This window comes from Rattus norvegicus, chromosome 18, assembly GCF_036323735.1.
Source record: "Rattus norvegicus strain BN/NHsdMcwi chromosome 18, GRCr8, whole genome shotgun sequence".
In the NCBI taxonomy this organism is placed as follows: Eukaryota; Metazoa; Chordata; class Mammalia; order Rodentia; family Muridae; genus Rattus; species Rattus norvegicus.
The window spans coordinates 75,437,137-75,581,315 of record NC_086036.1 but is presented as its reverse complement, the minus strand read 5'-3'; the positions used below and the strand labels follow the sequence as shown (position 1 = coordinate 75,581,315).

General features: G+C 39.4%; 1 pseudogene; it reads right to left on the bottom strand.

Annotated features, from left to right (window-relative positions):
- Positions 1 to 49,331: 49,331 nt before the first annotated feature.
- Positions 49,332 to 50,330, bottom strand: Mbnl3-ps1 (muscleblind-like splicing regulator 3, pseudogene 1; annotated as a pseudogene).
- Positions 50,331 to 144,179: the final 93,849 nt, after the last annotated feature.

Here is a 144,179-nt window from a genome sequence, read left to right as displayed (position 1 = left end):
TCCACTATATTCATAGCAGCCTTATTTATAATAGCCAGAAGCTGGAAAGAACCCAGATGTCCCTCAACAGAGGAATGGATACAGAAAATGTGATACATCTACACAATGGAATATTACTCATCTAGCAAAACAATGACTTTATGAAATCCATAGGCAAATGGATGGACCTAGAAAATATCATACCGAGTGAGGTAGCCTAATCACACACACACAAAAAAACCCCACACATGGAATGCACTCATGGATAAGTGGATATTAGCCCAAAAGCTTGAATTTCCCAAGACAAAATCTGTAGACCACATGAAGCTCAAGAAGAAGGACAACCAAAATGCAGATACTTCAGTCCTTCTTATCAGGGGGAACAGAAATATTCATAGGAGGAGATACAGAGACAACATTTGGAGCAGAGACTGAAGGAATGTCCATTCAGAGCCTGCCCCACATGGGTGTACCAAAACTAGACAATATTGATGAAGCCAAGAAGTGCATCCTGACAGGAGCATGACACAGCTGTGCCCTGAAAGGCTCAGCCAGAGCATGACAAACACAGAGGCAGATGCTCGAAGCTAACCATTCATCTGAGAATAGTATTCCAACTGGAGTAGTTAAAGGATTGAAGGAGCTGTAGGCACTGGCAACCCCATAAGAATAACAGTACCAACCAACCAGGGCTCCCAGGGATAAACATCACCTAAAGAGTACACATGGACGGACCCCTGGCTCCAGCTGCATATGTAGCAGAGGAAGGCCTTGTTGGGCACCAATGGGAGGAGAAGCCCTTGGTCCTGCCAAGCCTGGACCCCCCCCCCCCCACTGTAGGGCAATGTCAGGGCAGGGAGGCAGGGGTGGGTGAGTTGGGAGGGGGAAATCCCAAATAGTCAAAGGGGGATGGGGGATGGGACAAGGGGTTTATGGACTTGATACTAGGAAAGGGAATAACATTTGAAATGTAAAAAAAAATCCAGTAAAAAAGAAAATAAAATGCATTCCACATAAAGATCTAAGTATGAATAGAATCAGATGTTCCATTAATGAAAATGTTAATGGTGTCTATCATCATGTGGTAGAGAACATTTTTCTGAGTCTGAACAAGAGTACAACTCTATGGGGGCTAATTGATAAATTTGTCCAAAAAATAATAACCAAATTAAAAGACAAATAATACTAAATTAAGATTATTGCTTCCATCTATTTCTGAGGAAACAATGATATTCTTAACCGGTGAGCACCACTCAAAAGCCATAAAGAATGTTGAAAAAGAATAGAAAATGACCAGTCTTTTTATTACGTTTCTTCTTGTTCTCGATGAGAGCAGATCCTGTAATACATTCCAGCTTTTTCAGTCCAGGGGATGGCATTTTCTTCTAGTATGTTAGCAACTTTACTACCACAATGGCAATGTCTGCAGACGGCCTGCTGTCTTTGCATGACTTGTTCACCACTTCAGCCTACATCATTCTCACAAGATCTATGTAGACATAGGTTAAAATGTTCTGGTGTCAGTTTGAAACATGTGGATGTGAACTTGTAAACCCGTGTAAGTACAATATAAACTAGAGCATAGGCATAGTGACTTAAGGAATGAGAAATTTATACTTCACAAATTATCAAGATAACATTAAAAATAAGGTTAAAGATGATGATACTCATGGTTGGCAAATGCACAGTAAATGAAAGAACACTGTCTTACCCAGAAGGAGAATAAAATCTGGAGTGACTTTTCTAGGAATCAACATATGGGAAAGTTTATGCTTATAATTTTTGAGTTGGTGATTATAGGAATAGCTACAAAAGAACTAATATTAAGAATGGAAAATTCATTATTAGGATATATATATATCTATTTTAGACAGTTATCTGTTTTACATAATGAAGGGAAACATGATAATTTTATGGGTGTAACCCCTTAGTTTAATAAAATGGGACATACTAATGTAACATAGTGTTCTATTTTCAATATGGACATTTGTGAAATGTCTAATGACGTACAATGCTTTTGGAGGAGTCTTAAAATTGTGGACGGTATTATATAATGAACCAAACCTCATTATTAACAGAAACATCTAAGGAAGAAGTTTATTATAGTGATGAATTGCTTGTAAACTGCCTGGTTTGATGGTTGAAGCAGGGCACAGAAGAGAAAGGTCTTCTAAATCGAAATGAATAGCAGCAACTGGCACGTCATCTGTTTGCACTTTTTAAATGAGAATATTTTATATCCATTAGGACAGCTGGCTCTCTTAGGTAAGTAAAATGGTCTCTTTGAATTTTTAATTGGAACAATTGATTTGTTCAGAAAGGAGAGTCATGTTTAAATAATGAGTTTGGAATATGTCCTGTCAGAGAGGATGTCCCTCAGAAGTTCAAATAGTTCAAAGAAGAAATAGCTTTGGGAAGCCACTTCTTTCTCAGTGGCTAAGCAGAGGGCATTTCTGGAGGTGTGACCGAGGACACTCAGCCTGACACAGTCTGCATCCTCTACAAGAACGAAACTTCTAGAAACCTCAGTGGAGATGAAGGGGACTGATTTATTCACTGGTCTATTTGTCCATTGTCTTCCAGCCATTGGTAATTTGTTGATATTTTCTGCTCACTGGTTTGGTGTTTTGTTTTCATTCTTTAAAACCAAGAGGGCCTATGTTCTTTAGGAAGGGTCTGAGCAAATATGTTGAGGAATTACTTGTTAGAATATACGAGATTTTTTTTTTTGGAACACATCTCTGTCTTCTTCTGAAAGTCCTGTCCCCCAACACCCAATATAGCTGTCTCTGAGACCTGTGATTGACTTTTCTTTTCTTTTTCTTTCAAACAAACAACTGGAGATTTGCACAGTTTTAACAATTTATGAGGAAGAATGTCTGACTGTAAAGAGGGATGGAGCATATTTATATATCATTTATTATTGTTTTCCATTGTAGACAGTAATAGTTGAGGCAGAAATAAAAGGTAAATGAAGAGTAATCACAGTGTCTCCCTTTAAAATAGGTTTGTTTATATTTTATAGGCTTCTTCATTTTTACAAGTGTTTACATTTGAGTAATATGGGCACACATGAATATGTATAGTAAATATTTAGTTTTAGAATATCCACTCACCCTCGTATTTGAAGATATGGCTATAAATGGTACTAAGTGGAAAACAGGAAAATATGCCAAAAACATGTTGATGGGAGACATCTGAAAGGAATTAGACATATTTTCAGGAGGACTTCTCCATCCACCACTGTGCCCCTGATGAATATGTTCTTTGTACACTAAATTCTCACTTTAGAAAAGTTGCCAGACACACAGGACCAATGTACTGCCTTGTATGTCCTCCATTGGTCAGATGAAGGTATAGAGAGGCTTAGGCCAAACCACTGTTATGACGGTGACTTTGCAAGACATTGTGTGTCTCTCCCTCCTCTGTCTCTGTCTTTCTCTGTCTCTATGTCTGTGTCTCACGCACACAGAGAGAGAAAGACAGAGAGAGAGGGGGGAGAGGGGAGAGAGGGGGGGGAGACAGAGAGGGAGAGGGAGAGGGAGAGTGAGAGAGAGAGAGAGGGAGAGGGAGAGGGAGAGTGAGAGGGAGAGGGAGAGGGAGAGGGAGAGGGAGAGGGAGAGGGAGGCAGTTTGCATTGACATACTTGGAACTTTGATTTTCTATTTTGTTCTGCTCTGTCTTTCTCTGCATGGTTTGGAAAGTCTATTTCCAACACTTGCTTCAGTAGTGTCTTGGCCTCAGAGAGCAGATGTTAGACTGCAGAACAGGAAGAAGAAAGGCAAAGGGGTTTGTTCTCTATGTTGTTGGTAGTTTCTATCCAGATGATGTATTCCAGGCTCTTGAAATCTTGGTTAAAGAACCGAAGAATAGCAGAGTAGAAAACGATTTTCTTGAAAGGTGTAGAAAGGCAGGTGTGGACTGGGTAAACCATGAGACAGTACAGGTGCCGGGCAAGCTCTGCCTACAGTGCCAGGTCACCTCTGCGCCTGTGCCGGGTTACTTCTGGGCCTTCCTTTTTAATGGGTCATGAAAAAGCAGAGGCTGGGTACTACTAGTGGGTGTTGGTCTCTTTTTGTTTCAATCTTGAGCTTGGGTTATGCAAGCCTTCGTTCACTGTATATGTCCTTCCAAATGATGCATACAATTTTAGTCATTTGCATGTCTAAACTTGTTTAAGCATGATAGAGTAGATAGATTTACCCTAAAGTTCACTCAGATAACAGTTTGTTTTATCATATACGCACTCCAAATCTGTCCTAGCTGGTTCAACCCATTGCCTCTGGTTCTATAATATACTTCAGAATGTGTTTGATACAGAAGGGGACCAAGGGACCTTTAGAACAGAATGGCAGATTGCTATTTAGAAGGGGCTGCGTGTAGCTTGAACTGAGTGGGACCTAGTGTCATTCAGCTCTCCCCGTGCTTGCCTGACTCTCCTCTCCTGCTCCTGCCTCTGAGAGCTGCTCTGCTTCCTTTCACCCCCAGGTATCTTGTGGCAGTGCTTTCTCCCTGTTTTCTGTCTTCTGTCCATTGTTCTGGATCACAGTAATGTTTTTCTTCTGTGTTACCTAAGGACCTACTACTATGACCTACCTAAGAACTACATGCCCCATTCATGCATTTCTAATCCTGTTCTGTGCCCCCTCTTTAGGTAGGGACCAAAGACTCATGGCACTAATTCAATCTACCCTGTGAACCCTCTTGTCTGGCAGGGAGCCTAGACTCTGACTGACGAGTCCATCCATCCCTGTGACCAGAAGACTTGTTTCCAAACACAGGCAGTAGACCCTCACCTAAGACTCACTTGAGGATCATGGATCTTGTGCTTGCCTCCCTGGCCTTTTCCAAATTTCCTCTTCAGGTAGGAATCGCCAATTCATGCCATTTCCACCACCAACCTCCCTCACCCCTACCAGCTCCATCCACCCTGGGGACAAAAAGACCAGCCATCTCCAAGGAAAGGGACAAGAACAACACCAGTAATTCCATACTCCTAACCTCCCTTAGGACATGTGTCCCATTCTCTTCTGACCTCCCAGTCCAGCCCCTCTATTTCAAGGTTGGTGTCTTAAATTCATATAACCAAACACACCAGCTCACACTGCTTTTGATAAAACTCCAGAAACCTCTCCAGATTGGCTCTGAGAGTCTTCTAACTTGACAGGGGATCTGATGTTGGGTTGAGAAACCTCACTTAACATTAGATGAAATAGAACTACTTTTGATACACCATTCCAACACCATCATCCAACTGCCTGAAGCTAGTCTCAGCTATTAATTTCCTCCTTTTAACCACCAGAAGTCAATTCTGTCATATCCTGTAGCTTGATACTTATTTTTACAAAGAAAGAATGTGGATGACAATTCCAGGGAGCCGGTTTATCATAAAAGAATACAGCCTTCATATTCTCCCCCTCCTCTTTTACTGAAAACAGATTATTTTCTCAATAATATATCATATATCTGATTATGGTTTCCCCTTTTTGTACTACCAATTCCTTTCCACTCCTACCCTCCATCTGGTGCCACCCCCTTTCTGTCTCTCATTAGGAAGCTAACATGCTTGTATGGGGTAATAATAAAATGCGTAAGATAGAACAAACAAACAAACGAACGGCTGAACAAAATGGCACGATCAGGAAAATAAGAGGCATACAAAATAAGCTCACTCCTGGGAAGTTTGACACACTAGACTGTGGGTCCCTAGATATAGGCAGAGTCTAAACTTACCTTTCAGAACTCATACAACTGATGGTGGATGCAATCTTAGAGTCAAGGTGAGCTCGCTGTCTACTCATTTGAGTCTGTGACCTGTGGAAGATGAACCACACTTGGATGACTAGCACCAGGGGTCAAGTGGGACAGAGGCAGATTACAACATTCAGCTGTCTTCTAATTTCCAAATGAAAAGAAGAAAATGGAACCAGAAATTCTGCCTTATATAATAGACATGAACATTCTGCCGTCACTAAGGAAGAGGAACAGAGAACCATTGCTAAGTTCAAGATTTGGAGAATATCAGATTCACTGGAGAACGTGGAAAGCTTGAACTTATTCACAAGTGAAGCAAGACAGCTTTGGAAAGAAAAAGACAGTCCAAATATTAGATATGTGGGGAAATTTGGAGCACCTCTGACAGACTTCAGATCAAAATGAGATCAGGAATGAACTAAGCTCCCAGTGAATGGTTTTCCCCAGAATGTTTTCCTCAGTGTTAAGGAAGGACTTCCTAGGAAAGATTTGTTTTCTGTAGTAGCAAAGTTACAAAACATTAAGTTTCATGCAAGGGTTTTCTTGGTAATTGACCAAAGATAATGAATCTGCCAAGTAAGAGATCTAGTGCTGATTCCTGCTTTCCCCAGTGACTCAAGGGATAAGAAGAGACCTTTATAATTGAGGAATCATTTATGCTTCCTACAGTAAGAGTAAATTGGAGTGCAGTCCAAGAACGTGCCAGTGTGTATGGACAATGCCAGGCAGCAGACCCAGTTCAAGCTAGGTTTTACCTACCATGGGAAGTCATTATTTGAACGGTCATTATGGACACATACATTACACAGTAGCAACTTGGAGAAACAGAGGGCAGATTTTGACAAGGTAGATTAATTGAGCCCTATTCAATTGTCCTTAATGTATGGAACTCACGTGCCAAACCTTCAGCCCTTTCTGGTGCACAGCTACCACACACTGATACGTCACCTTCACAACAGACACTTCAGCTTGGCCTCAGAACTGATCCACTATTTCTCCAGGAATGTCCTACCAAGACTAGCTAAAAGCCACCACCACACATAAATAACTCCTTAACCAGAAATAGTTGTGAAGGAAGATCTAAGCAGTAGAGATGCAAATGGGCTCGTCCATAGCGTTAGGAAAACCAGAGCTCTGATATACAAAGATACCATCCTGTCACTGGAGAGAAGCAATCAAGAGAAAGAAAATGGACGTTCTTTGACTCATTTACTCAGTTGAATTCTTAGTGGTAGTAGATGGTTGTTGCTATTACCTAGCATGTTGCCTGGTCAACTAACAGAAGTGACAACTTCATGCACACCTCCCTGATCATGCCTGACCAGTGCTTTATAGTGGAAGTTGACATAGCCTTGTTGGGATCATGTTTAGCAAATAGTGCTCTTTGTGTTGTCATGTCAGAGCAGGTGAGCATTTGGGCCTATTCAACTACTGGAGAGCGGCAACCAAGTCTCTCTTCTTACTTGGTCTTTGGCAGTTAGTTAAGGTGCAAGACTGGGAATGGCTAGTTCAATTTTTCCAACAAACGAAGTGTCATGTGCAGAAAGTGACCCCAGACCTTGATCAAAATAAGGATCATAGGATGGAGACTCTGGAAGGAAAGTCATTATTGATTCCCACTTCTCAAGCTGGAGAAGTAACTTGAAGCAAGTAAAGTAAATTAAGTATGTAATAACTCAGCACACACACACACACACAAACACACACACACACACTCACCCATACACCCACTCATACACACACTCTCTCTCACACACACACTCACACACACATTCTCTCTTACATGCACACACACACTCTCATATTCTCTCTCTCTCACACACACACAAATGCACACATACACACTCTCTCTCTCAAACACACACACACTCATACACCCACTTACACACACACTCTCTCTCACACAAATCCACTCTCTCACACACATTCTCACATACACTCTCACACACACACTCATACACACACACGCTCACTCACTCTCTCTCTCTCACACACACACACTCTCTCTCACACACACACACTCTCACATACACTCTCTCACACACACTTACTCTCTCTCAAACACACACACACTCATATACCCTCTCTCTCTCAAACACACACACACACTCTCACACACACACTCTCACATACACTCTCTCACACACACTCATACACACACACTCTCATTCTCTCTCTCTCAAACACACACACACACACTCATACACCCATTCACTCTCTCTCTCTCTCACACACACACACACACACTCTCTCTCTCTCTCACACACACACACTCTCTCTCACACACACACACACTCTCTCTCTCACACACACACACACTCTCACATACACTCTCTCTCACACACACACACTCTCTCTCTTTCACACACACACTCTCTCTCTCTCTCTCTCTCTCTCACACACACACACACACACACATGGACTGAGAGAACATTTGACTGGGCTTAAGGCAGATAAAAGATCTGTGATAGCATAATGACAAGCTTCTCACAGTATATATCCAGCGAAATAAGCCCATCCATCGATGAAATGGGTTCTTCCGCCTTCCTAGACAAGTTAAAGCAGAAAAACAATCGCTTCTTTCTTTCAGACCAGTGATGCAAAAATTCCCTCACCCCAGGCGCACTTCCAAACAGCAGCTTCCAAAAGGTCTGTCATTTCATTTTTTTTCTTTTTTATGTTGAAATTGTCTAAAAGGAGGTTTTCTTGGCTTAGAATCCAAACAGCTCGAAATTTTCTGAGAAAAGGCAAGGCTTTGTTCCAGGTGAATCAGTGGCTGACCTCACTGGAGACTGGTGAACACAGAGAATCAGAAGAAGATGCTGATTAAAGGACCAGCGGAAGCCTCCCATGTGCAGACCACACTGTCACTACGACACAACTGTGTTTGCCCTAACCACCATGAAAGTTCATTTCAATGCCCTGTTTTCATATTTAAAGCAGGACTGCACAGAAAAGGGTTGGCTGTGCATATGTTTTTGTAGTGTAATGTCTTGATTATTTTCTGCCATTACATATTCTAGGAGTGTCTTCAATATCTACACAGTATATGAGCAGCATGCAGGAATTGCAGTGCAAGTCCTCCAGCAGAGGTGGCCTGTGGTAAGGATTCTCTTGGCTGTCCATTGTCACAGACGGTTTTGAGTTAGAAAGTGGAGCGGCGGTGCTGAACACTTAGAAATGGATTTTGTTCAGCAGCATTGCTCATCCCGTTTGTTGTCACAGAAACGTTCTTAACTGTAGTTGACGGCTTTTGCTTTAATAGCACGTTGCCTGCATTTATATCCATTGTCTGTGCTGTATTTTAAATATTCTGTGTCTGGGCAAGTTGCACAAGTTTTCCTCATGCAAAGTTGATCAGTTTTGAGAGATTGTCAGTGTGATAGTGTGAGTGTGTGTGTGTGTGTGTGTGTGTAAAACAAATAGTGATAATTTGATTTTTTTCTGTTGAAGCATTGAACTTATTTATTGAGTCTTGTTCATGCACCGATCTTACATAGTTGCATTTGTCAGCTAATGTTGTGATGCTTGAAATCCAGAGCCTGTCTGTCCTGAGGAAATCAACTGAGGTGATAGACAAGGAAGCACTAAGTTGGAGAGCCCCACTTACTAATGAGGCACATAGGTTCACTACAAATTCCCCAGATGTGCATAATGGAACTTGGCAGGCATTTTCAGGAATAATTTAATAGGAGGTATTTTTTTCAAAGGGAATGAAATCCTAAGTGATACCGAGATGCTAATTATGGAGAAAGTAGATAAAAAAAATCCTTGAGGAACATGATTAAGGAGATTTGGAAAAGGGAGCGGCCAGGAGATGAGCACCCTTTTCCCAACCCCTGCCATTATTAGTGGTACTGTGTTATGCTTGCACACAGGATGCTATCATAACTGTCCCTTGAGAGGCTCTACCCAGCAGCTGACTCAGACAGATGAAGAGACCCACAGCCAAACAGTGTATGGAGCTTGGGGACTCTTATAGAAGAATAGGGGAAAGGATTGTGGGCCCCAAAGAGGATAGGAACCGTACAGGAACAGAGTCAATGAACCTGGACCCCTGGGAGCTCTCAGAGACTAAGCCACCAAGGAGCACACATGGGCTGGGATGAGGCCCTGGCAATATGTAGCAGATGTGTAACTCAGTTCTCATGACTGCCTTGTCTGGTCTCAGTGGGAGAGGATGCACCTTATCTGGCAGAGACTTGATGTACCAGGGTTGGGAGGATACCCAAGGCAGGCACCCTCTCAGAGGTGAAGTGGAGAGGAGATAAGGGGTACTTTGGGAGGGGCGGGGTGGGAGACTGAGCATTGTTTGGGATATAAATAATTAAATAAAAAGCACAGGAAGAAAAGTCCCTTTCATCTCAACATTTTTGATCATTCTCAGTGCACTTTGCAGATAGGATTTATTCATGTGGAAAACTTACAGAAACTCTACACTAAGTCCAGTAACATCACATTTTCTGAGCGTTTTTTTTCTTTTTCTTTTTTTCGGAGCTGGGGAAGCGCTCTACCACTGAGCCAAATCCCCAACCCCTCTGAGTGTTTTTTTTTTAAAGATTTATTTATTATTATTTTATGTATATGCATACACCGTCGCTGTCTTCAGACACACCAGAAGAGGGCATCAGATCCCATTACAGATGGTTGTGAGCCACCATGTGGGTACTGGGAATTGAACTCAGGACCTCTGGAAGAGCAGTCAGTGCTCTTAACCACTCAGCCATCTCTCCAGCCCCTTCTGAGCGGTTTTAATGCATCTTACCAAACAAGATACAGAGCTAAGAAAATTATTAAAAGTGATCCTGCTTTCATAAGAGCCCTTAGAGTACAAAAATAACAAAAAATCAACCGTCCAAGTTTATGAATTGGTTTATTCTATAATTATGCCTTGGAAGATAAAAGTACTTCAAATTTCAGTGTCCTATATCAAGTTACTATAGATTTTTTATTTAATAATTTAATTTCAAGAACTTCATACATGAGCACCACGTCCACACGTCTCTTGTTCCTCCTCCCTTCAACCCTTCCCAGCCTCTCCTAAACTCACAGTGTCCTCTTTATTGTCATTAAATGTATAAACATGCACAGAGTCCATTTATCTTTGTCTGTATGGACACGTGTCTAGGGCTTAACAAGCTCTGTGAAGTTCTGCTATCTTTTGTCTCCAGACTGGAGCTAAAGTGTTCCAAATGTTCCTCCCTCCGAGTCTTTCCATCATTCTTCCTGGGCCGAGGAATGTTCCTGTTCTGTTTTCATGGTAAATGAGAAGACTGTGTACACTGAGGAATAATGACAATTTAGTCCACAGCATGGGTTGATACTTCTGCCCGTGTGACATTGATCGACAAAGGGTTGTGTCCCCCTGATTAAGAGAGGTGAATGAGCCAATACCTTATGCGCAGTCTGTTGGAGGGTGTCAGTTTCACGGTAGACACTAAAGAGATATTTAAACTAGGACATTTTGTTTTGACTACATGGCCGACTGTCCTTTTGTATTTTGGAAAATACAGCTCTGTCTTTTAGTAGAGAACTTGAAGACAATAGAAGCAGACACATGATGAAAGTGTACAGAGCTATGTGCCTACGCCACAGTCAATACTGAAAGGACTGAGCAGCTTGGACTTATATATTTAAGTATATCAAAAATAATGAAGGAAAAGTGGCTATGAATTTGAGCGAAAGAGGGAGTAAAGGGAGATAGATGGGAGAGGTGAGAGGGAGGGAAGGTAGGAGGAAAAGAGGTAATAATTTGATAAAATAAAATAATTCAGACAAAGGAAAATTTGAAGAAATTGGGTATTATCATACCTAACATCCAGTTTAAAAGAGATTAATTTCTTTCTGTGATTTGTATCACATTTAGTTTGTGTGCCTGTGTGTGCGTGGGTGCGCGTGTGTGTGTGTATTCACATGTGGCACATATATGGAGGCCAGAGGAATCTTTTTTCTCTTTCCAGAATGTGAGTCTTAGGGACCAAATTCAGGTTATCAGGCTTGGTAGAAAATGCAGTTAACCACTGAGCCTTGCTCCCTCCATTTTTGTCATATATATATATTCTACTCATGAAATGAATCAAATTAATCCCACTACCTTGGAAAAATTAAGCATTTTAGAGAACCATGATTTGAAAGGCTTGTCTTTAAGTCATGAGTTTACTATGCGCCCAGATGACTTTCCCTGCGTGAGTCACTGTCGTTCACTAATAGCCCACTCGTTAATGTTTTATTCACTACTTCCTGAAAAAGAGAAAACCTTTATCCAATTAATTTAATTTGTTATATTTAGTTCATATTTTTGTTAATTAGATATGCCATCTTCAAATTGTCCTGATTTCCAAGGGCAACTACGAAAGCTCTCATTTGTTTTGTCCCTCTCAGAGATGGCTGCTTCTGCCAGAGTCTCTCTACCCATGGGGGAGATCAGGGCATCCAACACCTTCACACGGCGCTGTACTTCATGTTTTTGTGCCTTCTCTGCAGATGAGACCACTTCATTCAGAAGACTAATGAAATGATCAAAGGAGATTCCATATATAATGGCACACTGAAGACTAAACCCTAAATGCATATACAGCTTCTTTTTTAAAAATTAAGTGGTTCATCCTTTGTGTGTTCCTTAGACTCTCCACTGTCTCCCTTGAAAGCAATCACTAAACAACAGCAGCCAAAGTACCAAGCACTGTGCATTATGTATTACATAGCTTAAACTTTTCCTGAGTCCATCAGCTCTCCCAGTAGTAACTCCATTTACTCATTCTCCTCTCTTTATTTTAGGAGAAAATGGAGATTATAAATGGTTTTATGCCTTTTTAGTTTTTAAAAAAATTTATTTATTTTTATATAACTACACGGTAGCTGTCTTCAGACACACCAGAAGAAGGCATCAGCTCTCATTACAGCCACCGTGTGGTTGCTAGGATTTGAACTCAGGACCTCTGGAAGAGCAGTCAGTGCTCTTAACCACTGAGCCATCTCTTTAGCCCAAATACAGCTTCTAAAGCACAGACTTGTTTAATATTATTTAGGTACAGTTAGTCTCTTGGGGTGTCTATTGCTGCGAAGAGACATCATGACTGCAGCAACTCTTACAGAGGAAAAGTGTTTAATTGGTGCTGGATTACCGTTTCCGGAGGTTCAGTCCATTCTTGTCCTGGTGGAAGCATAGTGGCCTGCATGTAGACATGGTGCCGGAGAAGGTGCTGAGAGCTCTACATCTGGATCCAAAGGCAGCCGAAGGAGACTGTGTGACACACTGAGTGTAGTTTGAGCATAGGAGACCTCAAAGCCCATCTCAGAGAGATACTTCCTCCAACAAGGCCACACCCACTCCAACAAGTCCACACCCACCCCAACAAGGCCACACCCACCCCAACAAGGCCACACGTCCTAGCAGTGCTACTTTCTGTAAGCCTATGCTGGCCTTTTTTTTTTTTTTTTAATTCCAACTACCACAGTTAGGCTAAGAGATCAAGAGACTCACTGTTGCTGAAAAGACAGCTTGTCACAGTAACAGATCTTATATTTTTGGTTGTGAGCCTAACCTTTAACGGCTGAGCCATCTCTCCAGCCCACAGTATCAGATCTAAAGAGAACATGAGTGCTCATTGTGGCTTGAGGAGGCATGCAGGAGATTATCGGGGCAGTCACAAAATGAAGTGAAAGGGTGACCTGTGAAAAATGCATTTATTGTGCTTTCCATAATAAGTAACAAATAAAGCAGATTAAATGACTTAACAGTACTTAGTTTGAGCAGCCTGGGAAACCTCCGGGTCATTGAGAATGTCACTAGCCTTTTTAATATTCGGACCAGGCATATGTAGGGCAGGTGTATAGTGTTCTGAATTGTGAAACATTATGCATGTGGTGGTTAGAACTCTGGATTGGTGGTCTGTACTCGAAAGTGCGTTCTTGGGAAAAGAACAAAAAGGATGAAGAGGTAAGGGGAAAGGCAAGATCAGATGACTCACGGATGACATTGGGTTACAAGGGACATGGCACACCTGGAATACTGCATTCGCAGTAGACTTTATAACCGTGGCTCTCAACCTTCCTAAACCTGTGACCCTTTAATACGGTTCCTCATGTTGTGGTGACCCCCCCCCCCCAACTATAAAATTATTTCATTGCTACTCTAGGACTGTAATTTTGCTACTGTTGAGGATCACGATGTACAGATCTGGTAAGCAGGATATCTGATATGTGACCCACCCCACCCCCAAAGAGGTTTCGATCTACATGTTGAGAACCATTGGTCTAGAGCATCAAGCTAGCAGAAACCAGAAATGTAGCTGATGTCAAGTTTCCGTGCTATCATTGTTGAATCTTGCTGTCAAGTGTGTCTTCTCTGGAGACCCATAAGCATCTGTACACCTCAGAGGGTGGCAGTGAAAAATCAAAGAAAGGATTCCACTGAAATCTAGTGTGGTGAAATAATTGTTTAAACTGCTTAATTGTTTACCTCTTTTCTTGAGTCTTAAAGACGTTGTGCATTTCTTGAGTTTCATACCTTTGATTAAATTCATATATATTATGAACCTTCCCCTTCTAGGAAGGAACGTTTCAACCCCAAGAAATAGTTACTGCAGGCTCTGACTTTCCACCAACTCTTACATTTTACCTGCTCTTGAACAATGTTTTTTGAGCACCGGAGGGAGTTGTTAGGGATTGGTTCTATGCTTTGTCCTAATTTGGCTCTCAAAAATCACACTGGAATCTGTGCGTCTAGACGCTGAAGGTCCCTGTCCCCAGTTGGTTTTTGATTGATCAATAAAGTTACTAACAACTAGTGGCTGGGCAGAGGCATGGAGGTGGGACCTTTAGATTTCCTGGACAACGGACAAAGGGAAAAGAGCAGAATCACCATGATCTGGAAGCAGAGAGATCAGATGTAGAGCAGCAGGAGAAAAATCATCCAGCAATGCAGGGGCAAAGGAAAATCGGCCCCATGGGAGGGCTGCGCAGAAGGAAACAGCACAGCAAAGATGTAATATAGACTTAGAACTCGCGAGCAAATACAGACCCAGAGTTCAGTTGGCACAGAAACACAAAGACATAGACAATATCTCACCTCCAAGTAGATCTCCAGAGAGGAGGGTGGTTGCTGATCCTGGGCAAGCCCCCAAATGAAAGACCCCCGGAGCGGGGAGACGCTCACTCAAGTCTTGGGATGACTCGACCCCCCAAGAACTCACGAGAGACCGATCTTGATGCAATCAACTAGAGGTTTATTGATAGGGACGACAGAAACCAGTGCACTGGGGTCGAGACTCATATCTCACGCAGGGGTAGAGGAGTTTGACCTCGAATGGTTGGAAGAAGGTGTATTTAAAGGAAAAACCATACCGAATCATAAGGAAGAACCTTCTGTTTCTCATAATTGTTAACGAATCACAAGGAAGAACCTCCTGTTTCTCATGATTGTTCTTTAAGATTTTAATCTAACTTTATGGTTAACCAGTTCCTGCTATTATGATCAGCTGCTGTTATGGTTATCTAGTTTCTGGAACAAAGTAGCTGAACCAGCTGGTGCAATTACTCTTTCTGTGATCAGCTAGTTTCTGGAACAGGCAGTTCCAGGGCCCACTTTTGGCTTCAACTTTTGTCTAGGGGGCAATTTTAAACTTTTTCCTTTCAGTCTATGTGCATAAACACCAATGCTTGGGAGGTAGGTACACCCCACTTACTTAATAAAAGCACAAGCTGTGGCCTCTCTATCCAGCCCTCTTACCTCCTAGCTATGCACTTTTGAACATTCTTACATATTCAGGTGTGAGTTCCGTTCTGTGGGGCAGCCCTGAATGCAGTAGGAAAGCATTTGGCTGCATCGCTCTCAGTCGTACTGTTTTTGCATGAACAAGTATTCATGTTGGTAGTATGGCATTCAGAGTTAATAAATGAGCAGGGATGTTAGCAAGAGTTCTTCCACAGCACACAGCACATTCCAGCACTGGGAAGTGCACCCTGTGGGGTGGGAACTCCTATCTCAGTCCTAGTTTGGTTTCTCCACATCCAACAACAAAAGCCTTCAATGTCTTCAGCAGGAAGAAATACCACACAAATACCAATAGTTGGTAGAGCTTCTCGAGCGTCACAGCTAGCTCTGTATTGGGATTTCCATGTAAATATTTTGTTTTCTAGGAAGACTTTTTGTTCTCCTATTAGGGCAGGGTGACTTCTGTGATTTAACTGATCAAGCACCATTTTAATCTTATTTTTGACTTCAGTTAACCCAGCACCTGTAAGATCCTAAGATAGGTGGAGGTACCGTTTGAGTTGGTTGCCTAGAGTCTATTTCTGAAAACCAGACAAGTGTTTGTGAAATGAGTGCCCTATTGGTGTCGATTCTCTGGGTGAACCAAACACAACACAGACAGTTAAGCAGGCCCTGGGTGGCTTTATATGTTGATTGCTTGCCTGGGAATGTTGCAGGAGGTCCGTGGCAATGTCCAAACAGGTGAAGGGATGTTTGTATCCTTCACTGTCACTGTGGGCCGTGGATCGCCTGCCTACCAATCCCATTTGGAACAGGTTGGCTTATTTACTTTCTTCATTAGAAGATCCATCTGCCAAGGCCACGGTCTGGAGAGCATTAGATTTTAGAGGATTTTCTGATAGTCTTGTCAGATATGGTAGGTTTTTTTTTTTTCCCTTCCGGAGCTGGGGACCGAACCCAGGACCTTCGCTTGCTAGGCAAACGCTCTACCACTGAGCTAAATCCCCAACCCCTTATATGGTAGGTTTCTTACGTGGCCATAATACTCCAAGAGTTTCACTACTATCCTGACCTGTCACAGGCTTCACATACTTGAACAATGATATTTGAACAATGATGTTTCACAGAAACGTCAGCAGCTTTAACTGTTTTTTCCAGGCCGGGACGACTCCCCTGTATCCAGACTGTCTGTAGTCCCAGTAAGCAGCCCCAGAGGGTGGATGGCCTGTGTTTTGGGAGCGGAATCTGCATCCCGACTTCTTTGATGATTCAACGACCATATAAATCCAAAGGCACCGTTTCCTTCCACATCTGTTGTACCGACAGCGGCTGATGTAGCCCTCTCCAGTTTTTCTTTTCCCCTGAGCTAGTCATAAAGTCAGATCTCCGAATGCAGCGCCAACTGCAAGGATCTTAGCCTGACTGGAAGTCTCCTGAAGATTCTTTTTTCTTTTCCTGTTCTCAAATAGCACCCCGTTTTAAAAGTTATCTAAAAGATAAGCAGCTCGGGGACGATTGGGCTTGAATCAGAGACCCTCAGAGCGTTTGCTACTGTTTCACATGTATAAAAGTACAGGATATCGTAGGGTTTTCTCAGTAAACTTATCAGGTATCACGTGTCTTGCTTAACTATTTCACTGCCAAGAATTTTGCAGTTGCCCCTTGCTGTTGCACGTTTTGTGGCTTATTCTTGTCTTGTTCCTTTAGGGGCACCTATGCTTTCCACATAGTTTTCTAACTCTGTTCAAGCTCTCAGTGACTTGCATGATATCGTCTACATAGTGAAACCTTTCCACAAGAGTGGGAAGAATGGCCAAGCAAGATCCAGGGCTACCTTTTATGACAAATAGTGGGACTGTGAAGATAAGCTTGAGGAAGTACCCTGACAGCCCACTGCGAATTGGCTTTGAGATTTGGCAGCTAAAAGCATACTTTAGAAACATTATATTTTGGTCAGATTGGATACACAGTTTTTTTTCAGCTTTGAATTTGTAAAGATTTGTGTCTCAGGATGTAGTCTATTTTAATGAAACTTCTATGTGTGCTGAGAAGAATGTGTATTTTTTGTTACATGGGTAAAATAGTCTGTAGATATCTGCTGAACCTTTTTGATGTCTGATGTCATTTGGTTTTAATGTTTCTCTGTTCATTTTTTGTTTAGAAAAACCTGTCTTTTGGAGAAAGCAGGGCACTGTCATTACCTGCTATTTATGATCAACATTAACCTGTGTCTTTAAATCAAGAAGAACATTTTAAAAATTAAATTGTTTGGGATATTGGTGCATCTATGCTTAGGATAACAAGGGCTTCTTAGTTAATTATTCCCCAGAATAGAATTGATTAGTTTAAGTCTGAGGCCTACGTTGCCAGATATTATGATTGTGTCTCCTGCTTAATTCCTTGTCCACTTAATTGAGCATATTTTCCCATTTTCCCCTCCCAGGCAGCACCATCTTTAAAACTAAGATACTTCTTGTAGACAAGAGATGGATGGATTTTGTTTCTTGATCCAGTCAGTCAGCTTGCATCTTTTGATTGGAGAGCTGAGGTCATTGATATTTAAAGCCATTACTGGAATGTGTGTGTTCATTGTGTCCATCTTGTTGATTTCTCATGTTGTGGTTTGTGTTCTCAGTGGTACTTTGTACTTTAGTGATCATGACTTCTTGTCTTTCTACAGTCATCTGGCTATTCTCGTTCCTCTCTTCCCTCAGAAATACTAGCTCCTGCAGTTTCTTTAGACTTGGTTTGTTGGGTATGATTTTTTAGACAGTTTTTATTATGACAAGTTTCTCTTTTAACTGTGGCGGATAGCTTTGTTTGGTATATTAGTTTGGTTGGCTTTCCTGGTATTTCACAAGTTAAAATGCATTGCTGCAGGCTCTTCTGGATTTCAAACTTCCCATTGAGAAGTCAGATGTTATTCCGATGGGTTTTCTTCATATATATTTATCTTGCAGCTTTTTAAAAAAAGTCTGAACACTTTGTTGTTCTGTATGCTTAGTGCTGTGGGAATTTACCGGTCTCATCTATTTGGTATTCTTTGTGTATTTTTGTATTTGTATAGATAAATCTTTCTTTAACTTGTAGAAGATTCCTTCTATGATCTTGTTGAAGATCTGATCTATGCCACTGACTTGGGTTTCTTGGCCCTCATCTACTCTGTTACTTAGAATGTTTAGTTTTTTTTCATGCTATGCTACATTTCTGTATGTTCATTTTTTGTGTATAAAACTATTGTATTCCTGGCTCATTTGATCTAGGACCTCTACTTTATCTTCAAGACCCTATATTCTACCTTCCGCTTGATTCATTCTTCCTTTGAGTTTTGCAGTTGGGCTACTGGGTTGGGCTTTCAATTCTGTCTTCATTTCATCCTAAGACCTTTTCAGGGTTTTTCCTTAATAAATTGTGCTTTCATATACAACATTGCATTTGTCCTATTCATCAACTTATGTTTATGTTTATTTAGGCATTTGCTCTAATGTTCTTTCTCCTCAACTTGGTTGAGCTATTTCCTTTGTGGTCTTGAATTATCTGATGAAATGTATGATTATTCTTCTAAATTCTATGTCTTGTAGTTCATCTAGGTAATTATTGTTGAAAACTATTTTGTCAAGGTGTAAGTTTTGGAGGGAGGACACTGGCTTGATCTTTCATAGTGCTTGCAATTTTGTGATGAGCTATGGGCATATGGGCATCTTTCCTCAGTTCTGTGTCTGAAAGAAAGGATGGGTTGGGGAGGAAGAGAATGTCTGGGGAGGTTGGAACCAGAGGTGGGAGATGAGTTATGTGGAATAAAGTTAGCATGAAGATAGGGGACTGGGATGGTGTGCACGATGTGCATCCTAGGCCAAGCCTGGAGTGTGGTGGTAGATTTGGTTGTGTGTGCAGAGGTTGAATACGCTATAAGAGATGCCTCCAAGTTTGGGGGCAGGTAGGGTGGGTCTAGAGGTTGGTTGTGGTGCAGGCAGAGGTGGCCAGACTAAGCTAGGGAACTGGATGTGGAACCTTGGCTAGATTAGGCAGGTTGGGAAAGACACATACAGAGAATTCTGGCAGACTCATCAGCGTAGACCCTGGGAGAAGGTTGTGCAGAATATGGGTATGTGGAAGTCACTCATATTGGAGCAGAACTTAGAATCACTATTTTAATATCCAAATAGAATTCCTAGCTACATTCTAAATGTTTGTCTTTATACAATAGATAAGCATAACCCTCATCCCTCATCAAGGAAGCCTCTCTTTGTAACAGACAAAGACCATTACGGAAACCACTACCATTCAAAATGTAGAGTTGTGGTTCCCATTCTCTAAGAATATATCTGCAATAGAACTCCTGCACCCAAGGCTTAGGAAATATTCTGGTAGGGGTGGAAAGGATGTTAAGAGCTGGGGTATCAGGGAGTTTACTGTGAGACTGGGTCTCTTGGCAATGTCAGAAGCTATAGCCATAAAAATCTCACTATCAGGATTGTCTAAACATCAACTCAATAAGGACAACAACAGTAGAAATGCTAATGTGGAAAAGGGAAAGCCTACGAGGCTGCAACTCCACACAGAGAGAATTCCAGGCAGTTAAAGCTTGCTGAGAGTGGGAGAAATAGTCTTCCTTAAGTAAGAGCACACCAAGTTGCCATTGAGCACCAAATGATCAGCACTTCAAAATACAGACAAGTAACATAATACAGACTGAGCAGGCTGTATTTATGTATTTAGGAATATATTTATACACACACATACACATATAAAACAACAAGTAATAAAAAGGTTATGAATATGAAAGGAAAAGAAGGGGAAGGAAATGTAATTATATTATAATCTTAAAAAATAAAATACATGATTTTCAAAAAGCGATGGCAAAATCAAATACAGAAGAGAAAGATTCCATAACTTGTATTAGCTGGCCTTGGCTTCTTTGCACATGTGCACAGGCACCATGGTACACATATGCATACACACACACACACACACACACACACACACACACACACGAGCAGTGTCTGACACACTGGTATATATATGTATATGTATATGCATATGTATATGCATATGTATATGTGAACATTGCCTTATTTAGATCTTCGCAATCCACAATCAATCTCCAGGACCCATCTGATTTCCTTATAGGCCAAACCAAGCTGTTGAAAGTGTTATGGAGTTTAGAAAATAACCTCTACGATCTGTAATTTCATATGATTTCTATAGACTTGTTATGGCACCAAACAATTTATATTGTGTGATAATATTGGAAGAAGATGTGAGAGCTACAACCTTAATCTGTGTACACAACTTCATAGTTTCTCATTTGTCCAAATGATTACCTTTCCAGATTGTATTCCAGATCCAAGCTGAAAACCAAAATTAACCATCACAAGCTACAATCCAGAGGGCACTATGACGGAATGGTTTTAAGAAGGAGTTGCCTGAATTATTCTGATTCAACCCAGACAACACACAAAGAGTAATAAGAGAATCTAGTCAGACTTAAAAAATAGAAAAAAAAAGAAAAAAAGAGAATCTAGTCAGTTAACCTAGTTTCAATATTCTAGAAGCTTAGTAAGATAATTTCAATTCAATTTAAGATACTAATATTAACGACAAACCTTGCATAAAGGTGGCTTATGCATGGGCAATTCTTTCAGTACGGAAAACCATCAATGTAATCCACTATATAAACAAACTCAAAGATAAAAACCACATGATCATTTCATTAGATGCTGAGAAAGCATTTGACAAAACTCAACACCCCTTCATGATAAAAGTCCTGGAAAGAACGGGAATTCAAGGTCCATACTTAAACATAGTAAAAGCCATATACAGCAAACCTGTAGCTTACATTAAACTAAATGGAGAGAAACTTGAAGCAATTCCACTAAAATCAGGGACTAGACAAGGCTGCCTACTCTCTTCCTACTTATTCAATATAGTTCTTGAAGTTCTAGCCAGAGCAATCAGACAACAAAAGGAGATCAAAGGGATACAGATTGGAAAAGAAGAGGTCAAAATATAACTATTTTCAGATGATATAATAGTATATTTAAGTGATCCCAAAAGTTCCTCCAGAGAACTACTAAACCCGATAAACACCTTCAGCAAGGTGGCTGGGTATAAAATTAACTCAAATAAATCAATAGCCTTCCTCTACACAAAAGAGAAACAAACTGAGAGAGAAATTAGGGAAATGACACCCTTCATAATAGTACCAAATAATATAAAATACATCGGTGTGACTTTAATCAAGCAAGTGAAAGATCTGTATGATAAGAACTTCAAGCCTCTGAAGAAAGAAATTGAAGAAGATCTCAGAAGATGGAAAGATCTCCCATGCTCATGGGTTGGCAGGATTAATATAGTAAAAATGGCCATTTTACCAAAAGTGATCTACAGATTCAATGCAATCCCCATCAAAATTCCAACCTAATTCTTCATAGAGTTAGACAGAACAATTTGCAAATTTATCTGGAATAACAAAAAACCCAGGATAGCTAAAATTATCCTCAAGAATGAAAGGACTCCTGGGGGAACCACTATCTGAACTCAAGCAGTATTACAGAGCAATAGTGATAAAAATTGTATGGTATTGGTACAGAGACAGGCAGATAGACCAATGGAATAGAATTGAAGACCCAAAAATGAACCCACACACCTATGGGCACTTGATTTTTGACAAAGGAGCCAGAACCATCCAATGGAAAAAAGCATTTTTACCAAATGGTGCTGGTTCAATTGGAGGTCAACATGTAGAAGAATGCAAATCAATCCATTCTTATTACCCTGTACAAAGCTTGAGTCCAAGTGGATCAAGGACCTCCACATCAAACCAGACACACTCAACCTAATAGAAAAATGTGGGGAAGAGTCTTGAACACACGGGTACTGGAAAAAATTTCCTGAACAGAACACCAATGGCTTATGCTCTAAGATCAAGAATTGACAAATGGGATCTCATAAAGCTGGAAAGCTTCTGTAAGGCAAAGGACACTGTTGTTAGGACAAAATGGCAACCAACATATTGGGAAAAGATCTTTAACAACCCTACATCTGATAGAGGGCTTATATCCAAAATATACAAAGAACTCAAGAAGTTAGACTCCAGAGAGCCAAATAACCCTATGGGCTAGGGGGTTGGGGGTTTAGCTCAGTGGTAGAGCGCTTGCCTAGCAAGCACAAGGCCCTGGGTTCGGTTCCCAGCCCCGAAAAGAAAGAAAAAACAAACAAACAAACAAACAAACAAAAAAACATGGGCTACAGAGCTAAGCAAAGAATTCACAGCTGCGGAATATTAAATGGCTGAGAAACACCTAAAGAAATGTGCAACATCCTTAGTCATCAGGGAAATGCAAATCAAAACAACCATGAGATTCCACCTCACACCAGTCAGAATGACTAAGATCAAAAACTCAGGTGACCTCAGATGCTGTCAAGGATGTGGAGAAAGAGGAACACTCCTCCATTGTTGGTGGAATTGCAGACTGGTACAACCATTCTGGAAATCACTCTGGAGGTTCCTCAGAAAATTGGACATTGAACTACCTGAGGACCCAGCTATACCTCTCTTGGGCATATACCCAAAAGATGCCCCAACATATAAAAAAGACACATGCTCCACTATGTTCATAGCAGCCTTATTTATAATAGCCAGAAGCTAGAAATAACCCAGATGCCCTTCAACAGAAGAATGGATACAGAAAATGTGGTACCTCTACACAATGGAATATTACTCAGCTATCAAAAGCAATGACTTTATGAAATTCATAGGCAAATGGATGGACCTAGAAAATATCATCCTGAGTGAGGTAACCCAATCACAGAAAGACACACATGGTATGCACTCATTGATAAGTGGCTATTAGCCCAAATGCTTGAATTACCCTAGATGCATAGAACACATGAAACTCATGACGGATGATCAAAATGTGAATGCTTCACTCCTTCTTTAAAAGGGGAACAAGAATACTCTTGGCAGGGAATAGAAAGGCAAAGATTAAAACAGAGACAGAAGGAACACCCGTTCAGAGCCTGCCCCACATGTGGCCCATACATATACAGCCACCCAATTAGACAAGATGGATGAAGCAACGAAGTGCAGGCAGACAGGAGCCGGATGTAGATCTTTCCTGAGAGACACAGTCAGAATACAGCAAATACAGAGGCGAATGCCAGCAGCAAACCACTGAACTGAGAACAGGACCCCCGTTGAAGGAATCAGAGAAAGAAGTGGAAGAGCTTGAAGGGGCTTGAGACCCCATATGAACAACAGTGCCAACCAACCAGAGCTTCAAGGGACTAAGCCACTACCCAAAGACTATACATGGACTGACCATGGGCTCCAACCTCATAGGTAGCAATGAATATCCTAGTAAGAGCACCAGTGGAAGGGGAAGCCCTGGGTCCTGCTAAGACTGAACCCCCAGTGAACGTGATTGTTGGAGGGAGGTTGGCAATGGGGGGAGGATGGGGAGGGGAACACCTATAAAGAAGGGGAGTGGGAAGGGTTAGGGGGATGTTTGCCCGGAAACCGGGAAAGGGAATAACACTCGAAATGTAAATAAGAAATACTCAAGTTAATAAAAAAAAGAAAAAGAAAAAAAAACTTGTACAAAGAGGCAAACTTTTCTGTTCACTGCTTTTGCCTGAATAGCAAGATATGTACGTATGGCTTAACGAAACTTCTACACACTTTTAAAAACATTAATGGACTTTTCACAATAGCAAGAAGATATATTACAGGGTTCTCAAACTGTGGGATATCAGGATGCTTCAAGTTTTCCTGCTCAGGGACAGATAATGAGTATTTTCAGGCTTTGAGGACCAGAGACACTCTGGTCTGTTACAGACATCCAAGTTTGTGCCAGTTCTGAAAGTGTAACTCAAACGCAATAGAAGGAGTGTGTCAGCGTACAAATGTAAGGCATTAATAAAAATGTTTACAGTTATAGGCAGCAGGTAGATTAGGTCCAAACATGGAGGACCAACCATAGCCACAGAGCACTGGGGACATTGATGTTACACTCTCTGGAGTCAAGGCACTTGGCTGGAGTCAACGTATGTCCTGATGACTCAACAAATGTCTTCAAGTCTCACATTCCCCTTCTGTGAAATGGCCTTAATAATAGACTGTATCCCATTTTAGAATTAAGTGAGATAGCATGAGAAGTGCTTCCACACAGCGAAATGCTTAATAAATTATTTTGAACAAGAAAAATTTCAAAGTTGGGTTTTTTTGTTGTGTGTTTTGTTTCCCCTTTTGCTTTTGTTCTTGTTTTAACACAGGGCCTCATTTTATAGCCAAACCAGCTGACAACTTCTCATCTTTCTGCCCCTACTTCCTGAGTGCTGGAGTTATAAGCTTATATTACTACCAAGTCTAGCTAAGAATAAATTCTTAGGAGTAAGCAATTACAATTGATTTATGTAGCAAACAGTGATGCAATGAAAATAAGACCGAGGAAACAAATATGATTAAGTGCTTTGGCAGGAGAAATCGACAGTTACTGGTCTCCAAAGCATGCTAATGTTAATGGTTTCCTAACATCTTGGTATCATTAGTTTCTATTTGGAATACCTTCCCACTTCACTGCTTGTAAAAATTCTAATTATTCTCAGAGAAGAAGTTCTGATTCTATGTTTTGAGCAACGTTGCGAATTCTCAAACAGTAACACATATTAAATGCATCAGAGTCTCTTAAATATTCTGATCTTTTTCCATTTAACAATAAATTGAGTATTGGCATTGCTGGATCATATGGTATTCTGGCTAGGTTTATATCAACTTGACTCAAACTAGAGTCATTTGGGAAGAGGGCATCTCAATAGAGAAAATGACCCACCAGATTGTTGTGTGGGTAAGCTTGCAGTGAATTTTCTTAATTGATGGTTGACGTGAGAGGGATAAGCTCACTGTGGGTGGCATAAGCTTATGTGGATAAGTGGTCCTGGGTGCTAAATTCAAATGGTACTGAGCAATCCATGAAGAGACAGCCAGCAAGCAACATTTGCCCATGGCCCCTGCTTCAGTTCCTGACTCCAGGTTGCCCTGATTTCATGGACTACAGTCTGTAAGACAAAACAAACTTTTCCCTCCCTGTCTTAGTCATTGCTCTATTGCTGCGAACAATGACCAAGGCAATTTTTATAAAATAAAGCGTTTAACAGAGGGTGCTTACAGTTTCAGAGATTACAGATTAGTCCATAATCATCATGGGAGGGAGCATGGTGACTCAAAGGACACCGGAACAGTAGTTGAGCTACATTCTGATCTGCAGGCTGGGTGAGGAAGAAAAGAAAACCACTTAACCTGCTTTGTGCTCTTGAAATTTCAAAGCCAAGGATTTACTTCTTCCAACAGGGCCACAGCTACTCCAACAAGGCCACCTCTCCTAATCCTTCTAAATCCTCCTAAATAGTGCCTCTCCCTGGTGACTAAACATTTAAATGATTAATAGCCAACCATGCAACCGCATCTTCCCTCTACAGTCAATGCCCATCAAATAGTCTTTGCTCAAATAAAAATGGCATCCCTTTGCTATGAGCTGAATTTTTCTCAGAAGTATCATTAACTTTTCCATTGTATCCTTTTGCCATTATCTTCTCTTAATAGATTTTAAAATAAAACCAGGAGATGTAGTGTGCTGACTTTAGATCGAGGAAATACCATTTCATTTTGGTTCTGACACTTCTCATGCATAGCAACTTTGAGCAAAGCTCACTTACTTTATGGTGTGATTGATTCAACCATCAAAGTTACTGATGGCTGTTTAAATGTTTGTGTTCATGGGTGTTCAAAAGTATCTATTGAGTGTGAATTATGGGGTGGGTCTTGTTCTGCACAGCAGGGATAATGGATCATTCAATATCACGGAATGTGTATATGATAAGCCTTGATTGTTATAGGTACCAATGTCATTTGTGATGATCAGCTATGGGCGAAACTGGCTTGTCACCATAACCTCTTAAGCACAACACGTATATATCTCATATAGTTATAGACCAATGACTGTATGGTGGCCACCAGCAATGTGTGTCTTTTTTTTTTTTTTTTTTTTGTCTTCTTATTGGCAGTGACGTGCTTTGTTGAAACCTTTACATGCTTCCTCTCTGTATGATTTCAGTTTATGACACGATTGGCCTAAGATTCCATAGAACTAATTGACTCTGAGAAAGATCCAACTTCTGACCTTGACTTCATTAGCATTCTGTGGTGACTGGTCAGAAACTGTCCACTCAGCTGATCTATTTCCAGGCACCCTGATATCTGCTTCCCAGAACCTCCCCACCTCTGGGGAGAATGATTAGGAAATCTCAGTCAGGCTTAATGCACTTCTATTTAGGGAATCTAATGTCTGGCAGGAAATATCTTTATCATTTATTTAATACACAAATGGTCCTTTTTCTTGTCCGATTCCCCCAAAGCTTGGCAAACTAAATACTGTCCATTAATCATGCCCGTGAGGTGCAGCCATCCAGTCTGTGAGAACTGCACCATGCTTACCTAGGCAAGGGGCATAACTCAATAAAAACTTGGACACAGAATCCTTTTAAGGACATTGATTGTGATTGGTCTTTATTGAGATGACGGCGGACGGAAGCAGAAAGAGACCATTTTCCAGAAGGTGAGCAACCCATGGGGATAGGAAGGGGCTTTGAAAGGGACACAGAGATGAAGAAATCCCAGGGGACAGCTGCTTGAGGTTCTTTCCTCAGTGCCAACACGTCAGATCGAAGCATTAGAATTCATTGCTACCTCATTTTTAGCACTGTTAAAACCGAATTCACTATCACTAGTAATCTGTTTTTCTCACTTTTAGTGCTCACCTACAGTGATGTTCTACAGGCCGTATACTCTGACCTACATTTCCCTACGTGAGCTGTGAGCCTACCTTTCTCTCTGCGTCCTTTTCTGTCTCCATCCTATATGTAATCAATTCAATTTGTGGTAAGGGTTATTTCTAGATGCTCCCCCCCCAACCAGTCCTTCAAGACATAACCACACATACATTTTCCTTTAAAATAATCCTAAAAGGCTCTTGTCTTACTATCAGACTTTTAGTAATAAATGCACATTTTAACACTTGTAGAATTATTTTTATTTTATTCTTGATGGTAAATACTGCGCCAGCTTTCAGACCCCACTTATTTCTCGGTATCTTTATTCTCTTTATATTTGTCTATGGTCTTCATGATAGACACTCAGGTAGAGATTTCCACGGATTTCTGTTTTCATGCTGTCATTCTTTCTTATACAGCTGTTCGGCTTGACCAGGACAATTGCTACATATCCTGTCTTTTCCTACTCAGTTATCCTGAACTGTGTAGTTGTGAGTTCTTTGTAAAAAAATTGGTGGGTGTAGAGGAATTGACTTATACTTGGTTCAAAATTAATTCCACATCTTTGACTAACATTCTTGTGCTTATGCTGCTACCACGTTTTTTTTTATATTACTTATTTTTTTATTAACTTGAGTATTTCTTATTTACATTTTGAATGTTATTCCCTTTCCCGGTTTCTGGGCCAACATCCCCCTAACACCTCCCTCTCCCCTTCTATATGGGTGTTCCCCTCCCCATCCTCCCCCCATTACCGCCCTTCAACCAACAATCATGTTCACTGGATACCATGGTTTTTATTACTATAGTTCTGTATCATAGCTTGAAATCTGAGATGGTGATATCTGTTGCAGGCTAAATATGCATGTATGTATGTATGTATGTATGTGTGTGTGTGTGTGTATGTATGTATGTATGTATGTATGTATGGGTGTATGGGTGTATGTATGTATGTATGTACAGAATCTTTTGGGCTACCCTGGCTCTTTTGTGTTTCCAACTGACATTTAAGATTATTTTTTTCCCAATTTCTGAGAAGAATTGTGTTGGAACTTTGATGGAAATTTGAGTCTGTAGACTGCTTTTGGTAGGATGGCCATTTTCATGATATTTGCACGTATTACCTCACTAATCCTCATGCACGAGTGCTCTTTTTCAATGTCTTAAAGTTTTTATTATATAAGCCCTTTAAATGCTAAGTTTTATTCCAAGATTTTTGAGGCTATTCTGAATAGGATTTCCCCCAATTTCTTTCTGGTTAATTTTGTCATCAGTGTGTAGGAAGGCTACTCATTTTTGATGTCTTAAATTTTATTGTGCTATTTCTGAACATGTTTATCAGATGTAGGAGGATTTTTTGGTAGAGTCTTTAGGGTCTATTTTGTATAGGATCATGTAATCCGTGAACAATGATACATTGACATCTCGTTTTTCTTTTTTTTTTCTTTTCCTCCGGAGCTGGGGACTGAACCCAGGGCCTTGTGCTTGCTAGGCAAGCGCTCTACTACTGAGCTAAATCCCCAACCCTGACATCTCGTTTTTCTATCTATACCCGCTTTATCACATCTTCTTTTCTTGTCTCATTGCTCTAGCTAAGACTTTAAGCACTATATTGAACAGGAATGGAAAGGGTGGCCATCATTGTCTTATTCCTGATTTTAGAGGAAATGCTTTGAATCATTTTTTTCCACTTAGCATGATATTCAATGTGGATTTGTATATTTTCCTTTTTAAGTTGAAATGTGCTCAAATGTCCATGGCTTCTCCAGGACTTTTATTATGAAAGAATGTTGAATTTTTTTCAAAGTCCTTTTCTGTGTCTAATCAGATGACCCTGCAGTTTTTGTCTTCAAGTCTGTTTATGTTGTAAAATACGTCTATTGACTTCCATACGTTGGATCATACTTGTTTCTCTTGGATGAAACAAAGTTTATTGAGGTAAATGATTTTTTGGATAGGGTTCTTGAATTCACTTTGCAACTATTTTATTGAGAAATTTTAGATTTCTATGTTCATCAGGGATATTGGCCTATAATTTTCTTTTTGTTTTGTCATTTATTTATTGGTTGTGTATGTTTGGGTACCATGTTCACACCGGGTGTCTTTGGAGGCCAGAAAATGGCACTAGATCCTCTCAGCTTGGACTTACATTCAGTTGTTATCCATCATGTAGGTACTGGAAACGAAAGCCAGATCCTCTGGAATCAGAACCCATAACACACACACACACACACACACACACACACACACACACACACACACACTGCTTGTAAGATAGAAATATAAAAAGCCCAGACAAAAGCATTGTGAGACAAACATCCGAAAATATCATCGAGTTCATTGGCCATCAATCGCTGGGCATGGGCCTGCTCTTTTTTTTTTTTTTTTGGAGCTGGGGACCGAACCCAGGGCCTTGTGCTTGCTAGGCAAGCGCTCTACCACTGAGCTAAATCCCCAACCTGGGGCCTGCCCTTAAATGTGGTTTGTATACCCAGTTAGACTCCCTTGGAGGAAACTAGGTTTTCACTTGGGAGTAGTTACCAGTTGTTGATAATTGCGTTAGGGACAGGGGCTTGTGTCTACTTTCCCTTTCAGTGCCGAGACCCCATCTGGCTTAGATCTGTGCAGTCCCTGTGCATGCAGCCCTGGTCTCTGTGAGTTCATATGTAAGTTGGCCCTGCTGCGTTTAGAAGGCTTTGTCTTCTTCAGTGTTTCACTCCCACTGACTCTAACAGTATTCCCGCCTTCTCTTCTGCAGAGTTCTCTGAGTGCTGATGGGAGGGATTTGATAGAGACGTACCATTTATGACTGAATGTTCCAATGTCTCTCCTCTGAACATTGTCAGGCTGGGTCTCTGTATTTGTTCTCTTCTACTGCAGGAGAAAGCTTCTCTGATGGTGGCTGAGCAAGGCACTGCTCTGTGAGTATAACTGAATGTCATTAGGGTATCATGTTATTGCTTTTTAAAAGCTGTGATATTTAGTTTTTACTGTAGGTCATGGTTCTATCTATTCTTAGGTTCTTGGTCATCTGAGAAGCGTCAGATATGAGGTCAGCCTTGTGGAATGGGTCTTGAGTCAAACCACGTGCTGGTTAACTACAGACTTTGCGCCTCCATTCCCACAGCATGTCTTGTAGGCAGGACATCAGTGTAGATAAAGGGTTTGTGGCTGGGGTGGTGTTTACCTTTCTTCCGGTAGTGAGCATAACACCTTCCTGTACTGTGGACACTGGTGTCATCTAAGTTCTCATCCTTGGGGAGCATTACTACGGGAGGATTAATTTTGGGAAGAGACTCTGTGTGTGTGTGTGTGTGTGTGTGTGTGTGTGTGTGTGTGTGTTGTTGTTGTCATCGTTGTTGTTGTTGCTGTTTGTTTTTCTGAGATGGGACTTAAGCATGTGGAATCAGGACATTGGTAGCGTCTTTTTGTGTGGCTGTCTGTGCCACCTTTGTTGAGTTGGACTTTGGTCTTCTTCCTCTGCTTTAAGGAACTCATGTTGCTGTCTGCATGTGTTTCTGTGGTCCTCATGGCTGGGCTTTGGTGGAGGGTGGGCAATATTACCTATAGCAGAGCTCTGAATATGTGGCCTTCGGCTGGGCAGGGTTTGGATTCCAAGTTTCATGTTTCTTAATTGCCTGAAACTATTCTCAAAAGTTGCAAACCATTATGAAGAGTCACGTTATACACTTAACCTGTAGTTCCCCAATCATTACTATTTTACCGTACTCATTGTAGCTTCCTTTTTCTGTTTTTAAAAAACATATACTTACCCTTCCTTAAGGTTTTATGATTGCATAAAAGGAAAATGTTCTTTGACATCAAATACAGAGTGTTGCATTGAGTTTGCACAGCTGCCGGAGACTGCGTCATCTCAGCATACAATATCCGAATGTGGAGCAGCAATGCGGGACATATGGGGCCATCTTTAAATTTCCCTCCCTATCTGACTATCAGGACTGGGGGCCATCTTTAAATGTTCCACCCCATCTGACTATCAGGACTGGAATTGGATTAGAAGTATAGCTATTCAGGACTTCAAAGACTTACCTGGGTTGACTTTGTGCGATAATGAGTTTAATTTGAAAATGAATTGCTGATGCAAAGAAGTGCTTGCAGACAGGAGCCCATTAAGGCTGCCCTGTGAGAGGCTTTGCCAGCACCTGACTAATACAGAGGCCAATGATCACAGCCAACCATAGGACTGAGCTCAGGGACCCCAAAGGGGGAATTAGGGGAAGGACTAAAGGAGCTAAAGGGGATTGCAACCCTACAGGAAGAACAACAATATCAACTAGCTGGCCCCTCAGAGCTCCCAGGCACTAAACTACCAACCAAAGAGTACATATGGTGGTGGTGGTGAACCCATGGCTCCAGCTGGATAAGCGGCAGAGGATTGCCTGATTTGGCATTAATGGGAGGGGAGGCCCTTGGTCCTGTGGAGGCTTGATGCCTCAGTGTAGGGGATGCTAGAGCAGTGAGACAAGAGTGGATGGGTGGGAGAGCGCCCTCTTAGAAGCAAAGGGTAGAGGGGATGGACTGGGGGATTTGCAGAGGGGAGTCCAGGAAAGGTACTAACAGCTGATATGTAAATAAATAAAACTGTAAAATAAAAAAGAAGAAAGAAGTGAAAAAAAAAGAAAGGGAAGGTGTGATAGCCTTCCTAAATCTGAGCTATTCTACCCTTTAATTAAACCTGACCCCCATACTCACTTTGGAGAGCAGAATATATAGAGAGGACTTACATTGAATGAAAATGAATTCTAAGAGTCTAACAAGGCAGGCAAGTAAACAAAACTTAAATTAAAAAAATCAACTTACCATGAAATTCTATGCACATAATAGCCAGTTTTATGGTTCGGAACTACCACTTCACAAGCAGGAGAGCCATAGGTCATGTGTTTGCTGGAGGGATTTCTCCTTACTCTGCTCTCTTGGAATAATTACTATATGATTCTCTGTTTCATGTTTTTCCTTTTTGAAAAAGATGCTAAGTCATAACTTACTGGTAGTGAATACAGTTTTAGTTTTTAATCTGTTTTTAAATGCTATTGCATATTTGTTTAACACAAAAATGTCTTTGATTGACAGGCAGTTTTATGTCATCCTATCCAGTGGAGTTTCCCATTACATTAAATAAAGTAAATTAGATTGTGATTGGGACATTGAGTCATAGCTGTTCCGAGTGGTAGAATGATGTGTTCAATAGAATTCTGCCAAGTGCGTATGGTGTCCTCAATGGATGGGAGATTGAGTTACTCAGAATTTGGGAAGTCTATTATAGCACTTGAAGCTTTAGAAAAGCAGAAATATAGGGATATAATCAAGATGTATTATATGAGAAAAACTACTTTCAATAAAATGAAAAAGTAGTCTATGTATAACATGAATAAGTGCATATATGACAAGAAAGCAAATGAATACTTACTTGATTTTTAAAATATTGGGTCTTTAACATCTGTTTTCAAAGCACCTGTATAAAAGTTCATTGTTTGCTGTTGTTTAATTAGACATTTAAAAACATTGAGCTCTGAATTGTTTTGCTTGTATGTACACACATGTAATATTAGTCTATTGATTTGCCTTTGAATACTGGCATTGACAAAGCAACCATATGCTAGTGATCTCTGATGTGCTACACACACACACACACACACACACACACACACACACACACACACAACCAGAAAAACAACAACCAAAACAAACAAACGAAAATCCCCTGACAACATCAAAAAGAAAGAGCAGAACCTAGAGAACACAAGAAATGTCTTCGCTTCTTGTACTTCAGACAAGTTAATATTTAGACTGTATAGAGAACTTTAAAATTGAACGCTGAACAAAAAAGCTGTCAGTCAATAAACGGGCCACTTACCTGAACACACAACTCTCAAAAGAAGAAACCTGAGTGACTTATAAATATTTTTTAAAAAGCCTTTGATATCTTTAACCATTATGGATATGCAGTTTCCAATTACTTTGAGACTTCTTCTCACCCCAGTGAATATCATGAAGAACAGACAGCAACAGAAGCTGGCGAGGATGTGGGGAGAGAGAAACCTTTATCCACTGCTGGCGGCAGAGTCAAGTAGTACAGCCATTATGGAAATCAGTGTGGAGGGTTCTCAAAAACTAAAAATAAAACTGTCATATGAGCCAACCATATCTTTCCTGGGCATACACCCAAAGGACTTCTGCATGCTACTCCAGAGATGACTGCCATTCACATTCAGTACCACTGTAGCCACACTAGGAAGGGAATGGAATCAACCCAGATATTCATTAATAGATAAATGGATGAGAATATAGTCCACACACACAATGGGATTTTACTCAGTCATAAAAAAGAAATTACAAAAAAATTTCAGGAAAAGAGAAATAGAAAGCATTATATTTATATGTGGTTTATGTCACTGCTGGGGGACTGTGTGTCGCATGACTTAGAAAATAGTGACAGGACAGCCATCTGGAGTTTGTTCTCTTCCATCAACCCTATGTGTGTTTTGGGATTGAACTCAGGCCATTGAGCCTGTGCAGCAAAAGCCTTTACCTGTGGAGCCAACTCATGGCCTCGAAACCATTATACAAAGGGAGGTAACATGGGCTCAGAAAGACAAATACCATAGGTTCTGTTTCATATTTAACTCTTAAATATGTATGTTCAGGTGGTAGTAAATACAGGTACAGGCCAGGAAAATAGGAAGATGTACATGTGACTGGAAAAAAATAAGAAGGTCTCAGGCTTAGGGGAGAGGAAGACACTGAGGTGGAAGGGGGAAACGCTAGGGAGAGAAAATGCAGCAGGGAAGAAGTTACCAAGAGATGAGGGGGAGCAGGAATGGGGAGAATTAGCCAACATGAAATATGTATGAAAACCCCATATGGAAACTCACGACTTTAAAATCTCATTTAAAAAAATTGGACAGAAAAATCCCAAAGGAAAACTCAGAATAGTTACATATTAAAAGTAGTTTGACTTTGTTGAGATGAGTCTGTGGTGTTTCACACAGGATGGCAGAAAACTTAGCAATGGGCCTCATCTAATGTCTCTTGGAACACCCTCTACATCATATCCGTTGCAAAGTATTTTATTCAGAATTTTGTCTTCTCTCACGTTTTACCTTCTTGGTCTTCTGGCAATTCTACTAGTAAAGGAATATCACTCTGTTTGTTTTCCAAGCACTAAGAGAATCTTGCTCTCATGATAGATCCCCAACAAATATGAATTTACTAGTAGATGGGCTCAATGATATTAAAATCACTAGGGTTGGAAATTTGGCTTTTATAGAAGTTAATTTTTAATTTCTTGGCATGTGTTAGGACACATGTTACTAATATATACATTTCTAATCTTAATGGGTCAATCACATGACTGACTCAAGAGCATGGCCTCGTGAAATCTTTGCCAATTGAAAAGATATCTGGAAGATTGACAGCTGTCTAACAACTTGAAGTACAGAAACTTGTTTCATCTCTGCCCACAATGTTCTCTGATCCTTTATGGTTTAGCTGTCACTAATATTTTTGGTGTGACATTTGTGAATATTCAATTCTCATGAGTCAATTACTTAGTAGTTTTCCTTATGCCCCGCTTCCCCCCAAATTTCCACTGTTCATAAATGGCCTCTAAGGATTTGGGAAAACATTAGTTTAGTGTCTGAAACAAAAAGAAATAAAATCCATTTCCAAATGTAGAATAATTACAGTACAGATGGGCAGATAGAAACTCGTGGCCTAGCAGATTGCAGAGAGAAAATAATTTGTTTTCAACTCTGAAGGGGAAACACATTAAAGAAAGTGTTTATCTTTGTGGAACATAATTCCCAGGGTCACATACATTCCCTAATACTCACCAATCTTATAACTGACCCATAATTTGCCTTAAAGTATATGTAAGTAAGATTATACTGTGTTCAATGTCATGAATAGAAACTGTGCATGATATAAGGTTGATGCAGCTAGTTTGCCTACCAAAAATATTCTTTACACGAGGGCTTTACATGTTTGCCTGATATGCAAAGATCATTAAAGGAATCACAATACTAGAATCTAAAGTAAGATTTTTTTATTTGGAAATAAAATTGTGTCACAAGTGTTTTGCAGTAACAAGATCATGGGTATAATTTAGCTTTACTGCACACGTAGCTGATTTCTGTATAGTAATACAGAAGAGGAATGAGTAAGAAGATGGTTTAAAGGCAAACGACTTAAGTGTGGAAGCAGGGCTAATTTTTGATAAAGCCAAAACAAAATTTGAAGGTGACCAAAATGTGAAAACAAGAACATGATTAGGGTCATTAACAGTTATTGTGAAAAGATCCGTATGTGAATTTTTTCATGTGGCATTAAAACTAAATGGAAAAACTAAATAAGGGAATCTATTAATGTGCCTTAAAGAACCATAAAGGGTACTGTTATTACATCAAAAGCAACACGATTTGCCTATATAAAGGCACTCATGCCAAGGGAATACGAGAGGATAATGCAATGGACAGTGTCAACACCACCAGTTCATATCTTCATCTTTTTTTGCTATTGAATCAAGTCCGTTCAGTCTTTTGTAAATAATTCTTCATAAAAATTTCCCTGGCTAAGGATTTAGGATGTGATATCAAAATTATAAAAGTATCTGTGCTGAAAATCTATTTTAAGGAATGTTTTTATTTTATGATTTTTAGCTGTTATTACTAGATACAAATTTAATTGTCACTATTGTCATTGACAATTACTAAAGCCATTTTCTTCCACTTGGCCTCAAATGTTAAATATGATTTAATTCCTTCACTAAATTTATTACTTAATAAACATTTCAAAATATACACAAAACGAGAAGTCATCATCAAAGACACTGAGGTAGAGATTTTGAAATGACAGTTACAGTTGTCTGAGACTTGTGAATAAAGGCATGTTTACTCTATTAAAGTGAGGCAGTTTCAGTTTTCATGACTGGCACACAAATGTTTGTGCTTTTTAATCTTTAAAAACTCTAGAAGATGCTCTACCCTAGGAGTTGATATTTGGATATCATTCAAATATACTTATTTTTGTTTTGATCATTTTTTCTTAAAATAATCTTTATTTTTAAGAATTATCATACATGTACTCAATAAAATATTATCACATTCTGGCTCCCATCTCCCTGTACCAATTCCTCCCACAACCCTTCAGGATGTTACCTCTCAATATCTTCTTCTCATCCTCCTCTTCCTCCTCCTCCTTCCTCTTCTCTTTTATTTTTTGATTACACACTAGGTTCAGTTAGTGATGCCCATACAGAACGGGTGTGGTTCCATCCATTGGAGCTGGAGAAACCTACACATGGGAGCGCCCTCAAGAAGAGAATGATTCTCCTTCTTTCGCAAGCTGTCAGTTGCCTGGTTATCTTGGGCATTGGCAAAGCTAGAACTTCACTTCTTGTATTTCACAGCATTCTTCCATCTTCCTCTAGTGACTGCTGAGCCTGGTGAGGGCAAGTTTGATAAAAACATCCCATTTAGGGCTGAGTACACAGGCCTTTCTCACCGTCTTGAACATTTAATTGTTCTGCATTGACTGTTCTCCAGGCCATAAAGACACTTCTTTGACCAATGTTGAGAACAGCCCATGTCTATAAGAATAAAAATAAATATTTAAAAACAATTTGTTAGCATGAACAGTCAGCAAACAACAATAGTAGGTATTACATGAGGGTCTACCGTACCCCGCAACCACGGGGATGATTACATGACCAGGCATGGCATTCTTTCCATGGAGTAGGACTCATATCCAATCAGAGAGCAATTTAAATTCCCTATAACAACAATGCTGCTATTGCACTGGGCACATCTTTCTTTCTTTTTTTCCAGATTAGCACTGCACTATGCATGGTCAAGTGCCAGATAAACCCATTGCTAATTTTTCACATTCAATGGTCTTCATAGCACGTTCAAGTGGTATGAATGGTACCTAATTGGGAGGGAAATTTCTGGTAGGTTTGATATTGATTTCTTTGTGTCAGTGATGTCAACCTTCCTAGTGCTGCAGTCCTTTAATACAGTCCCTCAAGTTGTGGTGACCTCTAATTATAAAATGGTGGCTAACTCATATAGAAAAGGTCATTACCCCACTCCTCCAGGAGTCATGAGGTTGCAAATTGCAGGTTGAGAACCACTGCTCTATGTCCTGCACCCAAAGTGTATGATATCTTTAGCAATAGGGTCCCACCATGTAGTTATGTAGGGTAAACAAGGACAATGGCAATAGGTAGTGCTTTTCTTTTTTGGAGACCTCAGGAACCACCTTGGTCAACAATTCATAGGGAGGTATCCCATGCTCTAAAATGTAGTTTTCATTTAATAATCCATATCTTCTAGGAGTGACAACATTCACCCATGCAGGGTAATGGCCTTTGACCTTTTTTCCCTTTTAGTAAAGGGTATATTCTCAAATTGTCTTATTGACTTATGGGTTTCCATAAGACTTTTCCAAACTACATTCTACTGACAAAAAATGGAAATTACTTGGGGAAGTTGAATTTGTACTAAACCCAGACACAGAATTTTAATCATAGCTAACTAATAATTTGCAACAATGATTCACCTAGCATTTCCATTACGTTGGGTACAGAGAGTGGCCTCCAACCGAACTGACTTTACAGAAGGTGCACACCGTGATGTGCTAGTGCAGCCCCATTTCATATACAAGACTTTACAGTTTGTATGGTTTGTTAATGAGGGGACTCCTAGAGCCAACCACCCACAATAGAGTTATGTGTCAAAGCTCGTGACTTAGTATCGAGAATGATTGTTGAACCAGACTTTGGAGGGTTCTGATAATCTATCGTTAGGTACAAGTAGCCCAGAGTTGAATGTGAACCATCAATGGTCGATGACCCTCCACATTTTTGTAAAAGTATGTATTTTTTTCACCCGAAAGTAGAGATACCATAGTTAATACCCAATAACTCAGCAGCGAGAATACACATTAAACATTTTTCTATAATTTATACAGTTAATTGAATCTCAGTGAAAATTTTGGCATACCATGTTAACTCCTAATCCGCTGGTCTATTTGATAGGCAGGACACATCTCCCCTCTGATAGCATGTCATATTTGCTAGTCTGAAATTAATTATTTTATTTGGCTTTATTGATCGAGATTGTATCTTTTAATGTTAAAACTAAACTTCTAGTTTTGTAGATAAATGCATATTTATTGTATTCTCAGCACAGGAAATGACATTCTTATAAGCTCAAGCGAATCAAACCATCTGATAAGTAAGGAAAATCATGAAGTTGAGCATAGTAACATCTCACTGTGTACACACCTACATGTAAAGACTTGTATTAACCTATACAAGTTGTCTATGATACCGAGGAGTATTTGAGGGCTTCTCAGTGTACCTGGCTTGATTGTTCAGGAATGATAAATGCCACAGCACTGTGAAGAAGGGACTGTAGAAACCATCTGAGGTCTGTGGTTTCTAGAAGAGCAAAGGGCATATATTGGAGTTATATCTCGACTAGCATTAAATGTACATCAGTGCTTTTCTTGGCACTGCATTATGATACAGAAGAAAGGCTACTACCTATTTTGTGTGGTTTTTCATATAACTACATGGAACACTGTGTTATGGTGTTAGAACATGGTGAAATTATCACAAGGATTAATTTAGAATGAAAGCTTTGAATTGTTTTCTTAATCTTTTCTTAACTTGGGAAATTATACTTTCATCATAATATTTCTTTCTTCCTGATCTCTTTCAATTTCTCATATTTCTTCTTTCTCTACTTTCCTTCAAACTCAATGACTTTAAATCTTTTATCTGCTCATGGTATATTATTAAAACTTCATCAAAATAAAACTGTAGAGAAAATGATTCTTTGACTTTAGCCAATTGTTTTTTCCCACTGTAAAAATGGAGAACACAAACACACACACACAGATACACACACACACCACACACACACCACATACACACATACACACACACACTCTCACACTCACACACACACACACACTCTCACACTCACACACATTTTGAGCTAGAATTATCAACACCCAGTGATACTTCACACAATACAATGTTGAAAACACCAATTGAAGGTCTTTAGTAGTTGAGGGTTGTTGACACAAGGACACCAGGAGTTATTAGTGCCAGCCTGTTCACACTGTTGACTATTCTGTGCATCAACTTTCCATCTGAAAGAATCATTATGAAACTCATACTAATAGCTGTTCTTTCTCACCTCCTCGGTCTTTCTTTGCTATACAAAGAAAGAAAGTAAACCCTCCAGTATATTACTGTGTGGAAGAAAATTAATGTTTTCTCTTCTTTGTAATTCTCAGGTTCTTACAAAACACATCTATTATTATACAAATATTGCTACTCATGTTCTATTCTTTTTAATTTTTTTAGGTGCCCTTGCTTGGCAATAAATATTTTAATTTTTTTGCTTTATTTTTATTCTTAAGCAAAATATCTATTCCCTTAATATTTATTTCTATTTACTTCTTTGTTTTTTATTATATTACACTATTTATTAACATTCCAAGTGCTGCCCCCTTCTCCATCCCCCCTCCTAGAATTCTTTACTCTGTACCCCCTCTCCTTTGCCTCTGAGAGGGTGCTCCCCACCCCACCCTACCCCTTTGCATCCCCACCTTACCTGCCCCTCTGTATCCTCTTTCCCTGGCACATCAAGACTCTACAGGATTAACATCCTCTCCCACTGAGGGCAGCAAGGCAGTCCTCTGCTACATATATGCCAGGGTCCACCGACCGGGGTTTGGTGCATATTCGTGAGATGGATCCCATGTTAGGCTGGTCACTGGATGGTCTTTCCTTCAGTCTCTGCTTCATGTTTGCTCCTGTATTTCCTGTAGACAAACAATCTGGGTCAAAAATTTTGACATGGGTGGGTGGCCCCATCCCTCCACTGGGGGCCATGTCTATATACTGGAGGTGGTCTCTTCAGGGTCCTTCTCCCCACTGTTGGGCATTTCAGCTAAGGTCACTCCCTTTGAGCTCAGGATCCTCTCACATTCCAGATCTCTGGTGCTTTCTAGAGACTCCCCGACCCCTCCCCCCCAGTTGCTTATTTCCATTCATTCTCCTGGCCCTCTGGGCTTCTCTCCTGCCTCCCCCATACCTGATCCTCAATTGTAGTTCTTTTTAACTGTATACAGTGCAGTATTAAAAAGGAGACCAGAAAAAAAGGTTCAGCAAGTGAAGGGGCTTAGCTAGCAAGATGGCTCCTACCTCCGTATTTTACAAGAGGAGATCGGACAAATCGTCCTCTGACTTTCAAATGCATGTCATGGTGCAAGTCTATACGTCATTAAATAAATAAATAAACAAACAAACAAATAAATAGGATTATAAGATACGAAGCACTTGTTTCCTTAATGTGTCTACTATTGTTTTAAATTGAAATAGCTTCTACCTGGAGAGAGAAAAAGTATGCTTAAACATTAGTAATAAAAACAAGTGGGCAGTTGGCTGCTAAATAATAACTGTACATATACACCTTACCATAAAGCACAACAAAGCATCTATAACCCTTAACAGCCCTCCATGCTTAAATCATCACCGCTTTAGGTTGTAGAAACAAAGTGACTAGAAATGAAGTGTAGGTTGTATATTTTGTTTCATAAACATGTAGTCTTTCCTAACTATACATAATAGTCTCCCACTTTATAACCATTAACAAAAATATAATTAAGAAACTCAGCACCATCAAATATTAAGCCTTTCCCCTTTTAGGTTGATGTGTCTATTCAGATTGTGTGTTGTGCTCTATGTGTTCATGAATATGTTTATGTATGTGTAAGTGGATATATATTAATGATAAGTTCTAAAGAACAGGATTGAAGAGAAGTAGAAGTGAGAAAAGTTTAGGGAATATCACCACTGACCACCATTAGGCAAGAGAAAAGAACTGAACTCTGGATTTTGAGTTTATTATTATTATTATTATTATTATTATTATTATTAACAACAAAGGCAATTCAGGCAACCTTATATTTATAATAAAATTCATTAAAATACTTGCTTCTAAATGGAATTACTATTAACATTAAAGAATAGTTTTTCTAACAGTTAAGATATGATTCAGACAAGTAGGTACTTGGATGTTAATAATTTTATTTAGCTCATTATTTTAACGAGAAAAATCAATAAATAGCTGGCCTATTTGAAAAAAACATGTATTGATAATCAGTAAAAATGAAATGAATTTGTTAACAGAAGCAAACTAATTAATACCCTGCAGAGAAAGAAAATACAATGTTCTGTGCAATTATTTTTACATTAAAAATCAGTTATATTACTACAAGAAAATTAAATTTCATTATTGAGAACAGTAATTTTGGACTTCAGCTATGTAAAACTTAGCTTCTTAAGAATTGTCACATATTTAATTATCTTAACACTTGACACTTTCTAGCTATGAAATGATATACTTCTAACCCATGATTATTGAATGCTCTGGAAAACAGTAACGTGATGAATGTTCTTTGAAAAGATAATAAAATGACAGGTGGAAGATTAGATCTGAAATTTAAGAAAACTTGCAGAAAAACTTAAAAGATACCTGTTATCAAACTGTAAATGATGTATTAAAAGGTAAGCTTATTCTTCCGGTCTCCATATGCACCCAGAGCTAAGGCTGTCCCACAGTCCTTCGAACACAAAATCTGCCAGGAGAGAGCTGGTCTCCCAGGACTACTCTCACTCCTCAGCCCACAGCCCATAGATGAGACCCCACTTTCACTCCATTAACTGTCTGAAGAGTGACATGCCAGGAGTGCAGAGGGCACAGGAACCCCAGAGCAGTCTGGGACAGGGCCCTTCAGGTCTCCATCTGTGCCAGGACCTAAGGATGTCCAACAGTCCTCTGGACCCAAAACCTGCCTGGAGAGAGTTAGTCTCCCAGGACTGCTCTCACTTCTAAGATCACAGGCTCACAGGCCCACAGGAGGGGCAAGCTCCAGTCAGAGCCTGGAAGACCAACTAACATCAGAGATAAACAGGTAGTGAGAACCTAAGCAACAGAAACCAAGGCTACTTGGCATCATCAGAACTCAGTTCTACCACAGCAAGTACTGGATACCCCAACACACCAGAAAAGCAAGATTTGGATTTAAAATCACATCTCAGGATGATGATAGAGGACTTCAAGAAGGACATAAATAATTCCTTTAAAGAAATACAGGAAAGCACTGGTAAACTGGTAGAGCCCTTAAAGAAGAAACACAAAAGTCCCTTAAAGAGTTACAGGAAAACACAGCCAAACAGGTGAAGGAATTGAACAAAACCATCCAGGATCTAAACATGGAAATAGAAACAATAAAGAAATAACAAAGAGAGACAACCCTGGAGATAGGAAACCTAGGAAAGAGATCAGGAGTCATAGATGTAAGCATCACCAACAGCATACTAGAGATTGAAGAGAGAATCCCAGGGGCAGAAGAAGCCATAGAAAACATTGGCACAATGATCAAAGAAAATGTAAAGTGCAGAAAGCTCCTAACTCAAAACATCCAGGAAATCCAGGACACAATGAGAAGACCAAACCTAAGGATAATAGGTATAGAAGAGAGCGAAGACTCCTAACTTAAGGGACCAGTAAATATCTTCAACAAAATTATAGAAGAAAACTTCCCCAACCTAAAGAAAGAGATGCCCATAAACATACAAGAAGCCTACAGAACTCCAAATAGATTGGACCAGAAAAGAAATTCCTCCTGTCACATAATAGTCAAAACACCAAATGCACAAAACAAAGAAAGAATATTAAAAGCAATAAAGGAAAAAGGTCAAGTAATATGTAAAGGCAGACCTATCAGAATTACACCAGGCTTCTCACTAGAGACTATGAAAGCTAGAAGATCCTGGGCAGATGTCATACAGACCCTAAGAGAACAAAGATACCACCCCAGGCTACCATATTTAGCAAAACTTTCAACTAACGTAGATGGAGAAACCAAGATATTCCATGACAAAAACAAATTTACACAATATCTTTCCACAAATCCAGCCCTACAAAGGATAATAGATGGAGGGGACCTACACCCTAGAACACAAGGAGGGGACCTACACCCTAGAAAAAGCAAGAAAGTAATTTTTCAACAAACTCATAAAAAGATGCCTACACAAACATAATTCCACCTCTAACAACAAAAATAACATGAAACAACAATTGCGGTTCCTTAATATCTCTTATTTAAGCTTTTTGGTTGATATCCACTTATCAATGAGTGCATACCATGTGTGTTCCTTTGTGACTGTGTTACCTCATTCAGGATGATATTTTCTAGTTCCATCCATTTGCCTGTGAATTTTATAAAGTCATTGTTTTTGATAGCTGAGTAATATTCCATTGAGTAGATGTACCACATTTTCTGTATCCATTCCTCTGTTGAGGGACATCTGGGTTCTTTTCAGCTTCTGGCTATTATAAATAAGGCTGCTATTAACATAGTGGAGCATGTGTCTTTGTTATATGTTGGGGCATCTTTTGGGTATATGCCCAGGAGTAGAATAGCTGGGTCCTCAGGTAGTGCAATGTCCAATTTTCTGAGGAACCTCCAGAGTGATTTCCAGAATGGTTGTACCAGTCTTCAATCCCACCAACAATGGAGGAGTGTTCCTCTTTCTCCACATCCTTGCCAGTATCTACTGTCACCTGAGATTTTGATCTTAGCCCTTCTGACTGGTGTGAGGTGGAATCTCATGGTTGTTTTGATTTTCATTTTCCTGATGACTAAGAATGTTGAACATTTCCTTAGCCATTCCATATTTCTCAGCTGAGAATTCTTTGTTAAGTTCTGTATCCCTATTTTAAATAGAATTATTTGTTTCTCTGGAGCCTAACTTCTTGAGTTCTTTGTATATATTAGATATTAACCCTCTAGCAGATATAGGAAAGGTAAAGATCTCTTCCCAATTTTTTTTTCTAGGGTGTAGTTTCCCTCCTTGCATTGGAGTTTTCCATCTATTATCCTTTGTAGGGCTGGATTTGTGTGAAGATATTGTGTAAATTTGTTTTCTTCATGGAATATTTTGGTTTCGCCATCTATGGTAATGGAAAGTTTTGCTGGATATAGTAGCCCGGGCTGGCATTTGTGTTCTCTTAGGGTCTGTATGACATCTGCCCAGGATCTAGCTTTTACAGTCTCTGTTGGGAAGTCTGGTGTAATTCTGTTAAGTCTGCTTTTACATGTTACTTGACCTTTCCCCCTTATTGCTTTTAATATTCTTTCTTTGTTTTGTGCATTTGGTGTTTTGACTAATATGTGATAGGAGAAATTTCTTTTCTGGTCCAATCTATTTGGAGTTCTGTAGGCTTCTTGTATGTTTATGTGCATATCTTTCTTTAGGTTAGGGAAGTTTTCTTCTATGATTTTGTTGAAGATATTTACTGGCCCTTTAAGTTAGGAGTCTTTGCTCTCTTCTATACCTATTATCCTTAGGTTTGGTCTTCTCATTGTGTCCTGGATTTCCTGGATATTTTGGGTTAGGATCTTTTTGTGTTTTGCATTTTCTTTGACTGTTGTATCAATGTTTTCTATGGTATCTTCTGCCCCTGAGATTCTCTCTTCAATCTCTTGTATTCTGTTGGTGATGCTTATATCTATGTCTCCTGATCTCTTTCCTAGGTTTTCTATCTCCAGGGTTGTCTCCCTTTGTGATTTCTTTATTGTTTCTCTTTCCATGTTTAGATCCTGGATGGTTTTGTTCAGTACCTTCACTCGTTTCATTTTGTTTTCCTGTAATTCTTCAAGGGGTTTCGGTGTTCCCTCTTGACGGGCTTCTGTCTGTTTATTCATGTTGTCGAATATTTCTTTAAGGGAATTATTTATGTCCTTCTTAACGTCCCCTAACATCATCATGAAATGTGATTTTAAATCCAAATCTTGCTTTTCCAGTGTGTTGTTATATCCAGGACTTGCTTTGGTGGTAGAAGTGGGTTCTGGAGGTGCCAAGTATCCTTGGTTTTTGTTGTTTGGTTTCTTGCACTTGCCTCTTTCCATCTGGTTATCTCTGGTATTAGTTGTTCTTGCTGTCTCTGACAGTGGCTTGACCCTCCTTTAAATCTGTGTGTCAGCACTCCTGTGAGAGAGACCAGCTTTCCGCCAGTTGGATCAGGGCATAGAGATCTGTTGCGCTGTTGACCACAGTGTCAGCTCTGGGTGCAGACGGAAACTGGAAGTATCCTGTCACAGAGTGCTCCAAGGCTCCTGTGTCTTAAGGGCTCCTGGTAGGTCCCTTGGAGCAGAATTGGTATTCCTACCTGTGCTGTCATGAGTGTTAGCATTCCTGGAGAGCCATCTCTTTCCTGGTGGGATCTGGGCATAGAGGACTGTGGTACCAGGTCAGCTGTGGGTGCAGACCGAGGACAGTTTTTTTTTTTTTTTATTGTGTCCTCCTGATTCTCTGGATTTCCTCAGTGTCTGTTGTGGTGTTCCTCTTTTTTTTTTTTTTTTTTTTTTTGGTTCTTTTTTTCGGAGCTGGGGACCGAACCCAGGGCCTTGTGCTTCCTAGGCAAGCGCTCTACTACTGAGCTAAATCCCCAACCCTGTGATGTTCCTCTTTTAATCTCTAATTTTATTTATTTGGATCTTCTTTCTTGGATCTTGGTTTATCAGTCTTAATTGTTTTTCTCAAAGAACCAACTCTTTGTTCCATTGAGCTTTTGTTTTTTGTTTGTTTCTATTTCATTGGCTTCAGCAATATGTTTCATTTTTTTCCTGCCTAATACTTTTTTATTGGGTATCGTGTCTTCCTTTTGTTGTTTAGCTTTTAGGAGTGAGGTTACATTGATAGTATAAAAGTTCTCCTGTATTATTTCTTCCTTCTCCTCCTCCTCTTCCTATTATTTAATCTTTATTATTATTATTTTTTTACAATTCAGTCATTTTTCCCCTTCTTGTTGTGCCCTCTGACTGTTCCTAATCCTATTCCTCCTCCCCTGTCTCCAAGAGGATGTCCCCACTCCCACCCAACCAGACCTCCCCATTCCCTGGGGCCTTAAGTCTGAATCTTCTCTTACTGAGGCCACACCAGGCAGTCCTCTGCTGTGATATGTGTCCGGGGCCTCATCTCAGCTGGTGTATGCTGCCTGGCTGATTGCTTTGTCTCTGAGAGGTCTCGTGGGTCCAGGTTAGTTGAGGCTGCTGTTCTTCCTATGGGGTTGCCCTTCTCTTCAGTTTCTTTCAGCCTTTCCCTAATTCAATCACAGGTGTCCCTGGGTTCTGCTCATTGGTTGTGTGTCAGTATCTGCATCTGACTTTCAGCTGATTAATGGGCCTCTAGGATGGCAGCCATGCTAGGCTCCTGGCTCAGCCACTAAGGACTAGGCTCAATAGGTATCCATTCTTCTGAACCAAATATTATATTATTATTATTATTATTATTATTATTATTATTATTATTTATGTAGGCATTTGGAGTTATGATCTTGCCTTTTAGGCAATGCCATTTTCATTATTTCCTGTAGGTTAGAGTATGTTTTAATTACATTTTCATTCAATTCTAGAAAGTCTTTATATCCCTTCTCTCTTTTTTTTTTGTTATCTTTATTAACTTGAGTATTTCTTATATACATTTCGAGTGTTATTCCCTTTTCTGGTTTCCGGGCCAACATCCCCCTAAGCCCTCCCCCTCCCTTTCTATATTGGTGTTCCCCTCCCCATCCTCCCCCCATTACCGCCCTACCCCCAACAATCACGTTCACTGGGGGCTCATTCTTGGCAGGACCAAGGGCTTCCCCTTCCACTGGTGCTCTTACTAGGATATTCATTGCTACCTGTGAGGTCAGAGTCCAGGGTCAGTCCATGTATAGTCTTTGGGTAGTGACTTAGTCCCTGGAAGCTCTGGTTGCTTGGCATTGTTGTACATATGGGGTCTCAAGCCCCTTCAAGATCTTCCCGTTCTTTCTCTGATTCCTTCAGCGGGGGTCCCATTCTCAGTTCAGTGGTTTGCTTCTAGAATTCGCCTCTGTATTTAAATCCCTTCTTAATTTCTGTCTTGACCTACTGTTCATGAGTTTGTATGGTTTCTATTGTTATATCCAGCATTAATCATGATGATCAAGTAGAATGCAAGGTGTTATTTCTGTTTTCTTATATTGGTTGCAATTTTCTTTGTATTGTAGTATGTGGTCAGTTTTGGAGAAAATTTCATGAGCTTGCGTTTAAGAAAGTGTGGTGGCTCTGGACTTTCTGGGAGGTAATCTTTCTGCATGTCACTGGGAATAGAGGAGGGCTAGGAGAAAATGCTGAGGACGGCTTCAGGAAATGGCCAAAGAAGATCCTATCTACATCAGGAAGTAGAGTCCCCCAGGGATTTGGAGATGTGTGGTGAGAGAATCCTGCAAGTGGGCTGCAAAAATAGTTAAGAATAACCTGGAGAGAAAGAGGAGGTATCCATTCTTCTTCTTTTATTTATTTTTTTTTGGTTCTTTTTTTTTCGGAGCTGGGGACTGAACCCAGGGCCTTGCGCTTCCTAGGTAAGTGCTCTACCACTGAGCTAAATCCCCAGCCCGGTATCCATTCTTCTGAACCAACAGTCAGATTCTCCATTTAATGGGGTTGTGGCTGGAGGAGAGGCAATTGCAAGCACATTGTTATTGGGACATAGGTTGAGAATAGCAAGACTGTAATGGAGGACAGGAAGGAAGTGTGAAGGAATTACCCGAGTCCCTGTCAGATGTAGCAACTGGGTGTGCAGGCTTATAGATTAAAATTTGTTTCTAGATATTGGGGTTTGACACAAAAGAATGGGAGTAGGCTTGGAGAGTTCACAGGGAGGGAGAAACCTGGATCTGGTACAAGGTTCAACAGCGTCTCTGGGGAATGGGGGTAGTGTGAGAAGACAGATACCTGCAAAGCAGTCTATATTACAGGGCTGGTAATAAAACACATTTTTTTACTTCTCTTTGCCCTACTTGGTCTTTTCACCAGCTATTTGCCCAAGGATGATTACTAACAACCATGCAACAGAACCAATTTTGGACTGTCTTGAAAGCTCTGGAAAGAAAATTAATCCAATGCTTTTCAATTTAGATCCAGTCAGATTTTTAGGAAAATGGCAGAAGCAGCCACATTCTTTGTCAAAATATTACATGAATGGTGAATATTGTAGTTGATGCTGTTGTTCCTTTCTGAAAGCTCTTGAGCTTGCCTTCATATTCTATGCTGCTCTCATCAGTATTGTCTTCCAAAGCTCCTAGAAGGATTTCCAATTAAGCCCTACTTTCCTAGTTAAACATACGTCCTCCAACAAGGTCATACCTTTTTTTTTTTTACATGCTATGAAATTTATTGGAGTGTGAACACTTGATTCTCAAATTACTTAAGAGGAATGATTTGAGGTTAACATTTGAACTTTCCTATCATAAGTAGGTACGTATTTTTCTCCCTTAAAAATTTAGTATATTATTGATGATGCAAGGTCAGATCTACAGGTGAAATCCTACACATGAACAGATTTTGTGTCCACTCAGAAGTGAGGGCTTCAAAATGTATATCTCAAGGAAATGTTTTAAAGAGGGCATATTACCACGAACCTGTTATACTTTTCAGTCACATATAGTTCTGTTCCCACTTACGTCATTCTAATTGAAACCAAACACCACATATAATAAGAAAACACTACAGCTTGGAAAAGCTAAACAGAACCCAATTTAATACAATATACCAATGGAGGAAAATGGATAGGAAATATCGTTACATTCTACATTAATCTAATAGACTATCTTGTAAACAAAATAGTAAGGTAACACCTCAAAAACAGAATTTATCCACCAAGAGTGTACAGTAAGCCTACAGTACACTGTGGATTTTCAGTTAGCATAAATCGTTACTGAAAAAAGTCACAACATTTTATGGTTATATTCAATGTGGCAATTTCTATCAGTGGGAAAATTAATGTAACATGGATCTGGTAATTCATATACATGACAAAGATGTATGGTTGTATTCTGTACCCTAATTCATGTACAATTAATCCAATAAGGTAACACAGAGTGGTTAGTTTTCTATTTGCTTCAACATCTCCACAGATTTTTTAAAACTTGAACTTGTCAACAGGTGTTTGCGCTTTAATATATTGACTGCTCCATGCTTATTGTTGTGTTGGACATACGAGAACATATGTAGAAAGGCCACATGGAGTTTCTTGTTGAGAGATTCTGATACTCTGTAACTCTGCTGCTCAGTATTTCAACTGATTGCCTGTAGTTGCTGGAACGTAGGGAACGTCGCTGGCAGGTGGTGTTGTTGCAGACATGGTGGAAGGCGTAGCACCGTGCATCATGGGTACTGTCGGGATAAAAGCCGGCTGCGGAATCTGCATGTTAGCCAGAGCCTGTTGGCAGTGGAAAACACTGGGGTTATAGACTGGAGTGGCACCATTGACCTCGTCAAGCTGACCTCTTTGGTATCAGCCGAAGTGCACCAGGCGGCAGGGCCATTGTATTGGCAGCCGAATGGTTCATCTGGTGATAAGCTGCCCTGAGTTTGGCCTGCAAGTGGGGTGGGTGAAAGTACTTGCATTTCTCCCGGGAGCATTGGCCTTTAATGTAATCCATACAGATTGTCACAGTATTATCAGTGACTTCAATCATGGAAACATCCGTGGGGTGAGCACAGCGGCACTCGCTCTCCCCATGGGTACAGTTTCCATGCTGAAATTCACGGCAAACCTCCAGTCTATCCGTACGAGGTGGTTTTGGACCAGGAACTCCTGACAGTGCAAGAGGTGGGTTTCCAGAAATCAGTACCGGACCATTTGGAAAAAGATCAGCAGGAACCAGGCCCATCCCAGGATGAGGTATGTAGGTTGGAAAGCCATGGTAGGATTAGCTGCAAGTGATGGATTCATAGGAAAAGATACAAGAGATGACATCTGAGCATTCTGAAGCAAAAGCTGCATCTGCTGGGCGAACATGGCTGCGGCAGTCTTCTGTTGAATCAGATTGTTTCTCCCATTAATTTCTAGCTGCGACTTTAAGTGGGGTGGAGGGTGGAGGTACTGGCAGTTCTCACGAGTGCACCGACCCTGACCGGCTGCAAGAAGGGACTGACAAGGTCATACCTTTTAATCCTTCCCCCAAAGTTCTACCACCTGGGGTCAATGGCTCAAATATATGATCCTATGGGGGACATTCTCCCTCAAACCACCACAGGGTAGTGAATAGTTTCTTACTATCTATTTCTTGTGGGACACCAAGAGCAATGACAGTAGTTTATCTAGTTTTGGGTGTTCTGGGTGGTAGGGCTAAAATATTTTTTGTATGTGCATGTAAGGGAGTATATTTCTATCATATTTCCTTCATTTTGGTTGATTCCTCCTCATATACCTTTATCCTGCTAATCCCTGCCCCTTCTTGCTTAACTATTCTCTTGCACAGTATTCCCTGTCTTTATTTTTATTATGCTTACATTCTACTGTCCCCTTTCCCTTAAAGCATCCCCCATCAATGGCTCTTTCTAATTTCCTGGATTCCAAACTTGCTCCAATTAAAACACACAAAAGTGAACATTTGAGGCTATAATGTGCACATCTGAGAGAATGTGTAGCTTGTTTTTCTGGGCGTGGGTTACCTCAGGAAGAATAATTTTATACCTGTAAAATTTATAATTTAATTCTTCTTTGTAGCTGAATTCTATTGTGTGTATGTAGCACAATTCATTGTCTGTTCATCATTTGATATGTATCTAGACAGGTTCCATTTTCTAGCCATTGCCAGTAGAACAGTACCGAACACAGATATGTATCTATCTTTGTAGTAGGATATAGTCCTTCGGGTATATGCCCAGGAGTGGTGTAGTTGAGACATATGGTAGTTTAATTTCTGTTTTTTTTTTTTTTTTTGGTGAAACTTTCCAAAGTGGAAGTTTCCCCTTCCACCGACAGTGTATAAGCATCCCTCCTTCCCACACCCATGCCAGGATTTGTGGTCATTTGTATTCTTGGTGTTAATCATTCTGATTGGGGTAAGATGAAATCTGAAAGTATTTTCATCATATTTCCTTGATGACTAAAGATGAAGACACCACTTAAACTTTTCTCTATCCATTCATAATTCTTCATTTAAGACTCTGTTCAGTTCTGTTCTACTGGGTTGCCCTTCCTTCCTTCCTTCCTTCCTTCCTTCCTTCCTTCCTTCCTTCCTTCCTTCCTCCCTCCCTCCCTCCCTCCCTCCCTCCCTTCCCCCCTTCTCTCTTTCTTTTGGTGTTTAGTTTAGTCTCCATTTTCCTTAGCTTTCTGTATATTCTAGACATTAGTCCTCTGTCAGATATATACTTGGCAAAGATTTTCTCCCATTCTGTGGGCTGCCTTTTCTCTTGATCAACAGTTTCCTTGTTGGCATTCCACTCTTGGTTGTTGGATCTGTTGTTGGACTCACTGTTGGCACTAGAATCCTATTTAGAAATCTGTACCTGCACCTGTACGTTTACGTGCACACTCTTATTTTTCTTCAGCAGTTCCACAGTTTTAGGTCTTACGCTGACATCTTTGATCTGTCTAACTCAAGTTAATCAATAGCAGACACTTATGGATCAGTTTAATGATCTTATGTCAACTATTAGTACATTTCTTAGAGCACATTTGGTTTTATTCTTCAAATCTATCTGTAACTAAACTTCAGATTTTGGAATGTCTTAAGCCTACCTTTCCATGAAATAAATGATAGGAAACTACATTAAGTGCTTAGTATAACCAAAAAGCTGAATGTTGATAGAAAAAAGGATACACTTTTTTGTTTATTAATAATAAAATGGCAAATTTGATGTGTGGAAAAGTTAGTTATAAATGACAACTTTATCTGATATGGATACAATGAGGTCATCAGAAGTAAAATAAAATGTTCATTTTTGAGTTTTACCTTAATGCCAATTATTGGATCTATTTTCTTAACTTGTCATTATTTCTTTCAGTTACATAAAAGGAAGTTTTAACTAATAATTGACATTAATTGTATTAGCTTCTAACTTAGTAATCTTCAAAAACCTTATACCACAATTAACTTTAGAGTATTTAAAGATGCTCTCTTCAGTTTTCCTGTGGGAATGCATGAAGGCAAAGGATGAAAATAAATTTACTTGGAAGAGCATTTCTATATTTAGTGATTTATTTGTAGATGCAGTTAGCTCTTCATATAACGGTCCATATGCTAACATTTCACGTGAAAATGTAATCCTAAAGCAATGAGATTGGCACAAGCCTGTAGTCTCAGCACTTGGCTGGTGGCACTCAGAGAATCACAACTTTGAGGTGAGTTTGGGCTACACAGCGAGACCTCATCTCAAAAGGCAAAACAATAACATTAAAACCCAATGAAATATCTTTATTGATCCCAATACATTTCTTTCAGGAAAAGACTGAAAAGAGGTGATATTTTCATGAACACAATGAATAGGCTAAGGATGAAATAGTCTTGCTTTGTTCATAGAATTTCAGGTAAATATTTTAGTTTTTTTACAATTGTTCCTCCTCTAATACCACACACACACACACACACACACACACACACACACACACACACACACACACATGCACACTGAATTTAAATGATTTAACCCTGGCTTATAAATTGTGAGAACATCTGGCCAACTTTCCTTATTCATTTGCTTCCAAATTAGCAGATTAACAGGAGAAATAGAGCATTATTTTCATCTCAGGAGAAGTGTGTGCACTTCCAAGCATATTTGGATCTGAGTTGCTGTACTTACAGTGATCACTTCCAGCCTCATTCATTTTCATACACACATTCTAAACAGCTGATAATTTTTCATTGGCAAATATCCTATATTTTATCATCTATTTATCATCTGATAGGGATGTAGGCTGTTTCCACTCACTGAGTATTTTGAATAGAACACCAACAAACACGGAAGATCAGATATCCTCCACACGAGGATATGGAGTCTTTTGGGTGTATATCCAAGATTTTTAGAGCTGGACTATGTGGCAGATGTATTTTATCTTTTTGAGGATTCTCCACACTGATTTCTAGATTGTAGTTACCAGTTTATAGTCCACTAGCAGAGAAAAGGGGGCAGAATAACTGTAAGAACCAGAGGTGGTAGATGAATACAAGGAAAGAGAGTTTTTCTGTCACAACAGGACAATTGCACATATGGATTTACAGTGGTCGTGACAGCTCACACAGCTCAATCCAGACCAAAACCTCAGTATGAACAGGGCATGTGCTTGAGGTCTTATCTAGCGGTGGAACTGCTGTTAATGGTTAGTTGGCAGGAGCAAGAGAGCTTGCTTTCTTTAGAAGTGTGACTCGTGCTAGAACCTACATGTTCTAGTCACAAAGCTATGAGTAAATAGACAGCACTTAGGGGAATTGATGAAATGAAAAAATGAAGGCATAAAACTTGGGCCAGTGTGGAATAAGTGATGGATCTGGGAAGAGGAAGAGGAGGGATGAACATAATCAAGCAGTAACATTTTAGCAGGGTTTTCAAATCTTGTGTAGACAAGTTGATAATGGGGCGTTGGGGGAAAAGGAAATCATCCATGACTTTGAAAATCTCTACATGGGAAATGCTACTCTTGCCATTTCTAGGAATGGCGGGAGCCTCTTGAATTCCATCTCCTCAGATAATATACAAGAAAAAAATCTGACAAAGGCTTCTGTAGATAATAATACATTACTTTAATTCTTTTATTAAAACATATATAAAAGCAATATAGACATTTCTTATATGCATGTATTCATATTTAATTTATTTTAGATAATTTCATACTTTACACTGTATTTACATCATTTCTACCTCTGCCACTCCCCACTTGAAACTTTCTTGTGTCTTTCCAATCCTTCTTAAGTTCTTCTATAATTGTTATTGTTAATTATATAAACATACATATATGTATATATGTAAATATATACACATATATACACACATTATCTATATCTATATCTATATCTATATCTATCTATCTATCTATCTATCTATCTATCTATCTATTTATCTATCTATCTATCTATCTATCTATCTATCTATCTATCTATCTATCTATCTATCTATCTATCTATCTATAATCTAGAGTCCAGTTAGTGTTGCCCATATATACAGGTGTTTAGGGATGATTAATTATAATTTGAAAAGCTATTAAGGGGCTTGCCCCTGAAAGAAAGTGTTTCCCTTGCTCAGCTGCCATTGAATGACTGCAGCTTTTCATTTAGGGGTGGATTCTTGTGAAAATTTCTCAAGCATGTTGGCATGACAACTGGTATGGCCCTTGTACAGGTCTTATAAAAGCAACTATACTGATGCTATTTCATGGGTGAAGAATCCCCGTCATGTCTAGAAGATAATGTGTGTCAGCACTTACACTTGTCCTCTGGCTTACAATCTTCATACCCCCTCTTCCGTGATGTCCCGTGAGACTTAGGTGCAGTGGTTATGTTGTCGATGTTCCAACTGAGGTTGGGCACCTCATGGTGACTTGTTCTTTGCATCTTGACTAATTCTAGATCCATGTAGAAGCCTCCGTTTTCAGCAAAAAAGTTTATTTGATAGGGATGAGGGCTACATTCTACTATGGGTATAGGATAACTATTTAGAAAATAATTTGAAGGTATACTGGTTTAGAAAAAAAATGGCAATGGTAGATTTTCTTCTAGAGTCTGATGTCCAGCCACAATTGCCTACTATAGAGTGGGCTTGAAGTCCAATTATGTATGCTGATTGCCTCTAAGATATAAATACTATTATTGCACAATATCTTACCAGGGCGGTCATTGTTATGTGAAGCCGGCAGGACCTTTGCATCATCATTTAACAGTTTGAATAGTATCTTCTGATAGTATGAAAGCTGCTTCTTGGGGAGGAAGATTATAGATCAAACCATCATTTTTATTTATTTTTTTTCAGTTTTCATTCACTTTATTTATTGAAGATATTTTGATTCCTTTTAGTTTTGGGTAATTGTATGTTAATCGTCTATGAATACTCATGCATATAAGTAATTTTAACTCAATCATTTAAAGAGATTTTGTAGAGATATAAGTTATGTATCTATGATCTCGCCCTTATAGATGTATATTTCAATGTTAAGCACATTTATAATATTGTGGTCTTAGCTTCTCACTGAATTGCTCTGTGTGACCTCAAACTAACTCTAGCATCTGTTCTAATTTTCTGGCTCCTTCTTATTCTCTGGCTTGTTCTGTCTTAACCTGTGTCTAGATTGTTCTCTTTGCAACCTGTCTCTGTAAAACCGTCCTGTTAAAACTGCCTTTGAACTTCGTGAATTGAACTGCCATCCACTGAACGGCTGTGAATCCCAACAAACTGAACTGCCATCCACTGAACGGCTGTGAACCCCAACAAACTGAACTGCCTTAAGTAGCCCCTCTTTCCTGTCTGTTCTCAGAAGAGTTGGGTGTATCCTGTTTAAACTCATTCTGTCAAATCTTTCTCTGATTTGTCACTTTGTTTGCTCCTCAAACAAATCCTTTCTTCTTGGTGCCTTGAGAATTACTAAAGACATGTGTTAGTTCCTGTCATCTTGTTCATTTTGTGTTATTTTTATAAACCTCTTTTGATTTACTCTCCTGGAATTATTTATTTCCTGTCACATCTTTGGTGTATTTAGCCTTCTCTTCAGCATAAAGTCTTGCTTTCAGTGTCTTCTGTACAGCAAGTTCAGTAGTGGTAAGTTCCTTTATTTTGTCATGAAAAGTCTTTATTACTCCTTCAAGTTTTAACAGTTTTGCTGGGTATGATAGTCTGGGTTGAAATGTGTTCATTGTGAACATGGAATTTATCTTTCCAGCTCTCTCTGGCTTTAAATATTTCTATAAAAAAGTTTTATTCTGATAGACTTGGCTTTTTAAGTGACTTCATCCTTCTCTTTTGAGGTTTTCACCAGCTTTCCCCTTTAAATCATTGGCTGTTAGTAGTTTATAACATGTTATGGGGAGTTTCTTTATCTTGCATATTTGCTGTTATGATGCTTCATGTTCCCGACTGAGCATTTCTTTCTCCTGGTTTAAAAAAATTAATTTTATTTATTGAAAGTATTTTCTAAGTTTTAATAGGGGCACTATTTTACTTCTTCTATGACAGTAATGTGAAGGTTTGGTCCAAGAGCTCCCCGCACCCCTGTTCCATTTTTGCATATTTATTATTGGTCTTTGCCATGTGATCAAATTCCTCCATCTTGTCTTCTAGCCCTAACACTTTGTTTTCCTCACAATCCATTCTGTTAGCGAGGATTTCCCTTGTGCTTTCCATGCGGTTTATTGAACTTTTAATTTCCAGCTTCAGTTTTTTTCTTCAGCAATTTCCTGTATTGAATTAGTTTTTTTGTAACTTAGTTTGAGTATTTTATATAACTCGGTTCTTTTTGTTTTGCTAATGTGCACTCACTAATTGTTTGTTTTTAAAGACACAGAATCATTATTTAAATTCTTAGGCCAAAAGTTCTTTTAGTTTATTCTTATTGGGGGCAATTACTATTAGATTTGTAATTTTTGGAGAAGACATAACATCTTGGTTTTTCGTATTTTTACTTCTGCTTAGACTTGTGCATCTGGACTTGATTTGTTGGTAGACTTTTCCCCTTCTCTTTGATATATTTGATTTAAAATTAAACTTTCCTTTTAGTGGAGGCATTTCCAATAACCAGGAGATATTTAAATCTTGGTGGACTGGTATTAAGGGGCAGAGGCTTCATCTCTAGTCTTTCTCCAAGGGTCAGGTATTATCTTGGGTCATCTGGAGTCATTTCTGTGTCTGCAATATTCCCTGCAGCTGTGGAACTCTTGGCTTAAGTGGGAGCTTTATCTTGGTTTAGATTCAAGATCCACTCATTACTTCTACTGGGAGCATGAAAGCACTGGGGAATTTGGGATTCTCCATGCAGCTGTAAGTCTTTCCATTGGTTCAGGTCTGTTCCCCCACCTGGGTCCACAGCTACCTCAGAGCTGCTGTAAGAGCTACAATTCACCGTGAGCCTGCAGATCTAACTCTTGCCCTATTTTAATGATATTTGCTGTCTACTGATTTGGGTTTGGATTTTTAAAAAAAATTTTCCCAGGGCTCTAAGTCGTACCATTGAGTTATTTACCTGAAAATTCTCTGATTTCTTATGTTTATATGCTGTGATCATCCATCTTAAGACTACAGCAGGTTTTGGTGTGTTGCATTTTCATTTAATTATAGTGAATGAGAGAAATTTCCTTCTTGATTTCTTTGAAGACCCATTGGTTATTCAATAATGTGTTGTTTAATCTCTACAACGTTGTCTGTGCTCTAGCATTTCTCTTGTTATTAATATGCATTATTATTACACTGTGATAGGATATATAGGATTATTTCTTTTTTTTTTTTTTGTACTTGCTTTGTGTCTTACAAGGTGACCTATTTGTGAGAAAGTTTTATGGTTTGCTAAGAAGAACAGCATTTGGATAAAATACTGTGTTGGGGTGTGTAAGTCCATTTGATGAATTATGCCATTTTCTGTTTAATTTTGTTGGAAAGTCTGGTAAATTCATGAGATTATGTTATTAAAGATAACTGCTACTATTGTGCTAGTTATATGATTTTACAATGATTAATTTGTCTTATGAAACTTAGAGCACTTGTGTTTGAACATGTACTTAAAATCATAATGACTCTTAACACACTGTTCCCTTTACTGTCATGAAACAGCTCTTTTTATTTTCTCACTGCTTCTGATTTTTTAATCTATTGTGTCAGATATTAAAAGACTGACAACTGCCCACTTCCTAGGTCCATTTTTAAGGGCCTCTTTTGTTTTTTAAATAAAGGGTAATAAAATGGTTCTAATTTCATTCTTCTACATGTAGACATAGAGTTTTCTTGGCACTCTATGCTGGAGATGCTGTCTTTTCTCCAGTGTGTGTGTTCATCTTCTTTGTCAAATGATAGATGTTTGCAGTTGTGTATACTTATGTTTGGGCCTTCAGTTTTGTTCCATTATTGCACAAGTTTATTTTTATGCCAGAACCATGTTGTTTTTATTACTATGGCTCTATAATATATTCTAAGATTTGGATTGATAATTTCTCCAGTACTACTCTTTTTGCTTAGGATTGTTTTGGCTAACCCAGGGTCTTTAGTGTTTCCATATGAATTTTAGAATAGTTTTTTTTATATCTTTGTGAACAGTAAGATATTGGTTTTGGTTGAAATTGCAATGAATATGGATTTTGGTAGAATGGTCATTTTCACAATCCTTTTATGTTCTTTTATTATTAATTAATTTGTTGATTCACTTTACATCCAAATTGCTGCCTTCTCCCAGTTCCCTCTTTGATAATCCCTCTCCATCCTTCTCTACTTCTCCTATGAACAGGTAGAGACCTGGCTTGGATGTCCTCCACCCTTGCATAGCAAGTCTCTGCCAGGCTAGGCCCTTCCTCTCCCACTGAGGCCTAACAAGGCAATCCAGCCAGGGGAACACATTCCACAAACAGGAAACAGCTTTAGGGATAACCTCCATTCCAGGTGTTCAGGACCCACGGGAAGACTGAGCTGCACATCTGCTATGTATATATGTGGGGCCTTCAGTCCAGCCTGTGTTTGCTCTCATTTTCTGAGAGCTCTCAGGTGTCCAGGTTTTCTGTCTCTGTTGGGCTTCCTGTGGGGTTCCTATCTCCTTTGGGGCTTTTAATCCTACTGCCAGCTCTTCCATAAGAATGCCCAAGCTCGATCCAATGTTTGGCTGTGGGTCTCTGCGTTCAACCTAGTCAGCTGCTGGGTGGAACCTCTCAGAGGACAGTTATGCTGGGGTCCTGTCTGCAAGCATAACAGAGTTATTAAAATTGCACATGGGATGGGTCTCATGTTGGGTCGGTTTTTGCTCAGCCATTCCCTCAGTCTCTGCTCCATTTCCTGTCCCTCCATTTCTTGTAGACTGGATAAATTTTGGGTCAAAAGTTTTGGGGATGGGTTGGTGTCCTTATTACTCCACTGGGGTACTTGTCTGGCTACAAAATGTGGCCTCTTCAGGTTCTAAACACCCACTCTACTGTGACTCTCAACTAAGCTTACCTCCATTGATTCTTGGGAGTTTCCTCTATCCCAGGTCTCTAGGACACCCTAGAGGTTCTCCCCTCTCCCCCAGGGCAGGTACAGATTTTCATTCATTCTTCTGGCCATCTAGCTACCTCTCCTGTCTTTCTCCACACCTGATCCTGAAACTCTCCCCATTCCCCTCCCAATCCTCCATCTCCTCTCTCACCCATTTCTCTCCCTCCATCTACCTCCTACAACTACTTTATTTCCCCTTCTGAGAGAGATTCAAGCATCCTCCCTTGTGCTTTCTTTCTTGTTTAGCTTCTTTGGATCTGTGGAGTGTAGCATGGGTTTTATGGCTAATATCCACCTATAAGCGAGTACATAGACTACATGGGTTTTTGAGTCTGGGTTACCTCACTCAGGATATTTTCTAGTTCCATATATTTGCCTACCAAACTTATAATGTCTTTATTATTTCTTTATTATTTCTTTATTCATTTTATTCATTTCTTCGAAGGGACAGCTAGGCTGCTTCCAGCTTCTGGCTATTACAAATAAAGCTGCTAAGAATGTAGTTGAAGGAGTGCCCCATTGGTACAGCAGGGCTGTTTTTGGGTATTTGCTTGCTAGTGATATAGATAGGTCTTGATGTAGAACTATTACTGGTTTCCTGAGAAACTGCTAAATTGATTTCCAAAGTGGTTGTAGTAGTTTGCTCTCCCACCATCAGTGAAGGAGTGTTCCCTGTGCTCCACATCCTTACCAGCATGCGCTATCACTTGAGTTTTTGATCTTAGCCATTCTGATGGGTGTAAGATAGAATATGAGTTGTTTTGGTTTGCATTAACCTGGTTGAGCATTTAAGTGCTTCTTGGGGATTTGAGATTACTCTGTTGAGAATTCTATGTTTAGCCCTGTACCCCATTTTTAAATTGGGTTGCTGGAGTCTAACTTCTTAAGTACTTTGTGAAATTAGGATATTAGAAACCCGCGGATCCCGGCCCGCAGCAGCTCTCTGCTCCCAGACCCGGTGAGAGAGAGACCCAACCGCCTGGTCAGGTGGGCACTCCTGAGGCTGCAGAGCGGAAGAGACCACCAACACTGCTCACCCCTGCCCACATCCCTGGCCCAAGAGGAAACTGTATAAGGCCTCTGGGCTCCCGTGGGGGAGGGCCCAGGAGCGGCAGGACTTCTGCGCCTGAGACACCGCCGGAACCTGAAGGAAACAGACCGGATAAACAGTTCTCTGCACCCAAATCCCGTGGGAGGGAGAGCTAAACCTTCAGAGAGGCAGACAAGCCTGGGAAACCAGAAGAGACTGCTCCCTGCACACACATCTCGGACGCCAGAGGAAAAAGCCAAAGACCATCTGGAACCCTGGTGCACTGAAGCTCCCGGAAGGGGCGGCACAGGTCTTCCTGGTTGCTGCCGCTGCAGAGAGCCCCTGGGCAGCACCCCACGAGCGAACCTGAGCCTCGGGACCACAGGTAAGACCAAATTTTCTGCTGCAAGAAAGCTGCCTGGTGAACTCAAGACACAGGCCCACAAGAACAGCTGAAGACCTGTAGAGAGGAAAAACTACACGCCGGAAAGCAGAACACACTGTCCCCATAACTGACTGAAAGAGAGGAAAACAGGTCTACAGCACTCCTGACACACAGGCTTATAGGTCAGTCTAGCCACTGTCAGAAATAGCAGAACAAAGTAACACTAGAGATAATCTGATGGCGAGAGGCAAGCGCAGGAACCCAAGCAACAGAAACCAAGACTGCATGCCATCATCGGAGCCCAATTCTCCCGCCAAAACAAACATGGAATATCCAAACACACCAGAAAAGCAAGATCTAGTTTCAAAATCATATTTGATCATGATGCTGGAGGACTTCAAGAAAGACATGAACACACTTAGGGAAACACAGGAAATCATTAATAAACAAGTAGAGGCCTACAGAGAGGAATGGCAAAAATCCCTGAAAGAATTCCAGGAAAACACAATCAAACAGATGAAGGAATTAAAAATGGAAATAGAAGCCATCAAGAAAGAACACATGGAAAAAACCCTGGATATAGAAAACCAAAAGAAGAGACAAGGAGCTGTAGATACAAGCTTCACCAACAGAATACAAGAGATGGAAGAGAGAATCTCAGGAGCAGAAGATTCCATAGAAATCATTGACTCAACTGTCAAAGATAATGTAAAGCGGAAAAAGCTACTGGTCCAAAACATACAGGAAATCCAGGACTCAATGAGAAGATCAAACCTAAGGATAATAGGTATAGAAGAGAGTGAAGACTCCCAGCTCAAAGGACCAGTAAATATCTTCAACAAAATCATAGAAGAAAACTTCCCTAACCTAAAAAAAGAGATACCCATAGGCATACAAGAAGCCTACAGAACTCCAAATAGATTGGACCAGAAAAGAAACACCTCCCGTCACATAATTGTCAAAACACCAAACGCACAAAATAAAGAAAGAATATTAAAAGCAGTAAGGGAAAAAGGTCAAGTAACATATAAAGGGAGACCTATCAGAATCACACCAGACTTCTCGCCAGAAACTATGAAGGCCAGAAGATCCTGGACTGATGTCATACAGACCCTAAGAGAACACAAATGCCAGCCCAGGTTACTGTATCCAGCAAAACTCTCAATTAACATTGATGGAGAAACCAAGATATTCCATGACAAAACCAAATTTACACAATATCTTTCTACAAATCCAGCACTACAAAGGATAATAAATGGTAAAGCCCAACATAAGGAGGCAAGCTATACCCTAGAAGAAGCAAGAAACTAATCGTCTTGGCAACAAAACAAAGAGAATGAAAGCACACAAACATAACCTCACATCCAAATATGAATATAAAGGGAAACAATAATCACTATTCCTTAATATCTCTCAATATCAATGGCCTCAACTCCCCAATAAAAAGACATAGATTAACAAACTGGATACGCAACGAGGACCCTGCATTCTGCTGCCTACAGGAAACACACCTCACAGACAAAGACAGACACTACCTCAGAGTGAAAGGCTGGAAAACAACTTTCCAAGCAAATGGTCAGAAGAAGCAAGCTGGAGTAGCCATTCTAATATCAAATAAAATCAATTTCCAACTAAAAGTCATCAAAAAAGATAAGGAAGGACACTTCATATTCATCAAAGGAAAAATCCACCAAGATGAACTCTCAATCCTAAATATCTATGCCCCAAATACAAGGGCACCTACATACGTAAAAGAAACCTTACTAAAGCTCAAAACACACATTGCACCTCACACAATAATAGTGGGAGATTTCAACACCCCACTCTCATCAATGGACAGATCATGGAAACAGAAATTAAACAGTGATGTCGACAGACTAAGAGAAGTCATGAGCCAAATGGACTTAACGGATATTTATAGAACATTCTATCCTAAAGCAAAAGGATATACCTTCTTCTCAGCTCCTCATGGTACTTTCTCCAAAATTGACCATATAATTGGTCAAAAAACGGGCCTCAACAGGTACAGAAAGATAGAAATAATCCCATGCGTGCTATCGGACCACCACGGCCTAAAACTGGTCTTCAATAACAATAAGGGAAGAATGCCCACATATACGTGGAAATTGAACAATGCTCTACTCAATGATAACCTGGTCAAGGAAGAAATAAAGAAAGAAATTAAAAACTTTTTAGAATTTAATGAAAATGAAGATACAACATACTCAAACTTATGGGACACAATGAAAGCTGTGCTAAGAGGAAAACTCATAGCGCTGAGTGCCTGCAGAAAGAAACAGGAAAGAGCATATGTCAGCAGCTTGACAGCACACCTAAAAGCTCTAGAACAAAAAGAAGCAAATACACCCAGGAGGAGTAGAAGGCAGGAAATAATCAAACTCAGAGCTGAAATCAACCAAGTAGAAACAAAAAGGACCATAGAAAGAATCAACAGGACCAAAAGTTGGTTCTTTGAGAAAATCAACAAGATAGATAAACCCTTAGCCAGACTAACGAGAGGACACAGAGAGTGCGTCCAAATTAACAAAATCAGAAATGAAAAGGGAGACATAACTACAGATTCGGAGGAAATTCAAAAAATCATCAGATCTTACTATAAAAACCTATATTCAACAAAATTTGAAAATCTTCAGGAAATGGACTATTTCCTAGACAGATACCAGGTATCAAAGTTAAATCAGGAACAGATAAACCAGTTAAACAACCCCATAACTCCTAAGGAAATAGAAGCAGTCATTAAAGGTCTCCCAACCAAAAAGAGCCCAGGTCCAGATGGGTTTAGTGCAGAATTCTATCAAACCTTCATAGAAGACCTCATACCAATATTATCCAAACTATTCCACAAAATTGAAACAGATGGAGCCCTACCGAATTCCTTCTACGAATCTACAATTACTCTTATACCTAAACCACACAAAGACACAACAAAGAAAGAGAACTTCAGACCAATTTCCCTTATGAATATCGACGCAAAAATACTCAATAAAATTCTGGCAAACCGAATTCAAGAGCACATCAAAACAATCATCCACCATGATCAAGTAGGCTTCATCCCAGGCATGCAGGGATGGTTTAATATACGGAAAACCATCAACGTGATCCATTATATAAACAAACTGAAAGAACAGAACCACATGATCATTTCATTAGATGCTGAGAAAGCATTTGACAAAATTCAACACCCCTTCATGATAAAAGTCCTGGAAAGAATAGGAATTCAAGGCCCATACCTAAACATAGTAAAAGCCATATACAGCAAACCAGTTGCTAACATTAAACTAAATGGAGAGAAACTTGAAGCAATCCCACTAAAATCAGGGACTAGACAAGGCTGCCCACTCTCTCCCTACTTATTCAATATAGTTCTTGAAGTTCTAGCCAGAGCAATCAGACAACAAAAGGAGATCAAAGGGATACAGATCAGAAAAGAAGAGGTCAAAATATCACTATTTGCAGATGATATGATAGTATATTTAAGTGATCCCAAAAGTTCCACCAGAGAACTACTAAAGCTGATAAACAACTTCAGCAAAGTGGCTGGGTTTAAAATTAACTCAAATAAATCAGTTGCCTTCCTCTATACAAAAGAGAAACAAGCCGAGAAAGAAATTAGGGAAACGACACCCTTCATAATAGACCCAAATAATATAAAGTACCTCGGTGTGACTTTAACCAAGCAAGTAAAAGATCTGTACAATAAGAACTTCAAGACACTGAAGAAAGAAATTGAAGAAGACCTCAGAAGATGGAAAGATCTCCCATGCTCATGGATTGGCAGGATTAATATAGTAAAAATGGCCATTTTACCAAAAGCAATCTACAGATTCAATGCAATCCCCATCAAAATACCAATCCAATTCTTCAAAGAGTTAGACAGAACAATTTGCAAATTCATCTGGAATAACAAAAAACCCAGGATAGCTAAAGCTATCCTCAACAATAAAAGGACTTCAGGGGGAATCACTATCCCTGAACTCAAGCAGTATTACAGAGCAATAGTGATAAAAACTGCATGGTATTGGTACAGAGACAGACAGATAGACCAATGGAATAGAATTGAAGACCCAGAAATGAACCCACACACCTATGGACACTTGATTTTTGACAAAGGAGCCAAAACCATCCAATGGAAAAAAGATAGCATTTTCAGCAAATGGTGCTGGTTCAACTGGAGGGCAACATGTAGAAGAATGCAGATCGATCCATGCTTATCACCCTGTACAAAGCTTAAGTCGAAGTGGATCAAGGACCTCCACATCAAACCAGACACACTCAAACTAATAGAAGAAAAACTAGGGAAGCATCTGGAACACATGGGCACTGGAAAAAATTTCCTGAACAAAACACCAATGGCTTATGCTCTAAGATCAAGAATTGACAAATGGGATCTCATAAAACTGCAAAGCTTCTGTAAGGCAAAGGACACTGTGGTTAGGACAAAACGGCAACCAACAGATTGGGAAAAGATCTTTACCAACCCTACAACAGATAGAGGCCTTATATCCAAAATATACAAAGAACTCAAGAAGTTAGACCGCAGGGAAACAAATAACCCTATTAAAAAATGTGGTTCAGAGCTAAACAAAGAATTCACAGCTGAGGAATGCCGAATGGCTGAGAAACACCTAAAGAAATGTTCAACATCTTTAGTCATAAGGGAAATGCAAATCAAAACAACCCTGAGATTTCACCTCACACCAGTGCGATTGGCTAAGATCAAAAACTCAGGTGACAGCAGATGCTGGCGAGGTTGTGGAGAAAGAGGAACACTCCTCCATTGTTGGTGGGATTGCAGACTGGTAAAACCATTCTGGAAATCAGTCTGGAGGTTCCTCAGAAAATTGGACATTGAACTGCCTGAGGATCCAGCTATACCTCTCTTGGGCATATACCCAAAAGATGCCTCAACATATAAAAGAGACACGTGCTCCACTATGTTCATCGCAGCCTTATTTATAATAGCCAGAAAATGGAAAGAACCCAGATGCCCTTCAACAGAGGAATGGATACAGAAAATGTGGTACATCTACACAATGGAATACTACTCAGCTATCAAAAACAACGAGTTTATGAAATTCGTAGGCAAATGGTTGGAACTGGAAAATATCATCCTGAGTGAACTAACCCAATCACAGAAAGACATACATGGTATGCACTCATTGATAAGTGGCTATTAGCCCAAATGCTTGAATTACCCTAGATCCCTAGAACAAACGAAACTCAAGACGGATGATCAAAATGTGAATGCTTCACTCCTTCTTTAAATGAGGAAAAAGAATACCCTTGGCAGGGAAGGGAGAGGCAAAGATTAAAACAGAGACTGAAGGAACACCCATTCAGAGCCTGTCCCACATTTGGCCCATACATATACAGCCACCCAATTGGACTAGATGGATGAAGCAAAGAAGTGCAGACCGACAGGAGCCGGATGTAGATCGCTCCTGAGAGACACAGCCAGAATACAGCAAATACAGAGGCGAATGCCAGCAGCAAACCACTGAACTGAGAATAGGTCCCCTATTGAAGGAATCAGAGAAAGAACTGGAAGAGCTTGAAGGGGCTCGAGACCCCAAAAGTACAACAATGCCAAGCAACCAGAGCTTCCAGGGACTAAGCCACTACCTAAAGACTATACATGGACTGACCCTGGACTCTGACCCCATAGGTAGCAATGAATATCCTAGTAAGAGCACCAGTGGAAGGGGAAGCCCTGGGTCCTGCTAAGACTGAACCCCCAGTGAACTAGTCTATGGGGGGAGGGCGGCAATGGTGGGAGGGTTGGGAGGGGAACACCCATAAGGAAGGGGAGGGGGGAGGGGGATGTTTGCCCGGAAACCGGGAAAGGGAATAACACTCGAAATGTATATAAGAAATACTCAAGTTAATAAAAAAAAAAAAAAGAAATTAGGATATTAGTCCTCTATCAGATGTAGGGTTGGTGAAGACCTTTTCCCAATCTGTTGATTGCCGTTTTGTCCTAATGACAGAGTCTTTTGTCTTACAGAAACTTTTCAGTTTCTTGAGGTCCCATTTATCAATCACTGATCGTAGAGCCAGAAGCCATTGAGTTGTCTCCTGTACCAATGAGTTCTAGAATACTCTCCACTTAGTGTTCTATTAGATTTAGTGTATCCAGTTTTATGATTAGTCCACTTGGACTCAAGTTTTGTGTGATAGATATAGACCAATTTGCATTTTCCTATATGCAGACATCCAGTTAACTATCACCATTTGTTGAACATGCTTTCTGAATCCTATTATATGGTTTTGCCTTCTTTGTCAAAAATCAAGTGAGGGTTTATTTCAGGGTCTTTCATTTGATTCCATTGATCAACTTGTTTGTTTCTATCACTATTACCACGCAGTTTCTATCACTATTGCTCTATATTACTACTGTAGTATAGCTTGAGGTCAGGATGGTGATACCTCTAGAATTCTTCTATTGTTCAGGGTTGTTTTAGCTATCATGGGTTTTTTGTTTTTCCCCATGAAGTTGAGAATTGCTCTTTTAAGATCTACAAATAATTGTGTTGGAATTTTAATGGGGATTGCATTGAGTCTGTAAATTGCTTTTGGTAAGATGGCCAGTTTTATCATGTTAATTCTACCTATGAGCATGGGAGAGATTTCCATCTTCCGATATCTTCCTCCATTTCTTTCTTTAGAAACTTGAAGTTTTTGTCATATAGGTCTCTTGCTTGTTAGAGTTATACTTTATATTATTCATGGCTATCATAAAGGGTGCTGTTTCCCTGATTTCTTTCTCTGCCTGTTTATCATTTGTATAAAAGAGGGCTATTGATTTCTTTGAGTTAATTTTATATCCAGTCACTCTGCTGAAGGAGTTTACCAGCTGTGGGAATTCTCTGGTAGAATTTTTGGGGTCACTTATGTATACTATCATACCATCTGGGAATAGTGACACTTTGACTCTTCCTTTTCCAAATTATATCCCCTTGATAGCCTTATTGCTCTAGCTATAACTTCAAGTATTATATTGAATAGATAGGGAGAGAGTGGGCAGCCTTGTTTTGTCCCTGATTTTAGAGGAATTGCTTTAAGTTTCTTCTGTTGAGGTCTCCCCACACCCTCAGCACATCTGTAGCCATTCTGTTCCATGATGGCCAGCTATTTCATATTGTTGCTGTAATAGGCCTACCAGTCATTGACACAGAGAAATAACTTGACTGAGAGCAAGGTCATGCTGACCATATCCCCTGTTATATGTTTTGTATGGAGTTGGTTGATTTTTAAGAAATTCCACAGAGCCCTTATTTAGGACCCATCAGGTTAAAGTTCAATATGAACAGCAGCTCATATGTCTAAGATGACTTGAGTCGGGACTGACTACTGAGCAGTACTTCCTGCTATGAGGTTCCTGGGTTTTTTATTTTTATCTTCTTTCTTAGCCTGACAAAGGAAGATGTTTGTTGCCATAGCTTCAGCTCCCAAAGTCTGAACTATGTCCCTGATCTGATCAGCATCCGATCATTCTCTTTTCTGACTGAGATCGGTGTTCACGTATTTTCTGGAACAACTCTCAGACCCCAGCATTCTCCATTACTTTGATGTTTGTTATTGGTATAATGCTTTTAATATGTCTAGGTATGTGCTGTGTGTCCTGATCTCTCTAAGACCTTTTAAACATGAAATGATGTTGGATTTTGTCAAAGCGTTTTCAGCGTCTCATGAGATGATCATGTGATTTTCGTTTTTCAGCTTTTCTATATGGGTTTTAGTTTGCTGGATTTTAGTATATCGATCGATCCCTGCATTCCTGGGGAGAAAACTACTTGATCACAGTGTATGATGTTTTTGATGTGCTCCTGGATTTCGTTTGTATTTTACTGAGTATTTTTGCATCGATGTTCAGAAGAGAAATTGGTCTGAAATTCTCTTTGTTGAGTCATTTTGTGGTTTAGCTATCAGGGTGACTGTGGCCTCATAGAATGATTTTGTCAGTGTTCTTTCTGATTCTGTTTTTTGGAACAGTTTGAGGAATATTGTCATTGGGTCTTCTTTGAAAGTCTGGTGGAATTCTGCACTAAAACCATCTGCCCTGGCCTTATTTTGGTTGGGACGTTTAATGACTCCTTTTATTTCTTAGGGGTTACAAGACTTAGGGTTTACTGTGTATTGATTTAACTTTAGTAAGTGGTATCTGTCTAGAAAAATCATCTATTTCATTAATTTTTTTTCCAATTTTTGGAGTACAGGCTTTTGAAGTAAGATCTAGTGATTCTTTGAATTTCCTCATCATCTGTTGTTCTCTCTCCCTTTTCATTTCTGATTTTATTTATTTGGATATTATCTCTCTGCCTTTTGGTTAGTTTGGCTAAGGGTTTGTCTACCTTGTTGATTTTCTCAAAGAACCAGCTTTTGGTTTCATTATTTCTTTATATTATTTTCTTTGTTTCTAATTGATTGATGTCAGACCTGATTTTGATTATTTCCTACCTTCTACTCCTCTCTGGTGTGTTTGCTTCTTTTATTTTTTCTAGAACTTTTCAGGTGTCCTTTTAAATTGCTGGTATGAGAACTTTCAAATTTCTTTATGGAGGCACTTCTTTTTATTTTATTTTATTTTATTTTTTTGGTTCTTTTTTTCAGAGCTGGGGACTGAACCCGGGGCCTTGCGCTTCCTAGGCAAGCGCTCTACCACTGAGCTAAGTCCCCAACCCCTTTATTTTATTTTTTAATTAAAAATTTTCATCTTTTTTTTAATATCCAAATTTTATTCCTCTCCCGGTCCACCCTCTGACTGTTCCACATCCCATACCTCCTCTCTGCACCCCTGTCTTCATGAGAATGTCCCTACCACCCCTCTTATTGTATCTTGTTATGCTGTGTTTGGTTGATATCTCTGGAAGACTGATCTTTTCTGATGGGAAATAGAGGAACAGTGGATCTGGGGTAGTAGGGAGGTGGAGAGGGTGTGGGAGGAGGGGAAGGAAGGAAAGGCTGTGGTCAGGATGTATTGTATGAGAGAAGAATACATTTTAAAAAACAAGTAAAATGAAAAAAAAGTTGGCTTAGATTTTTATTATATTTTGCCATCTGGTTTGAGTTCTTGTTTTCCCAATTTTTAAAAATTACAGTATTAAGTCATTTATTTGTACTCTTTCTGATTTTTAAATAATAGGACCTTAAAGCTGTAAACTTACCTCATTGGACTGCTTTTAACGTGTCCTAGAGATTCTGTTTTGCTCTTATTTTTATTTAGTTCTAGAATTCTTTTTCTTTTTCATTTTCTCTTGACTCGTCAATCATTCAGCAATGATTGTTACATCTCCATGAATTTGTGTACTTGCTATAGATTAGTTTGTCCATTATGTGGTGTTTTATTGAATTATTGTTAGATAGGATATGTGAAATTATTTCAATCTTTCTGAATTTGTTAGGTGTTTTTTCCAAGATGTGGTCTTTTTTTTTTTTTTTTTTTTTTTTTTTTAGAGAAAAAGACCTTTGTGTACTCTTTAGTGTTTTGGTGAACTATTCTGTAGCTGTCATCTAAGTCCATTTAATGTATTATACCATTTAATTCTGATGTTTTTCTGGTACCATTGTGTCCAAATGACTCAGATACTGGAGAAAATGGGATATTTATTTACCTCTAACTAATGGGTTGATATCAATTTGTGTTTTTAAATCAATAGTATACTTTTATGATATTGGTGTGGTGGATTTTGGTGCCCAAACATTTAGAATAGTAATATTTTTTTGGTTAATTATTTTCTTGAGAAGAATAAAGCATCGTTCTTTGCCTTTTCCAGTTAAGTTTTATTTTTAAAGTCCATTTTGTCAGCTATTAAGAGAGTAATACCTTCTTACCACATGGTCTTGTTTGATTGGAGTCTTTTGTCCATCCTTGCACTCTAAGGTGACTTTCTTGTAAGCAACAGATAGATGGATTTTATTTTGCAATCTATTCAGCCAACCTGTGTCTTTTAGTTGAATAATTGGGGCTATTAATATTTAAACTTATAAAAAGTTATGTGTTGATTGAAGTTATTGTGTTGTTAACTTTTGGTGTTGCTTATGTTCTCAATTGTAGTTTGTGTTTCAGTAATTATAACTGCCTTAGTTTTCTTTCTACAGATTCTTGGCTATATTTATTCCTCTCTTCATCCTGAAATATTGCTTCCTTATCTATCATCTACCTATCTGTCCATCTGTCTATCTGTCTGTCGGTCTGTCTGTCTGTTTCAATAAATTGTTTTCTGTTGGAAAATTAAATTCTGTTGGAAAAATAAATATTTTCTTTTAAAAATATTGATTTATTCAATTTATATCCAAATATTAGCCCCATCTCTTCCCACTACCCCCTCACATATACTATCATCCCATTTCCCCCTTCCCTTCTCTGAGAAGGGGAATTCCAGCCATTCCCCTGACATCTCCCCTGGCATATCAAGTCACTGTCAGTACTAGGTATATCCTCTCCCACGAGCTAATTTAGATTTCAGTCATGGAATATCTTGTTTTCTCTATCTATGGTGATTGAAAATTTTGCTGGGTAGAATAGTCTGGGCTAGACATCTGTAGTCTCATAGAGTTTGCAAAACATCTGCCCAAGCCCTTCTAGATTTTAAAATGTCTGTTGAGAATTCAGGTGTAATTCTGGTAGGTCTGCCTTTATATGTTACTTGCAGCTTTTTAATATTTTTCTTTGCTTTGTATATTTATTGTTCTGACTATTATGTGGTTAGAGGATCATCTTTTCTGGTCCAATCTATTTGGTGTTCTGTAAGCTTCTAGTATGTTTCTAGGCATCTCTTACTTTAGGTCAGGGCATTTTTCTTCTATGATTTTGTTGAAGATGTTTTTTAGGCCTTTGAGCTGGCAATCTTCTCCTTCTTTAGGCTTGGTCTTTTCATAGTATATCCCCAATTCTCTGGATGTTTTGTGTCGTGAACTTTTTAGATTTAGCATATTTTTTTTGGCTGACATATTGATTTCTTCCAGCATACCTTGTATGACTGAAAGTCTCTTTTCCATTTTTTTTTGTGTTCTGTTGGTAATGCTTGTGTCTGCATAGTTCCTGTTTTCCTCCCTAGGTTTTCCAACCCCAGGATTGCCTCAGTTTGTTTTCTTTATTGCTTCCATTTCCATTTTCAATTCTTGGACAACTCTATTTACATCCTCACCCGTTTGACTGTTATTTTCCTATTTACATTTATTTATATTTATTTGATTCCTCCTTAAAGGTCTCTACATGTTTGAATGTAGTGTCCTGTATATCTTTAAGGGATTTATTCCTTTCCTCTTTAAAGGCCTCTATCATCTTTATAAGATTTGATTCAAGATCATCTTCGTGTGCTTCTGTTCTGTTAAAATATTCAGGGCTTGTCATTGGACAGCTGGATTTTGGTAGTGCCATATGGCCTTGGCTCTTGATGATTGTGTTCTCATGCTGTCCTTTAGCCAGCAGCATGATGGTCCTGATAAGAGCAAAACTCCTTGGGAAGGCAGAGGATGGGAGTCTGCTGGCTGTGCCTCAGGCAGACCCTACTGGCAAGGTATTGATGGGACTGAAGTCCAAGCTGGTTCTTCTTAGGGCCCCATCAGGCCTCCATGGGGAAGCAGGATGCTCTTGGTTTCTGCAAGGCTCCTGGGGAAGGCAGGTAAAACCAGGAGCCAGAAAATGGAGGTCATGGACCTGTGCACAACTCCAGATATTAATTCTTGTTAGGCTGTTTATTACATGAATAAAAATTTTTCTCCTTCAAATCTGGCAGAGCATTCTATTGTGTACATTAATCTATGTTGGCCTTCATGGTCTTTTATTACTTGAAGTACATTACTCTCCAGATCGTCTGGGTTTTATCGTTTCCATTGAGAAATCAGCTGCTATTCTGACAGGTTTTCTTTTTGTACGTGACTCTTAGTTTTTCTCTTGAAGCTTCCAATACTCTTACTTTGCTTTGGACACTCAGTTTTGTTTTGTTTTGTTTTGTTTTGTTTTGTTTTTGTACATATGGGCTTCTTGCTGATGAGAATACTTGAACGTAGCTAGAATTTGTAGTTGAGCTCTTTTTTTAAAATTTTATTTTTCTTAGATATTTTATGTATTTACATTTCAAGTGTTATCCCCTTCCCCCCCTCTCCCATACCCTTCCCCTCTCCCCTGTTTCTATGAGGATGCTCCCACTCCCACCCACCTACTCCCACCTCAATGCCCTGGCATTCCCCTTAACTATGTTATGCTATGGGAAGTTTCTCTTCTGGTCTTGTCAGTATGGTTCTCTGTAGACTTCTTTTTTTTCTTTTTCTTTCCTTTTCTTTTTCTTTTTTCCGGGGCTGGGGACCGAACCCAGGACCTTCCTAGGTAAGCGCTCTACCACTGAGCCAAATCCCCAGCCCCCCTCTGTAGACTTCTTATATCTATATGGGTATGTTTTTCCTTAGTATGGGAAGGTTTTTTTTTTATGATCTTGTTGAAGAGCTAGTCTATGCCATTGTTCTGGGGTTGTTCTCTCTTTTTTTTTTCTTTTCTTTTTTTCAGAGCTGGGGACTGAACCCAGGGCCTTGCACTTTGGGGTTGTTCTCTTAATCATATACTTACAATTAAAGATTTTGTCTTTTCACAGTGTCTTATGTTTTCTGCACATTCTTTCCCCTTGTTTTTTACTTTATTTTATGTTTTTCTTTTATTTAATCCAGACACTGTATCTTGGAGTCCTGATAGTATATCTTCAGTTTGAGTCACTGTATATGTAAGGCTTTCCCTTGAGTTTATCAGCTGAGATACTAAGTTTTAAATTCCTTCTTAATTTCATTTTGAATTCTCTTTGATACTTCTATCTCTTTATTAAATAGCCTTTAAGACACAACATTGTCTTTATTTCTATCAGCTTTATGTTTGTGTTTTCTTGGGCATCACTCAGACACTTATTTTTCTAAAGTTATTTATGTTTATCGAACTGTTTCTTTGCATCTTTTTAATATTATTGAGTTTTTTTGATGAAATTTATGATTCTTTTTTTTAATTTCTGTCTCATGTGGTTCATATAGGTAATTATTTGGTGATAATTTCTATAGGATCAGTGGACTTGTGAGGCAATGATATTGGATCAATGTTTCATATTGTTTGCATTTTTGTGATGAGATCTGGGCACATGGAATTCTTTTGTCAGTTCTGTGTCTGATGTGGAAAGAGCAAGGGGCAGAATACAGGATACGTGGGTTGAGTTGGGCCTAAACCCTGGATATGGCTTAGGTGGACTGAAGTCAGGTGGACGCAGAGTGCTAGATTTATATGCAGGTTGCATATCTTGGTTAATGCTTCAAGTGTGTGTGTGTGTGTGTGTGTGTGTGTGTGTGTGTGTGTGTGTGTGTGTAGTTTGAACACAGGTACCCTTCATGGGTGGATATTGCTTTTCTTAGAAAACATAGGTTATGAAATAAAAATCCCAGTGCTAGGACACCTCCCTGTAAGTTGGTTAGGGAGGCTCCAGAGATCCCCCCAAACAACATAGGTTCTTGCTATTGGCCTTAGTTGTTCACTAGAACTAAATGGTAAAACACAGTTGCTAAAGACACAACATACCATGGTTGCAAGGCATAGAAAAAATAAACTAGATCTGACCTACAAACTTCCTCTTTGCTGATTATGTTGAACATGCCGTTGAGGGAATAAAGTCATCCATGCTATCGCCTGGCTGTGACCCCTGAACACTTCTCAGACTAATGTACTCATTGATGCAGCAGTGGCATGAAGGTTATAGAGAAACCAACTGCATTCTAGTTGGATGTGAGGCCTGCACTGCAAGATGAAACCCATGCCCAATGTTGTAAATCTGGTCATGGCTCTGGGTATCTTAGGCCCTAGGGACTGAGTCTGTTACTGTTGTTTTACTAAATGGATATGTTGTCAATCTGTAGTCTAAACACTTAATATTTATATCTATAGATTAGTGCTACTCTCACCTTGGGCTAGGGAAGCTTATTGTGCAGTGGGAAACAGCTAATACAATGACTCATAATAGCCAAAGTGTTGAGCTAAAGTGTCTGAGTTTCTAGTCCTAAATGGGACCTGAGCTCAGCTCAAGGAGCATTGCAAAAGGCCAGAAAGAGTGTGAGATGGTGCTTTTGGCTTTCAACTTGATTACATATGTTTTCAATGAAACCCCAATCATCGAATATGCTTATGAAGAATTTTCTTGCCTGGGTCATTTAAGATGAGAAGACTCACTTTAATCCTGGTCCACACCTTATGGTGGGTAGCTTACAGAAGAGGACATGAAAGAAGGAAGTTTATGCTTTTGCCTGGTTGGCCTCACTTTTTATGGCAAACTCATCTATTATGTTCCTGAGACAGGCCATTGCTGGTGTTAGAACTTGCTCCTTTGGGATTGCAATTTAGACCAAAGGCTAGCAACTTTCTAGAACTTCCTTGGGACACCAGAAATGGCTCCCAAAGGCTCATATATTTGAAAACTTTATCCCCAGTTGGTGGAATTGTTTGGGAAGGATTAGGGGATATGGTCTTGCTGGAGGAGCTGTGTGACTAGGGGTTTGCTGTCAGTTTCAAAAGACTTGAGCTATTTATTCCCATTTTCACTCTCTCTCCACCTTATGATCCTGTGTCAAGATATGAGCTCTAAGCTATTTCTTCAGAGCTATGCCTGTCCACCTGCTGCCAAGCTACAATTTCCCCAAACTGTAAGGCCCCAATAAACTCTTACATAAGTTGCACTGGTCACAGTATCTTATCAGAGTATCTGGAGGAGTTGGAGGACAGAAGTTTGGAGTGGATAGGATTAAGATTGTCAAAGAAAAAATAAAGTATACTGAAAAAATTATAAGGAAAATGTTTCATTTTACATTCAAATCAACAATATATGAATGTTTCTGTCAACACTGAATTCATCTTTAAAAAGTCATCCTAAAGGGCATGCTTCATTCATATTTGTCTCTATTTTTCAACAACTTGAAAACCTCCCATAAGCATGATATGAAGTGGAAATGAATCAATGAATAAGGTATCTGCCATTCATAATAAACTTCCAATTAAATTTTTTTGTTTGAAATCATTTTATTTAAATTATTTTGCCTCTGAGTTTTGGCATTGTTATCTATCAATATCTTTCTTTCAAATACCAGAATTAAATTTAAAAACTTTTATTAATTTTTGCAGACATATTTTATTGTGCATCATGAGTTACACAGAGTTACATATATTAACTCTTAATAAGAATTATTTTAATGTGCTTTGATTTAATCTGCATATTTTTTCTAATTTCTCCCATTTGTTTCTAATTTCAGGCATAATTTTCTTCTTTCTCTCAAATCACAGGCTTTTCAAATAGACATGAAAAGCAAAATCAGACAAAAACAAGTTTTTCTTTTCTTAGAACCCAGTGAAACACATTAATGTAAGAACATTCTGGAAACTCAAGTGGTTTCCTCCATAAATTCCCCCTGCACAAATCAAAAATGTAAATTCTCTATGATGAAATATAAAGGCAGATTCTCTAATTTATGTGCCTCCTACTAAATGGAATGTGCTATTAATTAGGTATATGTTATTTCTAAGTCTTCTAATGTTTATGAAGAGAAATTTTTCATTGTGCAATGGAGTAAATTCAGGGAACTTGATTAATACTTTTAAAGTCAAACACTGAGAGCTAGAGAGATGGTCAGTCGTTAAGAGTGATCACTCTTCCAGAGCACTAGAACTTGCTTCCCAATGCTCACGGTGTGGCTCTTAACACCTTAACTCCAGCTAGAAGAAATCCAATAGCTTCTTCTGGCCTCTTCAGGCACAAACATCGTGGTGCATGCACACATGTGTGCACACACATCTGCACATTAATAAAATAACAATAAATCTATAAAGTCATCTGGAAAATAACAGAGCAATGATACAATTTCACATGCATTTGATTACAGAGACTGTGCTTTTAATTTCTTCATCTTAATATTCAGATAATGTTCAGATCACATCGCCCCTCTGCTTTCTATCAACTATACTATGAAAATATGTATAGAAATGCTTTCATTCAAAAGTATTTTACTGCAGCAAGCCCACGGCAGTCTGGCAAAGAACAATACCTGATAGTACGAGGGTTGAGAGGGACAGCCACATCTTCCCACAATGCCAAATGATTGGAAAGATCAAACGGTTCAAAGTAAAAAAAAAAAAACTGATCGAAGACTTGTAGGTGCACTTAACACTCAGTATTTATTTTATAGCCAAGGAAATTGTGCAATGGGTTTTATTGTCAGAGAATAGAGTATCAAAGAGAATAAAAACATGTTTATGTATTTTGGTAGTCCCAAAACCAACTGAGGCCAATCCAGATTAACACTTAGACAGAACAAGTACTGTGTGTGTGTGTGTGTGTGTGTGTGTGTGTGTGTGTGTGTGTGTGTGTGTGTGTTTAGTTCATGTGGTTCAAACCAGGGATCGATGTTAGATAGTTTGATCTCGGATTAAACAGATGTGACTTCAGTTTCTGCTTGTGAAAGCGGTACCTTGAACATGAAGCATTTCTACTGAGACCAGTACTCCATAGTCTATAACGGACAGAGCTGTTTAGCTGTAGAGACAGTGTAATATAAATGACCTTACTACTCGTGCATCCCCAACGTATTAGCTGACATTACAGCGAAAGTAGAACATCTGTTTATGATTCTTATCCAGAGGGTCATATTTGATTAATGTTCTTGAGTAAGGCCAGATACTTTCAGACTTTTTAGTTCGCTCTGCCAGATCTATCTAAATACAGCAACTTATCTAATTGTAGCAAGGTTTAGATGACTTGTAAAAACTTTATTATTATTTACGCAAGCCAAGGAATTTCTGTACTTGTTATGCAAAAAAAAAATCATTAAAACAATTGCATCATTTCTAGAATATTCCAAGCCAAGCCACACTGAAAATCCTTACCATATGCCCATTTTCACATGGCAAGGCTTTTAGTAAGCTTACCGAAAAAAAATCTGACAAAACCCCACATCTGTGTTTGTTTATTGTAAGTATAAATATTTGAAGAGAGGGGAAGGAGTCTCGACGATAAGTGAAATTGGCTTTCTCAGCACCCTGTTGCTTGAGATAAACTTTATGGAACTCCAGTGTGAACACGTAAGAACAACGAAGGAATGAATAATTTTTTAAGATGTTGTTTATTTTAAAAGTTAATGAGGAAGGTTCTCTTCAGGAAGAAATTATATGTGGGTTTTATTGAATAACTAATGTTCTAAGCTGTACTCCAGAAGTTGAACTCTTTGCCACCACATCTTTAATCAGAGTCTGCAGAAACAAGTTTAACAGATTTTTGAAAATTATGAAAATGCAAGAAAACAAAAGATCTGAAAGAAGAAACTTTCAGTTGATTTTTTTTACAAGGGTGATTTTATATAATTATTTGTCACTACCCCATCAGGTTTTCTTTACGTCTTTATTACATTTCTTTGCCAATCATCATTATTATTATTTTAAAAGCTGTCATTTTTTTATTTTTTAAATTTACATTTCAAATGTTATCCCCTTTCCGGTTTCCTGTCTGTAAACTTCCTATCACATCCCCCTCCCCCTTCTTGTCTGAGGGTGTTTCCCTCACCCAATCACCCACTGCTTCCCGCCTCTCTGCCCTAACATCTCCGTACACTTGGGCGTGGTGGTGGTGGTCCAGCCTTGGCAGAACCAAGGGCTTCTCCTCCCATTGGTGCCCAACAAGGCCATCCTCTGCTACATATGCAGCTGGAAACATGGGAGCCAATCACTGTTGTTTAACCATGATTAAATACCAGAAAAATATAGATGAGATTATGACAAAGTTTGCTTGAAAGCCTAATAGCTAACCTATAACGATTTTGTCTTAGCAAGTTCTCGGGTGGGAGATAAGGCAGGGGCTCAGGCTTCCTCTGTGATAAGCCCAGGTAGAGTGGTGTGTGTGTGTGTGTGTGTGTGTGTGTGTGTGTGTGTGTGTGTGTGTATTGTGTCACACAAAGGTCCACTGGAATTTCTGAAAGTGGAAATCAGACTTTGGTTTTAAATATCAGGCTCAGCTCAAATTAGAATCCTTACAAGTAAAATAGTAGAATCCAGAGTTTATTTTTTATAGTATATTTAATCTTGTTAATGAATGCCATAGGCGTTTCTATTCTGCAAAGCAAGACCAACTGTAATTAACACGGGGCAATGCTTGGTTTAGTCAGGAGTGTCTAAAATAAAGCTTACCCCCTTCATTTTTGCTGAAGACTTGGCTCCGGTGTCCCGGGCCTGTAGCATGGTCATTGTATTGCTTATGAAACTGTGTCTGGCGTTGCGTCAGGACACCTTCATAAGGTAACTGAGCCTTCTTAGTCTACTTTTGATGAACATGATGCCTAAACTTTTCAGTATTTGTGCGAAGTCATGAAGAGTGCCACTGGCTAAGCTCTGCGTCTACGCTGTGCATATGCTTCTATTTGTCTGTTCTTTTGATCATCAAGAAGATGGTTGTGATGTGAACAGATACATGGAAAACACACAGACATCTGGGATGTTAATAGATACATGGAGGAGAGTTTCTCCAAATTAATGCCGAGTCTAAGCCTGTTTGTTGCTTACACGTGTTTATTTCCATATACGAAATAATAAATTAAAACTTCCTTAAGTAGTCCCACATGGTTAGCATTAGAAGACAAACTTGAATTCCATTTCTTTCTCTCCAGAGCTTGTTGGCCTGACGTCAGCCAATTCTGCCTTCTGTGCTTCGGTTACTACTTCCATGAAGGTGGAAAGTATCTGAGAATTAATGTCTAACTTTCTCTGCGGATGAACACTTCATGATTTCTCTTTTAAGTTTGCACTTTGTAGAGTCATACTTTAGTTCACATAAAACACGTTTCAGCCAGAATCAAGGATCAGTCTCATCATAAACTGTAGTATATCCCTGACAAGATATTCAAATTTTACTGAATTCTAAATTAATAGAAGCTGGACTTTTTTTTTTTGTCAATAAAGAGCTCTAAACAAAAGTCCCAACTCTCTTCATGAAGGGTTCTTAGCTGGATTACTGCACAACCCCAGGACCATGGGATGTGTTCCCTTCAGAGTTCCAGTTAGTAGTGGGGTCCATATTTTAAAGAGTGAAACAACTATGTTAGCTGAATTTTTCTTAATTTACATTATCCAAATGGATGTTAGACTAGAAGTCTGAATGCGTAAATTGAGATCTACACTCTGATAGTAAGTAATTATTTAAACTTCGCCAAGGTGCGCATCACCCCGGTGCTCTAGAAAATCCTGTATACTAAATGAGCCTGAAACATTGAAACTTTTCGGTGGCTCATGACATCCCATTGTAGTAACCTTTCAAACTCTTTCTATGCGTAGAGAATTAAAGTATTTGCTCCCCCAACAATTTCCATAACTCCTTAAGGCAAAAACTGTACAGACAGGGACTTGACACCTCACTGCAATGACATTAAGAATGACTGTGTGTCTGTTAGTACATACATGGATTGACACCCCCCCCCAAAGTGATTATCATCAAGAGCAAATGCAAGCTAAAATGTCACAACTGAAAATTTTTGTAATAATTACAAAAAGCTGAATCCACATTGCTCCTACATTATTAAGCTAAATATAACCATCTTGGCATTTTTTAAAAAATTGAACCAAAGCTTTCATTTACAAAAATGGAAAGAGGGATCCTTTCTTTTTACAATAAGTTTGCTCTGTTATGGAACATTTATTCTTCTCTATCCACAGTTCTCACTACGACCTGAACTTGTGTGCTAATGATTTGAGCTACAGGCTCAGATTCGTTTAATTCTCCATTTTCCAAATCATTACAATTAGGTCCCTTTCCTGAAGGTTTTCTGACAAAGAGAAACCGAGTGCTCTTTAATTAAATCCAGTGGCCTGAAACACCAAAGAGATGTAAACTCAGGGGACTCCAACAGGAAGAGGCTGATAGATCAAAGGAAATGCTCACATGGCAACAAGATCAGAACATGACTCAAATAATCCCCGGAGAAAGCACATGAAGAAATGCAAGGTTCTGCGACCTTCCCTGCGAAGTGAGACTGTACCTGTTACTGTACAAAGGACGCGGGGAAAGGTGTGCCTCACCTTTCTCAGCCCAATGTTCTCACCTACCCTGTGGGATGATGCTATACAGATCTTGGGTTGTTCTTTTAGTTGTTCCTGCAATAGTGGGAAAAGGAAGAACCCAAGTGAATTTTTGGTCAGTCTCTAGTGTTCAATACCCCCTTGACTCATCTATCCGTTCATATGGATCTAAGATCCTGAACTAAACAGCACTAGATCCGTATCGTGAATAAGGAAAGTAAGATGAAGGAGGTTTAATAAATAATCATTGTGTGCTCATGATTGCACGGGCAACCAACACAAGCGAAACCACTCTTGGGATGTACTGAGTGTCTGCGATGCTCCAAGAAAGCAGAGTATTCAAGCGAACGTGTGGTGTCGGCTATAGGACTCCCAAGTGGTATCACCTGAATTTCATAAAAAAATTATCGAGACAAGCTAGAGAAAAACCTTCACAAAGCCCCAGCTTACCATCACGTGTAGGCCCAGAACTGAAGCATCAATATCAGATATCTACTTAACGATACAGTACGCGGGTGAAGGAAAAAAATAAAAATTGAGGCTAACAGTCACAACTTCATACATTGGTTTAACACCACTTCAATGGGTCCCTTTGCACATAGTCTATTGGTTTAATCTCTGTTTTTCTTGTATTTTCAAATTCTCATTTCTAAAAGCTTCATCACAGATTTGCTGTGACATTCGAGCAAGAGTATGTGAGTCAGGCTAAGAATACTTGTTATTGAATTCCCCAGTTAATTAAACTGGTAGAATTAAATTTCTTCAACTGGTGGAATCAATGCATTTATATTGTTTGACAGTTTCATACATGCATATGTGTTTTGATCATACTCACCCTCCCTACTTTCTCCAACTCCTCTCCAGCCCCCTTCCACCACTTTTCCTTTCTAACTTAATACTCAAGCTCTTGCTGTCTCTGTCTCTAAAGTATTCACCTCTTAGTGCTCCTCGCGTGTGCACGATATAGGAACGCCTACTGAAGCCCGGGTACCCAATCGTTCCCTCATTCTCAAAGAACTCTGATTTTCTGATTCCAAGCTGCCATCAGTTGCCAATAGCTTCTCATGTAGGGCTTGAACTTCAAAAATAAATGCATTTTAAAGAAAACAATGGCAGGAGAAATAAAAATGAATGTCACATTGAAAACATGATGAGGATTTCCTAAAATAAGGCAAAGACATTATTGACTGCACACAGTAATAAGACCAGAAATGATGGCGCCTCACAGACTGTCCTCTGGGAGGCTCCACTCAGCAGTCAACGGAAACATATTGAGTGACCTGCAGTCAAACATTAGATAGAGCTGGGGGAGTCTTGTGGAAGAGTTGGGTGAGGGACTAAGGGACGTGAAGAGGACAGGTACTCTGCAGGAAGACCAACAGAGTCAACTAACCTGAATCCTTGGGGGCTCCCAGAGACTGAATCACCAGCCAAAGAGTGAACATGGGCTGGGTCTAGACCCCTGCACATTTGTAGCAGATGTGCAGCTTAGTTTTCATGTGGGTCCCGCAAGAACGGAAGCAGTGGCTGGCCCCGTTGCCTGCTGTGGAACCCATTCCCCCTAGCTGAGCTGCCTTGTCTGGCCTCACTGAGAAAAGACGAGAGCCTCGACCTTCAGTGACCTGATGTGCTGGGAGTGGAGTCGGGGGATGGGAGGTGTGGAGGAGGTGGTGGTTGTGGTGGTGGTGGTGGTGGAGGGATAGTGACAATGATCAGATTGGGGGGAGTTGAGGTTGGTGGCTCCCATTTCCTAGAGGAAAAGGCAAGGGGAGAATGGGAGAATGGGAAAAGATCTGTGTGAGGGGATACTGGGAGGAGAGAGGAACTAATATTGGGATGTAAAGTGAATAAATAAATTGATTAATTAATTAAAGAGTTATTAAAAAGAATAGAAATGATCACTCTTCCAATGCCAGTCAGAGACTACTGGGAGTAAGAAATAGAGTCAACAGGGTTGGGGATTTAGCTCAGTGGTAGAGCGCTTGCCTAGGAAGCGCAAGGCCCTGGGTTCGGTCCCCAGCTCCGAAAAAAAGAAAAAAAAAAAAAAGAAATAGAGTCCACTTGGAGAAGTCAGATGGATGTAATTACTGTTTGGACAAAGTAAATATATTTCTGAAAAAGCTTCTTATAAGAGTCTAATAAACTAAAAACCCAAAGAATCTGAAGGTCAAATAACACCAAAATATTATTGCATACATCCCACGATAAAATCCATAAATAAAAGTGAACAAAATAAAAAAGATAATGTGGTGGTGAATAAGAGCAATGTATTAATATACATTATTTTATACTTGTATAAAATATAATAAATTTATCATTTCATAATGAATATGTACTAATAAGCAGAGAGACTTAATAATAGAAAAAGCATATTTTTGGAGTTTTCTGTGGGAAGTATTTAAGAAGTCTGCTGTCTAATTCATTATTATTTTTAGGCAACCTCCTACTGCTGTTCCCCAGAGTGGACACAATGCCAAGCTCCCTTCTAGACATTTATGCTTACACCTGTAGGTCAGCATTGTTTCAAGCTTTGTCGAGGAGTAGAGAGCATTTTTGCAGTAGAGAGCGTTCCCGACAATCATAACTCGTCAAAGTGCTCAGAATAAGTGACTCTTCGAGGGCTCAGTTCTCAGGGAACATTGTTGAAAGAGGCCTGGGGAAAATGCGACAAGTAGAGGATAGGAAGGAATAATGTGATGTGCTCTCAGACATCACACAGTCATTGCACACATGAACTCAAGGCATCTGTGGTTACCTGGATGAGCCCATACATGATAAAGACCCTCAGCTTTATAGTATGGTTGGAAGGGAAGCACAGGAAGTCCGACCTTTAGCTAAGGAGTTATTGGATATTAACAGGAATTGGGCGTCATTTCTTTCAGTAGCGAGGTGCATGTGATCCAGAAGATAACCATGCTCCCGTGTACATGCAAGCAGCCCATGAACTCACTGAGTTATATTTTAAAGATATGATGTAATAGTGGGAGAGCTGGCCCTGCCCTTAGGTGCAGCACTCAGGAGGGTGAGCCCCACACATCGTGGGGGTTGCAGGTGAGCCCGCCTCCAAGGATATGAGTATGAGAAACTTGGTCCTATCACTGGTCTCCTTGGCTGGCGGTGACATGGTTTAGGAAGAGACACCCTCCTCACCTCGCCCCTCACCACCTGCAGCAGGTGGGAGATGTGGTCTTGGGCCATGAGCAGGAGAAGTGGCCCTGTCCCTAATGGGCTATAGCATTTGGATAGCTGGCCGTGCCCAGCACCTGAACATCACAGTAGCGCTGGCCCTGGATGTGGGGGTTGTGGTTGAGCTGGCCCCGAAGGCTTGAGTATGAGAGAGCTGGCTCTGACTCTCGTCTGCTGGGTGGTGGTGGGTGTGAGGGAGAGACACCCTCCTCCCTTCCTTGTCCTTTGTTATTTATGGTAGACAGAAGAGCTGGCGCCAGGATCATGAGAGTGGGAGAACTGGTCATGTCCTTCAGTGGCTGCAACACTTGGGAAAGCAGGCCCAGCACCTCACCTGGGCATCAGGGCAAAGGTGAGGTGGCCCTGGTAGTAGGCGTTGTTGGTGAGCTAGCACCGAGGGCATGAGACCAGGATAGCTGGCAGGCTGGCCAGTTCAGATACCTCTCAGGCTGATCCAGGACTTTGAATTGGCCCATCCCAACATTTATTCCATTGATAAACTTCTGGAATTCATGAACTGGCTGGCCCTACAGATTCAAAACAACAGGATCTCCATGATGTAGTGAAACAACAGGATATCCAAGAGGAGTTCCAGTGAGGTTCCAATATTGATAGAGTAGCAGAAACTAGCGATCTCATAACAGGCCAATGAATCATTGCAATGATCATTTGCAAACAGAGAAATGTCGACAAAGGTGTATACTGTAGGACACACTGTAACACACTATAGCTTCCACAATGTACTGGCTGGTTTTGTGTGTCAACTCAACACAAGCTGAAGTTATCACAAAAAGGAGCTTCAGTTGAGGAAATGCCTCCATGAGACCCAGCTGTAAGGCATTTTCTCAACTAATGATCAAGGTGGGGGGAGGGCCCAGCCCATTGTGGTATTCCTGGGTTCTATAAGAGAGCAAGCTGAGCAAGCCAGGGGAAGCAAGCCAGTAAGTATCATCCCTCCATGGCCTCTGCATCAGCTCCTGCTTCCTGCCCTGCTTGAGTTCCAGTCCTGACTTCCTTTGGTGATGAACAGCAATGTGGAAGTGTAAGCTGAATAAACCCTTTCCTCCCCTACTTGCTTCTTGGTCCTGATGTTTGTGCAGTAATAGGGACCCTGACTAAGACATACAACAAGATTTTAGTTTTCTCTGTTGGCAGGGGAGGTTGCAAGGGTGGAAGGCAGGTCTGAGGGAATGGGGAGATGAATGGAATTGGTGGGCATAATGAGAGATTCACAAATAACCAATGAAAAGTTAAAGATACACTAAAAATATATGATGTAATTATATTAAAATCTCAAAAATTGGAAAAATATTTAAAAGACAGGAAAGTAGAAGGAGATTTTGTTGACAAGTTTCCAGAGGCAGCAAGAGAGGTAGCTAAAGGAAGGAAAATAGTCACAAGTAAAAAGGAAAAATTCTCACCCCTTAACAATAGATTGAATGAATATCAGTATCTTGTTCTTGCTGAAACTGAAAGTGGTTTACAAATGTCAAGTGGCTTTTTTTGGCAGTTGTATACCTAAAGGAGTTAAGAAGTAATTTCCACAATGCATGTTTTGTTTTTTAAAGTACATATCTATATAATACATACTTGTATATACGCCAAGGCATATATACATGCATAAAATTTGCATGTGGTATGTCTGTGTGTTATCTTCTCCAGATACTCTTCCTAAAATAGTGTACAAATCATCAAGAATATTGGCTTTACACAACTCATAAGTCCATCATATCACCAATATTATTATTTTAAGTCTGTTTATTACAGTCTACATCCTTAGGCATCTGTCAATTTATGCCTTCAGATGGTCTTTTTATATCCATCCATGTGATCAATCTTTATTTGCCATAATTTACTCATGATATAAGCCTGTTATTTTAGAAGACATATGCTAAAAGAAGACATTTATACTTAGAAAAAAATACAATTTGAACTGATTAAAAAGTACGTATTTTGAGCCTTACTGATACAGATGTGGCTGCTTGCACCAACCATTGGACTGAGAACGGGGTCCCCAATGGAGGAGTTAGGGAAAAGACTGAAGGAGCTGAGGGGGTTTGCAACCCCATAGGAAGAACAACAATATCAACCAACCAGAACCCCCAGAGCTCCCAGGGACTAAACCACCAACCAAAGAATACACATGGATGGACCTATGGCTCCAGCTGCATGTGTAGCAGAGAATGGCCTTGTTGGGCACCAATGGGAGCAGAGGTTCTTGGTCGGACGCCCCAGAGTATTGGAATGCCAGGGCAGGGAGGCAGGAGTGGGTGGGTGAGGGAGCACCCTCATAGAAGCAAGGGGGAAGGTGGGGTGGGGTGGGGTAAGGGTTTTCGGAGGGGAAACTGGGAAAAGGTATAACATGTTGAAATACAAATAAATAAAATAACCAATAAAAGTTATGCATTTTGGGCTGAAGAGATAGATCTCTCAGTTGTTCAAAGCACTTGTTCTTGAAGAGGGATGAGAATCTACCCCCAGAACTCACATGGTAGCCTACAACCATCCATAATCCAGATCAGAAGCATCTAATATTCTTTTTCAGTTTTTAGTTCCTTTTATTGATTCTCTGGAGTTTTGCACCATGCACTCTGATTCCAATCCTTTCTTAGTCCTTCCACACATATCTCCTCCACATTGTGACCTCCACACCAAAGAAACAGAAGAAGAAGAAGAAGAAGAAGAAGAAGAAGAAGAAGAAGAAGAAGAAGAAGAAGAAGAAGAGAAGACGAAGCAGAAGCAAAAGCAGAAGAAGAAGAAGCAGAAGAAAAGAGGAAAAGAAGAAAGGAAGAAGCAGAAGAAAAGAAGCAGAAGAAGCAGAAGAAGAAGCAGCAGAAGCAGCAGCAGCAGCAGCAGCAGCAGCAGAAGAAGAAGAAGAAGAAGAAGAAGAAGAAGAAGAAGAAGAAGAAACAGCAGCAGCAGCAGCAGCAGCAGCAGCAGAAGAAGAAGAAGAAGAAGAAGAAGAAGAAGAAGAAGAAGAAGAAGAAGAAGAAGAAGAAGAAGAAGAAACAGCAGCAGCAGCAGAAGAAGAAGAAGGAGGAGGAGGAGCAGGAGGAGGAGGAGGAGAAGGAGGAGGAGAAGGAGGAGGAGGAGAAGGAGGAGGAGAAGGAGGAGGAGAAGGAGGAGGAGGAAGAGGAGGAGAAGAAGAAGAAGAAGAAGAAGAAGAAGAAGAAGAAGAAGAAGAAGAAGAAGAAGAAGAAGAAGGAGAGGAGGAGGAGGAAGAAGAGGAGGAGGAGGAGGAGGAGGAAGAAGAAGAAGAAGAAGAAGAAGAAGAAGAAGAAGAAGGAGAGGAGGAGGAGGAGGAAGAGGAGGAGGAGGAGGAGGAGGAGGAGGAAGAAGAAGAAGAAGAAGAAGAAGAAGAAGAAGAAGAAGAAGAAGAAGAAGAAGAAGAAGAACCCCTACTGTAAAAAAAAAAAACCCCACATCTTCTTTATATACTTACTGGGGTATCATCAAACTTTCTTTGGTCTGCCCCTTAAGTAGAACTGATTCCTTCTCCTCCTGGACACCAACTAGAAGCCATCAGCTGTGGAGAGCTACTCTGAAAGCATCCTCACCATGCTTTTCAAGAGCTCTCTTCAGTGGGCTTCCTGTCTAAGCTGTTACTTTTAGAGCCGTGTTAGGGGTGTTGGGTAGGGTTTACCACAGATGCCTTCCATGTGGCCTGTGTGTCTGCAGTCACCTATATCAGAGCAAAAGTAGCTTCCTTGCTCATCACAGTCGTGGGGAGCATGGATCATGGGCCTCCACATGGTATCTGTTGACACAGTCTCCTGCTGGGGTAGGGCCCTGGACCCAGACAAGGCCCTTCAAGGCTGCCCAGGCCCTGGACACCAACATGGTCTCAGTGTGGGCCACTCACAGCCATATGGTCCCTTAAAGGCAGCATGAAGGTCAGTGGCAGGACAGACCATGGATCTCAGCATGACGTTTGGTGGTGGTAACATAGAACACAGACATCAACACAAACCCTGCCTATAGTACAGACTCAGACCCAGAGGTGGCTCTAGGTAGCAGCAAGGAGCCAGACATCACCATGGCCCCAGGTCTCAGGGCAGGCCACTGATATCAATATGGCCTCTCCTACTGCTCATACTCTCCGCCACCCTATTCTCCCTCCAACACATCTGGAAGTAGTTTTTCTGTCTACCCCTCCTCACAACTGCATCGACAACATTGTGCTTGGCGCGTTTCTTTGTCAAGAGTAGTTGGTTTTTTTTTTAATCTTTTCTCATAGTGTATGATCACTAATTCATGGGTTTCTAAAGCCTTCCTTTTCCTTTTTTTCTCTATTTAGAACAATGTACATTTCTTTTTCTTACTATGACTATCTCCTTCACTATCTCATGTGGGAGCAGCTTTAAGTTTGCCATCTTACCTGGAAATCTGGAGCATGCAGATTTTATCAGAAAACTAAATAGACTGTGTCTTACTCAGGGTTTCTATTCCTGCACAAAACATCATGACCGAGAAGCAAGTTGAGGAGGAAAGGGTTTATCCAGCTTTCACTTCCACATTGCTGTTCATCACCCAAGGAAGTCAGGACAGGAACTCAAGCAGGGCAGGAAGCAGGAGCTGATGCAGAGGCCATGGAGGGATGCTGCTTACTGGCTTGCTTCCCCTGGCTTGCTCATCTTGCTTTCTTATAGAACCCAGGACTACCAGCCCAGAGATGGCACCACCCACAATGGGCTGGGTCCACCCCCCTTGATCACTAGTTGAGAAAATGCCTTACAGCTGGGTCTCATGGAGGCCTTTCCTCAAGCGAGGCTCCTTTCTCTGTGACAACTCCAGCTTGTGTCAAGTGATCTGATGAACACCCTATTTGTAATGAAAATAGTAGATACAAGGGTAAGAAAACAATTCCAAACATTTCTAAGAAGTCTATTAGCTATCTATGTACAAAATTATTTTGGTAAAAATTCATTATAGTCAAAAATATTATCCAAAGTATTGCTGCTACTGTTAGGACATATTCTTTTGATTTTTTAATGAAAATGCTTTCATACAGTATATTTTGATCATATTTTCCCCTCTCCCAATGCCTCCTAGGTCTTCCCTTCCTCCCTACTCATCCAAGAACACACACACACACACACACACACACACACACACACACACACATATGAATAAGGATAGTTGTTTGTGTCCTTATTCAAATTTACTGAGAAGGAAACATGAATATTTTGGCCATCAGTAAAGCTTGGACCTCAGACAGTCTACATGTCAATACTGTGTACTTAACCATGCTCAGTTTCCTTGATATATAAGATACAACAAAATAAACAATATAGTCGTACCATGATCTAATCATAATAGCAAAATAAATCATTAAATATTGATAAGTAAACCTCTGAAGAAAATTATTTGCATCCTGAAAAAGTGCAGAAATAGATAGAAGAACATAGGCTATGGCAGAAGGAAAATCTTGACTGGTGTGTTGTCATTCCAGGCAAGAAAATTTCGTGAATAAAGCTCTACTAATTCAATCCAGAAACCAGTATGCAACTGAAGTCAGAATAAATATGTACATCAAAGGAACAACGGGATATTCAGAAACATAATTACACATGTGCTAAATTTTAGATAAAAATAACATTTTCTATCAAAGGGAAAGCATAATGTTTCTGGAGTAATGTGAAGATAAACATTTATACTCATAATTTCACAATTTACACATATAAATAAGCTGTAGATAGATTAGCTGGCTAAAATAAGAGTAAATGAATTAGAAGAAAACATGGAACAATTTAATCAAGTTCTACAAAGAAGTCTCTCTTGACTAAAACATGAAATCAAGAAGACGTGAAACTAAGCTGTGCTGATTAATTTTTTTGTCAGTGTCATCTGCAGTGGAAAACTTCAAATAAAAAAAAACCCTCCATTATGTTGGCCTGTAAGTAATCACAATCTGTGGGGCATTTTCTTAGGTAGGGATTGATGTGGGAGGGCTGGCCATCTGGGAAGGGTACACTTTGAAGGCAGGTGGTCCAGGTTGCTGTAAGAAAGCACGCTGAGCAAATCATGAAGAACAGTGAGAGCGCAGTAAATGGAAAAGACCTTTGTTTCGGGATAGATAATTGAAATTAGGTATTTTATGTGAAAGTATAAAAAAGTACTATGTAAAAATAGAAAACTTTCAATGAATGGTAACTGTTACTTTATAATTTAAAAATATATATTAATTTTTGTATACAGAAAATAGTCCTATTTTCTGGGAGTTGACTGGTACACTAATCAAGAGATATAAGGATCAGATATTGCAGTCAGTTTAACACCACGTCTGTTGAGCGGGGGTCATAGCAGTGGTTTCTCCCTTAGGGCTTATGACCTATGTGATAACAAGTTCTTGACCTTAAAAAACAATACAAGATAAGGGTTTCAACCCCAAGAGAGGGCCTTAAATCTAATGAGGAAGTAGTTGGTTACCCCCATGATATTCATGCCACTAATGCAGTAGATCTTGATTATTATAGTAACGCACAACACATCAAGGTACAGAAAATAAGAGATCTTAGAAAGCTCAGTCCTAAGTGACACACACACACACACACACACACACACACACACACACACACACTCTTTAGAGAGCATTACTTCCCCCAACATATTGAGGATTCTTGTAAAAGTGGAGGCAGAAAGATTTTAAGAGCCATAGGAGGTAGACAACTATAAGGAAAGAGTGTTTTCTGAAAACAACATGGGGGTTGTACATGTCTCGTCATAGGAGTTAGGGCAGCATACATGGGACTTGTGGAAGCTCAGACCAGAGAAACCTCTAACCTGAAAAGGAGAGGTAGAGACAAGAGCCACTCCTAGTTAAGGAGCTACTGGCAATTGATAGGTCCTAGAAGAGAAAGCAGGGGAGAGGGGAAGGAGGACGGAGAGGGGAGAGGAGGGGAAGGAGGATGGGGAGGAGAGAAGGAGAGTCAATTTTCTTTAAGGGTACTTTACGTGGTGGGTTAAGTACCCTCCAGGTGCGTATATGGATAGCATAGGCTGTTTGATGGACTAATGAAAACACACTCCCGCTTCCTGGTTGCTGCCGCCGCAGAGAGCTCGTGGGCAGCACCCCGCGAGCAAACTTGAGCCTCGGGACTACAGGAAAGACCAACTTTTCTGCTGCAAGTGACCTGCCTGGTGAACTCAAGACACAGGCCCACAGGAACAGCTGAAGACCTGTAGAGAGGAAAAACTACACACCCGAAAGCAGAACACTCTGTCCCCATAACTGGCTGAAAGAAAACAGGAAAACAGGTCTACAACACTCCTGACACACAGGCTTATAGGACAGTCTAGCCACTGTCAGAAATAGCAGAACAAAGTAACACTAGAGATAATCTGATGGTCAGAGGCAAGCGCAGGAACCCAAGCAACAGAAACCAAGACTACATGGCATCATCGGAGCCCAATTCTCCCATCAAAACAAACATGGAATATCCAAACACACCAGAAAAGCAAGATCTAGTTTCAAAATCATATTTGATCCTGATGCTGGAGGACTTCAAGAAAGACGTGAAGAACTCCCTTAGAGAAACACAGGAAAACATTAATAAACAAGTAGAAGCCTACAGAGAGGAATCGCAAAAATCCCTGAAAGAATTCCAGAAAAACACAAACAGTTGAAGGAATTAAAAATGGAAATAGAAGCCATCAAGAAAGAACACATGGAAAAAACCCTGGATATAGAAAACCAAAAGAAGAGACAAGGAGCTGTAGATACAAGCTTCACCAACAGAATACAAGAGATGGAAGAGAGAATCTCAGGAGCAGAAGATTCCATAGAAATCATTGACTCAACTGTCAAAGATAATGTAAAGCAGAAAAAGCTACTTGTCCAAAACATACAGGAAATCCAGGACTCAATGAGAAGATCAAACCTAAGGATAATAGGTATAAAAGAGAGTGAAGACTCCCAGCTCAAAGGACCAGTAAATATCTTCAACAAAATCATAGAAGAAAACTTCCCTAACCTAAAAAAAGAGATACCCATAGGCATACAAGAAGCCTACAGAACTCCAAATAGGTTGGTCCAGAAAAAAAACACCTCCTGTCACACAATAGTCAAAACACCAAACACACAAAATAAAGAAAGAATATTAAAAGCAGTAAGGGAAAAATGTCAAGTAACATATAAAGGCAGACCTATCAGAATCACACCAGACTTTTCGCCAGAAACTATGAAGGCCAGAAGATCCTGGACAGATGTCATACAGACCCTAAGAGAACACAAATGCCAGCCCAGGTTACTGTATCCTGCAAAACTCTCAATTAACATAGATGGAGAAACCAAGATATTCCATGACAAAACCAAATTTACACAATATCTTTCTACAAATCCAGCACTACATAGGATAATAAATGGTAAAGCCCAACATAAGGAGGCAAGCTATACCCTAGAAGAAACAAGAAACTAATCATCGTGGCAACAAAACAAAGAGAAGAAAAGCACACAAACATAACCTCACATCCAAATATGAATATAACAGGAAGCAATAATCACTATTCCTTAATATCTCTCAACATCAATGGCCTCAACTCCCCAATAAAAAGACATAGATTAACAAACTGGATACGCAACGAGGACCCTGCATTCTGCTGCCTACAGGAAACACACCTCAGAGACAAAGACAGACACTACCTCAGAGTGAAAGGCTACCCTAGGCCTTGGTGGCTTTAAAGGACTATGCCCCAAACCAAGAGTCAAATAAATTAAAAAAAAAACAAAAAAAAACAGGGGTTGGGGATTTAGCTCAGTGGTAGAGCGCTTGCCTAGGAAGCGCAAGGCTCTGGGTTCGGTCCCCAGCTCCGGAAAAAAAAGAAAAAAAAAAAAAAGAAGAAGAAAGGCTAGAAAACAACTTTCCAAGCAAATGGTCGGAAGAAGCAAGCTGGAGTAGCCATTCTAATATCAAATAAAATCAATTTCCAACTAAAATTCATCAAAAAAGATAAGGAAGGACACTTCATATTCATCAAAGGAAAAATCCACCAAGATGAACTCTCAATCCTAAATATCTATGCCCCAAATACAAGGGCACCTACATACGTAAAAGAAACCTTACTAAAGCTCAAAACACACATTGCACCTCACACAATAATAGTAGGAGACTTCAACACCCCACTCTCATCAATGGACAGATCATGGAAACAGAAATTAAACAGAGACGTAGACAGACTAAGAGAAGTCATGAGCGAAATGGACTTAACAGATATTTATAGAACATTCTACCCTAAAGCAAAAGGATATACCTTCTTCTCAGCCCCTCATGGTACTTTCTCCAAAATTGAACATATAATTGGTAAAAAAACAGGCCTCAACAGGTACAGAAAGATAGAAATAATCCCATGCGTGCTATCGGACCACCATGGCCTAAAACTGGTCTTCAATAACAATAAGGGAAGAATGCCCACATATACATGGAAATTGAACAATGCTCTACTCAATGATAACCTAGTCAAGGAAGAAATAAAGAAAGAAATTAAAGACTTTTTAGAATCTAATGAAAATGAATGTACAACATACCCAAACTTATGGGACACAATGAAAGCTGTGCTAAGAGGAAAACTCATAGCGCTGAGTGCCTGCAGAAAGAAACAGGAAAGAGCATATGTCAGCAGCTTGACAGCACACCTAAAATCTCTAGAACAAAAAGAAGCAAATACACCCAGGAGGAGTAGAAGGCAGGAAATAATCAAACTCAGAGCTGAAATCAACCAAATAGAAACAAAAAGGACCATAGAAAGAATCAACAGAACCAAAAGTTGGTTCTTTGAGAAAATCAACAAGATAGATAAACCCTCAGCCGGACTAAGGAGAGGACACAGAGAGTGTGTCCAAATTAACAAAATCATAAATGAAAAGGGAGACATAACTACAGATTCAGAGGAAATTCAAAAAATCATCAGATCTTACTATAAAAGCCTTTATTCAACAAAACTTGAAAATCTTCAGGAAATGGACAATTTCCTAGACAGATACCAGGTATCGAAGTTAAATCAGGAACAGATAAACCAGTTAAACAACCCCATAACTCCTAAGGAAATAGAAGCAGTCATTAAAGTTCTCCCAACCAAAAAGAGCCCAGGTCCAGACGGGTTTAGTGTAGAATTCTATCAGACCTTCATAGAAGACCTCATACCAATATTATCCAAACTATTCCACAAAATTGAAACAGATGGAGCCCTACCGAATTCCTTCTATGAAGCCACAATTACTCTTATACCTAAACCACACAAAGACCCAACAAAGAAAGAGAACTTCAGACCAATTTCCCTTATGAATATCGACGCAAAAATACTCAATAAAATTCTGGCAAACCGAATCCAAGAGCACATCAAAACAATCATCCACCATGATCAAGTAGGCTTCATCCCAGGCATGCAGGGATGGTTTAATATACGGAAAACCATCAACGTGATCCATTATATAAACAAACTGAAAGAACAGAACCACATGATCATTTCATTAGATGCTGAGAAAGCATTTGACAAAATTCAACACCCCTTCATGATAAAAGTCCTGGAAAGAATAGGAATTCAAGGCCCATACCTAAACATAGTAAAAGCCATATACAGCAAACCAGTTGCTAACATTAAACTAAATGGAGAGAAACTTGAAGCAATCCCACTAAAATCAGGGACTAGACAAGGCTGCCCACTCTCTCCCTACTTATTCAATATAGTTCTTGAAGTTCTAGCCAGAGCAATCAGACAACAAAAGGAGGTCAAGGGGATACAGATCGGAAAAGAAGAAGTCAAAATATCACTATTTGCAGATGATATGATAGTATATTTAAGTGATCCCAAAAGTTCCACCAGAGAACTACTAAAGCTGATAGACAACTTCAGCAAAGTGGCTGGGTATAAAATTAACTCAAATAAATCAGTAGCCTTCCTCTGTACAAAAGAGAAACAAGCCGAGAAAGAAATTAGGGAAGCGACACCCTTCATAATAGACCCAAATAATATAAAGTACCTCGGTGTGACTTTAACCAAGCAAGTAAAAGATTTGTACAATAAGAACTTCAAGACTCTGAAGAAAGAAATTGAAGAAGTCCTCAGAAGATGGAAAGATCTCCCATGCTCATGGATTGGCAGGATTAATATAGTAAAAATGGCCATTTTACCAAAAGCGATCTACAGATTCAATGCAATCCCCATCAAAATACCAATCCAATTCTTCAAAGAGTTAGACAGAACAATTTGCAAATTCATCTGGAATAACAAAAAACCCAGGATAGCTAAAACTATCCTCAACAATAAAAGGACTTCAGGGGGAATCACTATCCCTGAACTCAAGCAGTATTACAGAGCAATAGTGATAAAAACTGCATGGTATTGGTACAGAGACAGACAGATAGACCAATGGAACAGAATTGAAGACCCAGAAATGAACCCACACACCTATGGGCACTTGATTTTTGACAAAGGAGCCAAAACCATCCAATGGAAAAAAGATAGCATTTTCAGCAAATGGTGCTGGTTCAACTGGAGGTCAACATGTAGAAGAATGCAGATCAATCCATGCTTATCACCCCGTACAAAGCTTAAGTCCAAGTGGATCAAGGACCTCCACATCAAACCAGATACACTCAAACTAATAGAAGAAAAACTAGGGAAGCACCTGGAACACATGGGCACTGGAAAAAAAAATTCCTGAACAAAACACCAATGGCTTATGCTCTAAGATCAAGAATCGACAAATGGGATCTCATAAAACTGCAAAGCTTCTGTAAGGCAAAGGACACTGTGGTTAGAACAAAACAGCAACCAACAGATTGGGAAAAGACCTTTACCAATCCTACAACAGATAGAGGCCTTATATCTGAAATATACAAAGAACTCAAGAAATTAGACCGCAGGGAAACAAATAACACTATTAAAAAATGGGGTTCAGAGCTAAACAAAGAATTCACAGCTGAGGAATGCCGAATGGCTGAGAAACACCTAAGACATGTTCAACATCTTTAGTCATAAGGGAAATGCAAATCAAAACAACCCTGAGATTTCACCTCACACCAGTGAGAATGGCTAAGATCAAAAACTCAGGTGACAGCAGATGCTGGCGAGGATGCGGAGAAAGAGGAACACTCCTCCATTGTTGGTGGGATTGTAGACTGGTACAACCATTCTGGAAATCAGTGTGGAGGTTCCTCAGAAAATTGGACATTGAACTGCCTGAGGATCCAGCTATACCTCTCTTGGGCATATACCCAAATGATGCCCCAACATATAAAAAAGTCACATGCTCCACTATGTTCATCGCAGCCTTATTTATAATAGCCAGAAGCTGGAAAGAACCCAGATGCCCTTCAACAGAGGAATGGATACAGAAAATGTGGTACATCTACACAATGGAATATTACTCAGCTATCAAAAACAATGACATTATGAAATTCGTAGGCAAATGGTTGGAACTGGAAAATATCATCCTGAGTGAGGTAACCCAATCACAGAAAAACACACATGGTATGCACTCATTGATAAGTGGCTATTAGCCCAAATACTTGAATTACCCTAGATGCCTAGAACAAATGAAACTCAAGACGGATGATCAAAATGTGAATGCTTCACTCCTTCTTTAAAAGGGGAACAAGAATACCCTTGGCAGGGAATAGAGAGGCAAAGATTAAAACAGACACAGAAGGAACACCCATTCAGAGCCTGCCCCACATGTGGCCCATACATATACAGCCACCCAATTAGACAAGATGGATGAAGCAAAGAAGTGCAGACTGACAGGAGCCGGATGTAGATCGCTCCTGAGAGACACAGCCAGAATACAGCAAACACAGAGGCTAATGCCAGCAGCAAACCACTGAACTGAGAACGGGACCCCCGTTGAAGGAATCAGAGAAAGAACTGGAAGAGCTTGAAGGGGCTCGAGACCCCTTATGAACAACAATGCCAAGCAAGCAGAGCTTCCAGGGACTAAGCCACTACCTAAAGACTATACATGGACTGACCCTGGACTCTGACCTCATAGGTAGCAATGAATATCCTAGTAAGAGCACCAGTGGAAGGGGAAGCCCTGGGTCCTGCTAAGACTGAACCCCCAGTGAACTAGTCTATGGGGGGAGGGCGGCAATGGGGGGAGGGTTGGGAGGGGAACACCCATAAGGAAGGGGAGGGGGGAAGGGGGATGTTTGCCCGGAAACCGGGAAAGGGAATAACACTCGAAATATATATAAGAAATACTCAAGTTAATAAAAATAAATAAATAAATAAAAAATCCAAGTTAGTGATCAATTTCCCAGAATAAATTCTGTAGTGTTTACTCAGCATAACAAGGCAGGAAGTTAAGATGGATTTCCAGTGCGCACTTGGTATTTGAGTCCTCATTTATCCAAGACCAGCATTATCAGTAGGAAACCTGAAAAAAAAATACCAAATTAACGTAGCTTATTTGGGAAGTTTGTCATGGTGTCGATTTGAGAATATAGAATATTATTGCATGTACAAAATTTTATCTCTTTTTGCTAAGATGGTCCAAGTGAAGAACATACCAAGGAGAAGCACTCCTAAATCATGGGAATAATTAGGAAATTATGCAGCAGACAGAAGGCCGTAGACGTGAACAGGCTGCTAAGATAAACTATGCCGAGAAGTTGTCTAAGGTGCTCAGAGAATCACACTTTAGGATGACGAAATACTTCTGGGGCTATAACCCCGCGGCAGAGGCTCAGTACACTCCAGTACAGCGTTCCATCGCGGCACTAAAAAGGAAAACGATTAAAAAGCGAATGGAAAATACAGGAGCAGCTGAGTCACCATTAGAGAACTTATTTCAAATAAAGAATTTATTTTGTATTTTATTGCATTTATATTCTTATTTTTTAAATTTAATTTTAATTTTTTGAGAATTTTATACATGAATACTGTTATTACATAATTTATAGCTTTCTTCTCCTCCCAGGTCCCCATAATCCCTTTCAAATTCACGACTTCTTTAATTATTTAAATATTGTTGTACACATGCACACACACATGCACACGCACACACATGCGTGTACACACACACACACACACATGCACACACATTCTCACATATCCCTCTGAGTTTATTTAGAGTTACTTGTAGATGTTTAGAGCTGAACAGTTTGCACAGAGTAAGTTATAGAGGGCTTGTCTCTTGAGAAGACCGACTCTCCCCTTTGCATCCATTGGTTGTGTGTCGCTCTTCATCTGGGGTTAGCTTCATGAGATTTTCCCTATCCATGTTGGCACGCCTACTGGCATTGACGTTCTGCTGGTCTTGTTTTAGTGGTCGCATTGTGGAGATCACATGGGTTTTCATCCATTGTAAAAGGACCTAAGCAGACATAATGGAAGAGAGATAGGGTAGTGATTGTGCGTTGAATTGGGTATAAGTTAACTGGATTATGGGTAGTATTAAGGGATTAGTGAGTAAGAAGGGTTAAGTAGGGTTAAGGATAGGAAGGGCAGGGTAAGGAGGAAGTAAAAGATGGATAGACAACACTAAAGTTTTTTTGGAAGAATTACTACTATGGAATTTTCTTAAAATATATGGACACACAAGAAGAGTTTAAATGGAATTATCTTATAATGAGTGTATAAGACCTCTCTCAGACACCATAGGCTATCAACCAAAACTCCTGAGCCAGAAATAGATCATCTCCTTTTGGAGTTGTTGGTCAGAGGTGTCCCACTCACCCTAAGTATTACAGCTACTGCCATCACTCTTGGTTACCCTCTAGAACTTGATGGGAATACACTATTACTGAAAACACCGCATACTTAGATCACAGAAAGGGGGAGATCAAGCTGATACTGACATGGAAGCTTCATCCTCACTGACTAGCTTTCACAGTGCTGGAAGGTGCTGTGCACATGACCAGAGGAGAAAAGTAAATATTACCCAGCTACGAATCTTGGGCGCTGTAATAACAGCTGACCTAGCAGACTTGCCCTCTGACGCAATAGTGCCATAAACGTTATGGGAGCAACCAACTGTTTTCTGATTGAATTTAAGGCAAAACGAATAGAACTTAAGCATGACCCTCTTAACAGGGTCAAGAAGCTGAGGCCATATGTGCCATAGACTTAGGGGAGAACCTTCAAGAATAAATATTCTTTATTTTCAAGAATAATTGCTGAAAGTGTGGGTTATTATGTAAATAGTATTTTTACTATTAAATAGTAAAAAAAATATGCTCTGAGAAAATTGCAGTGAAAAGTCAGCCTGAGCGCTGCATAACTTAGCATTTGATGCCTCAGATGCCATAGCTCACTGGAAGTGAGGAGGGAGAAGCCTTTCCTCCACCAGTCCTATTCCCATCACATCACATTATACCATACATCACATCATAGCACATATCAAAGCACATCATGTCACATCAATCACCTTTCAATCAATTATCTGTTTATCACCTGTCATCTATCATCTATCTGTCATGTACATATCGTTGAGAAGTATGTTACATCGGAATTACTGTTATTCAAAAGTGGAGTCAACTCAATTATAAAGGAAGAGAAGTCCATAGTTGTGGGCATGCTCTGCATCTTCTAGAAAGCTGATCTGTCACCGAACTGTTACTTTATTTAAATCGTTGGATTATAAGAGAATGTTAGCAACTGACCTGGGCCAGTGCCTCCAAGTGTGTGCTATGTCTTTTCGCTCTTTCCCACTAAGCGTTGGATCAAAGAGTAGAACATTCCAAAACTCGTTCATCTGATATTGCATGGGGGAAAAGCAGAAAACACCTGCATGTAGTCTATTTCTGGAGAAGCACATGTCCATCCGGGAAGAGAAAGACAAATGGAGGAGCAGAAAGACATGAATGCAAGCTATCATCCTTTAAAGGACAACCACACTAATGAATAGAGCTTGGCCTCCTATAGACCTTATAGATTAAACACACACATTATGTATATAGATATATGGTGAGAGGGAAGGAGAGAGAACTGGCATAGATACTTCTTATGGCCTATGTGATAAGCCAATAGGGAGGTAGAAATGAAGTATACTTCTCTTGCTGCGTTGTCTTTCATAGTCCCTTTTGGTTTATTTGATTTTCTTATCGATGTGCATTCCTTTTGCACAGTGATGGGTTATGCAAACATGTTTTCATCCAAATATTATATGCTTTGTTCATATTTATCCACATATATCCTCCCCTTTCTTCATGGTTCCCCCTTTCATTAGTAACTTATCTTTCTCCAAAGAGATATAATTTATTATTTTGTATATATCCATAGATATCTATGTTTATAGATGTGTATGTATGTCTATGTGTACTTTTGTGCATTTATGTGTGCACAGATAATGGGATATTCATCCTTTTGAGATTGGTTTGATTTAGTCCAATAAAACAATGTTTTATTCATTTTCCTGCAATGACATTTTCCATCAATTTTCATGGCTAAATAAAACTGCATTGTCCATAAGCAGTATATTTCCTTTACCCGCAAATTTTAAACAGGCATTTGGGTTGGGTCTAGAATTTGACTTTCCTGGCTAGTTTTATGTTGACCGAATACAAGCTAAAGTCATCTGAGAGGAGGTAATCTCAATCGACAAAATGTCTCCGTAAGATTAAGCTGTAGGCAGAGAAGTCTGTATGATATTGTCTCAATTAGAGATTGATGGGGGAGGGCCCTGCCTGTTGTGTGTGGTCCCATCCCTGGGTTGGTGGCCCTTCGTTCTGTAATAAAGCAGGTTGAACACCTCATGTGGAGTAAACCAGTAAGCAGCACTCCTCCATGGCTTCTGCTTCAGCTTCCTGCATCCAGGCTCCTGCCTCAATCGACTGTGATTCAGGAAATGTAAGCCTTTCATCTCCAGGTTACCTTCGGTCATTGCGTTGTATCACAACAATAGAAACTCTGAGAGACGGGCTACTGTGAATAGTGTAGCAGCAGACGTGAATGTACCAGAAACTTCATAGATGTTTCACTTAGGAGCCTTTGAGTGTATTTTCGAACCAGAACAGCTCGATGACGTGATAGTTTTATTTTCCAGATTCTTTTCTGAAGCTTCATATTGATTTCTACACTGGCTAGGCTAATTTCCATTCACACCAGCGGCACATAAGGCAGGGGGTTCCTTCCCCTCCACCCCAGCACTACCTTTGGTATTTGTTTTTGAATGTTAGACACTCTGACGCGGGTAAGACGCAACATCATTGTAGTTTGATTTCCATTTCCCTTATTTCTAAGCACGTTAAACACTTTGTCATGTTTATTGGCCATTTGCTTGCCGTATTTTGAGAACTGTCAGTTTATTTCATTTTTCCATTTGGTTGGCTTGTTTGCCAGTGTTTTGAGTTCTTTATCTGGGATAGATGTAAATCATCTGTCAGATGTATAGCTAGTAAATATTTTTTTTCCCCTGTGCTGTAGGCTGTCTTTTCACATGATTCATTGTTTCTTTGCTGGGCAGAAGCTTTTTAATCCTATGAAATCCCATTTGTCAATTCTTGGAGTTTTTTTTTCTCACCCCCCCCCAAGTTAATTGAGTAATTTTTAGGAAGTCCTTGCTTCTTTATGGAACTCACGTGACCTGAAAGCTGAGGGAAGCATTTTCTGTGGTATGGGAAAGAATAGCCAAAGTGGATTGGGGAGACAGGCAATGGTAGTGGGGGTAGGTGAACAAATCGGGACAACGTTTAGTAACGCTCGTATACTTAGAGGACAAGAAAATCCATTATGCTTTATGTTAAACTAAAAGTTAATGTAAAAATAAAGACTATTAAATAGGCAATGAGGGAAACAAGTAGAAAGTCCTTACCTATCTCCATATCTTAAAATGCGTTCCCTATATAGAAAGTTCTGATTTTAAAATCACACAATTATGTTTTTAATTTACATTTTTTTTGGTACAAGATAGGGATTATCGCCCACTCTCATTCACTTAGCAGTAGATATCCAGTTTTTCCAGCATCATTTGGTAAAAGTATTGTTTTCTCCATTAGTTTCCGCACCTGTGTCAATAAATCAGGTGGCTCTAGGATTGGCTTGATTTTTGGGTCCTCTATTATATCCCATCGGTCCCTGAGACTGTTTTTGCGACAGTATCATGATGATTTTGTCACTATGGGTCTGTAGTATAATTTGATATTACATACTATTATAAGTTTCTCCTCCTCCATCATCATCGTCGTCGCCGCAGCCGCCACCACCACCTCCACCATTATCATCTCTGTATCTGTTTCAGTCAGCTGCTGGGTGGAGCCTCTCAGAGAACAGTTATGCTAGGCTCCTGTTTGCAAGGAAAACAGTATCATTAATAGTGTCAGGGGCTAGTGCTTACCCATGGGATGGGTTTCAAGTTAGGTCAGTTATTGCTTGGCCGTTCCCTCGGTCTCTGCTCTACCTTTGTCTCTGCACTTCTTGTAGGCAGGACAAATTTTTGGTGGAAGGCTTTGTGGGTGAGTGTGCTGGTGTTCTTATCGCCCTACAGGAAGTCCTGCGTGGCTACCGAGGTGACCACTTCAGGATCCATATCTGCTAAGAGCCTTAGCTGGCGTTCACCCTTACAGACTCCCTGGAGCCTCCCGCATGTCCGGTTTCTGGCGTGTCCTGGAGATGCCTGCTTCTCCCTGTAAGTTGGGTGGAGTGGTGGGGACGTCTCTAGGATGCACCAGAGAATTGGGACAAGGGCGGCTGCAGATAGTCTATGAGTGATGTGTTACTTTAATGGGGTCCTACCAATCTCATATTTTTCTGTATGTGAATTCGTTGTTACTGCAACTTTAGTGTTATCTACTGTTTTCAATTCCTGATGCATTTTTCACTGGGTCCATTCTGTTGCATAGACTTTCTACAGTAAAGTTTTAGAGAAATTTTCATTTAAAAGAAATCTCAATTTAACTATTTTTTCAAGCAGTTCTGCGTATTGGACTGGCCGTGTGCACTATATTGTCCTTACTTCATTTGCCTGGTTCTTTGTATCCATTTTCAATCCTTTGTATCCCCTTTTATTTTGTTTAGCATCTTAGAAACCATACTTTAAAATTCTTTGTGTGAGATTTCATCTACTTTACTCTAATCAGAGCTCATATCTGTGGAAATGGTAATGCTGGCACAAGTCACGATGCTTTAGTATTGTGCTTCTTTTTCTGAATTGAATTATGAGATTTCATTTGTAAGTGGAATTATACCATTGGCTTGACTTTTAAAATAATTTATTCATATTATTTCAGTTGAAGTTTTTGCTATATTCAAGCATGGCTGGGTTAAAGAGGGGTTGAGAAAGATTATCCTTACTGAAGTGGAGGTGTAATTTGTTAGCTAAACTTTTATCTCTTCTTCCCACATGCTTGATGCACTGGACAGGATTCCCAGCACCATTCCAAGTACATAATAGTAACTGTAGAAGCAAGCACAACTGATCTATCTGTCTGTCTGTCTATCTATCTATCTATCTATCTATCTATCTATCTATCTATCTATCTTCTATCTACATATCTATCTATCTATCTACTATTTATCTATCTACTATCTATCTATCTATATCTATATCTATCTATCTATATATCTATATCTATATATATATCTACTCACTATGAAAATACAGTAACAATCAATTATAAACAACCAATACCTCAATCCAATTATCTTTCGGGGAGAACGGTAACAAACGTACTACTATGTACCCAGTATATTAGCTACTGAAGACAAGAATATAAAGAAACTAAGCATAGTAAGGTGAACGATTACTATTGGAATAATAGAGTAAATAAAAGAAACAATAACATGAAGAAAATGGTGAGGAGGAAGAGGAGGAAGAGGAGGAAGAGGAGGAAGAGGAGGGGAGGATGAGGAGGAGAAGAGGAGGAAGAAGAAGCAGAAGGAGAAGGAGAAGGATAAGCAGAGGCAGACACAGAAGAAAAAGAATGGCAACTCCAAATAAAAGTGGAGATGGAGTAGAGAAAGGAGGAAGAAAGCTCTCTGCAACCCGAAACAATCAGAGCCAACAAAAGCAAGGCAGGGTGACCTTCAACCCCAACTCCAACCGTAGGCAAACTACCCTAGAGTCTCCTCTCCCTCCAACCACCTCTGGTCTATTCTTTGGACAATTTATCAATTAATATCATTTGCTCTCTTCTACTCCTTTTTTTTTTGTTTCTATATTGACAGAGACCTAGAGAAACAATTTTAGGCGTAGTGCATTTAGGAAGATACGAAGACTATCAAAGTAGGAATGAATTCTAATGTATTGTTGAACTGCTTTCAGAAATGACATTAGCATAGTGTATAAATCTCTCATTTCGCCTTGAAGGGAATTCATTTTCATGGATGTGAGGACTCCACACGTATATGTGGAATGGTCTTTAGAAAAGTGAGAGCCTGGGTTTAGAGATCTTTCTTAAAGTATTATTTTTCAGTGATCCATTGCTATAGATGTGTTTTCTAGAAAAAGCTGTCTTCTAGTCATTTTAAAGCAGAACCTAAATATATTTCAGCAAAGCTATAAGGTATTGCCAAAACAACTTGTCGTGGGTGTGTTCCCCAGGAGTCTTCAAACAGACCTTTCCAAAGTGGCCTAAGGTTATGATAGAAGTGGGGGCCTTTTACATTCAGTAATGTGATTATTTTATCTTTTGTGACTGAATGAGATATTTATTGTATTCTCAATAAGATAGTCTAGTAATCAAGACCTGTGTCAAAATTATGTATTTGAGGAAGAAGCAGAAGGGTAAGAGTCCGTGTGAAGAACACCGCACAGCAGGGTGGAGATTTTCATGTATGATTTGAGTGACGATGGAGCTCTCACTCTGAAAAGCAAATTGTACTACCTATCCTTGGCAGTCCTTTCTGGTTTACTCAGATATGGAAGGTAACAACAGGCACACATAATAATCTCTATAGAAACCTGGGATGCTGAAAGGAAGCGAGACCCATCTTAAAGTTTACTCAAGAACTGTTGCCAACTTTTAAACTACATCACTTGGTCACTTGAATTCCCTGAATGGTCTGTAGACAGCTACACCGCAGAAGTGCGTCCTCTCTCCTAGCAATGGTTTATTGCTTGTAAGACCTCATATGCTCTGTGCCCCTTAACTTTCCTGAGCCTTATACATCGAATGTCTTGTAATTTTCAAACGCTTCGTGAGCTACTGCCTTCCCTCTTCAAAAAATGTAAACCATGGCAGGAGCATATACAGTAGGAGATGATGTTGACAGCAAAACAGATACAGAGGGATTAGGAGACAATTATGAATAATGTCTTCATAGTCTGCCATAACTAATGACACTAATTTTGCATCCATTCCGATGTGTGCACTGACCTTCGTGCTCTTTAGGAACCACATGTACAAGCAGTTTTATAATCAGTATAATATTGCACTGTTTTCACATTTGTAGACTTAAGCTTATTACAGACAAGTTGTTCACCTTTTCCAATATTTTGTGTTGAGAATGGCATCTATGTTATTAATAAAAACTTTTTTAAGTGGAAAATGGATTAATGATACAATTAATGAAGGAGTATAACAGTTTTTAGCAATGTTTTCTGGCCTAGATGTAGGTGAAATAGTTTTCTTAATTATTATTTCTTTTCTTTTCTTTTCTTTTCTTTTTTCTTTTCTTTTCTTTTCTTTTCTTTTCTTTCCTTTCCTTTCCTTTTCTTTTCCTTCCTTCCTTCCTTCCTTCCTTCCTTCCTTCCTCCTTCCTTCCTTCCTTCCTTTCTTTCTTTTGTTCTCTCTCTCTCTCTTTCTTTCTTTTTTTACACTCCAGATTTTATTCCCCTCCCGGTCCACCCTCCAACTGTTCCTCATCCCATACCTCCTTCTAGATGCTCCCCTCCCCCGATATTTGCACCCAATCAATGAACAGAAGCTGCTGATCCCTGTGGTGATTGAATTAGGGGAAATCTGGAGGAAGCTGAGGAGAAGAGTGACTCTGTAAGAGGACTAGCAGTCTCAATTAACCTGGACCCCCTAAGATCTCTCAGTGACTGGATCACCAACTAGGTGGCATATACCAGGTGAGATGAGGCCTCCAACACATAACAGCAGACAGATACCTGGGGTTCAGTCAGAGAAGATGCACCTAACCCTCAAGAGACTGGAGGCCCCAGGGAGTTTAGAGATCTGGTAGAATGGGAGGGGTGGGTGGGGACATCCTCATGAAATAGTGTTTTAAACAAACCTTTCATTCAAGCAAGATGGTATGCTGTCTATTTGTGACCTATATATGTTATTCTATTATTCTTTGTATTATAGTTTGTATATGTAATATATAATCTGGTTATACTATCTATCTTTTACATTGTAATTATACACATATAATAACATGGTAAAGGCACTTGTACCTTCTTCCCATGTCAAAATGTTCCAAGTTCATTCATTCTACCTATGCAACAGCTTTGGGATCTGCTTCCCTATCTCTTACCCAAACTGTTTCATTACTCCTGATTCTCATAACGTCTCCTAATTGCTTAAATTATCCCCATGTTGGTCCCTAGTTAATCACTTTATCTAAGTTATCTTTTGCAGATTTTCCACATGAAACTCTCAAAAATTTACTAAACCATTTCTTTGTTAAATATCCACAGTGAGTTTCCATAGTTCTAACAGAATTCCGAAATTATTTCACATAGAAAACACAAAGCCTGCTGTTCAACAAATCTGTCCTGTTCTCTCAACACTCTGAATATAGTTTTTAGGACTATACGAGCTCTCCTCTCAACAACTGTTGTGGATGCTGTTGCTTCTACCTAAAATTTAAAAAGTAAAATAGCTGTGTGTGGTGCTGCGTGCTTTTCATGTTTGGGAAGCAAAGAGAAGTAGATCTCTGAGTTGGAGAGCACCCTGATTCATGCAGTGAGTTCTAATCCAGTCAGGACTACGTAATGAGGGTCTATCTCTAAACTATGATTTCTCACTTTTTGTCATATGAGTTAGATAATGTGTGTGATTTAGATTCCCAGCAGACCTAGAGATCTCTGTTAGCCTCTGGGAGAGAGGGGAACAGCTTCAGATTGAGCCAGGACACCTCTGCCAGCCTCTACCAAGCCATCCTCCTTCAATGACTCAGGATTAATATATATATATATATATATATATATATATATATATATATATATAATGTTAATATTAATATATTGCCTTTTGTGGTATTTGTAGGATTTCACTTAAGTGTTCTATAGACTAAAGTAAGAAAGTTTAATCTAACGGAGCTGACTTGACAGCTCCCACTCCAGACTTCTGGTTTTCTCTTTGGTCACTACATAAAGGAAATCCACGCCACTTTTTTGTTGAGAATTCCTGATTCATATGCTTTTGAACACTGACTACTCAGGAAGAAATTAGTAACTGCGTCATCCATGGAATCCTGGTTTACTGACATCATGTTTTCAGTTGTTATTGAAAACACCTCTGTAGGTAGAGAGTAGACGCCGAGCTCTGGGAGATCCGTGGAAGAGCTTCAGAGGGTCAGTTTAAGCTACTGGAATGAAGTAGAGATTTGAAAATCTGAACATTCATCTTAGATAAGAACCTACACGTTTATTAGGATCTCAAAATTCTAAGATTACTCAGATGTTTAAAATATTCAGCAGAGAAAAGTAAAACACAGATGTTAAGAGTTTTTGTTTCCTTTTAAAAATTTGTAAATTCTAAGTAAAAATGATAGTACGATGCTCCCCTTTATAAATTTTTTTCTTTTTCTTTTTTTTTGGAGCTGGGGACTGAACCCAGGGCTTTGCATTTGCTAGGCAAGCGCTCTACCACTGAGCTAAATCCCCAACCCCAAATTTTTGAATTCTAATTGATTTCACCCAATAGCATATAATTTCTCTGATCTCAGTTTACCCAGAATTGGTTTAAATAAAAAGAATTTTCTTTTTTGCTTGAAAGATTTTAACCTGTATTTATTTTATTTTTTTAAACTTATTTTTCTTAGATATTTTATGTATCTTAGATATTTTCTTAGATATTTATGTATTTCAAATGTTATGCCCTCCCCCCTCTTCATATCCCCTTTCCCTCTCCCTGCTTCTATGAAGATGTTCCCACTCCCACCCACTCCCACCCATCCACTCTCACCTCAATGCCCTGGCATTCTCCTACATTGGGGAAACAAGCCTTCATAGGACCAAGGGCTTTTACTCCTGTTGATGCTAGCAATTCCATTCTCTGCTACATATGTGGCTGGAGTCATGGGTCCCTCCCTGTGTACTCTTTGGTTGGTGGTTTAGTCCCTGGAAGCTTTGGTGGAGTCTGGTTGGTTGATATTGTTGTTTTTCCTATGGGGTTGCAAACCACTTCCGTTCCTTCAGTCTTTTCTCTAATTCCTCCATTGGCTGCATATGGGATGGATCCCCAGGTGGGGCAGTCTCTGGATGGCCTTTCCTTCAGTCCCTGCTGTACTCTTTGTTCCTGTATTTCCTCCTGTGAGCATTTTGTTCTCCCTTCTAAGAGGGAGTGAAGCCTCCACATTTTGGTCTTCCTTATTCTTGAGCTTCACTGTATTTTATATCTTCACTTCTCTGTATCCTGGGATGGTGAATCCTAGGAACCTGTGTACAAAGAAAAATACCCAGAAAAAAGGCACAGACCTCCTGGCCCTCAAATAGAATGAAGTAATGTTTATCGATAAAATACACAACATTTTGCTTGCTTGTTTTTAAGTCATGTCTAGGTTACTTATAATGGCTACTATAAAGCTCTCTGTAACAACTGTTATACTACATTATGGTGGGAACAACAACAAAAAATGTCTGTTCTTATTCAGGAGAGATGTAAATAAAAACATAATTTTGAACTGTAGCTGTTCATATCCATGGCTGTACCATCCTTGGGTGTGGGGATTTAATTCACTTGTACAAGTTACTCCGGTCGATGGCTGTGAACGTGTTGAAGAAGATGGAGTTGAGGTCTTGCTTGAACACCAACAAAATGGGCAAATGCAAACTCGCCTGTGTACTCATGAGGAGTAAGATGTGCATCTTCTCCCACCCCGAATCTCTATTTAAACCTTTAGGTTGCAGAACTGAGGACAAGCGGCAAATTAAGATGGGTATAAAGAGCCTATAATAAAAGGTGTATAATGAAATACAACGTGAAATATACTAATGGTATATTTTTTTGGGAGAGTGAATTTACCAATTAAATATTGAGAATTGCTCACTAAATTGGAATCATAGTATTTTAGAAAAATCATACTAAAAGTTGAGTAGACTATGATTGGGGAAAGCAATATTAACAAAAGCGATTGCTAATTAAGAAGACGCAAAAGAAAATGAATTAATTAGGCCACATGACTCATTATACCCAAGTTCCATGATTTTCATGCAAAATGTTATCTAATAATAAATAATATCATTTTAATTGAATTTTGGGAGGCTTTGCCATTGATTTTTTACCATTTCCAAAGGTAAAAGCTGGGGCCACAGCCAGTAAGATGGCCCTGCAGGGGAAGGCACTTGCTGTGTAAGCTGGACAAGCTGAGTTCAGCTCCTGGAATCGGTAAAGATGGATGGAGAAAAAAACCTCCACAAGGCTGTCCTCTGAACCTCACACACACATCGTATGTGCATGTGAAAACCCGCATGGGCATGAAGACGACGACGACAATGATGGTGACAATGATGATAATGATAATAATAATAAAATGATAAATGGAAAAAATGTAAATTCCTGAAGCTGGACATTCTAGTTTATCTACGCATATTTAGTTTATCAGCCTTCTGGGGATCATAAGTTATTTGTGGTTATTTTGCTCTAGTCAATCTTTCTTTTACAAGTATTTATTGATATGCATACACCAGACATTATTACCAAATGTCAGACGCTATATTGGAGAGTAGGGGCATTGTCATCGCAGCCTGCTTTAGCCAATCTAGCAAATCATTTCACGGATCCAGTCATAATTATAACAGAGATGACACTACTCACTCTTTAAAGTATTTAGCTGACTGAGACATCACTCCTTCTGTAACAGAAAGGTACAATACGAAGTCGGCACATACTGCCTTCCTTGGCATTGTAACGCCTCACGCCAGTAACAATTTCATTAGGAACCGAGCACTATATTTAGAATACCTGACTTCAAATAGAAGATTATGGAGATTGGGAATATAAGCAGTAAGTACCACAGCACCCGAGTCTTTCGCTCACTCTCAGTAGGGAGCTGAGGGCTTCCCAAATAGAGCTTAAGATGCCATGGCGGTTCGGAAGCTAACCCAATAAGAAGCTTTCCGGCGCTTCAATGCAGTAAGCTTAAGGTTAATGTGACATTCTCATCTGTCACTGTTTCCCTAAGTGTTACATAGCCCTACTCTAACTGCTGCCTGAGGCATACTAAGGAATAGACAACTCATTAGGCTAAAACCTTGCTATTGAGGTCACCACGTAAACAGCTAATGATGCAGAAACTCTCCGGGGATTCATTGACTGAACACATTTAGATGAGTTCTATAGAACTGTTCGATCGGTGGTAGGGGAGTTACATCAATGATGCTTTAAGGGGACTGGGAACTGGATGTTGAAGCCGCCTTTTACTCAGAGGTGATCGTAATGTCTAATTTTTTTGAGTTAAAATAGAGCTCACAAAACATGTAACTGTCACAGTCCTACAGAAAGAAGCGTGAACTCGTTTGGGGTTCAGGGAGCGGCCTTTATTCTTGTCATGAACGGGAGGTAAGCACTCACTGAAGTTTCATTTCTGCTGCAGTCATGAATATCTTTCCAATGAACATGTGTCACAAATATGAGTCATTAGGAATATTTACTCTATTTTTGTTATATTTATATTTAACACACCCTTACTTAGCATACTCTACAAATATTAATGCAAATTACTTAAATCTCCTTATTATATCTTTCTAAGTCTTTGCTCTCAGGATACATTTTTTTGTTTGAGTTCAGAAACTAGTAATTTTCTCCCTTATTCTATCCACTTCATAATTCTTTTTTTTACACTACCAGATGTATTGATGACCCCCTAATAAACTGAGACAGCTTTTTTAAAATTAGCTCAAATGATACTACCTTCAACTCCGATTCAACATTTTATAAGTCATTGCTTATAAAATTGTTTGACAATATCTTAGCCGTGTCTTTAAAGTCACATGAGTTTTGAAATAGTATTACATGCTCACTAGGCCACATAGATAACACGATCTCAGAGCTTTCAAAACATAGGTAACAAGATTATTAACAATGGATGATTTCTTTTATAGTTCTTCCATTTATATTATTCATTTTGTTCTTATTGTGTATTAGTTTCTTCATTAATAGTTTTATATCTTATTGTAACCATCATCTTAAGTTGATAGTATCATAGTATCCATTCGGGAGATGAGAAAATGGAGGCTGAAATGCTTAAAATGTTTGAAGTTCTTTTCCTGTATAGAAGCATATGTTTCAGTTTTAGGTTTGGCTACACTGTACTACACCACAGAATGGCCCAGAGACCCAGGAGGTGATGCCTTATGAATATAGAACATGTATTTAGTTACTTTTTGTTGCTATGACCATATATATTAAAATAAGCAATTTAGAGCTGGAGAGAAGACTCAGTGGTTAAGAGCACTGACTGCCCTTCCAGAGGTCCTGAGTTCAATTCCCAGCAACCACATGGTGGCTCACAGCCATTTGTAATGGGATCCGATGCACCTTTCTGGTATGTCTGAAGACAGCTACCGTGTACTCACTCTACAGTGTACTCACTGTAATAAAATAAAAATAAATAAAATAAAGTAAATAAAAATAAATCTTTAAAAAATTAGCAATTTAGTAGAAGTAATATGGATAAGAGTTAGAGAAGGACACTTCACCATGGTAATGAAGATTCAGTAGCAGTGAAGGAGACATAAAGACAGGGACACTCCAGAGGCAGAGAATGAACAGGAGAGGAGTCTGGGCCATAAACCTCAGGGCCAACTCCAGGGATCCAGTTCCTTCAGCAAAGTTTCAACTCCTATAGGTTCCATTGTCTTTCAGAACACACGACCAGCTAGAGGCAGAGGATTCAAACACGTAAGGGACATTTTGTCTTTAAACTACACCATTCTATTTTTGACTCATGGCTGTCTCATGATGCAAAACACTTGTTCTAAAGTCTCCATCATCTTTAATAGCCTCAGTATCGTTTTAAAGAAAGACACTGTAGCTGTTTCTATGTAAAGAAATAAGAAATAAAAAAGAGAGACTAATCAATGAATCCAAAGGATATACATGTAGAAATGCTCGAGAAAACACTTAGGAATTAAATATAGGCAAATATCAAAATGATTGTCCATCAAAATTAAGTTGGCTTTATCCTAGATATGTTGGATTCAACAAAATAAAGTCAAAAATGTAATAAATTATACAAGTGGACTTAAATCATACAATCATCTCAATAGATGTAGAAAAAGCTTTTGAAAAAAAAATACATGTCTTCATGCAAAAGTCCTAGAGAGGTTAGGAGTGTTAGGAACATATATAAGTAAAATTATGCAAGGCTAAGTGACAAGCTCACAGTCAATACTATTCTAAATGAGGAAAAGTCTAATCTTCTCTTTTTGTTTTCTGATTTTAATGGGACTGCAAAAATCACATGATCATTGCAATAAATGCAGAAAAAGCCTTTGCTAGAAAAAAAATCATGACTTTATGACACAAATTCCCTCCTGCTGTTTGTCTCTGATAAGAGTAAACAACATCTGACTGCTTCCAATGAACTTGCCTCAGTCTTTCTGTAACTCCTCTGATCCAGCCTGATTGACAGTCTCTCTAATCATAATCAGGTAATCCTGGCTCAGTAGGTAAGTGCTGGCTATTACAAACCTCCAATGCTCATGGATTAAAAGATTTAATATTGTGAAAATAATATTAAAAAAGCAAGTGACTACTTTAATATAATCCAAATTAAAATCTCACAGCACTCTCTATAGAAATATATTAAAGAAATATCAAATGTTAATATAGAACAAAAAACAACTCGATTGCCAAGGCAATTATAAACAAAATAATGCAGGAGAGATTACCACACCAGGTTTCAAGATATATTAAAGAGCTGTCACAACAAAAATAGTATGATACTGTTATAAAAGAGACATTTGGATGAACAGAAAGAACAGATCAAAACATGAATGCATCTAACTATAAGTGCTTGATATTTGGAATGATGCAAAAAACCAAACCAAACCAACAAGGAGCTAAAGGGGTTTTCAATCCCGTCAGAGGAACAATAATATCAACCAATCAGACACCCCAGAGCTCCCAGGATCTAAACCGCCAACCAGAGTACACATGGAGGGGCCCATGGCTCTAGTTGTATATGTGGCAGAGGGTGGCCTTGTCTGGCATCAGTGGGAGGGGAAGCCCTAGGTCTTGTGAAGGCTTGATGCAGTGTAGGTGAATGATGGGGTGGTAGGGTGGGAATGGGAGGATGATTAGGGGAGCACCCTCGTGGAGGCAGTGGGGAGAGGGATTGGATGAGAGATTTTGGGGGAAACTGGGAAGGGGAATAACATTTGAAATGTAAATAAACAAAATAACCATTAAATGAAACAAAAACCCCATTGGAGGAAAGATAAAATTTTTAATCAATGATGCTCAGTAAACTGAATGTCCACTTGTAAATGAACAAAATTAGACCCATATCTTCTGCCCTATTCAAAAGCAATTCTTTTTTTTTTTTCTGTTATTTTGTCTTTTTTTTTTCCCGGAGCTGAGGACTGAACCCAGGGACTTGCACTTGCTAGGTAAGCGCACTACCACTGAGCTAAATCCCCAACCCCTCAAAAGCAGTTCTAAAATAGACTGAAGACCTCATTATAAACCCGGAAGTGCTGAAACTTCTAGAGGACAACATAGGCAGTACCCTGCAAGATACAGGTATAGGAAAAGACTAGGATCTCATTCACTCAGATATTAGGCCTTAACTGACAACTGGGGTATCATAAAGCACAAAAGCTTCTATAGAGCAAAGTAAACTGTTAATAGAGTGAAGAGGAAGCCCATACTGTGCCAGCGCCAGCTACATGTCTTCCACAGGATTCATTTCCAGACTATACAAAGAACTAAAAGCACACAAAACAAAGAATCAAGAAAGAAGAAAACCAAATTAAAATTGACTATGGGTCTGAACAGAGAGTTCTCAAAATAAGAAATAACAAAGGAAATGCTTTCTTTTTTTTCCACTGTATGGTTTTGGCTTCTTTGTCAAGTGTCCATAAGTGTGTGGGTTTATTTCTGGGTCTTCATTTCTATTCCACTGATCAACCTGTCTGTCTCCATTTCAATACCGTGTGGTTTTTTTTTTTTATCACTATTGCTCTGTAGTACAGCTTGAGGTCAGGGACAGTGATTTACCCAGATGTTCCTTTATTATTAAGAATAGTTTTTACGGGTTGGGGATTTAGCTCAGTGGTAGAGTGCTTGCCTAGCAAGCACAAGGCCCTGGGTTCAGTCCTCAGCTCCGAAAAACAAACAAACAAACCCCAGAAACAACAACAACAAAAAAGAATAGTTTTTGCTATGGGTTTTTGGTTTTTCCATATGAAGTTGAGAATTGCTTTTTTCATGGCTGTGAAGAATTGAGTTGGGACTTTGATGCAGGGTTGCATTAAATCAATAGATTGCTTTTGGTGAAACGGCCATTTTTACTATGTGAATTCTACTGATCCATGAGTGTGGGAGATCTTTCCATTTTTTGGGGTCTTGTTCATTCTTCAGGGACTTGAAGTTCTTGTCATACAAATCTTTTACTAACTTGGTTAGAGTTACATTAAGATATTTAATATCATGTGTGACTGTTGTGAAGGGTGTTGTGTGCCTAATTCCTTTCTCAGCCTGTTTATCCTTTGAGTAGAGGAAGGCTACTGATTTGTTTGAATTAATTTTATACCCAGCCACTTTGGTGAAGTTGTTTATCAGCTGTCGGAGTTCTCTGGTAGAATTTTTGGAGTTGCTTATGTTTACTATCATATCATCCTCTAATAGTGATACTTTGACTTCTTTCTTTCCAATTTATATCCCTTTGACCTGGTTTTGCTGTCTAATTGCTCTGACTAGAACTTCAAGTACATATTGAATAGGGAGAATGAGTGCAGCCTTGTCTAGTCCCTGGTTTTACTGGGATTGCTTTAAGTTTCTTTCCATCTATTTTGATGTTGGCTGTTGGTTTTCTGTATATTGCTTTTATTATGTTTAGGCAGGTGCCTTGAATTCCTGATCTCTCCACAGATGGTGCTCTTCTTACTGGCAGTCTGATCCATATTTATCACCTTGTACAAAGCTCAAGTCCAAGTGGATCATGGACCTTGGCATAAAACCACATACACTGACTCTAATAGAGGACAAAGTGGGAGGTAGCCTTGAACACTTTGGCGCAGGGGAAAACTTCCTGAGCAGATCACCAACGCCTCAGGCTCTAAGATCAACAATTGACAAATGAAACTGAAAAGCTTCTGTAAGGCAAAGGGCACTGCCAATAAGACAAAATGGCAGCCTACAGATTGGGAAAAGATCTTCACTAAACCTACACTCAGTAGAGGGCTAATATCCAAAATATACAAAGAACTCAAGAAGTTAGCCTCTAGAAAACTAAATAACTCAATTAAAAATGGGGTGCAGATCTAAACAAAGAATTCTTAATAGAGGACTCTCCAATGGCTGAGAGACACTTAAAGAAATGTTCAACATTCTTAGTTATCAAGGAAACGCAAATCAAAATAACCCTGAGATTCCACCTTATACCAATCATAATGACTAAGATAAAAAAAAAAAAACTCAAGTGACACCACATGCTGACAAGGATGTGGAGAAAGAGGAACACATCCTCTTTGTGGGATTGCAAACTGTTACAACTACTCTGGAAATCAATATGGTGGTTCCTCAAAAAATTGGAAATAGTTCTGCCTCAAGAACCAGCTATACCACTCCTGGGCATATTCCAAAAAGATGCTCCAACATATAACAAGGACACGTGCTCCACTATGTTTATAGCAGTCTTATTTGTTATAGCCAGAAGCTGGAAACAGCCCAGATGTCCCTCAACCAAAGAATGGATAGAGAAAATGTGGTTCATTTACAGAATGGAATACTACTCAACTGTTAAAAACAAGGACATCATGAATTTTGCATGCAAATGGTTGGGACTAGAAGATATTAATCCTGAATGAAGTAACCCAGACCTAAAATTTCATGTATGGTATGTACTCATTGATATGTGGGTATTAGCCAAAACTTTCAGAATATTTATCATATAGTCCTTAAATTGTAGGAAGCTTAACAAATAGGAGGGTCCAAGCGTGGATAATTCAAACTCACTTAGAAGGGGACACAAAATAATCATGAGAGGCAGAGGGAGGGTTCTGGGTGGGAAATGGGAAGGGAAAAGGGGGCAGGGTCAGTTATGGGGGAGAGAGGAGAGAAACCAAGAGGGCCAGGAGAATGGATGGAAATATGCAACTGTGGGGGTTGGGGGCCGGGAAACCACTAGAAAATCCCAGATGACAGGGACGTGAGAGGCTCCCAGGGCCCAGTAGGGATGACCTTAGCCAAAATGCCCAACAGTGGGGAAATGAAACCTGAAGAGACTACCTCCAGTAGTTAGACATGGTCCCCAGTGCAGGGGTGGGGTCACCAACCCGCCTTCAAAACGTTTGACCCAGAATTGTTCCTCTCTAAAAGAGGTATAGGTACAAAAATGGAGCATTCGACCTCCTTAGTAATTCAAAAGTGCAAAACAGCTTTGAGATATCATACCCCACTCAGAATGGCTGATATCAAGAAAAGAACTGACCAAAGATTCTGGTCTGGGACACAAGCAACGGCAAACACTCGTCCACCGTTGGAATTGCAAACTGGTGGCCACTCTGGAAATCAGTGTGGAGAATTCTCAGAAAATAAAGTTAGATCTACAAGAGGGTTCAGCCATACACACCTTGGATATGCCCCAAAGACTCAACAGCCTTCTCTACATGTGCGTGTTTAGCCGTGTTCACTGTTTCTCTGTTCACAATAGTTAGGAAATGAGAAACAATCAAAATGTTCTTCAACCTATAAATGAATAATTAAACTGTGATAAACACGCGTTATGGAACAGTGTTAAGCTACAAAGAAAAGGGAAGTCATTAACTTTAAAGGTAAATGGATGGACCTAGAAAATAATGTATGAGTAGTGTAAACCAGACAGGAAAGGCAAACATAACAGGTTCTCTCTTATATGAGGATCCTAGCTCTGAATCTTAAATATGACTATAGAACCCAGAGTTACCCAGGAACCAGGATAGTATAAAGGACCATGACAGGGAAGGAACGTCACTCTGGAGAAGGGATAGTAGGAAACAGGTGCTATGAAGGGGAAAATAGGAAAATGGGTCAGGGCTTTAATTAGAGATGGGAGAGAGATTGCAATACAGTGTGGGTAGGTAGCTTCCCACAAGAGCTATAGACTATCCAAAACAAAGCCCAGTGCCATGCATGAAAAAGTATCCTTTGGGTTTTTGGTCGGTAGCATCTAAAAGACTTCCAAAATAATATAGTTTATCTGCCACTGTAATTGGTTGCCTCTCATAACTTGAAGGTAAGTGCCTATTGCCAGAGGCAACACATACCATGGACAAAGAACTTGGAGGAATCAGGCTAGAACTATCCTGGAAGCCTCCTTTCTGAGGACCTGCTCTTAGAGTACTCAATGATGCTTGGCATCTGCTAAGGGAACAAAAAGCAACCAATGGTCCCACCCAGCCATAAAGCCTAAGAACACAATGACTAGCTTGCAATGTATCCTCAATGGTGCAATAGTGACTCTTATGTCCTACGCATAAACGAACAGCTATCTAATCGAAGGCCCATTAAACCACAGAAGATAAATGACTGGAAATGCAAATTCAGCTGACTACCTGCAGCTGGTGAGGTCATGAACCCCAAAGGAAAACCTACTACTGCCACTTTCCTAAGTGAGTATAATTTCTAACTACAGTTTAAATACTCTTCATTACACTCAGTTAATAAGTATGGCTCTCTTCACAAGAAGCTCCTTTATTTCTTTCAGCTGATAGAGACAATCACAGAAGCTACAACTAGTAAGTGTGAAACAAACAACTGGTCATGGGTGTCCCAGCCCAATTGAATCCATCGGCAACGTAATACGCAAACCTGTTTAAATGAACGAAAGGAAAAGGCGGTGGGAAGATTGGAAAAGGAGGTAAGACTGAGCTAAAACCTGTATCAATTTTGTTAAAATTAAGCAGAAATTCAAAAGGTTAGATAGAGGTATGAAAATTCAGTGAGTAAATCATGCAAATATAAATAAAACGATGTATATGTGGTCATATTAAATTATTTGACATTGTAATTTTTAATGAGACTATTTTTGATTAATTTTTTCTGATTTATGTGTCATCAGAAATTCTGTAAGAATTGATGAGTAAAATAAATGAAGACTAAGGATAGGAAACAACTTAAAATGAATAGTCTGTTAATCATGCTTTTTCTTTGTTCTTCTTTTATTGAAAGTAAATTTTTTCTCATATTATACCTGATTACAGTTTTCCCTCTCTCTATTTTTCCCAGTTCTTTCCCCAACTCACTTCCAATCTGGATCTATTTGCTTTTTATCTCTCATTAGGAAACGAAGTTGCTTCTAAGTGATAATAAAATAAAATATAATAATATAAAACAAAAACTAACATTGGAATGGGACAAAACAAACAGAAGGAAAAGAGCCCGGGAGAAAAACCAAAGAAACAGAGACACACTCATTCGCACAAATAGGAATCCCATAAAAGCACTAAAATCACAATATATAGAAATCACAATATATAGATAAATAACCATATTTGTCCTTCTGGGTTTGGGGTATTTCTCTCAGGGTGATTTTTTTTTCTATTTCTATCTATTTACTTGTGAATTTTATGATAGTCCTTCTTCGAAATGGCTGAGTAACACTCCATCGTGTAGATAGATGTACCATGTTTTCTTTATCAGTTCTTCTGGTGAGGAACATCTAGGTTGTTTCTAATTTCTGGCTATTATGAAGTGGGCAGCAATGAATATGTTTGAGCAAGTGCCCTTGTGGTAGGATGAAACATCCTTTGCGTATATGCCCAAGAGTGGAATGCCTGACCCTTAAGGTAGGTTGATTCCGGTCTTCCTGAGGAATGACCATACTAGTTTACATAGCCAATGTACAAGTTTGCCCTCTCGTCAGCGATGGATGAGGGCTTCCTCTGATCCACATCCTCACCACCATGAACTTGCTTGTATTATGCTCTTTGCCCTTCTGATGAGTAAGATGACATCTCAAAGTAGTTTTGATCTGAATATCCCGATGACTAAGGATTTTGAACATGTCTTTAAGAGTTCCTCAGGCTTTGAGATCTCTCTCCTAAGAATGCTGTTTATATATTTGTACCCAAGTTTTAATGGCTTATTTGTCTTCTTGATATCTAGTTTCTTGAGTTCTGCATGTATTTTATGTGTCAGTTCCTAATACCTAAAAGAACGTTGTATACAAATGACGGAGATGGGCTGCAGGAGGATAAGAGGTCACAGGAAGGAGAAATATAAAGTTTTCTACCAGAATCTGCTTAGTCTTCTGTGAATGGAGTAGAAAATGAAGTGGCCACCAATAGGTAGTCTGTTAGAGAGCTACAGACTAAAAATATGGAGAAAAAGAGGGAGAATAAAGCTCTTTAACGTGTCTACCTGCTTCTCGGGCTGCAGGGCTCCTTAGAGAAAGAGTGCTAGAGTTGGGGTCTAAGATAACTGGATGAGTAGGCAAAGGCTGGAGGGGAAGATCTGTGATCACTGGAGATCAGGGCAGAGAGGGAGGGAGGCAGCAGCAGATGTCTGCTACAGAGATGGGGGATGAGAATGGCGAATGGGTTTGGAGGAAGAGATGAAGATCTGCAGTTAGCCTGCCTGCTTAATTAGCGAGAGGTGTATATTAATTCTCGAAAGTCTGTACTCTTGACATGTCTTTATGTGTATGACATACAAGCACACATGTGCATTCTCACATATTATGAAGACACCCAGGAAGTAGTTCAAAGGTTGAGCAACTAAGATAGCAAAGCAACTGGAACAAAAGGCAGGTGCTTAACCTTGGAAAATGTAATTTCTCCAACTTTTAAAAATCCTACTCTCTCGTAAATTAACATCAAGCACACGTGTACACACACACACACACACACACACACACTTCCTGAAATTCCATGATATTTTAATATGTTCCAGGCTATGCACTTTGTTTTTTGCCTACTGTGAAACTTCAGAGGGCCCCAAAGCCTTTCTCACTCCCTAAGGCAGCAACACTCTTTTGAAAGCATATACTTTCCTCGTAAAAGATGTGTTTATGTTTAATGTTATCATTTTCTCACATTCTGTCTAATAACCATATAATACTATATTATCATTCATTAGAAAGTTTGGCATATGTAAATTTTTGGTGCATTTGACTAAGTTCACATGCTTCATTTTTACATAAAAATAGACCCAATCCATAACAATGTATCCCACCCAATAAGTGCATTAAAAACTTCAATTTGCTGGGAGCATAGCAGTGACGTGGTAACCCATTTCTAAAACATTGTAAATTATTCTTGTTTCCCACAGGAAGTTACAGTTTGAAGGCTGAAGTGCTGATTGCCAATACCTGACTATAATTTGTATCAACTGTGAGATAAAATAAACATCAAAATAACCACAACACAATGTCAGAAACATGGAGAAAATTCAAACTGTGTCTTCTGTAAAAGGATGTGTGCAGGAACCGGTAGAATTGACCCAGGCGTGTAACAGCGTTAGAGCTGGGAATGGCATGAAAACATTCCCCTTCAATCACCTGTAATTGGTATTTGTGGAACGAAGAGAAGAAAATAAAGGGGATGGGATCTTTTGACTCACTCCCTTTGTGTGGAATTGCCCCACATCACAAGTAACTGCAGGACAAATTGACATCTTCTTGGCTCAGTTGTAACCTTTCCCTCCTCCATTCTTTCCAAAGCTTGTAAACAAACATATTTGAGTCAGGACATCCAGGAGGGGGTCTTGTATCAAGTTCCCATCCTGACAATTGAGAAGACGCACAATCTGGCTCCGGTTTCACATTTTTCAACATTGTTTTTCTTTCTTCTATCATACGTGTGTAATTCTAGAGGTATCTTTCCTGTTATGTACCATGCCCATTACTACTAGGTAATCTGAGATTTTTGGCTTTATGTCTCCTCTCCTCTCCTCTCCTCTCCTCTCCTCTCCTCTCCTCTCCTCTCCTCTCCTCTCCTCTCCTCTCCTCTCCTCTCCTCTCCTCTCCTCCCTCCATTCCTCCCTTCCCCCTCTCTCTTAATGCTCCCCCCACTTCAGCTGCCCCATATGGTATGCCAGTGATGTGTCAGAGAAACACAGAAGAAGCAATAGGTCACTGAGCTTTTACTGTGTTTTATACATTGTTTATCAGCATCAGAGATAGACTGAAGAACCAAGCAGACAAAAGCTCCCGTTAGGCAACATTTTTTACGCAGAAGGAACAAACAGTAAAAGCATATGACTTACAATGACAAAATACCTGTTGAAGAGAGGAGTCAGTGAAATTTTCTCTAAAGAATCATATAGGAAAAAGTACTAAACTTTGATTTTGTACTGTCAAGACAGCCATTAGCAGTCAATACACTGAAGTTTAAAACTTAATTTGCAGAACCTGGATCTGCACTTAATACGATTTTTCCACAAATAAAATATTCTTATTTTAAATTGGATATATATTTTAAAATCCACAAGTTCATATCGTGGACCACATAAAAAATGATTACAGTTTTAGAGATACCAAAACAAAGGAAACAGTGAAAGTTAGCATTCAAATAAACTATAAAATCAGATGTGTGCAGTTTTCTTATGATAATTTGAGAAACAGAGTGAGCCGTTATTTATACTTTATCCTAGTTGTCTTTATGTCAAGCATAATTTTCACAGATACTTTCACGAGAATTTATGAGAGTAAAAGTACCTCATGATTCTTTTTGTGAATCACACAAAACATTTTTACTTTTTATTATGTGTGTTTTGTGTGTATGAAAAGTTATTCAAAGAAACCTCCACCTATACCTGAGTAGAAAAAGAATCAGTGGCTTAATGTTCTTGAAAGTTTTTTAAGGTTGAAGCTGGAGCATGCTGAGCACCATGACCTGGAAGCACACACGTTTTGTCATATTAAGACCTCAGCATTATCTTCTCATCAGCCACTGGTGGCCCTGGGGCACAGCTTCACCAGAGTTCCCCCACACATACCAACCATACCGCCATTTCACCTCCTTGCTTTTAGATGAATAGAGAAGTTTACTCCTTTTCGACTCCAACCTGCAGACCTCCACTGAGGTCCACTTCTCCAGTTCTCTGACTAGTTTAGACATAACTTTGTGGTATTTCATAACTCATTTTCATAATTACTCCACAACTCCTCATCCTCTTTCCTAGTTGACCATCTGCTTCATAGCCACACAAGATACTTTATACTTCTGGTTTAGCAGTGATCATTTACCAGGCCCTGTATTATACTTACAATTTATCACCTAATTTTATTCTACTGACTGCTCAGGAAACAAATAGGGTGTTTTCTCTTACTGATATTGTGCCCTTCAATATACTGAGTATAGAAAGCTTTAATAACTTAACCATGTTTGTGGTTTCAGAAAACATATTCTCTTGATCAATGCTCATGATCATATCCAGTTTTCAAAGAAATATCATTTGCTAAATCCAAGTAACAATATATTGAAGGAAAATACATCACAAGTAGAGCTTATAATCTAAATATTATATTACTCTAACCTTTGAAATCCAATCAAGACAGCTCAAATACTAGTGTAATAAAAGTGGGGAGGGAAACCAATGATTATCTCATTGATATAGTAAAGGCACTTGATGAATTCTTGTGTCTGGTCCTGATGAGAATTTTCAACACTTTTGTAACAAAAAAGAACTTCTTCAACCTTGTAAGGAACCCATGAACTCCTATAGTTGATATCATATCGGTGTTGAATTCTAAATACCTTGCAATAAGATCAGAAATAAGATAGGGTTGTCTGTTCTAAAGCAGCTCCATTTCACATTATATTGGAAAATCTAGCCAGTGTAATGGATGATGCTATGTTGTGCTTGCAGACAGGTGCCTTGTGTAACAGCTTTCTGAGGCTCTACCCAGCAGCTGATTGAGACAGATGCAGATATCCAGAGACAAATATTGGATAGAGGTTAGGATTCCTTTGTGGAAGAGTTAGGGGAAGGATGAAAAGACTCTCAAGGAGATGACAACCTCACCGGAAGACCAACAGTGTCAACTCACCTAGACTTCTCATAGCTCCCAGAGCCTGATCTACCAACCAAAGAGAATACATAGGCTAGTTCGATGTCTCCAGCACATATGTAGCAGAGGGCTGCCACATCTGGCCTCAGTGGGACAGAGGATGCATCTAATTCTGCAGAGACTTGATGCACCAGGGTGGGGGAGATAGATGGGGTGAGCCTGCCCTATTCTTATAGAGCCAAAGAGGAGGAAAGATAGTGGGTTGGGGGAGGAACTCTACAAGGGGGACTGGGAGAAGGACCAACATTTGTGATGTAAATAAATAAATAAATAAATAAATAAATAAATAAAAATTTAAAAAGAAGCGAAATGCTTCCAGACTGGGAAAAAAGAAGTGAATTTATCTTTATATTTAGGTGATACATAATTTATATAGAAGTCAAATGAATTTTACATTAATAGCCACTTGGAACATTAGCTGTAAAATTTGGCATTTATAATTACATACTCAATCAAGAGAAAAGATGTGATATGTATAACAAGTATTCACACATATATGTGAAATACTGGTCCAAGTACTCATAGCACACCAATTTGTCATAGTCCCAAACAGAAACAGCCCAACAATCTAAATACTCATCAAAAGAATGAACAAATAAATTGCAACAATTTTTTAATAGAATACTGTTCAACAGTGAAAAACGGAATTATTTCTACTCACAATAACATGGATCTATCTTGAGATGCTAAGTGGAATATAAAAATTTATACTATCATAAATAAATTTTTAGAAGAGTCTAGAAAACACCATTCTCAAGTGCCATTTGGAGAGATGACTTGACATGGAGAGAAGAAAAGATTTACCAAGGGTTACAGAGACCTTGAGAACAGATTGTGGCCATGGTATGGTTTTTAACCTGGTGGGATGAGGATTTAACAGGTCTGGGCACACATAGAAATTAATTACACACTCCTAATATGTAAAGTCTAGGAGACTACCACTTATACACCTCAGTACAATTGTTTAATGTGTCTTCAGGGGTGGGGTGATGGTTCAGAGTGCTAAGTGCCTGACAGGCAAGCATGAGGACCTGAGTTTGGATTCTCAGAACCCATGTAAAAAGCAGACATGGTTACACATGCCTGCAATTCCTTTATTAGAAGGAGGAGATGGAGGGATGATAAAGCTTACTGGTCAGTCTGACCATTCAGTGAGATTTAAGTTTGGTGACAGATCCTGTTTCAAAAGAAAATCGGAAGAATGAAAAGGGGATTTGTGTCTACTTCTGGCCTCCACACAGACAAGGGTATCTTTGCAACCCTTGCCCTTCATGTGCCCAGAAAATGTTATATCTATTGAATTCTTCTTGGTATAAATTAACAGTGAACACAGCTAGCATTAGAGCCGGTGACTTGCCACACCCTGTACAGTGTGACACTCTGCTACACCTACTTATGTCAATGTCATTGCAATCACTAGAATCTGGCAAATGCAAAAATTACACAAAAATACTTTTCTATCATATTCATATTTGCTTATACCGTATCTCCCCCCATTGTGTGCTAACATTTACAGAGTAATAATGAGAGATAAGCAAATGTGCAATCAAGGTTCCGTTCTCCAAGGGAGCATTGACTTCAGTTTCAATGAGCATTGCCTATAAAGTAAGCCACTCAATTAACACCAGAATTTAAAAAAAATTTCCACAAGGCACTTTTAACAAGCTAGATACTCCAGAGCCGGCCAGGAGATACTTAGTTTGACACATTAGGGAGGCACAATGATCAGGAAACTAAAAGTCCCCACGTTCGAGTGTTAAAAAGCTATCCCGTTGCAAAATAGCTTCTAGGGGTTCATTTTTGTGTACGACACATCCCTCTAATACAAGAAATTTGTTTTCAGACATCTCAAGAGGCAGGGATTATCTAGCTTGAAAAGTTGTAGAATTTAATTCTCCCTGTATATGTTCATAATAAAATAAAATTTAGAATCTCCCACTGTAATTTATTGTGTAGAAAAACAAGTTTATATATTACGAAAGTTGCAAAGCCCCACAATCATCAGGAGAACGAGTCTCTGTTTTAAAATTGGAAATTCATTCAATCACTTCTCCATTCTGTGCATGAAGAACTGATGCCTTCGTGGTGTACCATATATGAGTCCAGGTTTCTATTCCTGCACAAACATCAGGACCAAGAAGCAAGTTGGGGAGGAAAGGGTTTACTCAGCTTACACTTCCACACTGCTGTTCATCACCAAAGGAAGTCAGGACTGGAACTCAAGCAGGGCAGGAAGCAGGAGCTGATGCAGAAGCCATGGAGGGATGTTACTTACTGGCTTGCTTCCCCTGGCTTGCTCAGCTTGCTCTCTTATAGAACCCAAGACCACCAGCCCAGGGATGGCACCACCCACAACGGGCTGGACCCTCCCACATTGATCACTAATTGGGAAAATGCCTTACAGCTGGATCTCATGGAGGCATTTCCTCAGAAGAGGTTCTTTTCTGTGTGATAAAATTCAAGAAAGCAAGATCATTTTATGTCTCTAGATGATTGGAGAAAAAAAAACAGATTCCAAAATGTAAAAAAAAAAATCCTATGACCAGGAATTCCTCAAATTATTATTCAAAGAACTAGGCAGTTTCATAAATGCACTGGCTTTACTACTCTTCAATACACACGCTCTTCACTTCTTATAAAATGTCATGAATATTAAATAATTGGCAGCTGCATGCTTTGACCCATGCCTGAAGCAAGCACCAGGTATATTGGGAGCAGCATAATTCTATGAAGAATAAAAGGAGAGAGCTAATTAAATCCTGAAGAATTCATCGCAGAGACTGTGATGCCCCTGGCATTTGTTAACACCAGGCAAAAGCCTCTAATTACAGCCATGCTGTTCACAATGCCAGAGTGCTCAGGACCAGGTTGTTATGCTTTCTGAGGGTAGCAATTTTAACAGGGAATGTGAAACCATCAAGGACCTTGGCAGGTGTCATTTCACTCTGAAAGAATTGCTTTCAACAAATCTAAAAGGAAAACACTCCTCACCCCTTTAAATCAAATGAGGCAGTGGAAACACTTTCCTCTGCCTCTTCTTATTAGGTGGCAAGGAAGGTCTCCTGAGGGCTGACTCCTATTGTGAAGAACTGATGGTTCAGCAGGAGGGGTTATGCTACTGCAGATGAAGCAATAGGTTTCAAGTCCATGGACGCTGCAGAATAGATGTGATAACAGTTTGTTCAACTCAGAGCCCACTTATTGAGTCCATGCTGTGGATGTAGATTATTCTAAGGTCAAAAGTTTATAATCTTGTGATTTCCGCTCATCCATGGCACACCGTCTTCCCAGAGCTGATTCCATGTCTGTGTTTAGAATCTGGCTAATCAGCACTTATTGCCTGAGAAGTGCTTGGAAAGATGTGTTTGTCCCTCCCATGTCCAAGTGATCTGTCTATAATAAAGCCAAGGTGAGACCCCAAAATATTTTCTAGACTATTAATCTGGGTTCCTAACAGGAGGCCAAACGTTACTAATTTTATATTCATGCTTTCTAAAATGTAGAACTTGAACATAAACTCATACAAGTTTGTTTATCAATCATGAGGTTAGAGCAGAATTGTTCTAATTTCTATTTATGTATTCATTCATTCAATTTATGTTCTTATCGCTACACACTCTCCAAACCCCCCTTTCACACTCCCTCTCTCACTCCCCTTTCAGTTCTTTTCTGAGAAGGTGGAGATCCCTCCCCACCCCCCACAATATCCACCTGCCCCCATGCTGGCACATGAAGTCTTTGCAGGCCTAGACACATCCTTGCCCACTGAGGTCAGTCAAGGCAGCCCAGCTAGAACAACATATTCCACAGTCAGGCAACAGCTTTAGGGATAGCCTCTGCTCTAGTTGTTCAAGATCCACAGGAAGACTAGGTGCAGCCCATTTATGCTTTTTGGTTGGGGTACAGTCTCTAAGAGATATCAAGGCTGCAAGGTGGCTGACTATGTTGGTCTTCCTATGGAGTTTCTATTCCATGAACAAGAACAATCTCTGATACTATTAATGATACTCTGCTATGATTGTATATAGGAGCCTAGCATGGCTGTCCTCTGAGAGCTCTACCTGGCAGCTGACCCAGACAGATGCACAGACACACAGCCAAGCATTGGATGAAGCTTGGGGACTCTTATGGAAGAGCTGAAAGAAGGATTGAGAGCCCTGAAGGGGACAGAAACTCCATAGGAAGGTCTAATTTCTTTTATCCTTCCATTTTTCCAAACCTGTTTAGCTTTATTTCTAGTTTGATACACTTTTTTAACTTTGGGGAAATAGGTGAGTACATGAGTCAAATTCTTGGTCAAAATTAATAATTTTCTAAAGTACAATACATAACATCCAAGTTACATAACTGCATACAGACATTAATTACATGCAGCATGTTTGTGAGAAAGAATGGGTAGCATTCGAGAGTCCAAAGCCTAAGGCATAAACAGGATAAATTTTGGCCCTCATTAAAATGTTTAATTGGTTGCTTAATAGCTCTGGACAAGGCATTTAATATTTCTCACTTCAGCATTAAGTGTGGGTAAGTTAATTGAAACATGAGGAAGTAACTATCCAGATATATTATGAAGCACACAAAACACAACAGGTGTTTTTGGACATCCTGAGGAAGACTGAACCTTTAGATTCTAGTCTTGACTTAAATAGAACTCAAGGGTTCTATTTAAGAATGGGATCAATGCCATGATAAATTATTGGCATCAATTTTATTTCAAGCATATTAGCAAAATTGTAATCTTCTCATACAATTTTCTAAAGCACAAACTGTGGGAGTCCTGGAAAAACTCAGGTGACAACAGATGCTGGTGAAGATGTGGAGAAAGAAAAACACTCCTCCATTGTTGGTGGGATTGCAAACTGGTACAACCACTCTGGAAATCAGTCTGGAGGTTCCTCAGAAAATTGGACATTGCACTACTCGAGGACCCAGTTATACCTCTCCTGGACATATACCCAAAAGGTGCTTTAACATACAACAAAGGTACATGCTCCACTATGTTCATAGTAGCCTTATTTCTAATAGCCAGAAGGTAGAAAGGACCCAGGTGCCCTTCAACAGAGGAATGGATACAGAAAATGTGGTACATCTGCAAAATGGAGTATTACTCAGCTATCAAAAACAATGACATAGGCAAATGGATTGAACTAGAAAATATCATTCTGAGTGAGGTAACCCAATCATGGAAAAACATACAAGGTATGCACTGACTGATAAGTGGATATTAGCCCAAAAGCTCAAATTACCCAAGATACAATCCACAGACTACATGAAGCTCAAGAAGAGGGACGACCAAAGTGCAGATGCCTTATTCCTTCTTAAAAGGGGGAGAAAATATTGATAGGAGAGGATATGAAGGCAATGTTTGGAGCAGAGACTGAAGGAATGGCCATTCAGAGTCTGCCCCGCAGGTGGCCCATATATATGCAGCCACCAAAAGTGGATAAGATGGATGAAGCTAAGAAGTGCATGCTGACAGGAACTGGATATAGATGTCTCCCAAGAGACATAGCCAGAACATGTCAAATACAGAGCAAACCACTGAACTGAGAACGGGACCCCCTGTTGGAAGAATTAGAGAAAGGATTGAAAGAGCTGAAGGAGCTTGCAACCCCTTAAGAGCAACAATGCCAACCAATCAGAGCTCTCAGGGATTAAACCACTACCCAAAGACTACACATGGACAGACCCAGGGCTCCAACTGCATATGTAGCAAAGGATGGCCTTGTTGGGCACCAATGGAAGGAGAAGCCCTTGGTCCTGCCAAGCTTGGACCTCCAGTGTAGGGGAATGTTGGGCGGGAGGGGGTGAGTGGGGAGGGACTCACCTTGTAGAAGAAGGGGAGGTGGATGGGATAGGCAGCTTATGTCTGGGAAACCAGGAAAGGGAATAACATTTCAAATATAAATAAAATATCCAATAAAAAATCTAACCTAAGAGCAGTAGGAAGAGAAGAAGTGAAGTCTCAGCTCCAAGGAGCAGAAAATATTTAAAAAAAATCCTAGAACTAAATGTCCAATAAGAAGAACTAAATGTACACAACCTAAGGAAAGATGTACCTATAAACACACAAGAAGCTTACAGAACATCCATTGGAGTGGACCAGAAAAGAAAATTTTCTTGCCACATAATAATCAAATCACTTAATCTATAGAACTAAGAATGAATATTAAAAGCTACAAGGGGAAAAGGCCAGGTAGCATATAAAGGAGACCCATCAAAATTACACCTAACTTCTCAACAGGGACCAAAAAGCTAGAAGGTTCTGGATAGATGTCTTGTAGCCTCTACGAAACCACAGTAATGCCAACGTGCACTACTGTACCCAGTAAAACTCCCAGTCATCATCCATGGAGAAAACAAGATACTCTAAGACAAACCCAAATTTAAACGATATCTACTTACAAATCCAGCCCTACAGAAATATACAAGAAGGAAAACTCAAATCCAAGGACGTTAACTAAAACCAAGAAAATACAAGAAATAAATAATTCCACACCAGCAAAAGCAAACTAAGGGAAACACAGAAGCATGCATGTGTGAGCACCTATACAAACATTGTGCGTGCACACACACCACCACCAACAACAACAACATCAGAATAACAGGTATTAACAATCATTGGTCATCAATATTACTCGACACAGGTGGATTCAATTCCTTAATAAGAGACAGGTTAAGAAAATGGATGCTAAAACAGGATCCATCGTTCTGCTGCATAGAAGAAGCACACCTCAGCAACAGGGATTGACATTACCTCAGAGTAAATGGCTAGAAAAAAATTCCAAACAAAATAAATCCAAGAAGCAAGCTGCAGTAGTCATTCTCATAGCTAATAAAATAGACTTTCAACCAAAAATCATAAGACATGGTAAAGGATATTTCATATTCATAAAAAAAAGTCCAATAAGAAGACTTCTCAATTTTGAGCATCCATGCCCCAAATGCAAGGGCCCCCACATTTGTAAAAGAAACATTACTAAAACTGAAATTGGAAATCAAACCCCACACAATAATAATGGGAGACTTCAACACCACACTCTTACCAATAGACAGGTCATTGAGACAAACACTAAACATAGAAATAATGAAACCAACCAATGTTATGAATCATAAGGACCTAACAGGTATTTACAGAACATTTCAACCAAACGCACAACAAATATACCTTCTCGGCACCTTATGGAGCCTCCTCCAAAATCAACAATATAGTCACAAAGCAAGTCTTAGCAGACACAAGAAAATTGAAATAACTCCTTGTATCTTATCAGACCACCATGAATGAAAGATAGACTGCAACAACAACATTGAAATAACAGAAAGCTTACAAACTCATGGAAACTGAACAGTTCTCAACTCAGCAGTCACTGTGTCAGGGCAGAAACAAAAAAATTAGAGACATTCTAGAATTCAATGAAAATGATGGTACAACATACCCAAATTTATGTAACACAATGAAGCAGTGCTACTAGCAAAGTTCATAGCATTAAATGCCCTCATAAAGAAGTTGGAGAAATCTCATACTGGCAATTTAAAAGTACACCTAGAAGCTCTAGAACAAAAAGAACTAAACACACACAAGAGGAACCCACAGAATGAAATAATCAACCTCAGGGCCAAAATCCACCAGTTAGAAGGAAAAAAAATACAAGAATCAACGAAACCAATGTGTGGTTTGTTGTGAAAATCAACAAGACAAACCCTAAGTCAAAGTAACCAGACAGAGAGACAGTATCCAAATTAACAAAATCAGAAATGAAAAGGGAGACATAACGACAAAAACTGAGGATATTCAAAGAATCATTAGGCCTTACTTCAAAAGCCTGTACTCCACAACGTTGGAAAATCTAAATGAAGTGGATGATTTTCTAGATAGATAACACTAACCAAAGTGAATCAGCGAAACAATCTAAATAGTCCTATAATTCCTAAGGAAGTAGAAGCAGTCATTAAAAGCCTTCCAACCAAAAAGAGCTCAGGGTCAGATGATTGCAGCACAGAATTCTACCAGACTTTCAAAGAAGAACTAATACCAACACTCGTCAAGCTATTATTAAAAAATAGAAGCAGAAAGAACATTGCCAAATGCATTCTATGAGGCCGCAGTCACCCTGATACCTAAACCACACAAAGACCCAACAAAGAAAGAATTTCAGACCAATTTATCTTATGAACGTATATAGGGGGACAGGCTGTGAAAGGTTCCCTGATTTCTGGTCAAGATAAGTGGAGTGCCCAGGGACCCTAAAGGGGATGGCAGGAGCACTCCCAGTTTCCCAGGAAATCAGGCACCTCACATAGCTACAGCCCCCACAACCCCTTATAGAGAGATTTGAGATAGATCAGTCATATAGGGCATCGTCCTAAGCCCCTACTCCACAGGTGACGACATGTTCGCAGGTTACATAGGCTCAAGACAGATTAGTCACATAGAAGTAGGACCACACCCCCAAATATGTAGATGAGGTTTTCCCAAGCTCTCAGGCCAAATGGATAGAAAGCATCTACTGCCAGAACCTGACCTGTCCCAAAACTATATTTAAGAATAGTATCCAGAAGGATTAAGTGAGTGCAGGAATTATTCCATCACCTGAGAGCTTCTGCCATAAGAGCTGTAACGCTACCGGGAGAAGAGATCTGCTCTCCTGAAATCGCCACCAGAAGCTCCCCTGCACCCCTGGCTTGCTAGTCAGTCTCCTGCAGGCTCAGCTCAGCCCAGCCCAAGCAACCAAAGTGGCAGTGGCAGAAAGGAGCAGCACCAGCAGTGGAGACCCTGAATGTAGTCCTCCTTCCCTGCCCTAGTTCTCTCCCCTTTGCCTGAACTCATGCACTTAGCCAGAGATCTCTGTGGAAAGACTCCAGCCTGAAGCCCCACAAATATAGATGCAAAAATACTCAATAAAATACTCACAAATCAAATCCAAGAATATATCAAAGACATCATCCATCATGATCAAGTAGGCTTCATCCCAAGGATGCAGGGATGGTTCAATATATGAAAAATCTAACAATGTAATCCACTATAAAAACAAACAAACAAACAACCCCACATGATCATCTCATTAGATTCTAAAAAATGCCTGTGACAAATCCAACACTTTTTCATGTTAAAAGTCTTGAAGAATTCAGAAATACAAGGTGCATACCATACTTAAACATAATGAAAGCAAAATATGGCAAGCCCATAGCCAATATCAAATTAAATGGAGAGAAACTTTAAGCCATTTCATTAAATTCAGGGACATGACAAGGTTGCCCACTCTCTCCCTATCTATTCAATATAGCACTTGAAGTTCTAGTTAGAGCAGTAAGACAACTAAAGGAGATCAAGGGGATACAATATGAAAAAGAAGAAGTTAAAGTATTTGCTCTTCGCAGATGATATAATAGTATGCATAAGTAATCCACAAAATCCTACCAGAGAATTGCTGTAGTTGATAAATATCTTTAACAAAGTGGCTGGATACAAAATCAACTTTAAAAAAATCAGTAGTGCTTTATACAAATGATAAATGGGCCAAGAAAGAAATTAGGGAAACAATGTCCTTCACAATAGCTACAAATAAAAAAAGAAAACAAACAAAAAACAAACGAACTTGGTGCAACTCTATTAAAGCAAGTGAAATACTTGTATGACAAGAACGTCAAGTTTCTGAAGAAAGAAATTGACAAAGGTATCAGAAGATGGAAAAATCTTCCATGGGCATGGGCCAGTAGGATTAACATAGTGAAAATGGCCATCTTAGCAAAAGCAACCTGCCGATTCAGTGCAGTTCCCATCTACATTTCAACACAATTCTTTTACAGACCTGAAAGAGGAATTCTCAACTTCGTATGGAAAAACAAAAACCCCAGCATAGCTAAAATAGTTCTGTACAATAAAAGCACTTCTAGGGGTATCCCCATCTCTGATTTCAAACTACAGTACAGAATAATAGTAATAAAAACTGCATGGTATTGGCATAAAAACTGACAGGTTGGTCAGTGGAATAGAATCAACAATGCAGAAATAAACACACATATGGACACTTGATATTTGACAAATAAGCCAAAACCATACAATGGAAAAATGAAAGCATCTTCAACAAAGGGTGCTGGTCTAACTGGATGTCTACATGTAGAAGGATGAGAATAGATACTTATAACCATGTGCCAACCTCAAGTTCAAGTGGATCAAAGATCTCAACATAAAACTGAACACACTAAATATAATAGAAAAGAAAATGGGAAACTGCCTTTAACTCATTGGCATAGGGGTCAAATTCCTGAGCAGAACACCAACAGCTCAGGCACGAAGATCAACAATTAATTAACCAGACCTCATGAAACTAAAAAGCTTTTGCAAGGTTAAGAACATCATCAATAGGTCAAAACAGCAGCCTGTTTAATGAGAAAAGATCTTCACAAACCCTTCATCTGACAGAGGACTAGAATTCAAAATATATAAAGAACTCAAGAAATTAGATACCAGTAAACAAAATAACCCAATTAAAAATGTGGCACAGAGATAAACGGAGTATTCTCAGCAGAGGAATCTCCAGTGGCTGAGAAACACTTAAAGAAATGTTCAATGTTCTTAGTCATCAGGGAAATGCAAATCAAAACAACTCTGAGATTCCATTTACACCCAGTAGAATGGCTAAGATATAATCTTCAATTTGAAAGCACCCACACCTTCCCGCCTCCCCGCCCTGGCATTCCCTTACACTGGGGCATCGAGCCTTCACAGGACTAAGGGCCTCTCTTCCCACTGATGACCAACAAGTCCCATTCTCTGCCACACATGCGGCTGGAGCCATGGGTCAGTCAACGTGTACTCTTTGGTTGGTAGTTTAGTCCCTGGGATCTCTGGGATGTCTGGTTGGTTGATATTGTTGTTCTTTCAATGGAGTTACCTCAGTCCTTTCTGAACTTCTCCATTGGGGACCCTGTTCTCAGTCCAATGGTTGGCTGCAAGCATTCACCACTGTATTTGTCAGGCTCTGGCAGAGCCTCTCAGGAGACAGCTATATCAGGCTCCTGTCAGGTAGCCATGATGGAACCTCCACAGTTCTCATGCCTTTGATTTACAATGCTTAGATATTTTAACACATATCTTTGATCCTTTATAGAAAAGTGGTATCTCTGGTCTGTACTCTGTCCATCTTTACACCGATACTAGAATGTCTTGATAATTGGAGAAAATCAAGTAGGTAGTATAGAGAGCTACCTAAAGAAAATGATAACTCTTATCAAGTTTAGAGAAACAATTAAATCAGCTGGATTTCCTTTTAAAAATGTATGTGCTTGTTTTCTTTCATACATACGAATAAGAATTCTATCCCTTTCACTTCTGTTATCCTCTCCCACCGCCTCCTTCTCCATTGAAAGCTTACACCACACCACCATTTTCACTTCCAAATGTCAATCTTCTCTGCTCTGGTTTGGAAATGGAAATATCATATAAATGATAGAAACAGTTTGGCAGGTTCTTCAATATTTAAACACCCCTTTCCCTGTGAATCAGCAAGCTCACCCTAGATATTTTCCCCAAAGGAATAAAGACTTTGCTTGAATTTTCCTACAGTTTTACTTTTAGAAATGTCAAAAAAAAATCTCAAGAACCCAGTTTTCTATTAGCTGACGAGTGAAGCATATTACTGTGGCTTATCACCCAGCATCAATTTGCAGCAATATTGGCAATTTAAAACAATTCAGAAGACGGAGAGTAAGTTTCATATGCTGTAGTCTGACCGATTCCATTCAAGAATCAAATTTCAGAACAGGCAATATTATAGTTACAAAAGAATAGCAGATCATAATTAATGATTGGATTAATTTTCTAGAGATATGACAGAATTTATGGAGATTTATGAACACATTTATCAAAACTAAACAGATTGTGCTTTCAAAAATGGTGAATTTTATTTTGTGTAAATTGTCTTATCCAAAACTAAACTATTTGTACACAGAAGGACTTTTATTATATTTTATTATTATATTCTCGTATCTATCACCTACATAATCAAGTATAACCAAAGCCAATGGTACTACTCCACATGGCTAGTTCACTTTTTATCACTTTTTAGACTTTGCAGAGACTGTTTATACGGCTTTGATTTCACTGTATAACTTACCTTTTAATAAAGTTTTTTTTTCAGATGTGGAAAATGATTTGGACAAGTTAAAAATCAAGGGCCAATGTGGAATAGGAGAATACACACACACACACACACACACACACACACACACACACACGGTTGTAAGAGATAGAGGAAGAGGAAGTTGGCTGTGAAATTGTGTCTCCTAAAATGTCAGAGAAGCGACATCAACATGGCTGCCTAAACAAACCCCGAATAGGACCTCCAACGGACATACGAACCATGAGGGGAAAAAACAATCACAGGGCCTCAACTTTAGGCAAAGAACGTGGTAAAATGGGGAAAGCTGAAGGTAGGGGTAATAGTCTCCCATGCCTGGATTAAGCTTTTCAAGATTATATTCCTTGGCTGAATGAAGATCAGGCAAAGCATGGGCTGCCAGTCTTTTCACGACTGCCAACTTGGTATGTTAATCTCTAGAACTTTCTTTATTAATTTCTATTATTGAGCCTCAACATTAATTTCCAAGTGGCCAAGACTCACCAGGTTTCTGTATGAATTCACCTTGAAATGATTGCAGACATCTTGAGTTGCAGCTATCATGACTGCTCTGGAGTAATTAAGTCATGTTTCCTTGCAGAATTTCACTGTATACTATAAATAGACAAAACCATTATTTTGGTATAGGAATTTAACATCACTCTGTTGTGTCAGAATGTGCCTTATTCTTTGGTATCAGTTTGAGATGTATTCTGGCTTGACGTCTACTCTGACTCAGACCCCTGATAATTTCATGACAATCCCAGGCTCTGCAGAAAATTCTTGTCAAGGAAGCTTATCCTGCTTCCCTCAAGTATGTTCTCTTCCTCTTCAAATATGGACTGAAGTAAGAGAGATGGGGCATAAATACATTTGGAATAGGTAAGTGGGAAATTAATTTTAGAATTCGTTCAAGACTAAATATTTTTTTAAAAAAGTAGGTTGTTCATACACAAAGTATTAAATCAATAATAACTCTTGGGTGACTGAAGTTTTCTCAATATCTTCTTGATTCTAAAACTGACCCTATGTGTGTTCAGAACCATGCACAGCTTGGAGTCATTTTGGAAAAGACTTCATAGTCATTATCCTGTGGGTAATAGGAGATAGCTGAGCAATTCAGCGGTTCCCTGCACTTTGTTATTTTAGAGACACCTGTATTAAATATAATGTCTTCAAATGACAAATAATGGAATTTCAGGAAATGACTTGGAGACAGCAGGCGACATTTTGGCCCAGTTTTTGTTTGTTTGTTTGCTTTTTTATATCTGAAAATTATTCTACTTTCTGTTTACTGAGAATCTTAGAGATCAACTCATAGAGATTGATAAGTCGATTCTAAGAAAAGTTAAGTGACATCTTATAAACAGAAGAACTTTTGGCTGGGAAATATCCTTAGTGTAAAAAAAAGAAAAGACATTAGATTTATGGAGAAATGCATTTTTCTCAAACAGTTGAGATATAGTGATATAGTGTTCTAATCTATAAATACATATTTATCATTAAACATGATTAGTAGGTTTTGAGTAAACAACTGTCCATAATTTCATTTATTGCAAAGAGGAAATTTTCAAATGATTGGATGCTTCCTAGGTATTACTTTAGTACTAAAAATATCAGATAAAATAAACACACAGGCAATATTAAAAATTACACAGAGGTATATATATAGCACTTTATATTACTTTTTATGTTAATTTCTCTCATCCATTACTCATTTCATTACTTCAACTCTGTCCGTTTGTCTGTCTCTACACACACACACACACACACACACACACACACACACACATGCTTACAGGAACATAAATCACTATTAGCACCATTTACTCCTTTCAAGTATGTAGTTTAAATAAAGATGGAATATGAAGGATTATATATGAGATTAAATATAAAAACACTCACAAACATACACACACACACACACACACATATGTTCTAATTCTATCCATAATATAACTCTAGTTATTTTTAGCCTAAGTTTCAAACTTTATTTTCCTTAACTGTCATTTAAAATACAATAAGTGATGAGAGTTAAATGAAGATTAATACATATTCTTAAATTTTTGGTTGTGAGCCTAGCCTTTAACTGTTGATTAATCTCCCCAGCCCTTAATATATATTCTTTATCACAATTTGGCATTAAATCCATCCTGCAAAAAGATTTACCATTTAGGCAATAAATGTGATGGTCAAGACCTCAATCTAAGCAAAATGAGCCCTTGAGGATCACCATCAGTATCTTTGGCCTCTTAACCCCTCATCACTTAGCAACTGTCTGTTCATTAGCTCCAATTTCTACAAGGCCTAGAGATTAAAGTACCCAAGACAATAAAAGCTTTATTTTCTGAAATGCCTTTATCATTTGCTAGTTTGCAGATGAATCTCTTTGTGTCTTTTCTCAGTTTTATTACATTTGGTAACTCTTTGACAGCAAAGTGTTCCTTAGCATCATCAAGTGAACTGATCAAAACTCCACCATATTCATGGAATGGACAATAGACAGGAGCATCAAAAATATTAAAATAACATTCCATGGAGCAGTAGCACACAATGTCTTACTTATACAGTGATGGAGAACTAAATATCATTACTTTGTTCAAGGGTTAATTATGCAGAAGTAGGAAAAATGTTGAGAAGTTTTATCTCTCAAATTTCCTCTTCATCCAAAGGTGAAGGAGCGTATTGAAGGAGCGAATGATGTTAGTGATCTGGTAGGCGTCCACACATTTCTACTAATATAGCTCACTACATAATTTTCCCTTGTAATGGAAATCATAAATGGCAACTCATGAGTATATTTTCACTTTAGAACAGCAATAATATTGAAGAAAATAATATATATGTTAGAAAATTGATCCTTGTGTAGCCAGTCATGTATTCTAATCAGTGAATTCTGTCGTTGATTTGTTATATATTACTTAATCATGAATTCTGAAGAAAAAACACGACTCTTGAGTAATATGTTTTCTTCTCTGACAGGATAGCTAAATGCTTAGAAATAGAAACATTTTGTTTCCTTGACAGCACAGAAAAATACTATTGTTTAGAGTGATTAAAAACAACATTTATGACCTCAAGTTTGTGCACTGTGCTTTAAGAAGACTGTCAAGCTAGCTGTTTACTTTAAATTTACAGCTTAAAGCGACATTGCCAGGAAAAGACCCATGAGAATTTCAACAACAGAGTTGCTGATGGGAAACACAAATGTGCTACTATAGTTGTAGATATTGTGCCTCACAGTAGTGACCTGATGTACTGTATTTTCCTGTGAATGAATATACAGACAGCTAAACAGTAATGAAGAAATAGAAGGGTTGCATTGATATGATGCCAAGCACTCGATAGCATCTTCCCAAGTAGAACATAATATGGACAGATCAAATTTCAGTTTACTGTTTGCTTCTCTGAAGTATCTATGTCTCAGAGATCTTCTCATGAAAATCAGCCCCCTCTATGGTGACAGAAATGATCAGGGGACCTTGGCAAAAATTTTTCTTTATAGCTTCTCATGATAGATCCAAAAATACATGCAAAATATAAAAGGTTTATGGAGAGGATACTCTTGACACTTTCCTCCAATTACATAGTAATTTTTAATGGTGATATAAAAAGTAGTCATATTAGATACAAAGAATTGAGAAAAGTTAATAAGTTTTTTTTTTCAGTAGAGACCTAGCAATTAGTGGATTAGATGCTACATTGAAATACACAAATGGGTACCCCAATCCCATTGGAGAGTGAGCTGGACTCTCAGAAGTGAGGACAATCCCGAGAGCTTGAGGGAGACTGCCACTTCTGTACACATATCTGGCCCAAAAGGAACCTGTCTAGTGCCCTCTGGACACAGAGACCTAGGAGAAGTCAGGGGCAGGACCCTTCTGATTTCTGTCAGAGATAGAAAGACAAGCTAATACCAGAGGCAACCTGATGCCAAGAAGGAAGCGCAGGAACCCAAGCAACAGAAACCAAGACTACACGGCATCGTCAAAGCCCAGCTCTCCCTTCAGAGCAAATACTGGATATCCAAACAGATCAGAACAGCAAGATTGGATTTAAAATCAGATCTCAGGATGATGATATAGGACTTTAAGAAGGACATAAATAACTCCCTTAAAGAAATACCAGACAACACAGGCAAACAGGTAGAAGCCCTTAAAGAGGAAACACAAAAATCCCTTAAAGAATTACAGGAAAACACAACCAAACAGGTAAAGGAATTGAACAAAACCATCCAGGATCTAAAAATGGAAATAGAAACAATAAAGAAATCACAAAGGGAGACGACCCTGGAGATAGAAAACCTAGGGAGTAGATCAGGAGTCATAGACGTGAGCATCACCAACAGAATACAAGAAATAGGAGAGAGACTCTCAAGGGCAAAAGATACCATAGAAAGCAACGACACAACCGTCAAAGAAAGTGTAAAATGCAAAAAGCTCCTAACCCAAAACATCCAGGAAATCCAGGACACAATGAAAAGATCAAACCTAAGGATAATAGGTATAGAAGAGAGCAAAGACTCTCAACTTAAAGGATCAGTAAATATCTTCAGCAAAATTATAGAAGAAAACTTCCCTAACCTGAAAAAAGAGATGCCCATACAAGAATCCTACAGAACTCCAAATAGATGGCAGCAGAAAAGAAATTCCTCCAATCACATAATAGTCAAAATACCAAATGCACAAAGCAAAGGAAGAATATTAAAAGCAGTAAGGGGAAAAGGTCAAGTAACATATAAAGGCAGACCTTCAGAATTACACCAGACTTCTCACCAGAGGCTATAAAACCCAGAAGATCCTGGGCAGGTTCATACAGACAATAAGAGAACACAAATGCCAGCTCAGGCTACTATATCCAGTGAAACTCTCAATTAACAGAGATGGAGAAATTAAGATATTCCATGACAAAACCAAATTTACACAGTATTTTTCTAAAAATCCAGCCCTACAAAGGATAATAGATGGAAAACTCCAACACAAGTAGGGAAACTACACCCTAGAAAAAGAAAGAAAGTAATGAATCTCCTTGTAACAAACTAAAAAGAAGAGACCCACACAAACATAATTCTACCTCTAACAACAAAAATACAAGGAAACAACAATCACTATTCCTTATTATCTCTTAACAACAATGGACTCAATTGCCCAATAAAAAGACATAGAATAACACACTGGATAAGGAAAGAGGTTCCAGTATTTTGCTGCACACAGGAAATACACCTCAGTGATAAAGATAGACACTACTTCAGAGTAAAAGACTGGAAAACAATTTTCCAAACAAATGGTCTGAAGAAACAAACTGGAGTAGCTATTCTAATATCAAATAAAATCCACTTTCAACCAAAAGTTATCAAAAATGATAAGAAAGGATGCTTCATATTCATCAAAGGAAAAATCCAACAAGATGAACTCTCAATCCTAAATATCTGTGCTCCGAATGCAAGGGCACCTACATTCATAAAAGAAACCTTACTAAAGCTCAAAGAACACATTGTACCCCACACAACAATAGTGGGAGATTTCAATATACCACTCTCATTAATGGACAGAACATGGAAAGAGAAACAAAACAGAGACATAGAGAAACTAACAGAAGTTATGAACCAAATAAATTTAATATGTATTTATAGAACATTACACCCTAAAACAAAAGAATATACCTTCTTTTCAGCACATCATGGAACTTTCTTCATTCAAAGAATAAACAGGCTGAGAGAGAAATTAGGAAAACGACCCCCTTCACAATAGTCCCAAATAACATAAAATACCTCCGAGTGACTCTAACCAAGCAAGTAAAAGAACTGTTTGACAAGAACTTCAAGTTTTTGATGAAAAAAATTGAAGAAGCTCTCAGAAGATGGAAAGATCTTCCATGCTCATGGATTGGCAGGATTAATATAGTAAAGATGGCCATTTTGCCAAAAGCAATCTCCAAATTCAATGCAATCCCCATCAAAACTCCAACTCAATTATTCATAGAGTTAGAAAGAGCAATTTGCAAATTCATTTGGAATAACAAAAAACCCAGGAAAGCAAAAACTATCCTCAACAATAAAAGAACTTCTGGGGGAATCACCATCCCTAACTTCAAGCTGTATTACAGAGCAATAGTCATAAAAAGTGTATGGTATGGGTAAAGAGACAGGAAGATAGATCAATGGAATAGAATTGAAGACCCAGAAATGAACTCACACATCTATGGTCACTTGATCTTTGACAAAGGAGCTAAAACCATACAATTTTAAAAAGATAGCATTTTCAACAAATGGTGGTTGTTCAACTGGAGGTCAGCATGTAGAAGAATGCAAATCGATCCATTCTTATCACCCTGTACAAAGCTTAAGTCCAAGTGGATCAAGGACCTCCACACAAAACCAGATACAATCAAACTAATAGAAGAAAAAGTTGGAAAGAGCCTCCAATGCATGGGCACTGTGGAAATTTTTCTGAACAGAACACCAATGGCTTATGCTTTAAGATCAAGAATTGACAAATAGAATCTCATAAAGCTGCAAAGTTTCTGTAAGGCAAAAGACACTGTCATTAGGACAAAATGGCAACCAACAGATTGGGAAAAGATCTTTACCAATCCTACATCTGCTAGAGGGCTAATATCAATATATACAAAGAACTCATGAAGTTGGATTCCAGAGAGCCAAATAACCCTAGTAAAAATGGGGTACATAGCTAAACAAAGAAGTCTCAGTTGCAGAGTATCAAGCAGTTGAGAAGTACCTAAAGAAATGTTCACCATCCTTAGTTACCAGGGAAATGCAAATCAAAACAACCCTGAGATTCCACTTCTCACCAGTCAGAATGGCTAGGATAAAAATCTCAGGTGACAATAGATGCTGGCGAGAATGTGGAGAAAGAACACTCCTCCATTGTTGGTGGGATTGCAAACTGGTACAACCATTCTGGAAATCAGTCTGGAGTTTCCTCAGAAAATTAGACATAGACACCTGAGGACCCAGCTATACCACTCCTGGGCATATACACAAAAGATGTTCCAACATACAACAAGGACACATGCTCCACTATTTAGAATAGCCAGAACCTGGACAGAATCCAGGTGTCCTTCAACAGAGGAACGGATGCAGAAAATGTGGTACATCTACACAATGGAGTACTACTCAGCTATCAAAAGCAATGACTTCAAGAAATTCATAGGCAAATCAATGGAGCTAGAAAATATTATCTTGAGTGAGATGACCCAATCACAAAATATCTCACACAATGTACCCTCACTGATAAGTGGATATTAGCTGAAAAGTTTTATTACCCAAGATATAATCCACAGACTACTTGAAGCTCAAGAAGGATGACTAAAGTGTGGATACTTGAGTCCTTCTTAGAAACAGGAAGAAACATATTCATAGGAGGAAATATGGAGACAAAATTTGAAGCAGAAACTGAAGAAATGGCCATTCAGAGCCTGCTGCATCTGTGGATCCAGCCCATTTTCATACAGCCACCAAACCCAGACAATATTAATGATGGTAAGAAGTGCATGTTACAGGAGCCTGATATAGCTCCTTCCTGAGAGGCTTTGCGAGAGCATGACGAATACAGAGGTGAATGCTCACAGCCAACCACTGAACTGAGAGTGGGATCCCCATTGGAAGAGTTAGAGAAAGGGTTGAAGGAGCTGAAGGGGTTTGCAACTTCTTAAGAACAGTAATACCAACCAACCAGAGCTGCCAGGGACTAAACCTCCATCGAAAGAGCACACATGGACAGACCCATGGCTCCAGCTGCATATGTAGCAGAGGATGGCCTTGTTGGGCACCAGAGGGATGAGAAGCTCTTGGTTCTGCCAAGGCTTGACACCCCCAGTGTCAGGGCAGGGAGGTGTGAAGGGGTGGGTGGTTGGCTGGGGGAAAGGGGATAACATTTGAAATGTAAACAAAATATCCAATAAAAAAAGAAATACCCAAAGGACAAAACTTCCAATGAAATAAAAAAGATGGTTCAATAGTTAAAGATATTTGGCACCAAAGAGTGACAACCTGAGTTCAATCCCTAGAACCTACTTCATTGAAGAAGTGAAACAAATTCCTACACACACACACACACACACACACACACACACACACACCCTACCCGATTCCATACCATACCACTAAACAAATAAATGAACAATTATAAAAGAGAATAAACCTTTAAACCAAGAAACGTCTTCCCATATGAGCAAATGTTGAAAGTTCTGTAGGCATAAATTTTTTGCAACCTATTTTCTTTTTTTTTTTTTTTTATTAACTTGAGTATTTCTTATATACATTTCGAGTGTTATTCCCTTTCCCGGTTTCCGGGCAAACATCCCCCTCCTCCCTCCCCTTCCTTATGGGTGTTCCCCTCCCAACCCTCCCCCCATTGCCGCCCTCCCCCCACCAGTCTAGTTCACTGGGGGTTCAGTCTTAGCAGGACCCAGGGCTTCCCCTTCCACTGGTGCTCTTACTAGGATATTCATTGCTACCTATGGGGTCAGAGTCCAGGGTCAGTCCATGTATAGTCTTTAGGTAGTGGCTTAGTCCCTGGAAGCTCTGGTTGCTTGACATTGTTGTACATATGGGGTCTCGAGCCCCTTCAAGCTCTTCCAGTTCTTTCTCTGATTCCTTCAACGGGGGACCTATTCTCAGTTCAGTGGTTTGCTGCTGGCATTCGCCTCTGTATTAGCTGTATTCTGGCTGTGTCTCTCAGGAGCGATCTACATCCGGCTCCTGTCGGCCTGCACTTCTTAGCTTCATCCATCTTGTC